Source organism: Enoplosus armatus, chromosome 19, assembly GCF_043641665.1.
Source record: "Enoplosus armatus isolate fEnoArm2 chromosome 19, fEnoArm2.hap1, whole genome shotgun sequence".
Classification (NCBI taxonomy): Eukaryota; Metazoa; Chordata; class Actinopteri; order Centrarchiformes; family Enoplosidae; genus Enoplosus; species Enoplosus armatus.
In genome coordinates, this window is record NC_092198.1 from 9,799,476 (window position 1) to 9,943,654 (window position 144,179).

Here is a 144,179-nt window from a genome sequence, read left to right on the forward strand (position 1 = left end):
ACGGCAAATATCAAGGCAATTCCCTTACACCTGTAAAGCAAATGATGTAGTTCTATCACTGATGTTTCTTTATTCTATTGTCTGTTTTAATGTGATTTGACAATATTAAATGATTGATGGGTCCTCCAGTAAAAGCACCAGTAGTTTTAACACGGCAAGAGACGGAACGTATTCGCTTTGTATCCTTGAAAACAACTCAGAGTTATAAACTTCTAAATCTCCGAACCATTCCTGCACTTCCTCCAGGGGAAACACATTTCCTCCAAAGTGCCCTGCCTTGTCCAACAGAGGTCAAAGTGAAGAGTAAATAAGTGAATAAATATCTAGCTGAGCCCCGTGTGAGTTCTTAAGCCCTGTCAGAACCTGTTTTTGAGGCTCAGTTTAAAAGAGGGTGTGTGAGCCTGTGCGAGTTGGAAGGAGTAACCTGACCCCCAGTCTTGCCCTGGGAGCCTGCACTGCAGAGGCTATAATTAGAGATACAGACAGCAGCTGGTGTTAACATTGGACTGGACTGCTTTATATGTAGGGCACACAGAGGGTTGGGGGGGGGGGGGGCACAGCACTCACACAAACACTCCCAATTCAGGTCCAATCTTCTTTAAGACCCATCGCAAGAACAAGTTAGGGACAGTGTGAATATGATTCGGATGGAGAGGGGGCTGAACTTTACGTTACACTTTTTAAGAAAGCATTATTCATACTTTCTTTGGACCCTCCCCTGGACTTACACAATAACTACAATACAATTGGCACAACTCATTTCACCATCAACAACTCAAAGAGGCAAAAGCTGAAGAATGTAAAATGGTGTACCCTAATTCAAATCTTAATATGTTAGTAAAATAACATGTTTCATGTGTAATGTAAAAAGTTTCTTATTTTAATGACAGCCTTTTAAATTCTTAACTAGATGTTTTTCATGTCATGGCATTTTGTCGTTCTTACTGCACTTAATGATTGATGTAATTCGTATTTACAAGAATTTATAACAATATAACATTTAATCTTGTTATATCATAAAACATTTTCCACTCTATTGCAGAATAAAGTGAAGGTGGGAATACTGGTGGTAGAGATGACATTTAAAAACACAGTGAAATACAAAATACATTTTCCTGCCTCCCTGCGTTCACCTCTTGTCACATGCAAAATATATGTCAACATCCTTCTCTTTTCCCTTCCTGTAAAACATGAAAACATTTTTGATGATTCATCTTAAACTCGGGGTGTATACACACATTTATCCAATTAAATGTGACTTGGGGTGCCCTTCATATAAAACCTCACTTGTGCTTGTGGGTCGTAGTAGCTTTCAGCGTGATATTACAGAAGGAGGTGTGTGTTTGGATCTAAGTTGGCAAAAACTTAATTTGTATTTCCAAAGAATGTTGTTGAGATCTAATCTATTAATTGCTTCATCATGCTCCACCCTCTGATCTAACAACACAGGTGAGGGAGATATGGGTGGAGCCCTGAAACAGTTGTTGCCCTCCGCATATGGCAAAGTGCAATTAATCTCACAATAAAAGGCTTGAGAGGCACATCCCTCCCCTTTTCTGCCCACCCCCACAACCCCAAATCATTTTCACACAGTCCATTATCAGCCCTGCTTTCTGTCTATATAAGCAAATAGCGTGTTTAAACTACGACCTCATCAGCTTCCTGATGAACACTGAAAATTTAGTTTCCCTCTTATACAAAGTTAAAAAAAAATATAGCAGCCCTGTATAAAGACAAGCTAACAAAGAAAGACAGACACACATTTCCCAGTTGCTCTGATGTTACTTCACCCTCAACTGAGGTACTGATTATATGGCTCCATCTCAGCCTCCTCATGAATGTTTACTGTTGGCCTCATTTGGATTTTTAGTCTTGATTTTTAGTTATTTATCTGTCATTTCATTTACTTTTTGACAGATAGCTGTTGTATGCACACACACAAATGCGCACACCCATGAGAGACGTTCTGATGAAACCAACCATCCAAAGTAATTCTGATGAAACTAACAGCAATCAACAAGAACAACGCTCATGTCTGCACTACAGTACAGCACACCGTGGGCTGCTGCTGTGTGTGTGTGTGTGTGTTTGTTTGACAGAGAGATACATCCTGAATAATTCTTCCTCCCATCTTTAACTCAAGATATTGAAGAGATAACACAGATCGAAACAGAGAGTTTGAAAGGTTTGAAAGGGAGTCTATCCTTCCGAGCATCACACCTCAAATTGAAGGATATTTTTGGCTCTTTGAAATTCTCAGGGACAAAGCTCGCTCTGCTCCTCGGGCTCAGGATGCGGTTCACAACCTCGGACAGCGGCGGAGGTATTCTGTCCTCTGACAGTGAACAAGGACGAGCACACACCTGTAGCTGCTGATAGACACTGCTGGATCTGACCAGGACCAAGAAGTTGCTTCAACACCGGAAGCAGAACTGTTGCACCTACAGCACCACTTCAGTTCCCATGTAGACCCTAACCCCTGAGCCTCTGCATTATGTGACTGCAATTTCCTACTGCCATCATGCCTTTCAGCTTGGTTAAGCGAGAAGGTTCTGGTGTTACACAAGTCCTTGTACATATCTTTTATTACCGGTACAGTATGACCTATCATACCTTTATGGCTCCAATTACTGTTGTGTTCAAAGGTCTGAGTCCGCTAAAAGCTCTTTCGTTGGTTAGTAAGTCAGAGAATCTATTTTAAAATACAGCTACTGGTCTACAAATCACTCACAAGGCTCGGACTGTCGACTTGAGCCTGCGGCCTCTTCCCATGCAGGGTCAACACAAAACACAGTGAAGCCACTATTGTGCTACACATATCTGAAAGTTCAATGCTGCCTATAATTGAACTTTTGTTCCTGCTTTGGTTTTACCATTTGCTATTGAACTTGTATACTTGTATAATTGCTCTTACTTATTTCATGCAATTTGTAAAGCACTTTGTACTTCCACTGAGTATGAAATGTGCTGTATAAATACATCATCTTGCATTTCCTTGCCCTATTTAAAGAAGAAGGCTGGTGTTGTTCTATGTTTTTCTTATTGTCAACAAATCCCACGAAAAGACCAAAACCAACAGTGTGCTCATCCATCTCTCAGTAGTCTGTGACACTCAGCCCCGAGCCTGTTCACTTCAACTAAAGACATAAATCTTTAAAAATGGGTCAATAATTTCTTAGAACAGCTGGACACAGTAGTGTTACTCAAACAGGAGTCAATGGTCGGGTTGATTTGTTATGTATGGATTACTTTCAGCCGCAGATTAATACACATACACACCTAAAGCAGGATGGTGTACGTGTAATATATCATTATATACATATTTTGACAGCTTAGCAAGAATATCACAGGTGTAATTAACAACATTAATAACAAGTGCATTCCATATAGGTTAAATGGAACAGAGCCACCATTAATGTAATGCTTTTCCTGCTGTGACAAGTCAAAATGCAACACGACAGAAGAGGCTTTTTCATAGTAACATGAGAATAAGGGAATTAATTAGGCACATCATTAATTATCTGGTGAGAAAATATGTGTGCAGGTACTCGATGACGTGTCACAGTAATGAGATCTTTGTCTTCACTTGTCAAATTAAGACATATTACACAGCAAGCTGTAAAAGACTAAAAAATGCATAATTCCTGCATGACTTTCAATTACAAAATGTATTTTGGGTCCACAGGCTGGCTTGTGCTCCGTGTGTTCTGTCAGTGATGCTGCCGCAGGGCTACAGCTACCTGTTTTGGCACTTTGCAGACACCTGCAGGCCTTTCAACCGGCAGAGGACAGCGAGGACAGTCTGTGAAGAACACAACAGTCACACATCAACCATACATCTCTGTCTCTCCATAACACTCTCTGCTTTTTCATTACTGTCTGACTCCTTCACCTACCCTCGTTTAGTCTTCCTGTTTCCTCTCATTTCTTTCTCTCTGCTCTCACCTTGTACCTTCCTCCCTCCTTCCACATTTCTCTCTGCCTCTCTAACTTTATGTCCTCCTGTCACCCTCACCTCTTGGTCTTCTCTATCTCCCTCTTTCCTTCCCTTGGTCTCCTTTTCATCAGCTTTGTCCCCCTTTCCTTTCCTTTTCACCAACCTGTTCTAGTTACACTCCTGGCCTCCCCTCTCATCCATACCTGAAATCTCTTCCTTCCCTTCCATCCATCTCTATCTCTCTCTACCTCACGCTGTCCCACGCCAGCTTTGTTTCCCTCCCTCCCCCAAACACACACACATATGCACACGCTCTCTTCTTATTAAATTAGTAATAATGTCACCATGCTCCCTCCCAGGAGGCCAGTGTTATTGACTTCATTATGCAAATGTAAACCAGCCCAAAGCTATACTACTGATGGGATAAGACACACACACACACACTGTTTGTAGGCCGAGCGTGCTGGCCAGGAAAAATTTCTTGCTGTTTCAGATAATTATGTCAACCAGTGGAGCTGATGTGTGTATTAGCATGAAATCTGCTAAATCCAACAGGCTGGGGGCTTATTATATCTGTCTTGGAGTGACAGTGCGTTAGTGCAGAATAGAATAGAATAGAATAGAAAATGAATGTCCTCAGTGCAAAATTTCTGTCTGAACTTGTCACATTTTTACCACTTTTTAAAAACAAAAATGTAAAATTACAGTTGATTTTTAAAGACTCTCTCTACCTGAGCAATCAAAGGGCTGGTGGTTTGAGCTCCACCCCCTCTTGTCGGAATGTTTTCAAAGATTTCATTCACATATTTTTAGGATTTCTGACCACCCAAATCTAAAAAGCCTATTTCACATTTGTGTTGGCTCTTGACTTTGTTTTCTACGCCAGCTTTAACAAACCCATTTGGCTGTGAACAACTCTTCACAGGAAACAGGCCGATAGGAACGCAGGCCAGGTGGATGCACCCGACAAGTACCTGAATGGCCCGTTTGCTTCTGGAGTAATTTTGGCTTTGTGGCTTGGCCAGGAAGTGAAATTCCTCTCGTCTTAACTCTGATCTGCCGGGCTTTCGGTCGTGCTGGCACTCGCTGGTCGCTGTTGCCAAACCACGCTGTGTCTTGATACAAGTTCACAGACCTGGAAACGTACTGGAGGGTACACAGTAAAGACACACACACACACACTTTCAAACACAGTATTGGCAGAGGCACGCCAGACAGATGGATAGACAGCAGAGAGCAGGGAGGAAGTGGAAATTAAAGTCACAGTGTCAGGAAGGACAATTAGAGCTCAGGGACTAATATTACATGTACGCTGACTGACTGAATATTAACCAGAGCAAATAACTATGAGGTCAGTTGTCATTTACACAATACAATGTAATTTTTGCTATATTCATTATGTTGGTCTGTGGGTCTGTCCACCAATTTTGCTCCAGACTGAAATTACTAGACAGTACAAACACTGTTAGCACTATCATCAGGTCAAAATTGTCCTTATCCAGTGAAATATCTCTACATCTACTTCATGGATTGGCATACAACTTTGTATTTTATTCTGCCTCACATAGCTGAGAGCAGTAACTACAGAGAAGCTGAAGCTGAGAAAAAAAAAAGTTTTCAGGCTGACTGGGTAAACTGTGTAACAGAGGAACAGGATGTATTTTCTCTTTTTAGACTGATTATTTCACAACAAAAAATAACCTACATAGACGGATGACTGAAATGACAATATATGATGTAAAAACTGCACTCTGTCTTTTGGAAAAAATACAGTATTAGCTAATTAAATGTGTTCTTTCAGCTTTCCTTCTGCCATTTGTTAAGAATTACCTTGAATTAATATGATTTATGAATTTACAATTTAATACATTTAAATATGTGGTTTAAACACAGCTTAACCACACTAGTTAGCTTACCTTTTAGCATAACTAATTTAGCTGTTTTTATTCACTATGACTGGATTTAGCTGCTACCTTATTTATGTGAAATAACAAACTAAATTATTCAAATATTAGCAAATATATGGATATATATATAATATATGCAAATAACAGTATCAGCAAGTCAGATGTGATTGCTTGACGTTTCATTTTGCGCCATCATCAGGTCAAAATGTCACTCTGTCCAATACTTGGACACTACCACTAGCACGGTAATACGGTACACTAAGATAGCAAACTTGGGAAACATACCTGCTAAACATCAGTTGTTAGCATTAGACAGGAAAGTAAAAGACAGCTTGTTAAAGAAAAAAGAGAAAGACAGTGAATAGTAGCAAAGCTGAATAAAAACAGAGCCAAGGACCAAAAACTGACACCACCACAGGAGAATTAAGTAAAGAACCTGAACCAATAGTTTAGACCAGAACAGTTTTCTTTCCATTTCGGCATCTAAAGTTTAAGGTTTTGGTGCGACTAATTTATTTACTGGCTGGTTGTGTACGAGACTCACTGTGTTTCCATTTGCCTGTCTGAGTAACTGGTTACTGATTTACTGACTCGCCAATAAATTATATAAGAACAGCTATAAAAAGTTATTCTGGGATGCTTTTGCTTCAGACTGTCTGGTCAGAAGGCATTAGAAATGAAGAGCTGCGTACCAGACACCTCATGCATTTTTAACCAATCAATATCCTCTTTCTTACATCTCTCTCTCCTTCTCTGCCTCTCTCTGTTTCTTTGCTTCATTTCCTCACTTTTTCTATGTACTGTAATTGTTTTCTTCCTTCTCTCTCTGTCGCCTTTTCTCCTTGAACTGCCGCAACATTTTATTCATTTGTCTCGTCTCTCTCATCTCGCTCTGTCTGCGCTCTCCGTCCATAGCCACAGTATCTGTCTCATCTCTGCTGTCCTTCCTCTGCTCTTTCTCTCTCTGTTGCTCTTTGTTTTTCCTTTGCTCCAATCATTAGGTTCTCTCTGTCTTCATACTCCCTGTCTCGTCTCCTTCATTGCATCATTAAAGACTTGGGTTGTAAAATGCCCTGCCCCATTTGACTAACTTTGGAAATTATCTGTCCCGGTTTACTTTGTCTTAATTAGAATAAGAACATAGTCTGTCTGAGCGTCACGGCACAGACCCCAGACTGAGCGAGTAGACACGTAGACATGCAGGGACTCACACTGCCACCATTTCAAAGACATTAATACAGAATACTAAAGGGTTGGTTCAGCAAATTACAAAAAAAGGATATAGTCTTACTTTCCTCTGCTCGTATCTAGACATGCACATAGTTTTGGCTTCATTTGTCCAAGTTTTTAAACATTGGCCAATTTCTGCTTCCGCTGCAATACAAAGGAGGTGTATGGGATTCTGTTTGTGGTGCTCACACGGCTGAAAATGACATTTAAAAAACTCTCACAGTAACCTTTCTTCCTCTCAGAAACAATGTCTTGGGTATAATCCACTAAGGATGGGCATAAAATTAGGTTTCGATCCAATACAAAGTAATACGAGGGCCAGGATCACTGATATCAGTTCTAATATCAATGCATTTTATTATGAAAAGCAACTAATGTAATGTCATGTAGGGGAGAGAGATGTGTCGTGATTTAGGAGGTGAATGCATCACTTCTGAACATTAGGCGTTCCTTAGTACTGTTCTCTGTTCTGTTCTGAATCACTTGCATGTTAAAACACGAGACAGCTTTTAATGGTAAATAACAATAACAACAGCAGCAGCAAAGAAGGAAAGAGCACTCAGAAGAGTGTCCAAGTAAATGTGAACTAATTGACACTATTATCCATACTTTGGGGATCAATCTGCATTGTGAACAGTTCTCATTGGAACGACTACTACTACTAAAGAAATAGTCCCTCTGAAAACTGTTTTACTGATTGTGAAAAGAGATGCTGCTGATTTTTAAATGTTGTGGGAACCTTTTTTTCTTTTTTGTGGTGGCAGCAGAAATTAACCTTGAGAAAGGAAGCAGAAATCTCAGAGGTCTTTCTTGAAATCACAGCCCTCTGCCCACATACCACTAAGAGTGCCCGGGAAAATATGTTTTTTTCTGTAATTTGGGTGAATGCACCCTTTAAAACATTTACACTTGTATGCATGTTTGTATTTGTGAGCACAAACACACCACTGTGTGCACACATAAAAACCACAATCCTCCATAAGGCTTGGACACACAAACACTTTGAGTCAGCCTATTAAGAACATGCTTATTTTCTCACAGGGGAAACTCCTGAAAGATGAAATTACCCTTGAACTGAAAGCAATATCCATTTGGGGGTAATTTAGTGGTTACTGTGTATTTACAGGGGAAGTCTTTGTCTAACAAACAGAGGAGCAGGACGTATGATAGTGTTCTCAGAGGTGTTTCTGCTTTGTCTTAAAGTGGAGATACAGCAGGTAACAGATGTGGATGTAAAGGGGAAGGCTGTCCTTGAGAATAGTTTCTGTCATTAGAAATAAAATGCAGAAGCTGCAGAATTAAATGTATTGAGCAGAAATTGACCCAGGGGCTGGATTCCATAACGGGACTTAAAGCTTGTTGTGATTTACATTTCACATTTAGACTCTGCTCTTGATAAAAATGACAAACGCAGTGAATTGTATTGAGCTCCCATGAGCTACTGCTGCAATATCCAGGTCCAATAGCACTTACAGTTCTGCCTCCAGGCACATACAGACACATACACACACATGACTGAGTACATGCACTCACATAGGCCCTCGCACACACACACACACACACACACACACACACACACACACACACACACACACACACACACACACACACAGGCTATTAAGAGGGTAAAACGTCTCCTCAGACAAGCAGCACAAAAAAAGCTGAATTAGTGTGTGATTCATGGCATAAATATCTATATCCACACTGCAGAGAAAACACGCACACACACTGAGGCTGCCTTTGTTTTTGCATGGTGACCTGAAGAAGCATTCTACTTACCCATGATTTTTTTTGTATACTTGCTGAGGACCCACATCTGTGTTGTAAGGCAATTAAAATCGGTTTCTTTAGGACACTGTTGTGTTTTCATGTCCTTGTTTACCTTGAACAAGGTAAAGTGAAGAAAATATTGAGGGCCATTATTTAAGTGGACTAAATGTCAGAAAGAAATAACTTTTTTGGATTCCTGGAAAGAAAAAGAAAATGGCCTGCCTCTCATTCAATGTTTAAACGTCTAGTATAAGCACAGTTGGTGGTAATATGCTTACTGTAATCATTCTATGCTATAATGATTATAGGGGTATGGTTACTTTGGCTGTTGGATCAATCAGGAATATGCTTGAAGGCAAATGAAAGAATTCTATAATTGTGAAATTAATGACAATCATTTCACAAAGCCGGAAGCACTGCTGGATTAAATTCCTTAAAATGACACTTTAAATGGGATGTTAATCAGATGGCATTACTATTTCAAGTGTGGATATCAAAGATGGGGGGAAACATATTATATATATTTTTTTCTATCTTTCCCCAGCCTGAAAAGGTAAAGATACTTCCTTTAAAGATGATTTAAGAAAACTACAGCACCTAACCATTATAGTTTGTTAACAGGCAGGGAAACCAACTGTTCTACTCAAAAGATGAATTAAAGCCTGAATGACACTGGAGTAATGACCCCTCGGATGTCCCTACATGTGCGCATGTATCCTGTCATGTTGGTACGAGTGTGATCACAACGTGTTCTTGGAGAATGCAACTGTCTATTTCAAGGAGGACTTATATTTTGTGGTCACAGTTAATGTGATTTCTGTTGTTTGAAGTTCTTTACAGGTCAAGCATGTTTGAAGTTGAACAGATCGTACATTCATTGTGAATTTTAATAAATGCATGAGTATGAAAATGTGTTTAACCTTATAAAATGTCCCACGGATGACGCTGAAAAGCCTCATTTACTGGTAGCTGTGAATAGAAAAAGTGAATAGACTCTTTAGCTAGCATTAAAATGTCAATGTTCAATCCCACGGGCACACATGGTCAGAAAATGTATATCCGCACAAGACGGGTTGTGTTGAATAAACCTTTGAATTCATTGCAGCTACAATGTTGAAAATACTTCACGTCTGCAGTAATTCTGGTTTCAGTTTCAGTGGATTTCTTGTCTGACAACATCTTATACTCTGCTGGGAAGCTTGATGAACTTTGAGGAGCTTGCTGCTGACAGCGCCAAGAAGACTGTGAAGCTGAAAAACTGAAAACTTTATGAACCACCTTGGAGGTGCTGAGCCAACGGCTAAAAGCTGCTCTCTTGCTGCACAAGTACATCAAGAGATTGGGGAGATATTTGCCAAGATATCGCTCAGTTTGGACCTCATCCTTTGCTTCTGTCACTAGCTGCATGTCGGTCCAGGGTCGGCCTTAAGTTATAATAAAAATGTGTATGAGTTAAATTAATCTGTATAGTGATGTTTCCTCCTTGTACACAACAGCAGAACAGTGAACTGGCCACAAGATAATTACATGTTTTTATATTGTGACTTGTCTGTCTTTTAGAGTGAATTCATGCTGTCAGAGCTGTCCATGCTGCGGATGTGAATCTATGAAAATGTTTGTGTCTGCTCCATCTCCACCTCCTCGCCCCGGATGGTGACAGGCGTCTGTATCTTCCTGCTCTGTCTGAACTCTGTTTCTTCCTCTTGCTGACATGGAGCTGCAGATGGTTCAGCTGTGACCAAACAATGAAGCTCTGCACCAGACTTCCTAACTTTCTCTACCTTACAAATAGATAAAAGTCTGATAAAAATGTCAAAAGTAGTACATTTCTCTTGATATTAAAGGAAGTGTTCAACATTTTTGGGTGAGAGATAGATGAGAAGATCAATACCACCCTCACGTTTGTAAGGGGAATCTGAAGCTACTACAAGCAGCCAGTTAGCTTAGCTTAGCAGGAAGACTGGAAACAGTGGAGAACAGCGAGCCTGGCTCTGTCCAAAGGAAACCATCCATGCAAGTCATGGAAATGAATGTAAATCTATCAGGAAAGGAAAGCCAGAGGCAAGCAGTCTTGCAACTGTAATTGAGCGGCCGTTTCAATTTACTTTTTGAGCACATTCTCCAATCAGTGAGTTGATTTGTGCTCAAGTATTGTGCTGCTTGTGAAAAGGCAGGAGTTACAGAGTAGCCTACAGTTATGCTGTTCTGCCAGTCAGCAGGATATTTTACTTAAATGCTCTGAACCCTGTTTTTCTTGTGAAAGGTAATGTCATTCTCATGAAGAGAAGTGTTTCCACTCTGGAGGGCATCAGTGAATTGGAAAGGGACTGCTTGGCGTTGAAGTGGCCACAGTCAGGATGCACCATTAGCCCTTTCGCTATGTGTAACTGGTGTTAGAAATAGCCTGTAAAAGAGCTACATTTTGCATTTTTACTCAAGGCTGCTATAATTCACATCTCTTTAATAACAATGGATCAAATTACTATGCATAATGTGAAAGTGGTCACTTGTATTGATGAACCCACAGAAAATCATCACCCGACTCTGCAGTTCCCCTGAGCTCTACCAATTTTTTTAGCTTCTACTCTGCTCATTGTTTTGGTTTTCCGGCGCACAACTCTACCGTTTTGGTTCAGTATCACAGCTCTCATCATTTCCGGCCACAATAGCCAGTTGTTTTCAGCTCTGATAAACCCACTGTACACTACATGCTCAGCACACTTTAGTGAAGCATTTAGCAGCTTAGGAGCCCTCAGGAGAATATTGGACCAGGTGGCCAGAAACACAACTCCATATGACTGTTGCTCCATGCCTGCTGGACGTGTAAATGAACAACCGTATGCTAAAAAATTCGTTATATCAGCTGAATAGGTGATAGTATGTCAGTGTTGTGTTTCCACTGCCCCCTAGTGGTCAAGGTTGGTTGTCAGTGATTGCAGGTTTAAGGACATTTTCAACTAAAGTAATCTCACATCTACTCCAATAAAAGTCTGTTTAAGTCCAATATTCTTAGAATCTCCACACCGCTGTTTGACATTTATTTTCATCACTGTGTCATTGAAGCCATTGTAACACAAAATGTGTGTGACAATCTGTCATTCTGTTGTGTTTTCTTTTGGTCTGTTTACTGAAGTTGTGTGCAGACAGGTCCTTAGTCACGTTAATAGAACTCAATATGTACTTTTTGCTGTTATGATCTGTATTTTTCTTCTATTTTTACATCAAAACCCCTCAACGTGGAGTCACCAGCGCACCACTCTAACTCCTTACCTCTTTTCTCTCGCTGTCATTTTGCTTCTCCTTCCATCTCTTTCCGTCTCCCTCACTCTTCCTCCCTGTCCGTGTCAAATCGTATCCAAATTCCATATGTCCTCAGTTTTACCTGCCGTAAACAGTAGATATGAGTCTTCAGTTGGTTCAGTCACTGTAACTGATATTCATATAGGCTATTTTCAACTACCTAGGTCTGCAGTTGGGTTGTTTTCAGATAGGACAAGGTGTAGGAGGTATAGCATGTCAGAGTGGCAGAAGGTCTGTGTGTTTCCCTTGTGTGTGTGTGTGTGTGTGGGCTGAGATGGGCTGGCAGCAGCAGGCATCTGGTGACATCTGGTTCAGACAGATAAAGTAATAAACACGTATCGCACTATCTGGAAGGTGTAGCCTATCTCTCTCTCTCTCTCTCTCTCTCTCTCTCTCTCTGTCACTTTCTCTCACTGTCAAAATCTCAATAAGCTTTATTGACATGACAGGACCACAGCATATGTTGGCAAAGCAGTACCGTTGAAGTAAGAGACTGCAACAACAGCTAATAACGCATATCAACAATTATACAGACAACAATACAATGTGCTGTCCGTCATTTCTGCCACCTCATTTCACTCAAGTGTTTGCTTTTCCTTCTTCTGTCTCTCTCATTCCTTACTCTTTTTATCACTGTCCCTCCAATTCCACCTGCATTTTCAGCTGAATTCAAAATGACTGCTGGATGGATGAATGGAAGCATGAAAGTGCAGGTGTCGATTAAAAGGTAAGGAGGCCAATAGATGGGCACAGGATTCCTGGAGCCTCCCTCCACAACCTAGATCCAATACTGCTGAATTAAAATGAAGCTGAAACTGATCAGTAAGAAAAAATCTTTTAAGATTCCAACCTAACACGAAGTCCAATGACGATCAAAAATATTCCTTTTGTATGTATTTGAGTGCCTTGATGGAAACAGCACCAATTACTGTTATTTTCCGTATATTTAAGTGCTGATTCAAAACCCAAGAATGAACTTTTTAATTGTAACTGCTGCTCCTTTTTTTTCAATTGTGATTTTGTGCCTTGATGCACCACCACAGCAGTTATCATCCGTAACACAGATGACTTAACAAATCAGAAGAATTATTTGTCACCAACTTAAGTGTAGTGAAATGCAACGTGGCATGCTCCTAATGTTGTGCTAAAAGAGAAAAAAAATATTAGAAAAAAGGATATAAAGGATAAAATTTATATGAAAACATTTAGAAATGTAAAATATTTTTGATTAAGATTTATTGTGGACTCAAGTCAGTCATACTTTTGGACGTTGCTCTGATAGCTCTGATAATAACAAACGGGCTCCAACTAACTTTTCCTTTTAACTAGCTAACATTATTTCCTATATAGATTATTATCTACAGGTAATTTTCTTGATCAAACAATTCATCATTTGGTCTCTAAAATGTCAGAAAATAGTGAAAAATGCTCATTACAAGATCCCAGAGCACAAAGTGAGACCTTCAAGCGTCTTGTTTGTCCAACCAACAGTCCAAAACACAAAGATATTAAGTTTACTATCATTAAAAACAAACAAGAAAAAGAGAAAATATTCACATTTGACACATTGTTTTTGCTATTATTTCTTTGAAAAAATGCCTCAACGATCAAAATTGTTGCTGATTCATTCTCTGTCATACAGTGATTGATGAAATTGTTTCAGTACTACGACTTCATATTGTGCTGTTTGCTTTTGTGACATATTCCCTCCCGAGCTGACAAACCCCTGGCCACCAGGGGCCTCACCCTGAGGTGAAACCAAAGCCAAGGTCCCCGTGGTCAGAGGCACCCGGGCACAGGCCCAAATGGCCTGGTCAGTAACCTTTATGAGGGAGCAGATGATGTGGGACAAAGAGAAAATCAGAGAGGCTGATTATTACAAAGGCCATGGAAATGACAAAGAAGGGGACGGAAAGAAAGAAGAGGAGCAGGAAATGATATAATAAGAGAGGTGGAGGGATGTTGAAAATAGAAAGGGAGAAGTTGAGTGGAAACATGGGTGGATGGATGGATGACTAAGTGGGTAAGATGATAAATAGAAGAAGGGATGGGTGGATGAATGGGTGGATGCTTTGACACATGGCCCCCGGGAATCAGCCATTATACATGCCACTGTCACTCAAGATTAGTGGCATAATTAAACTCCTTTCACCCTGCGTGTGGTTCGAATATGTGTGTGTGTGTGTGTGTGTGTGTGTGTGCGTGCATTTGTTTGTGTCTATCTCAATGCGTGCGTTGTTTTCCTGGGTGTGTGTGTGTGCGTGTGGGAGGGGTAGACTGTGACAGAGATTGATGGTGAGGGGAAATCAGGCCATTATGTTGTATAGCTAAAGCAGTGATAGCCTCTACACCTCTGTGTCTGTTTAAACTGCTGGCCATTTTATAGGCATGGCACATGTGAACACACACACAACCAACACACACACACATGATTTTCCACCTTTGATTTTTTTTATTGGTGGGAGGGGGGCACTGCTTGTTTTCAGGAGCATTTTGTTGCTTAACTTTGCTCCCCAACCACGATGCCTTCGCTGAACCCCAGCCACTGTAGGAACAACACAGAGCTACTGAGCTAAATGAGGTGTCGTTCACAAATGAGGCAATCACCCTCTGAAGTGTTGACCCAAGGCTCTGTCCAATCATTAATGGATAGTTGTGAGCAATTTTGATATGCTACATGGAATTTTTAAACAGTTTTTATTTATTTTTTTCATTTTTTCACAAACAAATATGCAGCATTAATAGCAAGTTATCAGGAAACCCTTCAGCCTTCAATTAAGTGAATGAGAAATGAGGATAAAATGATTATCTTGACAACTCAGACAGGACTCCCCACTGAGAGAGAGAGGGAGCGTCTCATTCAGAGTAATGGTTGAAGGCCATGTTCTTGAGCAGCTGCACGCCGACCAAAGCTACATCTCTCTCTGTCTATGTTTGTGTGTCTCAGTGAGTGAAAAGAGCCCCGCCGCTCCCCTGCAGAGCGGAACATCAGCCTCATCAAGTCAGCCAGAGGCAGCTACAACAGGGGCGGAAGTAAGATCCTATAGCCTTCAAAATAACAGCGTCCAAAGAAGGAAATATTCTGAAATTGCTATTAAAAAGGCAATGAAAAATACCTGTTGTGGGGCCAGCCGTCTCCTGATGCCTGCTCAACAGGTAGCCTAAATTTTCACTCTTGCATATCTAGGATATAATTAACAATAACAAAGCAGAGTAGACAATAATAGATGCAGAGCAAGCTGCTTGAATACCATCATCAGGTACCAGGCACCAATATGACCAAAAGATAATTACAATGTTAAGACACAAACAGGGCTACAACCTTCAGCATACACTAAGCATAAACATCATAATGCTACTGAATGTTTAGTTCATATTTTTGCTGTTCATTCCATGGATAAAATTTGTTCCACAAATAAAAATTGGCTTAGCTGTGCGGAGGTGCATTTAGTGTCTGTATCCCCTTATAAAACCTAAGGGCCTATGGTTTCGGTTTCTAACTAGGTGTGCAAGCACAACATAGTACACATTTGGTGCACAACTCAAGTGCATGTGGGCCAGAGATGCAAGCGCAGCAAATTATTCACAGGTCCAAAATGTTGAACCCGATCATAAATCCTGACTACAACTTGAGGTGCACAAGTTTATTTTCAAAAAAGAAACCCAAACCTAAAGGGACCAGAGAGCATTCAGACCCGGTCCAAATATGTTCGACCTGAATGTATAGAGATAGAGAACACAGCGGCAGCAGCACCACCAATGAACAAATTGCGGCGGTCCAAAAGAGTGAAAAGACAGGGAAATTTGGATTTCACAGTTGAGAATTGCCATCCTGGGTCAAAAACCACATATTCTTCTTCATGATTGTAATCAGAACTGACAGCAAGTGTGCTAGGATCCTTGGGTAGACTTATCAGACATAGGCTACTGACATATATAGACCAGAGACTCACTGTAATACAATGCCCGTACCTAATTACACTGAATTACATTTATCAAACCCAGTCCAACTTGGGTCCCAGATCAGGTCTTGGTTACTAGCAACCCAGTGGACAGACCTCTAAGGTCAGCTGAAGCAAAGAGAGGGTGGTTGAGTCAAATAATTAGGAGACATAGCCTAGTGTATGTCACATTATCAGCAACTAAAGTGAGCTCACACATGACCCTGATAGCTTGGAAGCAGGTCAAGTGGGCCTCTCTGTCCTGGCGATTTTACAAAAAAAATGTAGGCTACATTATGTATGTCAAGGCGAAGGAGCTAATGGGATCATTTTGAGTTCTGAGTAAAAGGTCTCCACCATAAGCCATAAAAACATATCTTTACAGGTGAAAAAATGCAACTTTAGGCCAAAAAGAGCAGGCTATTGAACCAAACCACGTGACATGATTATATCAAGTAGGCCAAGCTACTGGTTTGATTTTGCACTATTCCCAGGTTAAGACGATACACGCACTTATTGTGAAACTCCCAACCGGAACAGCCACGTGGTTGCGCGGTGTTTGACTTGACAGATGGCAGGCGAGAGACGCTCCTCTCGGCTGTCTCTCTCGGTCCGTTGGTCCATCCCGGTTCCCCATTGTCTCCTCTTTTCACTCCTTGAAGACAACCGACGAGACGACAAACTAAACTTAGCCGTTACATCGCCTTTTGTACGTTACGTTTGGAGACTTACCTCGACCTGAAATTTCACCCTGTCCCTCTCCGTCCGAAATGTGGACCTGCTTTTCTGTCTTTTCTTTTTCTTTTCTTTTAACGTTGTAGAGATTTATTCGCTGTAACGGAGGAGGCAGTGAATGAACCGACCAACGGCTGAGAAAACAGCGGCTGTGTTGTGGAGCTGAACCGGAGGAGAAGGACTTATTAGCCAGCAGAAGACGCCGATATCAGCTTCCAGTGGCTGTTGACAGATCACAACATCCTTGCAACAATTTTACTCTCCGTTTTCTGAGTGGATAAAACACCAAATTCAAGGGAGAGAAGAAGAAAAAAAGCAAAGATACTGGATTACAACCGTTTTACGGAGGAGGTTAAAGAGAAAACGTTGTGTTTTGTTTTTGGTGTGAATGAACCCTGGAGGATGTTGCCGCTACATGCCCGTTACTTCCCCTGAGAGGAGAGCAGAGGAGAGGAAGAGGAGCTCGTCTGTGAAAGGAGGCAGGGGCCACTTGCACTTGTTTTCTCCACCCTGAAACAAATTAGGCTGTTTCAATCAGGCAAAATACAAGCGGCGCTTACTCGGCATTATTAAACAAAAGAGCAGTTCATGTGGGGGAATATATCCATGTAATCTCTCATCATCTCTTTATAGCCTCTCGGTGTTTGTGTAAGTGGCTGCTGTACCGTTGCTGATTCGGCGTATTCAGATTAGACAAGGATGCGACTAATCGACCTGATTGGCCGGACTTTCTTAGTCCAGTAGGTGATGACTGGACACGTGGAGAGTCAGTTTATATGTGTCAGGAGACCCACATGATCAGAAATCTGAATTTATTCTCTGTCGTTGTCAATCAAATCAACCAAAATGCACCACACCAGCTGATTTATCAGACTATCAAGCTGCCTTCAGTTTGCAGAGGCTTGGAGGGGGTTTTCCTACATAACCAAGGTCTGTGGATACATCAAGAGCAATTTGTGGACTTGGATCATCCCCAGGGCCCACCTTCCATCTTTGATCCCTGACCTCCTGTGTGTTGGCAATCCAGGGGAACACATTTCAGGCTGTTTACCTGTCAGCAACCCCTCCATTTGAATGAAGTAGTAGCTTTTTATTCCCCTGAGCTCCAGCCAGTACAGGGGCTGCGCTCTGTTGGCTGAGGCCCGAGCAGTGAGCGCCTCTACCTGGGCTGCCAGCCAGCCAGACGGCCCTCGGGGGGCTTTTGGATTTTGAAGGTCCAGCTGGAGATTTGGGAGTTTTACCCAGAGTTTCTTCACCACGTGGGTCACTGGAGAGAGGGAGGAGGACACCATGGGGTGCTGTAGTGGCAGGTGCACCTTGGCCTTCATCTGTGGCATGCAGCTGGTAAGTGTGAAGATTGCTATTGATCCTGCACTGGCGTGGCTAAATGGGAATGGGAAGATCAATCAGGCGGAAGAAAGGGCTTCTTTTTTAAATCTTGTAAGTGAGTTCAACAAAAAAGTCATGACGAGGAAGAAAAGACACACTGGTGGCTAGACATGGAGCAGGTATGAGTGAATAGATGGATGGAGGGATGGATAGAGGGGAAAAGATGGATGACTGAAAGGTCACATTTCAGAAGTTAATATGTGTTTAAAAGGTCATGAGACAAGGTAGGATCTGATTTGAGGGACAGATTGAAGAATAGGTGGATTGAATGGCTGTTGATGGGAGCTCTAAGACGGCACTAAGAGTCCATATAGAGCAGTGATGGATAGATGGAGGCTGGGAGTGATAAATGGAGGCTGTGGAGGTAAAGGAGGGATGGATGGCAGATGGATAGATGTATGCGGCAGGTACGTGTGATTTATGGGAAAAAATGTATGGACAGAGGGAAGGAGGAAAAGACCTGATAGAAACTCAAGGAGTCAACTGCTGCCATTCTTCTCTGTGTCTGTCTCTCTTTGTATCTCATTCTCCCATCACCATCTGTGTCAATGGAAACTGGTGCCAGGCGAGACAATGGGGAGGAAGGGATGGGTCTTTAGGCGTGTATGTGTGCATACATGTGAGGATGTGCGAGTAGGAATGCATCACAGAAAAAGGGAGAGAAACTTAATGCAGCATTAAGTGAATGTTTTGGCTACTTAGAGGTAGCAGAACAAGCTACAACATTTAGGCTACATATTGTGGCCTAATAAACTTGATATGGCAAACATGTTAGCAAACAATTGCCTATTTACGGTACATGAGGAATATTAGCATTCATTTGGAATTGTGTTTCTGGCCAATGTAAGAATGTAAGTCCAATGTTCACTCTCCTATAGGCTCTGTTTTGGTCTTCACCAATTCCTGATGGAAAATATGAGGCTCTTTAGTTGCTAAATGCTCCACTATATTCATCAGCAAATCCATAACTTTGTCTGTTTGGTGCTGGACAGGTAGCGTACAGTGTAACTTTGTTGAAAACAACTGCAACTGTAAACAACACTGTTTAGTGCAGTGAGAGTGAACCAACACAGTTGTAGGCCCTAAAATTAAAACAATGAGCTGAAAGATGCTAAAACAGTCTGTAGAGCTGGAGGGGACTGCAGAGTTGGGTGAAAAATCTCTGTGAGTTGATCACCATGAGTGACACCTTTCACATTAAACATAATCATTTGACCTATTGTTTATATAGAAAATATTGATTAGTGCAGCTTTAATACAAAACACAAAGTTTTCACAAAACATTTTGACTTTTTACCAGCTGTCCAATGGTGGTTGCTTGCTGTTTTGATTGCTGTCATTATTAAGCTCCTCACCTTGTTTAACCAAAGGAGCATTAGTACACTGCATTGTATCGGCAAGAATAAGCTACAGTCGGAGAAATAAGTCCAGGCGAGATTCTCTGGAGGGAAAATCAGTACCTCAAGTAGGGAGGTTTAGGCAAAGTGGTACCACTCATGGCAAAATAGATCCTGCATTTCAGCAAACAAGAGTTTTTCCTCTATGCTTGTATAGAAACCGAAGACATGCTGTGATATAGAATGGGACAATGTATGGGCGTAAACATGAGCAGAAGTGCTTGTGCTGTAGCATTCCCAGCTCATGGAGTCATGTACAGTAAGTATGTGCAAACTGAAGACCTATTGTCATGTATGTGAGTAGGACACTGTTACAGACTTGATACCCTGTGTGTGTGAGCATGCATGTGTTTGTATCCCGTACAAAAGAGCACGATACATGAAAATCACCTATTTAAACCGTAGGATATTAATGTATATGTCCCTCGTTGTGTGAGTGTGTGCTCAGCTCTATTGTGCTATGAAATGGGAAATTGCTATGTGCATATAAGCTAACATGTCTACAGTGCAATGCAAATGAGATGGCCACATGTGCTCTACATACCCGAAACACGCCATTGTGTTATAAATGGGGATGCTGTGTATTTCCGTAGGTGAAGAAGAGGGCGGGTTTTTGAGTGTGTGTGTGTGTGTGTGTGTGTGTGTGCTTATGAATGAGATGCTGTCACAGTGATAGTCATTGTGTCTAATGCGGTGGAACTAATGCTATGCCATAGTCAACAACATGTTTTGCTCTGTTAACTGTTGTAATAGCTAAGCCAGCTGATACCACCGCTAGCTGAGCTGGAGGTCTAATGCTACTGTATGTTACAGTTTCCCCATGCACAGTTAGCTCTGTTATAACTGCATTTAGACAGAAGTCTCCTGATTGTGAAACCCATGTCTTCACAAAAAACACCAGTCCTCCACAGTATGTAAAGATATTAAGATAGTTTCAGTAGTTATGTACCCACTGGAAACCACACTGTCCACAATCCTCTTTGTTCAAAGCAACCTAATTGACCAAAAATTAAAAGACTTTTTCCCTCTGCTTGCTTCTCTGCTTAACCCCCCCCGCTGGAGGTAATTGTTTTTGCTACGTGAGCTTCCATCTAATAGTTGACCTCACAGAGTAGAAAACAATGCTGGTCAGTGTGTCTTATGTAGTGGAACTGATGTCTTATGTAAGTCTTAGCAGCAGTTTTCCTCACGCTTCATTAGCCAGGTTAATTGGTAAGATAGGTGAGGTGATGTCACTGTAGCTGAGCAGAGATTAATGATCCCAGTTGGAATCATGTGCACTTCACACACAGCTGACATCACCATGACGTCAGTCCCACCAGGTGAACTTCTGCCAGCTTGTGATCCAAATGAGAGTAAATGTAGTGTGTTCCTGTGTGCTAGGCTAATTAGTTACCTTTACGTTTACCAGATGATGTTTCAATTAATCGATGAATCATTTCATCTACAAAATACTTACAAATGCCCATCACACTTTTCTAAAGCTCAAGGTGACATCTTCAATTTGCTTATTTTGTCTGACAGACAACCCAAAACTCAAAGATATTCAATTTACTCTACACGAGAAGGAAACAAGAAGCAAATCCTCACAACTGAGAAGCAGGAACCAGAGAAGTTTGGCCTTTTTGCTTGAGAAAGTTATTTTCTGTCAATTACCAATTTCATTTATCGACTAATTGTTTCAGCTATATTTGAAAGGCTGATCATAAACTGAGGTGTCTCAGATTCAGTGGAAGATTGGCTTCTGTAATCATGTGATTTGGTTCTCACACTCAGGTGTATACATAGTGTTTTTTAAATCAACATGTCTGCTTGCAGTGAAAATCTTACTAATCCTGAAATAAGAGTTGGTTGTTGGTAATTTACATTGTTTTCAAGAGATTTTTTTAAACATTGCTTTTTAAGACTAATAGTTTACAATGATGTTAAAACATAGTTCTGGCAGTTTGACTTAAAATGCCTGTATCCCCAAGGATATGTTGGCTAAATGGGGGTACAAATGATAAAATTATATATTTAAAGGAACATTTCAGCATCCAGAAATACGCTTATTTGCTTTCTTTCCAAGAGTTAGATGTAAAGATCAGTACCTCCTTCTTATCTGTATGCCGCAGTAAAGCAGAAGCTATAGCCAGCAGCGGGTTAGCATGCTAGCCAGATTCAGTCCAAACGTAATAAAATCTGCACCTCTAAAGCTGGCTAATTAACACTTTATATCTCGTTTGTTTAGTCAGTACAAAACCAAAGTGTAAAAACGGTTTTACGGGGAGTTATGTGACAGACCACTTTTTGGCCGGGCGCAGTTTACCGGCAACCAGCGGAGAATCCAATAAGTCACCGCGGCGGTCAAGAAATAGTCCCGCACAATTAAACAAAGGAGATATTAATATTTATCAATCTTCTTCTTGTACAGTACAAGTTTGCATGTAACACATGCAAACTCTAAAAAGTGCATCATATTGCTGTGAGCAGATCAGACAGGAAGATTATAAAGTTGGATGACAAAAAACAGAGCAGAGCAAGAAGATCATAGCAGATCAGATGGAGTTTTTACCTACACCTTTTTCACACACACACACACACACACACACACACACACACACAGATACACATATGCCACTGGTGACTCACTTTCTTTGGCGATGGTTGTGGTCCTTGTTGCTATATCAGTCCACACACCCACCAGCTGCTGTCACAAAGATGATGACTAAATCATCCAATAGCGTGATAGGTAACAGGACAGCAACCGGTGGCGTCGCTCCATTGGCTGGTTCAGTGGAGCTTGTGCAGACGGTTGGTGGGAGTTTATGTTTATTGCACGTTAATTATATTGTTGGTGTGCAAGTTAATTGAATAAATGAATTACAGCTTTGCAATTCAGTGTAGTGCACAATTACTGTGAGATAATAATTCATTGATCCAATAGAATAGATCATTATAATTGATAATTCAAAAATAATCTTTGAAAATACACCTATCTTTGTACAACACCTGTACAAGATAAAGATTGTATTCATGTACTGTAACAAGGTTGGACATATACAGCACCCATAGGCTATCTGAGAGACAGTGTTTGTCTGTCTGTGGCAGTACGCTCCTGTGACATTTCCACCATTGAGGGACATAATGAATAATTTACCACTTGGAAGCTGCGACATGAATGCAGAAATTGTATCTCTGCATGTGAGCCGTGTGTGTTACCTGATTGCAAAACAGTGACTGTGCAGTCATTCAAACCCATAAGTCAATACTTGCATTTCCGAAAGAAACTCCAGATAAATCAATGTTGATTTTCCAGAAACATACTTAAAAGTTATTTTGACTTTGGAAATACAGGCAAACACCAATTTCCACAACTTGAAATAAAATAGAAAACATTTACTGGTGTCTTCGGTTTAATCATTTCCGTTGGGTTGGTTTGCAAATTGGAATAAATTGTCCATTTAAATTCAAATATTGCAGCTTTGCAAAAAGGTCCTCCCATCCATATCATTTTTTAGCAATATTCAGTCACAGTTATTTTGCAATATGCTGGATAGGCATCATGCTGTTGGTTTTTCAGCATTTTGAAGCAAATCCACTTTGAGGATGCTTTGAGTTGAAAGCGAACGCAGCTCCTGCACTCTGGCAACAAACATAATCTTCAGACCTCCTTCCTCATTGCCACAACTCAGTGAGATAAAAAGACTTTGCTATCCTTTATGTACAACGCCGCTTTCAACAAGGGCCACACACAATCTCAGCTCTGAGTCTATAGATTTTCTGTCGCTTTTTCTTTTTTCGCAGTCTCTAATTTGTCAGTCTCTTTTCCCTCAGGCCTCTGTCTTCTTATATATGCCCAATCTCCCAGTGTATGTCTTTCTTGCCTTTTTCATCTCTTCATCTGTCTCCACCTCCTCTGTCTCTCTGTGTCTGCTTGGAGGAATACAGCCATCAGACCTTGGCCACTGACTTGACTGGCAATTCATTCAATGTGTTTCAATAGTTGGTGAACAAAACAAGCTTTCATGTACTGGTTCTGTTGAGCACTGTTCCACTGTGCCAAATCAGACGACGTTACACCTCGAACCTTGTAGATCTGTCCAAGCTGCATTCATGTTGCTCAGTTTGTTCTCTGCGTTTAAGGGGTATTTTACTTTTACGGCTTTCAACTGTCAATAAAATACAATGTCTTGAAAGTGCTGGACTTTTGAGAAATTGCTGGTGAAAATCAGTAAGGTGGTTTTAAGGCAGTAGGCACTGACAACTGGGAACAGGCTTTTTTCTGCCTTGTTTGAGCTACTGTTGATGAATTTTGTACCTGGCACATATTTTTAAATTTTGACTGTTTGCTGTTTCGCAACCCCCTTAGCTAATATTGCTACACAAGCTTTCCACTCTCACAAGGCATATAGGCAGTTTGGAATGATAACTGCAGATTTTGAGTGATAAATCTGTAACAATGGGTCCTTGAGTTCACACAGACGTACACAACAGCAGATTGTGTATTTTGTCAACTGAATTTACGTCTGTTTATCAGCAGGGACTAGCTAGCTTAAGCTAACGCTAACACAAAACCCCTTAACGTTTTTTTGTTTGGTTTTATTTATTTTTCTTCATTCGTATAGAATATGAATGAAGGACAAGGGGTGTTTTGTCGTATGCTGTACAGATTGTGAAGCCCTTTGTGGCAAATTGTGATTTTTGATATTGGGAGTATATAACTAAAATTGACTTGATTTGACTTGACTAAGATGGTTAAAACTCAGTTCTCAGCTGACTTTTTAATGCTTCCAGCAGATTCAATTTAAAACAAAATAAAGAAAAAAAGGCTTGATAGATGGAAAATCGTTGTTTTGGGTTGGGGTTTAGCGACTGGTCAGTTTGTGTATATAAGTGTGTCTGAGTGTATCCTTTGAAGTCGTGCAGTTGAAACCAACACACCAACATCAGATTCATTAGCATTTATGAGCTTTGCTACCTAATTTTATCTTCAGATGCTTGTAAGGTACAGACAGAAAAACAACAGGCCAATTAACCTGCACCAGTAAACAGTGGTTAAATTGCGACTGTTTTTTGCAGTGGTGCAGAAGTAATATTTCTGCTGCAGGAATTACACCTGCAGTGGCAGAACTCTCCCAAAACAATTACAGTGCTATTGACAGTCAGCCTCACTAGGAGATGTTCAGTTTATTTCAGGGCAATGTGCTGTGGTGCTGTGATACACATTATCGTAGGTCAGACAAATGAACCTGCTCTGTTCAAGCTAACAGATATTTTAATTGCTCTGTCGGAAACCTCTGCTTCCTCTACTTCAGGACACTGACACAGAATGAAAGTACTTCTTCCTTTCTTAGTTCACAGCATTGATTTTAATCTCTTGTTCTTTGCAAGGAGCTTAAAATCTATCTATCCTCAAATGCTGAATTATTTTACAGTTGTGTGTTTTAAACACCAAATAATGCCTGCATCAAAAAGTGTAAGTAGCAGGACAAGCTTAGCTTCACACTGCTGTTGATAGCAATACACTGCGTGCATAATCAGGGTGGTCTGTTGTCATGGTGAACAGTCGTCTCTTGGGGGAGGGTCTGAAAACTCGGCATGATCAAAAGTTTCTGTGTCTGCAAATCCAAGTTTCTTTGCATTAGTTGTCTTCTATGTTCCACTCATAACAAACATGGATAAAATTAACTACAGGCCCATCCCAGATGTTCTTCCTATATCACATCTAATTTAATTGAAGCTGTCAAAGATGAAAAGTTTTAGCATCTGGAAGGTCTGAGATTTTGTGATAAATTGTTAGCAAATACAACTGTATGAGGAGAAAATCTTGGTCTGGTCTACTTACGCTGTTTGATTGTAAATGTGGTACCATGTTTGTTGTGCTGGGAAAAAAAACATCCACCAGCCAAAGAAGTCGGTCAAAAAGCTGTCAGCAAACAGCACGTAATTCTGCACGACCTGCAGTCTTCAAATTCAGTCAATACATTAAGGTTTGGAAAAAGACCAACCTTTGTGATGGAAAATGTGTAGTAAGGTGTATTTTATGCTGGAATGTGTCCAAGAGCAGAGCAGAAGGCTGTTAGAGCCTGCTGCTACTGATGACAAGGTCTTTCACAAAACATCTGGAGGTGACAGAGCTTCTCTCTTCACCAATTGATCTCTGATGGCTTAGATAGAGTAACGGAAGTGTGTAGTTGTCTGAGCATTTGACCCCTACTCTTAGCTCCTGGTATCATATTTAAGTCAATGAGTCGCTTGTGCTGTAGAGGGTTGTAGACTCTTCCCCTTTCCTACCTAGCCAGTGCTCCAAGAGCATCTGTAATCCAATGTGTTGTCTCATACAGAGTTTGTCTTATAGTCTGCTCTGACAGGCTGTTTCTGGGTTTTCTGTCCATATTCTAAGCTACTACGTTACTGGATAGTATTTTTGATTACTATTTTTTTACATGAAGCCTCATTAAACTGTATTTTTGTTTTGTTTTTTGCTATTTAAAACACTGTCTCGTCATAAAATTTCAAGAAACCAGCCAATGCTAACACCAGCAAGCTAACATGCTCACAATGACGATGCTAACATGTTAAGCTGGTAAAATGTTTACTATGTTTACTATCTCAGTTTAATGTGCTAGCATACTGAGATTTGCTTATTAGCAGTAAACAGAAAACAGACAGCACAGTCGAAGCTGATGAGAATTTCATTTTTTTTTAAGGTATTTGGTTATAAACCAAAGTATTTGACAAATTGATCACCAAAACTATTGCAGTTCATCCTGATGGGGACATCAATGTCTGAACCAAATTTTATGGCAACCCATCCAATACTTTTCACTCACATGTGAACTTCATGGTGGCACTTGAGGTTAAGTCAGGGGATCATCAAAGCTTCCTTCCTCTGGGGACTAAGAATGTCTCTCAAGAAAATTAGAGAAATCTGTCCAATAGTGGTTTCAAAACAGTGTTTTAGGGTCCTTTCACACCTACTTCATTTGGTCCGAACTTCTGGACTTTTCAGTTTGTACCTTCCCCGGTCCACGGTCCTAACCAAACTGCCGAACCTTGGTCAGACAAAAAGAGGTATTCTCAGTCCAGATCAAGTTGAAGCATGGTAGCGGTTCGTTTCTGACCAATTATAGGAAGGTCTGGCAGGCTGTTGTCAGAACGGGAAAAAGGGTTAGGGTTAGAAATGAGCCACGGCAGCACATGGGGAGAAGAGGAGACCAGATGTTAAATTGACATTTGGTCAGGTTTGGTAGTAATGCCATAATAATAACATAGTGGCAATGAAATTAATCGGTGCATTCATTTTTCTCCATTCATTCAAACTGCAATAGAGGCCTACCCGCTGAATTGACAACATGTCAACGTCTGACGCACAGCCATCTACAAACCAATCAACTGGAAGTATAGGGAGATAAAGCTCATGTAGGTGATGGCGACAGGACGTAGCTATGTTGTGTAGTTCTTTATTTGCAATGTGAAACCAAATCCAACTGGATCAAATGTACACGATGTAACAAAAACACTGAGTTGAAGATCTTTTACATGTAATCTATTTCCACAAGATCACCTCACCAGCAGCAGGCTCACTGCAGCACCACTGTTCTGCTTTTTACTTTGGAAAGCTTTCTCATAAACTGCAATTTTCCACCATAGATGTTTTTATTGTAAAAACAACAGAAGTTCTTCTCCCAGCTGTGGCATGTCTTGCATTTGGCAGCTCACAGAAAGGGTGGAAAACCATGATACTGTATCAACTCCACTGTCATCATAACACAGTCTGAAATGGTGGAAGAGTGGGATCGCGAAAAAGTGAAATCTTTTTAGTTTGAGCTGAAAAAGCTGACTCAATCTGTATTCTTCCACAGCTCAGTGGAGGCTTTAAATTGAACCCTTACACAGTTGGATTATTTTTTCTATAGTCTCAGTGATACTGACACGCATAGTGTGAAACCATATCCACTGTATAGACCACTGTTGTGCCTCTATATGTGGCACTATTCTGTACTGAAGCACACAATGTTATCTAACAACAAACACTGCTAATTCTTACTGAATAGTGTGATTGTAATAATTGATATGTGACTTTGTTCAGATATGCCTCCAAACCACCACGGTTACATATGCAACATGTTTGGTTGAAAACTTGTGACATTTACTGTAATAGAGAGTAGTAATAGAGTGGGACATGCTGCCGGTTCTGGAAGTATTTTTCGCATGTCCAAAGTTTTCTTTAATGATATCCTCAGTAATTCTCAACATAGAAATACACCATTCTCCTGGATAATGTAACAACCCTATAGGTTTGTGTTATGGCTTTCAAGTTCTTGAAAGAATTATAGAAACAGAAAAAAAACATGTTTTTTCTGTTAGTTTGGTATGACGAGCCTCAGCCACCGACGTGTATGAAGAGGAAGCCAGTCATTTCAGAACTGTAGCTAATTTAAAACACTTAATCATATGAATCCACAATTGACCCAGGATCCGAAACTTAGTTCAGTTTTTTAGTTGCAGATTTTTACACGTAACATGTAGGAAAAGCACAGGTGTAAACACTAAAATGAATGATGGCTGAATTCCATTCAGCTGCTCCGTTTTCAGGGTCCTTGTATTGTCCATACTGGCTCATTGTCACACTGTCATGGCGTACTGGGACACTTGAATAGAGCTGAGCCATTGTTAATAATGTTATTAGTAACACCTGTGCTTTTCCTACCTGCTGTAAAAAAAGGGCCTATTTTTAGCTTCCATCCACCTTTTAGCGGCACAAAAGATGTAATTTGAAGACTGGCAGTGGCATGTTTCCTACCTTGGGAATTGCTGTTAATATCTTACATTATGTTTTGTTTTTTTCTGAAAGAACCAGATATTTTCTAATGCAGTTGTTGCTCCAACTGTCACCTAATATTGTGTATGGAGAAAATGAATGGGACTCTCCCGAAATACCTCCTCCCAAATCGCAAGTCCCTTGATTCTGTTTTTCATTTTAAGTGTATTCTTTGCAGCAACAGCAGTTATTTCATCTGTGATGCAAGACACAAAGATGCAATGTATCAAAAGATAATACAGCGTGTGGCAAACTTCACAGGGGCTCCCTCCTCAGAACACAAAGCTCAGATACAAACGTAATATCATTTATCCACAGTTATTTGTCTGAATCATGGCACATAATAATGTTTTGAATCCTTCAAAGCTTTCTTTAATACATGACAGTAATGAGTGTTTTTATGAACCTACATTTTCAAAGTTATCCTTACTGCAACCTCAAAATCCTTCGAAACCTTACAAAGCTGCTGCAGCCAGCCACATTCGATTGCTTGTTCCTTAAGAGTAATCTGGTGGCCAATTTCAATCTCCCTGCATCATATTCCTGAGTCCTGACCACATCTTTGAAAATCGCCGCCGGTTTCATGTCGACACTCCGGCAGCGGACAGTGAGAGGAAAGTGAGGCGATGACATGCAGCAAAGGTCATGTGGTGGATCTGAGCGGGCGATACCACAGGTGCGTGTGCCTGCCGAGCTGCAAAGATGTGTATCGACGGTGCTGGAAGCTGACCTTGTGCGTGACCACCACTGATGGATGAGCTGAGATGGTGTTTGGCCAAATACTGCTGCCTCAATATTTACGCACAGGCAGACAGGCAGGCAGACAGCTTGACATAAAGGGTGGGGTGGGGGGGGGCGCAGACAGACATACAGCCAGACACTTGCTTTTTCTTTCTGTTTTATTTTAATACACTTCAAACTGTTGCGGTGCCGACTCTCTGCTGCTTGCTGTTCCTGTATTGCTATTTACCCCTCAAGGTGAAACACTCCCCTATTGTTCTCTGAGAGCTCATATCCTGTTGATGTAGTTGTTGCTATTGTTGTTGTTGCCGTGAATCCTGATATTCCGCCTGCGCAGTCGTTTTGATCTTATTACATCAAAGGAGTGTTTGAATTATAATGGCGAGCGACTGCAAAGCAGTGCCTCGAGCTTCATTACACATAATTATGAGATGGAGATATGACTGGTGTCAGATGAACACCTCCAATCTGGAGAAAAAAAACATCATCTTCAGAATGACACTGACATTTTGTTAAGTCTAATGGATTTTGTGGGGGTTGGGAAAGTTGCTCAACACAGACAGGAGTATGAAATTATCAACACTTGATATTTAGCTGAAAAAGCAAAATAAAAAATTTGGTTTTCAGATGCGAGTAGTGATAAAATTTCATTTTGCTGTTTTTCTTGCTGTTCGCTACAGAAGTAAATTTTATTTCTACTAACGATCTCCCATCAGCAGTAAACTTACCCCTGATAAAACATCTTCTTAGACAGTCTATAAACTTGTAGACATACATAAACAAACTTGTAAATTGCTCTCAAAGTATGTCCAATTTTATTCCATTCAACTTCTTTCTTTCTCTTTTGGTTTCTTATTCTGTGCCACCATATTTTTCTCGCTCTGCATCATTATTGCCCTTGTTGCCTTGTAATTTTTCTCTCTGCGTCTCTCAATCTTTCTCCCAGGCGTGCTCTCTCCTTTATTCTCTCTTTCGCTGCTCTGCACAGTCTCTCCCGGGCCATTTGAGTTGCTCAGGGAGCTGTGAAAACGATGTCTGTGTGTCTTTGCGTCTGCATCCTGTAGGGAGTGCTTTTGTGTGTGTATGTGTGTGTGTGTGTTCACGTGCAGGGACAGCAGAGGCGGTGGAGCGTGTTAAGTCTTGCTGTAGAAGCCCTTCGACTGGGATAAGGAGCCGAGGGAGGAAGGAGGGAGGGAAGAATGGATGATTGGATAGATATATTCATAGAGGATAGATGAATGTCTGTGTGTGGATCGATATTGGGATGGAGGGATTGAGATTTGGATGAATGAATGGAGAGATTGGCCGGGGGAGACGAGCTGGGGAAGCAGGGGAGGGCCAGATGATAACAAGAGAGGACGGATCGATGATGGATGGATGCCCAAGATGTATGGATGAACAGATGATTAATGGATGAATGGGTCGTTTAACACTGCAAAGTTATCAGTAATGACCAAAGATGGCGGACAGTGGAAAGAGCCAAATGTGTTGGCTGTTGACTTTGTGAAAGTGGAGCAAATAATGTGTACATGCTGTAGTCTGACAGCAGGCAGCGGTAGTTTAGAGCCTATCAAAGACCATCCCAAAGACCACTAAGCCAAATAAGGGCAGGAATCCAAAAGGCTCCTTAGCGGCCACTAGAGGCCGTGCCACTCTTTACACCCAACCAGACCAAAGTAGTTTCAACAGCAAGCTAATCTGCTAGCATGTTTGCTGCAGGTCTGCTTTCCCCCCTTGAATCGTCTTCTTGGCATTAACATTTGGCTGTGCAAGCTGTTATTACAGTGCTATCTTATAGACCACACTGGCCTTTATAAATCCAGGGGTGGGTTTGACAATGGTGCTTTATGAGTTTTTATTGAAAAATGTTTCAATGGATACATTTCAGTAGGAACTGATTATTGAAAAGGACATTTTCTGTCTTTTTACTGCAGTGGCATTCAGCTGTGTCCCCTTCATTATCTGATATTTCTCCAGCGAGACATTGTGAACAGAGCTGATGGAAGTCTCTCGCTGGGCTACAGACCCACGCGTTAAAGACCTTGGGAGAAGACTGTGATAGTAGAACTGTAATAAACTGGAGTAACTTATATTGAATGGATAGTTTGTTTTTCTCATAATCATCTTTTTACATTATGAGTTTCTGCACTAATTACCTGACCTGTTACTGATGCCTTCGGGTGTCTCTCTATTTTACACAACTCTCCCTCGCCTTCCTCTTGCTTTGATGTAATTGGCTCACAGTCAGAGGGAGCGGGCAGTGGCCAGAAAGTGAAAAAGTTTGAGATCAGGCCAAAACCAAAGGTTATTGTCGGGAAAAGTAAGCCAGCCAATATGGTCTGTGACCTTATTGATTTATCTACTAAAGATTTACTGTCACTTGGTCAATATAGACTCTTCCTCAGGTTCAGGGGTTCGATTCACACAAGGACCAAGGATCCAATTTTTAACCCTGACTCCATCCATTCTTCTGATCATTCTGATTTTTCTGTTCCGGCTGCCGTGAGAAAGCAGAGTCAGTGTTGAAGCAGATCTTTCTGTCCTTTACATTTAAGAGTTTACAGTGAAATAATTCTCTTTCTGTCTTTCACAATACTTGTGCCACCGAGTGCATCTAGCACCGAGTACCAAGATGACAAGGAGGCGGTTGCCTTAGGCAACAAGAGGGAAGCTTTAGGCCATTATCATGCCAAGAAATGGGAGATCACCTCAAATTCATAGTGAGAATAAATAAGAAAAGACCTTTGACATACAATTTTACACAATAGAATCATATCTCTCTCTTTTCTTTATCTGTGATTTCAAATGCCATCTGCTTATTTGTCAAATTAAAAGTTACTAGTTTCGTATCTCTTAAACAGTTTGTCTAATAAGAATATATAAAAATCCTCAAAATCTTTGTTCAGTTTATTGAAAAGTTTTTTTAACTTATTTTCAACACTTTGGACTTCAGTGCAGCAACACAACAGATGGTACAGCATGTTTTTTTACAAGGTAGTGTAGCACCATGCCTATATTTGATGATACCCAACACAATGTCTCTTTCTATGACCGACATTATTTCCAAATGTTTTTACATTCATGCTTAAAAAGTTACATCCTGGTTGTATTTGTACTTCTGTAACATTTGGCAGGAGAATTTAAAAGCTAAAGAGAAACAGATGTACCTTTTCTCCTCACTCTGTTGTGTCCTCTGTCTACTGGACCGTGTATGTTTGTTGAATGCAACTCACAATGACTAGCCATAGGTTTAACAGTTAAAAGAGTAGTTTGACAATTTTGGAAATATGCTAAATTGCCTTCTTGCTGAAAGTTACATGAGAACACGAGAACATGCTTCAAGGTATCAGAGTGCTAATGCTAAGCTAAGCTAATTGCCCCCTGCCTCTAGCCTCATATTTAGCAGACAGACATAACAGTGGTATTGATCTTCTCATCAAACTCTCGGCAAGAAAGTGAATAAGCCAAAATGTCCTTTAAGTTGTGTATTCTGTGGCTGCCAAATTTGCATTGGCAAAATAACCCATCTCTACATCTTTTCTGTTTTATACATTAGTTAATTGTGCTTTGGGCTACAGCAATTATTTTTTTTTTGATTGATTAATGAAATGGTCTAAAAATGTCAGGAATGTGTTGTAAAATGGCTATTCAACCCCCAAAATATATAGACAGTATTTTTAGTATTTAGTATTTTTTAGACCTTATTCAACTAACACACCAGATATACATGACTCAGGGACAAACTGCTTCCAGTTCCTTATGCTTCGTGTGTGTATGTTGCATGTAGATGGCATCTTCCATTTTGACAAGTGCATTTGTGTTTTCAAAACACAAGATTAAGCACATCATTTTACATCCCTGATACTTGTTAGCCTCTGCGTTTTGGTAGCGTGAAAAAACAACAGCGTGTTTTGACAGCAGCTTTGTTTTCTGTGACGGGTCACATTTTTACTGCAGCCTGCCAAGGTCTTCTGTCGCTTCTCCAAAAGCTGCCATTATTTTGATCTATAAATATATTAGTTGGGTCTTTGTTCTCTTACAAACACACACACACACACACACACACACACAAATGAACATTGCCAAGCAATGCACAAAATTCATAACCATGCACTGCCAGGCATGTTCGCACAGACGCTGAGATGCAGTCTTGCTGTTTTTTTGCTCTTGCAACATGAATCCATAGAATCCGCTTCTCCTTGCATGGTCCCTGAAGGCACCATTGAAGAAGAGTTTTGTTTCAGTTTTGAATCCCTTTAAGGACTAGAGAAGATATTGGGTGATGTGTGAGAGCAGAAAGAGCTCAACATCGCACTTTCATCTTTAACAGTAATCATTTTTCCTCCACCACTCATCCCTCTCTCATGGCCTCCTCTCCTCTCTCCTCCTCTCCTCCCTCTCCCTCTCAGTATGAATTGATTTAGTCTTATTACCTTACACACCTGCCCTCTGGTTTTGCTCCACTCTTATCTCTCTCTCCCTCACATAGACACACATATAACAACTACCGCCTTCCATTTTCTTCCCCTGCTCCCTCTGTCATACTCACACATTCACAAACACACACAGACACAGTAATCAGATCCGGCAATCTCTTGTATTTTTGAATACGGCAGCTAAAGTGAGATACGGATACGGTCTCAGCTTTCAGCCCGGGTTTCCGTATCACCATATCAGCCAAACTGTAGTCACGTCTCACCAAAATAGAAGCGCAGTATGTTTTTGAATGCAGGAGACATGGTGGTGGCAGCAGTGTTCAGTGTGTGTGTGTGTGTGTGTGTCAGTAGCATGCCATTAACACTAACAGGGTTAGGGCTTTGAATCCCACAGGGCCACCTGTATTAAAACTGGACACACTGGCATTATGCAACACTTAAGGTAAAAATACCACAAAAAATAGAATATATGAATATATATTGAACATATAGTGAAATAACCTTGATGCTTTTATAATGGTATATTTTGAATCATAGACCATAACTGTATATACCAATTAGATAATATTTTCCCTCCCTATTTCAATAGAAAGTTAAAAATGGAGTACAAGATTACTACATAATTATTCAACAAGCCCTCATACCTGCTGTCAAGAACGAAATAGGTTGTTGGTCATACAATGCCTTCAAGACATGACTGTTGAAGAATTACTCATATGACCACCCATGCCTACCTATCTGTCCTAAGACGCCATGCTATGTCTTACTTTGCAAAGTGGAGGGTTATTTTTCCAGCTTCCAAGTTTCCAAGTTTCTGAAAGTAGGAACCCATCATGCACCTCTGAGGTTTGGTGGGCATGAAACGCTCCTGGTTGAATCATCATTATAAAAGATGAGTTACTGTGCTAGAAAATATCTGGTTCTGGGGCGTCCTGTGGCTTGGGGGTTAAGATGCTGACCATGACCCACAGCGTCCCTGGTTCAAGTCCCTGGTGCATATCTCTCTCTCCCTCGTCTCCTGTCACCTCTGCACTACCGCTGTCTAGTAAAGGCATAATGCTCTTTTTAAAACGTATATAACAAGTTCTGCAGTTTAATGAATTCATTTTCTGATTCTGGATCAAGTTTGGAGGAATTCAGCAAGTTAGTCGCCAAGTTTTGTTCTGCAACGATGAAACGATTTGAATTTGTTACAGCTCAGATTCATGAATCTGACTGGCTCAATAGCAGCGGCTCATGGATGTTCTAGGGCCATCCACGGCACCAAACTGACGGAAAAAAACTAGTCTTTCAGAAAAGAAGTTGAAAAAATTTAAACTGCTGACCATAAAATAAACATATAATATTGTTACACTCCCTTGTTTCTATGCTAAGTTACAGTGAGGATTTTATTTAAAGAAACATTTGAAATGGGAATTTACAAGGGGGGAAAAATACCACTTTGCAACTCACACCAATGCAAGAGGTTGCTTGTTAGGAAAAATTTACATAGTTCACTTAATGCATTTTTACAAACAACAAATGTTGCAGGTGTTTTTCTGGTGAGGACAGTCTCAATTATTAATTGTTAAAATTATTATAAATTAACTATTTGAATCCCTCTCCACTTAATATGTTGTACAATATCACACATTTGATATTGAACGGAGACATTTTTGCAAAATGAAATGACACTACATGCATCTAAAACTGAACATTGTAACATTCACGAAGGTAGGATTGATTGCAAGACTGTTGTATTAGACTGCATTGGTTTTAGCTAGTAGATGTAGATGGACTGAATCAACTGAATGTAGATTCACATTTCAAATCGACCTCAAGAACAGTATTCAAAATGGCTCAAATGAAAGCATTCAAAATGATTATTTATTATTATGTATAAATACCTTCCCTCCGTCCTCCTGGCATTTCTTATCATAAAGATAGCTCCTAGTGAGTGAGTTTTTTCTTTTCCACCTTTGCTAGAGGAACGTCTGTTGGCGCTTTCTTTAACTTTCCTTAAACCTCACTCTCATGGCCATGTTCCATTTTGAGGTGAGAGTGGAGGTTGCTTGTATTGCTGCCTCTGGCAACAACTGTTCCCCTGCAAAGTCTGCAGATAATTTTACATCCAACTTTTAAAAACCAAAGTCCAAACTGTTGGTGTCGCTGTCTGTTTTTATTGGCCTACCAGTGACATTGCCTAAAGTACATTAGCAGCTGCACTCAGCAGTGTGACCTTTAAAATCCATTCTATACTGGGACAAACTGTATAGCCAAATGGATGCCATATCAGGACGCGTCACTACCAGTGTCGTTAAAACACTGCACACGTCTAACAGAGGCAGCACATTTGAAAACTTTCACTGAAAAACACTGAAACACATAACCTGAGCAAACATTAACGTGAAGCAAGTCTGTCCTCTGAATCCGACATAATCATTCACCGAGTCTGATGAAAGCAAGCCAGTATCATTTGGCAATCTTTAGGCCTTTTGCATTGCGGAGGACATGATTGATTGAAATAAAGGGAGACGATGCGTAATGCCGACAGTGTCAGCTGTCCAATCCCCAGAAAGGATTTTATGATTGATGGCAGGCAGTAGCATTTAGAAGTCTCACACCTCTGCACTGCACTCTTAGCACTCACGGTGATTACATCTGAGAGTGTGTGTGTGTGTGTGTGTGTGTGTGTGTGTGTGTGAGGGACGTAGGAACAAGAGGAATAGAGCAGTGGTGATTCTGCATGTGTGGGGTTGATTACCGTGTCGAGTGTCTGCCCGCTTGCATGTATTTGTGTGTGTGTGTTTGTGTAAAGGTGATGGCGCAGTCTGTCCATGTGTGATTTTGTGTGTGTGTGTATGCTGCTGTGGAGCCCTGAGTGCTAGTGGTGATAATGTGGGACTGAAGGAGGGAGGGAGGCAGTGAAGGACAAGTGAAGATGTAGCAGAAAGGGATAAATGTAGGGTGGAGTAAGTCAGGGATTGAGGGATGCATGGGAAGGATAAGACAAATAAACGTGGACCAGACAAGGTCAGAGGAAGAAGTGGAAAGTGTGGAGGATGGATAGATGGTTAAATAAAGCTTCAGCAGATGGGGACGGAGAGACAAGGTGGCATGAAGGGGAGGAAAGGATGGATAAGGACAGAGAGATGTAGCGAAGAGGTGGATTTCAGATATAGGCAGGTATAGGTGGGATTGAGTGGGAAAGGGTAATGTCTGAGCAGAGATACAGAAAGATGCGTCACAGAAGGGATGGAGGAAGGAAAGATGTACAGAGAGGAGTGAAGGGCACATAAGAGTGTGACACACGGGAATAAACAGGTGAGATGGAGAAAGGAAGAGGAGGGGGGGAAATGTGCTGATGGGTGGGAAGCTATAGCGATGTGTTTCCTACAAGTGAGTTGTGTGTGTGTGATACCCCCTTTTACTGAGATTGTCTTCCCAAGGAAAGCACCTCTTGTCCATCGTGAGCGAAGCAGTAGTGATGTTGTTTGAGAGCCACCAAGTCCGCAGAGGGAGGACGCGAACACACAAGAACGCGAGTTGGTTTCTTTTAACCATTGCCACGACCATGTGGTCATTCACTGACTTTAACCAAGAGTTTATTATATATATTGTAACCATGGCAACAAAGGTCTCTTAACCTTAATGAAGAAGTAGTTCTAACCCAAACCACCCAGGAGCATCTGGTCGGAAAACGCTTCTATGTGTCGTTCTGTGAAGCATTGCTGTCACATTAAAACCACCAGCATTAAGCATTAGAAGTGACACAGAAAAACTCCAGGCTAACACCTGAAGTATAAGGCAGGTATTTTAAATAATTTCCCTCAAGCATAAACATCCTTGCAGTGGTCCTTTCCAATTACAGAAACCTCCTGAAGAAGTGTAGATGCCTTAACACTCTCAATCTAAACGCTCAGTGTGTCTACAGATTGATTCTGTCGTAAATACACAGTAAATATCTCTGTTAATTATTGTATACTGGCACGGACTTACTTGCTTAGTTTCCCACAAGAACGAAGAGAGAAAAGTTGTCATGTGGCGATTTAAACATGACAGGTCTCTGCTCACTTACAGTGACTATAATTAAGTTGAAGTTCAATTTTATTGAGAGTTTGTCTTGAATTTAATTCATTCGAGATACTGTTTTGCATATTTAATAATTCAAGGTCCACATTTTTGTAAAGTCATACTCACATTGTTCTTGTGTGTCATTACAGCTGTCTCCTTGAATATAAGAACGGCAAAATTACTGGGTTGTGTTTTTACAAACACTCAAAACGGCCTTTTCGTTTTATTAAAAATGCAGATTGTGACCCTCAACGTGATTGTGAGGAATGAATCATCATTAGGTCTGTATATGTCTGTGTGTGTGCAGCACAAATTCAGGCTGCCTTCAGGTGTGTGAATGTGGAAGATGTTAGAATCTCTAACTGATGCCAAATAACAGAGTTTTTCCTCTGATGCAGGTTGAAACCAGCACCACAGCTACCAGTGGTTTTGGGGGGGATTTACATTATTACATTATAGATTTAGCTGATGCTTTTATCCAAGTGCCTTACAATAAGTGCATTTCACCCAGCAGTTAATACTCCGACGGAGGAAGTTAAATGAAAGTGAAAGATAAGCTGCGATAGCGTCCATAGCTCAATTTTAGACTCACCGGCTCTCCGTCTCCTCAAAGGTCACTGTTTGTTATTGGTCAACAGAGTAAATTTGCAGATGCCAGTCAGCCAAAGTTGCATTAGACACAAAAAAATTGCACAGATTTACCTGCAAGTGACTAACTGACAACTAACTGACAACAAACCACAGTGACTCCATTAGAATAAACTGAAATCTTTCACCATTTTAAATGCTGGTGTGACCATTCCTTCATCCAACAACTCTTATATTCATCTAGGCCACATCACTGGGTAGAGCAAGTGTGCTGTTGTTGCTTAGATATCATCATGAACAAAGTGATCATACTAAATAGACTATTTTAGGTCAAAGTTCTTCATAATTCTTTATATTGTTAGTAAAGCTAATGATAGTTTGGGGCTCAATCCACCCATAAGCACAGCATGTCAGTCTTTACAGTTGGCCAGTAGCATGGGGTGTTGTTGGTGCACAGGAAGCCATGCATTTGCATATTGGGGAGAGAAACATTTTACAATCTGCTGGTTCTTTTATTATTTACTGTTAACAGCCTCAGTGCGGCAGTGCTCGACCGGCTCTACAGAATTGCTTTCCTCAGTTTTTAGCTTCCAATTTTCAGGAAAAGAAACTACATCTTTGAAACTTTCCAAGCACCAAAGGAGAGCCCCACACCGCACCTTAATATCAATACCGAATTAACTTTGCTACAGTTTGCTTTGCTGCAGAGTTATCTTCCAAATATGGATCATTAGTGATTTGGGGACCATTTCAGCGTTGCACTGCAGAGTTTATCTGACAAGAACCATCGGTCTGGGACAACTCTTGGACCCATATTTTATAGCTTAACAAGACAAAACCCACCCATCATCACTGCATGTATGCATAGAATGTATCCTGTTTGAATTTTATTCATGTGGCTATCAGTCAGTAGTATCAAGTTAAACTTAGAATACCTGGGATGTGTTTGTACAGTATAATGGCTGCAGGATTTACATTTTTACAGAGCAGGAAATACTAACCCAACAGTCTGCTGGAGAACTTGAATATTTCCTCTGAGCTTATTACAACTCTCACTTCCATGTTCCATACCATTTAGGCTTAATGACATTTTCATTTAATAAACGTCCTGCTCTACTGCTGAGTGATAGTAGACATTAGCGATTCAATCTAATTATGGTTATTAATAGTGGAAACTGAGCAGTTAGCAGGCACAGTGATCAGTATGATGGCCAAGACATCAGTGGGAGGTTAGCACCAAAGATGATACCAAAATAATCCCTGAAAAACTGAAACATAAATGCCATTAGGAATAATGATAATTACATTCATTTTAAATCAGTGAAGTTTACCACGACAACATTCCCACAGTTCTTATCCCAAATGGCCACTAAACTGAAGTGCTGACTCCCTTGTCATGCTATTAGGTTAATGAAAAACAAACATGTAGAGACACAAATACACACGAGAACACACACTCATCCTCTCCCCTTTTTCTTTTTATCTGTGTAGAGAGGGAAAAAAATCAGTAGAGACATTGTTTAGTGCAGGCAGACAATGCTGAAGCTCGAGCAATATCTTTAAGTAGTGTGACAGTTGGAGTGGCTAGTTGGCATCAAGGAAGATGTACAGATGTTGAAACACATACACACACACACACACACGCACACACATACACACTTGATGGATTGAATTGGTTGATAAATCACATTACAGAAGAGCATTTAGAGGACCACACAAATAGCAGGTAGCAACTCTGGCATCATACACATATACACACACATGCTAATTATAGGCAGTAACTTATTCACTGGGTTTAATGTAAAATAGGGCTGAAACAGTAATTTAATCGGTTAGTCAACTGACAGAAAAGTAATCTGCAACAATATTGATAAATGCATTTGTTTAAGTAATTTATTAAGCAAAAATGTTGGAGACAAAACAAGCTATGGAAAGACATCACCTTGGGCTCTGGAAACTGTGATGTTTGGCATTTTATAGACCAAACAACTATTCAGTAAATCAAACAGTTAACCGACAGAATACATCAATAAAACAAATAATGGCTAGTTACAGCCCTAATATGAAATATCAGTTTATTGATCAAAGCTCCTGCTCTGATTTCTTCTTGTTATGACTCAGTAAGCACCTGCAGCCCTATTTTGTCCTACACATGAATCAGTTTCTATGAAGCTATGCCAGCAACGATGTATAAAAAAAAAAATCACAGGTAAGTTAAGGATTTGTAGACATAACCCAGTTTGGAAACCAGGCTAACCCAGCTCTGCCCTGAACTGACAACATGTTTGGCCTTATTGGAAAACGCTGCCTGATTGGCCTGTCGTAGTAGCAGGTAGCCCGCTGATGGAAAAGCTGCAGCCGCATCCAGATTTATGGCATCATAAATGGCTCAAGTGCAATCTGCTTGTGGGCGTTTTTGTACAGTAAACACACAGACGAGCCTCCGTGTCCACATGCACCAGGAGTAACTGCTGGCTGGATGTGCTCCACTGACAATGAATGGGCGATCAGCAATGTGGCCTCAGTGACAGCGCCCAGAGTAATATTATGGAAATATGGCCACATTTTCTGCTTCATAACAGTGAGCAGGAGGGAATAAAGCGCCCGGCACCCATTGATGCTATGAGCGCTGTGAGCACAATGAAGCTCATTTAAATAAGGTGACAAAGTTGGCCGGCAGTTCATTGTCAGCTGGGACACCACAGGTTCGTTTCATGTCTCCCATTCAAGCCGGGACACAAAGTTAATTTAGTCTTGGCCCGCGACCCAGACACAATAAACCACACTGATGTTATTGTCTCCTGACTTACTGAAGGAGCTGAAACATTTCGGGGAACAGCTTGCCTTTAGAAAGTCTACCTGGCTGTTTTCATGCTGCGGCCAGTTCTCAGATACAGTAATCTACCATGTGAATCACACACCCTTTCAGGTTTCACATTATTTATTGACTCAAATGCTTTTTTACCAAAAATGATGCAACACACTCTCACTTGTATTCCTCTGTTCTACACGTGTATATAAACACACATGCACACACCGCAACCACCAATGATGTGGTTGATTTCATTCAGTTCCCATGAGATTGTTCAGAGAGAGGGAGAGGCCAACATCTACTTACCATTCTGTGTGTGTGTGTGTGTGAGAGAGAGAGTGTGTTAATGTGTGTTTGTGTGTTAATGTGTTTGTGCAGCCTTAATGTTTCTTAGCCCGCTGGGCGTCCATCTGTGGGTTTGTCTGGTGTCATTTCCACTCTACATATCCCGCTACTCCTCTCACGCACACACACACACTTAAAATACTAAATACACTACACACACACACACCACATGCGCTGCCATTACATTGTTCATGCACTCGTATAAATCTGACAAAATCCAGGCTCGTGCAATGAAGCACGCGTATTAAACATGCAGACATGAACGAACACACAGACTTTTCACACACACACACACACACACAACGAGAGCCCCTGGGTACGATAGAGGTGCCTCCTAATACATCCTATTTATCATGCAGCAGTTGAACCCCCCTCATTCTAACCAACACACACACACACACACACACACACAAACACACACACAGACACACACACACACATTTTATCCTCATAAAAGCACTGCCTGCATAGATCGTCCATTAAGATATAAGAGTGTACGCACCGAAAACCACTGGTGGGCTGATAATTCATTTACAAACTGACTGAGGACTGAGGAGGGATGCTACTCTGTGTGTGTGTGAGTGTGTGTGTGTGTGTGTGTGTGTGGTGAATAGTAACACACAAACCGATTAAGAGAGGGAGGGAAGGACGGAGGCGTGGGGTGAGAGGAGGAGAGAGGAGGAAGGAGAGATAATGGAAGCGGAGGCAAGAAGGAAACAGAGAGAGAGAAAGGCTGATAGAAATAGAAAAGGAAGAAGGAAATGATTGAGGAGAAAGGGAGGAGGAAAGACGAAAAGGAAGGAGGGAGAAAGAAGAGAAAGAAAAACTGATGCGCAAAAAGCAAGACAGAGGAGACAGGTTTTTGATAAAGGAAAGAAAAAAGAGCGAGGAGAGGAGAAAGGGAGAGCCACTGGGAGGGTTGGAAGATAAAGAAGTAGGGAAAAGGCAATAAGCAGAGGAAGCAGTATACAGTTCACATGTACAACCACGGGGCATGACAAGGTTTTATCATGGAGTTCTGAATCATGTCTCAGCACTATAATTTGGAAACATGCATGTCTGTACAAGTTATCTAATCTGAATGTTTTTTTTCAGCTCTGTTTGTCCAAATCTGTCCAGTTTAGATCAAAGCAGCAGAGCAGATAAAACATATCAAGACAAATCCAAGCATTTCACTCTTTTCTGCCTTCCTCTGATAATGTCAGCGTTTCTTTGGTCTGGCCGGATCAGACAAAAAATAACGGCAATCTGACAGACAGATAGAGGAAGAGAAGGCTTTCAAAGGCAGCAGCGGGGAGACAAACAGATGGACAAGCTTTCCATCAAAGACATTACATTTGCTGGTACATTGTTTGATTAATAAGGCAGAGAGAGCATCAGAGGAAGGGTGACCAGGCGAGGGAGACAACGAAATAGAAGAGGGGAAAGAGGGAAGGGAAGAGGTAGAAAAAGAAAGACAGGTGCATTTCTTCGGATTATGTCTATTATATTAATCATAATCAGTCGATCAATCATGGTAAATAACTGTAAATTGCTTCTGCCGCAACCTGCAATTATTAATAATGACACATTCAGCTCAGTACCAGCCCAGGGCCAACACACAGTTCAACACTCACACTGTCATACACACTCAAACACACACACAGGTTCTTGTTTGAGGTAGTCTAATGATATCTGATTGATAGTCTGCAGAGAGAATGTCCTCCAGCCGTGTGTGTGTGTATGTATCCATGTTGGCTTTTGTTTTGTGTGTGCGCTTAACGGTGTGTATTTGGCTTTGTGTAGACTTGAATGCATGTGGATGTATTGTTGTGTATGCGCCATTCAGATGCCACTGCTATAAATAACCCACCCTCCGTCTGTGTTTGGGATGGGGACGTGCCGTCAATTGTGCCTCACAGTTTGACAGTCTGAGGTTATACTCAGATCTTCTTTGACTCGTTTGATTGGGTGAATGAACCTTACTACTGATTTTGCTTGGTGTTGCGCTATATAGTGGATATCCTTGGTTTTATTTATTTTCCTTGTATCAATGTTCGTAGGTTACAGGGCACCATAGAAGTTAACAACTTCAGTCAACAGCTGCCATGAGGAACACCCACCCAGAGGCCTGAGTTCTAGACGTTATCCTCTTTTGAAAAATGGAAAAACCTGCACAATAGCTGCAGTACCATTATCAATTCAAATTTCAAGTCCAAATCACTATCTTTGTCACCTATTATTCAGTTCAATTATACTTTTAAAAAAATGTATCCAATATCATTCAAAATCAAAATCAAATTCTGGGTAGTTAAACAAAGAAAGAAAAGAAAGAATGACAACACCAGAATTTACAGTTACAGAAACAGATTTCAAGCCTGACTTTTTGTCATCATTGTTTGCAGGCAAAGAGAGAGTGGCATCCAGCTGACAAAACAAAAGAGCAACGACAGAAATAGATAGAGACAGAGGGGTGGACAGTCACAGACAGAGAGGGAAGATCTGTTGAAATACCAAACTGATTAGCCGGTGTTTCTGACATTTAAATGCCACGTTAACATAAAGAAATGTTTCATAGGAATATTAATCACTCTAGTTAATTCACAAGGAGATGTGAAATGGATCCATGGTGCTTGTGGCGGGAGAAAGGGACAGAGGGAAGAGGCTGAGAGGCACAAATAGAGGGAACGTTGGCAAAATGGTGTGTTATTGGTATTAAAGGCAATGTCACAAAAATAGGAACTACTATATGTTGAAATGTTAGTTGAGTTATTATTATTGTTACAAGGCTAACCCTTCTTTACTATCATACAAAGATGCAGTTATCTTGATGACCTTCAAAACCCAATAGTGTTTAACAAACCATAGGACCAGCAATACATAAGAAATGCCATTTATTTAATGGCTTTTATCCATAGTAACTTCATCTTTTAAGTCAATGGTCCGAACACGGCACAGCCCATTGCGTTAATAGGTGAAATCATGTTGTCTACCTTGAAACATCTTCATCTTGACTGCTGGGCCGAAACAACTTCTCAACATGTGGCACCACGGTGCTCTAATACTTTCAAGTGAGCAAGAACCTGAATGTATTCCAGCATTGACGCACTTCATCAGTGATGTTCTAAGACGAGAATAAAAACAACAAAAGGACAAAAGACAGAAGAAGAGAAGCAGATAGTAACAGAAAATGGTTATTCCTTCTCTGGTATTTCTAGTTAAGCTGCAGAAATAAGATTTACGTAAGGTCTATCTGTCTGTCTTTCCAATGACATTCCGTTTAAATATGTCAGACATCCATGGGAACTAAATTGCAGTTCGAATTTGTTCAGGTGCTGGGGTTTATTATTGCAAATTAGGCGAGAAACTGGATTTTGCCTGTGGGCCAGCAGTTGCTCATCACAGTTCTAAGTAGCCTGTCTAGAGCTGTAGTGTAGAGATGAGTGACCATAATGACAGCCTACGAGTGCTCCTCTACAGCACAGCTTTCATTAACACACTGCCATCTTGATCCATCTTGGTTGTTCCACATGACACGTCAGGGTACTTACAGGGTGTTGCTAACTGGCTAACACTGCCTCCATCCTCTCTTTCCATCTGTTGACAGCCATGGCAGACAGATATATAAAAACTGATATTATGATGGGCCAACAAAAGTACAAAACAGATTAAACGAATGCGTATAATCTGGACAGGGATCCATGAGCTGTGTTAGGTCAGACTGATTTGTTGGGCCAATATTTTCATTTCAGATATTGGCACTGGAATTACAACGGATGGATTAGGAGCAAAGTTTTGTTTTAGAGCCCCTCATGGTCAGGCACCTGTCTATATTAGAGATCTACTCTCTAAGAGCTCCTAAACTTTGGAAGTCTAATTTTGGGAAATATGCTTATTCGCTCTCTGGTGGAGAGAAAAGATTAATACAACTCTCATATTTGTCTGTTAATAAATGGCTACCGCTAGCAGCCTGTTAGCTTAGCACAAAGACTGGAAACGGGGAAACAGCTAGCCTGGCACTGTCCCCATGTTACAAAATCTGCTTACCAGCACCTCCTAAAGCTCACTAAAAACATATTATATCTCAATTATTTAATGCGTGCAAAAACAAAAAACAAAGTGTACAAACTACAGTTTGCTGTTAAGCTAACCGGCTGCTGGCTGTACCTTCATATTTAATAGATGCGAGAGTGGTATTGATCCTGTCAAATTATTCATTTAATAGTGTTAAAGCTTTAGACTTTGACTTTTTATTCTGACAAAATGAAATTCTGGGGTATGTTTTGTGAATATGCAAACTTAGATAGATTCTGACACAAATCTTAGTTCCATCCTAGAAACTTTGGTACTTTCCCAGAGTCTGTTTTCAAACCCCAGCATGTAGAGCCACATGATGAAATGCTAGCACAGGACTGAAATTAAGCCGTATCTCCCAGAGTATCTTGATAATCTCCTTCACCAGCCATAAGATGAGGAAATTTGAAAGGTACACCCCGGGGCTCAGAAGGAGCTTAGCACAACTCTCAGGAAAGTTCAGTTAACTCATGCAAAGGTAACACATCGGCTGTATGAGTCACAGGTATGTTATCAGAGCCTATTCCCATAAAAGCACTGTTATTAGGTTTATGACCACAGCCTTAAGTATACCAGCCTAATGGCCACCCTGTAATGTTAATTTACGTGATTCTCAGTTGGAGTTGTGTGCAGTCTATAGCTGAGTGACTAGGACATTATGGCTATTACAGATATGACTGAAAAGTTGTGATGACAATGAGTGGGCCTGAGTGGGGAAATTGGATATTTAATGGAAAGATTTTCACCCATGATCATCGTTGTTTCTTTCCATCTCCGCCCATCCTCTACCTCTCTTTCCTTCTCCACCATTTACTCCCATCTCTTCGCTCTCCCTTCCTTTTCCTTTTCTCTACATCCTTTTTTTCTTTTTCCCCTCTCACTTTGCTCGCCCCATCTTCCCCCGCCGTCTTTCCTCTCTCTCCGAGCCCTAAGTAGCCACAAATGGTCCCTAATAGCCTCCAATGGAGATGAATTGATCGTTGTGTGAACCGAATCAATAGGAGATTGCTTTTTGCTGTACACAGTGGGATACGTGCAGGCAGGCGGCCTTAATTAAGTTAACAGTAAACCACGATTGCTTCTGAGTTTTATTAGGAGAATAAAGTTTACGATGAATACAGGGACAGAAAGAATTTTCAGAATGAAAGAAAAAAAAAGGAAATTTACCGTTTCTGATTTGTTGCTACTCAGTCATGATGCTCCCTTTCTGACTCATAAAGTGTTTGTTGGACATTTTCTCACTTTTCTCTCCTCTCCATCCCTGCTGCTTCCCATACCTCCCCTCCTCTACCATCTCTTTCTCCAGCTTCTTCTCACTCTCCTACCCCGTCTGACCCCATCTCCCTCCCCACTTTCCCCTCCCTCTTCTCTCTGTCGTCTATAATGGGATGAGCAGCAGAATTTGATCAGCAGTTTTTTAAAGGTCACAGAACCAAGCGAAAACTCTCAGCCAAAGCGCCGAGGGAACGAGGGAGGGAAGGATGAGATTGAGGAAAGGGAGGAGGCGAGCGAGGGAGGGAGAGATAACAGGCCGGCGGAGTGGAGGATGCAGGGAGGGGAAGGAAGGAGAGCAAGAGAAGGAAACGCTGCATGAAGAGAAGACGGAAGGTGGAGAAGGTAGTGCGGTAATGGAGGAAAGAGACGGAGCAATGGAGGGAAAAGAGGGGGGAGGCAGATGAGGTAATTTGTTGTTTTATGACACATCAGATCTGGTAGCAGATGAATGCATATTAAATATGTAGGAGAGGAGAAGAGAGGAAAGAGAGGAGGGGGTTGGTGATGAGAACAGGAAAGAAGAAAGAGGTAGGGAGGAAATGAGAAGATGAGAGAAGATTAGCAGAGAGAAGAAAGAGTGAGCATGGAGAGGGAAGAAGGTAAGGATGGAGGAATTGAGGGACAGAAGATGAGACATTTTCATTTCTCTCACCCACTGCCTCTCTCTCATCCCTTCCTCTTTCCTCAGTCTGTCGGATCTTAATCACCTCTCCATCTCTTCGGGCCCTCTCATCAGATCTCTTGGCCTGTCTCTTTGTCCCTCACCGTCTTATTCTCTGTCTTCTGTTCTCTCTTCTCTTCTTCTCTTTAAGATAAAAGACACTTTTATCGCTCTGCAGTGTCTCATAATGGTCACACAGTGCAGCTGTCTCCCTGTCTGGAGTAATAATAATTCCTTGATATCATTCTATCATTCATTATCAAATAGACCAAAATCTTTCCCAAACTTACTGAAGACTCTCTCTCTCTCTCTCTCTCTCTGCTTTCTCCTCTTCCTCTCCCTGCTCTCCCTTTACTCTATTCCCTAAGCAGTGTGTGTGTCTTTCTCAATCACTTCAGCTACATGTCTGCGACCTGTGTGCTGGGTGAAACACAAACACACATTTTAGAAATCCTTCATCCACCTCCATAAATGCATTTTTAACCTTGCTTTTCATTTTCAACTTTCATTTATTTATCCAAAAGGAAACACTTCGTGCTGACATCAGGTAAAAGACGACAAATTTAAACAATTAATGTAAAATAATACAGTTGTTTGTTTTTGAGGTCTTTCCAGGATTTTCTCTTTGAAACCACGATTTTTGTATAAAATGTATAAAAGCGATTAATCGTTCAGCCCTACCTAAAACCCATGGCAACAGGCAAATCACTGTTATTTCGTCCTTTGACAGTCGGTTTTTTTAAGCAGTGCCACTACAAAACTAAATAATTTGGGCCATATTGTATGGGGGAGACAGTATACAGTAAGAATAGATAGACAACAGGACAGTGATGGATGCACTGTAGCTCTTTAGTCAGGCTCTCAGTTAACCACTGCATTTGGGAAACTCATGCTAACAAGAGCACGAGCATCAGTCCATGCTAACAAAACAGTAGATGGAACATTCTTGGTCCCTGAGGGATTTTGTGCTGGCATTAGATGGATTGACAGGAGGCTGCTTTTCCATGCTTTGTGAAGCATACACACACACACACACACACACACACACACACACAAAGATACATGCTGTACAGTACATGTATTCATAGAGGCATTAAATATATTCATAGCAGACGTGTTTTTATTTAGCTCTATAGATGGCCAGCCACTGCAGAGCCATATCAGCTTCAAATGGGACAAAACCCTTAAGTTAATATTTAAGTCTTAACTCCAAATAATTGTCTCTGCAGAATCAACACATATCGAGACTAATGTGCTGTGTCCACGGGTGGACGTGCAGTATATACCTAGATAAACAAGCTGAATGTAAGCATGCCCCTGTTCTTCTGCTTTAAGCAGCAGAACTGAAATGAAACATCTCTGTCGGCAGCATCAAAGCCTGTCGCAGCAGATCCCAAAGGACCCGGCTAGCCAGCTTGAAGCTCCACCTGTACAACGCAGAAGCTTTCATCAGCTGCACATATCACAAAACTAGCGACTGTGCTGCTCTCTGCAGCCCCCCCCCCCCCCCCCCCCCCCCAAGAGTCATAGTTGTTGAAAGGCCAGGCGAGTTCACACCTTATCTGAAGCTTCTGTCATTTGACACATGCAAAGGATGCTGGGATTATTGCAGTGGGGGCTATATGCATGCTTTGTCTTTTGTGTGTCAGGAGAACTCGGTGACTTAATTATAAAGAGTGATGTACTGAGGCAGCTGAAGCTAGTTGTTTTGCAGCTGAGCCATGTAATGAGAATTTCACATCAAGAGATGAGTGCGGTGCAAATGAACAGATGGTCTGGTTTTGAATATTGCTCTTTATAGGCTTCTATATTAACCCGGCTTAGAACAATAAACACCAGCAAAAACAAGGTTATTTTTTTGCTGACTGACCCTTAAGGATGTGGGTTTTAATAACCAAGAGAAATCAATATGGTTGTTGCCTATAGTGTAAAACAAATTCTTTATCCCTGCTATCACATTTTCTCTTCGCCACTTGTGTTTGTGTGTGATTTATTGTGTGTTTTTTGGGGAGTGTGTGTGAGTCCCAGCTGGAGTGAAGACTGTTTATATTATTGGTGATGAAAGAGGGGCCCCCAGGGGCCTCAGTAATGGGCTGGGAGGCCTCTGACTTCTTATAATGGCCTCTGTATGAGGTGTGTGTGTGTGTGTTTGTGAGAGAGGCACAATTGCAGCACTATATAATTGTCAATGAGAGGACACACTTTTACAGAATAAAATGAAGCCGATACACAAAGAAACTCAGGGACAGAGAGTTGGAGGCTGTCCTGCACATAAAGGCATGGACACAAAGAAACAATGTCTCTCTCTCTCTCTCTCTCTCTCTCTCTCTCTCTCTCTCTCTCTCTCTCTCTCTCACACACACACTCTCACACACACACACACACACACACACACACACACACACACACACACACACATTGTGGTGCCAGCTGAGCCCAGTGTGTCCAATAACAGCAGGTGCTGTCAAGTGCAAGCACAGCAGACCTGCCCTGACATGGAAATACACACACACACACACACACACACACACACACACACACACACGGGTGGGTGCACATATGTCAGCACACCACACTATTCATTTATACACCTTCCTTTTTGTGTAACTCTCACATTCAATAAATATTCTCATAGTTAAAGCTAATGTGGGATCGGTGTAGTTCATACAAGGTTACAGTTTATATGTGTGTTATCCAGTGTTTGTCTTTACGTGTGTGCCTGTGTGTGTGTACCTGCTATTTGGCTGTGAAAGGCTGTAGTGTTGCCATATGGTCTCACATTAGGGCACTCTAAGCTCAGGGATCCAGAAGTGTCTGTGTGTGTGTGAGAATAAAGGAAAATAATGATATGTAAGCTGTTGGTGTTTAAACACTTCTAGTTGATAGTGTAGAACAGTGAACGTCAGTCTCTTTTTGGACTAAATGAAGCTAATAATGGTATGCTTTTCTTTCTTTCTTTTTTTCTTTTCTTCATGTACCTCCTCCTTTGTCTCCTGCTTCCTCTTCCTCCTCTCTCTCTCCCTGTGTGTGAGAGTGTGTGTGTGTGTGTGTGTGTGTATGTGTTAATATATTTAGCAGTGCCATATCGTACGCTGTGCTGACTTCATTAACTATCTCAGCATGAGGCTCCAGTGACTGAATGATAATAAACCTACAGCACACAAACACACACACACACACACACACACACACACCATACACACACACACTATACACACGCATTCAGCCTTGGGAGCCTATCAGTAATGCATAGATAACTGATTACGGATTATTTCATTATGATAAGAGCGCTAATTGTAAATACATCCTCTTTAACCCTGCAGACCTTTTAGCAAGTCCATCATTAAGGAGTGGACTCGACCAGCATTCAAATTCTAATCAGGAGTTTTCCAGAAATCCCAAATAGGCTGAATATGAGGTGAATATGAGGTGTTTTGTTATTCCTCATAACAAAACACAAAAGTAAACATATTTTTAGTTTTCCATGACTCTGAAGACCGATCAACAAATTGACTAAAACAGTGAAGTAATACTAAAATTTTCATTTTGATCAGCCATTGCTTTTCATTATTGAGTAATCATGGGATTATTTTCTCAAGGCGACATCTTCAAATAGCTTGTTTTGTCCAACCAACAATTGAAAATAATCCGTGAACAATCATATATGAGAAAGAACTGTTTTTGCAAGTTAACAGGAGAACGACGCTGATGGCTTTCCTCTTTAAAACATTCACCTTTGTCCTTTTTTATTCCACCTGCTTTCTATGAGGCTTTTCTGACAACTGTCAAATGTTTTGTAGAAAACACAACTTGCTGTTGTTGATTTGTTGTTGTTTGCCTCTAATCTCCTCTCCTCTTCTTCTTCCTCCTCCTCCTCCTCTCAGGTCAGTGTGTTGGAGCGTCAGGTGATAGATTTCCTGGGCTACCAGTGGGCTCCCATCCTGACCAACTTCCTCCACATCATCATCGTCATCCTGGGCCTGTTTGGCACGATTCAGTTCAGGCCGAGATACGTCACTGGGGTGGGTTTTACACACTCACACACACTCAAACACACACACACACACACACACTGGAAACAATAGAAGTCAGTTTGTAATTTGTAGGGTTCAACCCAACCAGTCGAGGCAGATGACCACTCAGAGCCCGGTTCTGTTTGAGGTTTCTGCCTGTTAAAAGCTGCTTTTTCCTTTCCACCGTCGCGACTAATATTATAAAGAGTGCGGTATAGACCTGCTCTATATGGAAAGTGCCCTGAGATAACTTCTTTTATGATTTGGCACTATGAAAATAAATAAAATTGAATTGAACACACACAGAGAAAATTAAGTGAGAAGATTGTAATAATGAAAGGGAATGAAAGTTTGACCTAAGCTTTTAAATTCTGCCCTGCTTCCATCATTCATTTATTCTTTCTTGCTTATATATCTTTTTTTACACACATACACACGCGCAGCCCTGCTATCTATTCTCTCTCCCTGTCTGGTTTGATTCAGGTGATTGGTTGCACTCTTCGCAGTTGTTTTTGTGTCTCTGCATCTTAACAACATCAAAAGTGAAGCCCCCCCCCCTTTTCTCTCCATCTCACTTGCTCCAAATGCAAGACGTGAACATGCGTTTTTAATTTACCAGCAAAGGCCTGTCAGATCTTGTCTGCCTCTCACTTTCTTCTCCCCCTCCATGTTTCCCTGCAGTATGCCGCCTGGCTGGTCGTGTGGATGACCTGGAATGTTTTCATCATCTGTTTTTACCTGGAGGTTGGAGATCTGTCCAGAGTAAGAAAACTAGTTTCTTGGATTATTCCTTGCATCCCTTCAAGTCTTCTAATGTGTTCTGTCACTTCACTAATACTTTTGTTGCTGCAGTTTGCATGGATCTCTAAGGCACAAGAAGAACAACACAAACCCATGGAAGACTCCCCTGAAAGAAACATGCACTCGCTTACACGTTCTCTTGCCTACACGATCCCTGCTCTCTGAAGCCAGACTGTTTTCTTTTTGATATGCTCTCTGTAAGCCAGTGTCTGTACTCGGCAAAGATCATTTGTGAATTAAAAGAAGTGCCGCTCTGTAGCTTTACTCTACAATCGAGAGTTGAAAGTGTCGTGTAGTCATCAGACACACCTTACTGTGTGATAATCGGCTGAGGAACGATGTCCCCGCTTTGTCCGCAAGTGCTGAAATCGCTGAGACGGCTTTCTTCCTGTCTCTTCTGACAGGAAGGGTCACGTCATTTCAGTGTAATTTTAGTGTAAATTCAGCTTCCATAATCACGAGGGCAAGACCCTGTCAGTGGCTGCTTCCACAGACTGCTCACTGACACAGTTACACTTGAGAAGAGTAAAGATTAGGTATGTAAGCTAAGGTACTCCTTCTCAACATCTGGCTAGAATGTGAAAATATCCTGGCGTGTCCACTCATGTGTCTTGTTCGCATTTATAGCCCAATTCACCCAAGTCACATCAAGTAGCTTAGTGTAAACAGGGTATAATTCTCACCACGTGATTCGTGATGATGTGTGTGTATAATAAAAGCCAGATCTTTGCAATTACACATTGATGTACATATGAGCCATGAGTTGAGGTTGTTCAAGTCTTTTCAGGCTCACTTTGCAAAAAGTTTGGTGTTTCTGCTGTACAGTTAGTCGATTTTAAATACAGATAATCAACTTGGACAATTAATTAGGGCCAATCAGCACTTCCATAAACAGAAGAAATCAGTTGATGGGAGTGCTGATTATGGCTGATTACGCTCTGTGGTGTGGTGTTGAAAAAAATTGTAGTTTCCCCACCACAATTTGCTCTAAATTACTCGTTCTATTGGACGGTTATGTAACATGGCCGCTACCAGTTTAATAAATCGCACAGAAATTGCAGCATGGGCTTATGGCAGCACATATCATCTATCCTGATCACCATCTTATTGGTATTTCCAGCTTTTCGATCATAATTAGTTTGTTTAGTTAGTTTGGACTGAAGAGTAATTGCCGCATATTCTTTGCCGTGAGTTTTCCTGTTCCCTCTGGTACTCACTCACTGTTAGATACACGCATCCTAAGTTTGTCTGCTCTGCCCACACACACACACACACACACACACACACACACACACACTGTGAGCCTAGTTAAGTTTTGTTGCCATCCAAACTATGGCCAGAAGTTTTACAGTGAGTCAACAGTCGTATAACATCCCCCCACCCTCTTTCTAGAAACCTGCAGCTTCATTGATCTCTGATTTTAATGATATGTACACCTCTCACTGTCCCTGGGGCCTAGTTTTAACAGTTACAACAACCACTACAGCTGCGAGGACAGAGAACTGCTGCTTGGGTTTTGTCGTTATCACACTGAAAATACAAGCCTGTCGCCATTTTGGAAGGCTAGAGAGCAATCTAGAAACATCTGGAAAAGCTGTGCAGTAGTGGTTCAAAGGTTAATTGAAGAGAATAGAATGAATTATGTCACCAAATGTATCATTTATATTCTATTATCAAATTATACGAGTCTAATATTTCTAATTCCTAATATTTTATTAAAAAAAGGCCCTTCAAAAACCAAAATCATCACATCTGGTTCATAATGAGGGTGAAACAGCTAGTTAATCAGGGACACCTATATCAATTACCTGTGGACCAATCAGAGAGAAGCAAACTCGAACCAGACGCTGAACAGCTTGTTTTTATGACCAGAACAGCGCCTCGCTCAAGGGCGCATCAACCTTGACCCAGTTATTGAGGGCGAGGGGAGCTGCTTTCCCCCACTGCATGCATTCACCAGCTGTTATGTGAGATATGAATCCATCACCCACCGTTCCAGGGCTTATTTACTGACCTGAGGGCTATTATTACACTGGACCACATGTAAAACAAGCATGGCTATGTCTGTGATTGTTGCCACTCAGGTCAGAACAAAGAAACTCCCCAAAATATGATGAAACCAGATTTACGCTCTGTTCGGAGAACAACAAAGGCTGCTGAAACGAAGAGCATCATTTTACTACTGCAGCGTTAATTGTGTCAAAAACTATGATGAAAAGTATTAATTAACTAACTTTTGTATGAAATTTTGTATGATGACATGAACAAATAACTGTTTTAATGCAAAATTTGTGTTCAAAGATCTGCATGCATCTGTTGAATCATGCTTAGTAACAACAGTGTCCCCTGCCACCCAAATAAGTCTCCTTTTGGTAGAATCAAACTAAAACTGAATCAAAATTAACGCTGTACTATAGACAGCGGCCAAATAGGTTAAAAGTTGAATTCTAACGTCATGACAGCCCAGTAAAAATAGATACCACAGGTTTAGATATGGGTAATAAAAGATCAAAAGTACATGGTATAGATAGAAATCAAAGAGCAAGATGAGTATATACCATAGTGACAATTTTTTCCTGCTTAGCCTCGCCTCTTTTTTATGCATCCTACTCAATGAGCGAACTGGATCATAATAACTCGCTGGTATGTGATAAGGGTAATGATAGCGTGCTCTGTGCTTCAAGAATACTGTGATGTAAATGAAAATCTCTTAATCTCCATCTCCATTGCTTTCTGATGAAGCTTCCCTCTTTCTTGGTCTCTCTTTCTCCCTCCTCCTGTGCCTCGCTCTCTTCATCTCCACGTAATTCATCCCTCCTCTCCCTCTGCTCACCCTATAATCAAGTCTTTTTCATGTTGTTTTGCAAAGTGCCATGTGAATCTGTCCCGGGCTCCTCTTCCGTCTCGCTCTTCTTCACCTCCTTGCCTCCTTTTCATTCACTCCCTTCCTCTCTATTTCCAATGTCAAGACTTGAGGAAATGTGTCCCTGTCAAGACGGCACTGCTATTTATGGTCAATAGCAATTCATAGTGCAGGGCTTTATGTATTTGGCCAGTACCGAGTGCCAATTTAATACATTACTTTATACACTCAGGCCATTAGTTTGGGGTCACAGGACAAAAGTGATCGCGACAGACTCCATTTTTCTTCATTACAGAGATCTGACATCTTTCTGTGCATGAAAGAGGCAGAGAATCAGCCTCGCTTTGATTTATGCCGTGTTATCACTGACTCTTGGTTTTGTACTGTAGCTTTGATGTCATTTTCCAGTGCCAACACCCTGTTTTATCCATGAATAGACATGATATGTGCAGCCTCAGTGCCAGCAGTGTGAGTTTATGAGAACACTGATCAGACTGTCAGGGAGGTAAGTGAATGAATGAAAGAAAATTTCCATACATTTGGTTGTTGTATTAAAGAATAGAAAACAAATCCATTCAATTCCAGAAAGAGACAGACATGTTTGTTGTGCAATGTGTCAGTTTAAGTGTGCTGAACACTCCTCGCAGACAATTTGATGTTCAGCAGGTGAGCTGCAAATACTCCTGGTGTTTTGTGGCATAGTGCGAGAAAGTCAGAAAGATTAGGGCTGTAGAGGTGCGAAGTTCGACAAACGCATATGACATTTCTTTCTTGATAAGGAAAGTAAACCCCAGACACTGAGTGGAAAGGTGGGAGAGATAGCGTGGAGGTGGAATGTGTCAGAGTCAGCTCTGTTTGAAGTCCTGAAGTCAGGCGGCCAGATGGACAAACAGACAGTGGCTTCGATGAGACATCATTAGCGTTAGAGATAACAGGACATTGTGAGGAGCATGTTGCATGTCAGTGATGAGTCACTGACGTTGCCCCACGCATATAGTAGGGCTGTAACTCAAAGTTGGATATAACTCCCTTTTTTTTAATTCATCCATTATTTTGAGCATGACAGTTTGAGCTTGACTTTGGAAACAGCAGTTGACAAAACAATCTCAACTTAATGTCCACTAACACTCTTGTTCTAGAGCTTTTGACCATATCACACAGTTCTCTTCAGCAGATTCAGTTTGCTCAGTTCCAATGGGAGTGTAGGTGTTCAAACTTTCTATGATTGTGAGCAGCCCCCTCATTCATTTGAATGAACTGCATTGATGCAGCAGGGGTACAAACGCATAGGGCTCCGGCAAAATAAAATGCAGCATCATCATCTGACATGGATTACGCTGTATTTTTACTAAGATAAAATGATTGCCACTATCCTATGGATTGGATGGATCTGTTACTGGATCGTATTCATTGTCTCACCGATACCTGAAGCAACGCGCCCACACTAATGCAGCCTCTTGCAATAATGCAATGCTATTTTCAGTCTGAATGTCCACCAAGATTTCTCATTCATGTTGACTTAGCTTGACAGGTCATTCTTGACTTTGGCAAGAATTTAAAGGGGTATTCCAGTGATTTAGTATTGCACTTCCATAAAGTTGGGGGACTCATGAGGGCCATGGTCTTAACATGAACAATATAGCAACCTCCTCGATTGTTTAGCCAACTTTGAAGTTCTCAATTAAGATATTCCGGTTTCCGCCCTCATCTGCTGCCAAGTGGATATATTTTTAATATTCCCTGTAAACACAAAGTACTCGCATAACAGTTGCTTGCGTTGTCTCTTCAACAATTTTTGTGACTTTCTGGAACCCACAATCTAAAAATCATGCCCACATCACGCAGCTATTGTCCAGGTGTGAAAGCTGGCGGGATGTGAACATCTCTCTCAAGCACTTATTTTTTTCATCACTTTTTGTGTGCACAACCAAGTGCAACACAATGAATGCCTTTCAGAAAAGTGTGCCATTATTCACATTTGAATGACTATTGTGTCTCGTCCCTCTCTATTACGGCAGGCTTGTCGCTCCACATTCGAGTATGAACATTCGGAGCAGCTATGAACACTTTTGCTTTCAGACGTGTTCAGACTACACGTTGTGCAAACTAGTTTATTTCAAGCATAGCACCTGTAGGATTGCTTATTTGGTCTGATCAGCAATGAAGCTGAAACCTGTGAGGCTGTAATGTTTGGTAATAAGAGGTTTAAATACTGATTGGTAAATTGCCTTCTCAACCGTTTGTGTTTGATGGAACGTCCTATCTAAATTGTATCTTTGCCTTCCATAAGGCCCCTGTAGAGCCCCAGAGGCAAGATAAGGTGTACATCCTGTCTTGACAGTAATTTGAGTTTAAGCCTGAGATTCATACCATATATCAGTCTGTCACACTCCCATCCCTCCTGTCACTCGCTGCTGCACTATCTAATATTGCAGCAATGCCATAAAATTAATCTTTAAAAAGATTTCTGATGTGGCATCTCTGACAGATTTGGAGAGGAGCCTGTGGAGAGAGAACTGTCACCATGCTGCAAACACACACTTGCATATTCAACTCCCTCTCTCTCTCTCACACACACACACACACACACACACACACACACACACTTAGACAGCTAACTGTCAGTAGTCCACTGTGTCATATAAGAGATGCAGCCACCCTCTGGGCGTCAGATGACACACAGATACAGACGCATAGATACACACATACGCCAGTCATTTACTGAGGAGTGTTGTGTGGGAGGGTTATATCGCATGCTTTTTTGCATACTGTATGTGTGAAAGTGTGCATGTGCTTGTGTCTGTTTGCTCTGCCAGTAGAGGGAGAACCTGTCATTCACTATATCAGTCAGACGAAAACATGAGGGACACACACTTGCATGTGTGCACATACAAAATGCAAACAATTTCAAAACAGTGCCATTTTGAATCCCATATCCATCTAGGCGTCTAATTTCGGTCTGCAAACACACACAATGGAGTGGTGACAAGAGAGAGGGAGGAGTGGCCGCGGGGAAAGTGGTAAGATGAGAGAGAAAAGTGAAAGATGGAGAGAAGAGAAAGAGAAACTAAAGAAGAGTGAAAGATTGGGGGTAGAGAAGCGAGGTATCAGGGGCGGACAGAGAGACGGAGAGGTTTGGACAGGCGAAGGTATGATAGGAGCTATAGAAGATGACGTGTGATGAGATGAAGCCACATGTGAATCAGTGTCCCTTTCAAGAGAAGAAAGAGAGAAGAGAGGGGACACAAGTAGGAACACAGTGAAAGTTAGAGCAACAAAAGCTCTTAGTAAGATAGGATAGCTTATCTAACAGAAAAAAAATCGAATATATATCTAATATATCCCTTTCATATCAATTTCACATCAACATCAATAGCTGCTGTTGTCAGAGCAGGGCGAGCTTTTTACCGCGGGATGAATTGTAGAAGAAATATGACAGTAAATCAAATTGAAAACCACCCAATTCATCCCCGAAGAAAGTGAAAAAACAGATTGCTGGGGCCAGTTTGAATGCTAATAGTCACTTAATTTTACTCCCCTCAGTATTCAGTCTGCACCGCCGATTGAGACGATGAATGAGAGGATCCCACACATTTAATCATAGACGTTCTAGTTAAAACATCCACCCTGATTCACTGAGTAAATGCATCAACCCTGGCTGTGTTTGATCAATGGATGCATTTGTTGAAATCATAGCATGAAATTGCCTTTTTTCATCAACACATCTCTAGTGGGACATTCCCACCAGCCAATTTGTATAATTTGAGCTCCGAGCTATTATTACTAGTGATTCGATTTGATTATTCGTTGTTACTGTATAGTTTCATGTGCAACGACGAGAGTTTGTTTTTACTTGTTAGAGTAGAAGAAGCTGATTGAACACAGATTGGCTGTATGCTGCAATAGATAATGGATTTGATTGACTTGCCTGCCGCAGTCAAACACGTTCCAGGGTTTGGATGGTGGCTGGTGTTAATTTCAAGCCCTGATTGTAATGAATTTACCCTGGCTGGTTTTAGCAGTAATGTTTTATTGTACGTACTAGAGGAAACTGCAAAACTGCCTGTACTTTAAACCTCTTTACTGTAACATGTGTTTCTTAAAGGTTTGGTCAAATTAGTTTCCTCAGAACTGAGCAAGTCCTGAGGAATGTCTTTTGATTTAAACAATAAAGGACATTTCCGATGTATTAAAACTTGGGCCATAATTTCTGTCGGTTATGATAGTATTTTACTCATAAAAGTAATTGTTGAAACCTGGGAATGTGGCAACATTGCGACATTGCAGTCAGGCAGCATTGCACTACCACAGCAAGTACAACACGTTTAAATGAATGTTTACAACAGATCATCTTACTGTTGGAAGACACAGAGCAACATTAGCATTCATTAGAAGCTGTGGCCAACCAACGAATGTAAGTCCAATATTCACTCTCCTATTAGCTCTGTTTTGGTTTCCACCAACTCCCGGTTGAATTGTCTGGCTCTTAAGCTGCTAAATGCTCCAATATGTTCACCAGCTAGTCACTAACTGTGTCATTCGGTGCTGGGCAGGTAGCATACCGTCGGTTTATCAGAGCATTTTGGCTGAAAACAGCTGCCCAGAATGAACCAAAACAGTCAAGTTGCGAGCTGAAAAAAACAAAACCTTGAGCTAAAAGACACTAAAATGCTCCATTTAGCTGAGGGCACTGTAGAGTTGGGTGATAATTCTCTTTGTGTTCATCATCATAACACGTAGTCTTTTATCCATTGTTAATTTAAACAATGATTTACTAGACTTCTGACTTATTGCATAAGGTGTGGCTAGTTGGTTTTCAAAAAACCAATTAACCCATTGAAAGCTTGAATCCCCCCCCCTCTCTCTCCTTTATGAAATTGTGGACCCCACCTGGGGTACAAGTATAATTGGCCCACCAATCTGAAAGGTTGAAGGGGTTAAAATGGTTATGTTGAGGCATTTGCTTAGAGATGGTAATGAGGTTTGGAGTGGTTAAGGTCAGGGTTAGGATCTGGAACGGGCCACATCTCTACCCACCCCCCCTGCACATACACACACACAAACAATTCCCTAATACCCCCAACCAATCTGATAGGAGAGAAGTGCTTTAGGCGTTATGGGTTAAGGCCTCATCTAACACCCATGGGAAATCACAGCAAAACAATGTAGGGAGATGCACCGTGACTGATGATATTGGTGTGAAATAACACAGTTACAGAGTGACATACAGAGGGACAGCAGAGAGAGAGAAAATTATAGAAAAAAGGGGATTGAGCCACAGGTAGAGGTTAAGTTAAATAGAGTGAAAAATTGACTTTAGGGAGAATAAAGCTAATATTGTCCCCTCCCTGATTTTCTGCCTTTTAGTTTGATGATCTGCTGATCTTTCGGGCTGAATATCTGACTGCTGTCGTCCATGAGAATGTCATACTGTCTGCTTCACTACATGACTGCTGGAGCTCGTATTGTGTGTTTCAAGTATGTGAAAAGGTGTTAGATTATGTGCAAGTCCGTATGTGTTACAAGGTGTGTGTTTGTGTTTGTGTCCAGGGAGCAGATGCTGAAGCACTCATGGGGAAAAACTGGCACTCCCTCCCTTATGCCCTCTTTCCATCCATCCATCCATCCATGCTATATGTGGGTCTGGAGTCTAAAAAATTGAATTATCTCAGTCCTTTAAAGTTGCCTTAATTGTTGTTACTTAAGGTCTGTATTTTTTTATTAATTTAGAACAAGTGAATCGACACATTTGGTAATATTCAGACAGAGTCCAGAGAGTGGACTGAACATATGCATATCCTGAAAAACAGCTTTAGTAGATTATGAAAAACAGGTTTTGTTTACTTCACATCTGCTTCGATCAGAATTGGACACCATGTCGCTAAATTATTCATTTCCAAGCACCCCTTTTTCTTATTCTGCCAGGGTTTATAGCATTATCTTTTTTTGTTGGAAACACACTTTTTTTGCCAGATTATCTGGTTTTTATTTTGACTTTTAAGTTTAAGTAAGGGCATTACTCCTTCCTCATTGACTCAGACCATCAGAGAAAATACCATTTTCACTGCTCCTTTCCCCCCTCCATCCCTCCATCTCTTGGGCATGGAAGACAAAGGAAAATGGGAAATTGAGGGGAAATTGAGAGAGAGAGAGAGAGAGAGAGAGAGAGAGAGGGAGGGTGAAGACAGAAGGAGAGGAAGAGGTGGAGAGAAAGGCAGAGGAAACAGATGTGGTTCATTGAAGCGGCACTAGCCCACAGTCAGAGACAAAGACCTGAGAGCATGAGTGCATGATCCTCAACTAGCACACTCGAAATTATAGACTGTGTGTGTGTGTGTGGGGGTGGGTGAGGGAGAGAAAGAGGGGGTATAACAGGAGAGAGAGAGGTGAGAGACACAGAGAGAGGGGAGGAAAGATGTAGAGAGACTTGAGACAAACAGTCAGAAATGGCGCTTAGCAAGGAGCTCGCACACATGTACCTAACACACACACACACACACACACACACACACACATAGTTAGATATACTAATACAAGTCTAGCCAATATTTGTTGTTTGAGGTTGGAAGCCACACAGCCCATTCATCACCAGACAGATTAATATCTCGAGATTATTTTGGAGCTATGGCTTCATCATCCTGGTGGGTTAAATGCTGCAATGCTAAATAAATTCCACCATATAAAATCAATACATCACTGCCAGTACACAGCTGCAGTTTAATTGTATTCCACTGGTGAGTTTGGAATAATTTGAGTTTTGCCTCCAAATTATTTGTGCAGGTTGTGAACATTAAAACTGTTCATATTTGGATAATTTGTTATTGAAAAAGCACCATCTCCAAACACTGCTACTTGGCTCACTTTGGAAAAATAGGCTTAATTTCAGATGTGTTTTTTAATATTAGAGTTTTTTTTTCCATCTGTGGTGGTAGAGGCTTGCTGCTGCGCCTCACTGCTGCTGGATGAATAGAAAGGAGATAATACCGTCTTTTATTATTAGTACTAGTCTGGTTCCAAGCTTTATTATAGACCTCGTAACCGCGCTGAACTCATGCACAGGCACAGGATCGTCAGACACAGCTGAGTGGAAAAAGGAAAACAGAAAAGTCTAGCTTGCCTTTCTAGGTCTCTTTTTGTTGTTAGATGTGGTATGTTTCATATTGGTGTGGCTGAGTGAAACCACATAGGCAACATGACATCCTGTTGACATAGCTTCAGTACAGGTACAAAGGAATTTAAAGCAACAGTTCGACATTTTGGGAAATACCCTTATTTGATTTCTTGCTGAGAGTTGGAGCTACATCCAGGAGACGGTAACTTAGCTTAGCTTAGTATAAAGACTGTAAGCAGGGGAAAACAGCTAGCCTGGCTCTGTCCAAAGGTAATAAATGCCATCTACCAACACCTCTTAAACTCACTAATTAACAGGTTATTTCTTGTTTGTTTAATACGCAACATTATGTGTAAAAACAACACAAAGGGATTTTGTTGCTTCCAGTCTTTATGCTAAGCTAGCTAACTCCTGGCTACAGCTTCACAGAGATTGGTATCAATCTTCCCATCAAATAAGTGTATTTCCCAACATGTCAAAGGATTCCTTTAAAGTAGACATATTGAATCTAAATATTAAGATTTATTGCTTAAGCTCTTGCTCTCTGTGTTCCAACAAAGTGTTATATAAATGAATTAATGCTGGTTTGTCTCTTCTCAAGTTGAATGAAGTTGCAGCTTATTTTGTTCGTATATTCCATAAGTGGTTAGCACAACAAATTTTGCCAAAATCACAGCTTGGTGAAGCGTGTGCACATTGTTCACGTTATGTCCCTTTTCACTGCCTTCACGAAGTGAGAAAATACTGCAGAATTAGCAGCAGTGCATCCTGCTTGGCCTCGATGACATTTTGCCAAATTCAGCTTTTCACTGACAATTACTTTTGTGTTTATGTGTGTGTGTTTGTTTGAGAGACTCATCAGAAAAGCACTGATAGAGACTGTACTGAAATAATTATTGCCCCCCCCTCCCTCCTAACCCCATTTAACAGTGAGAAAGAGAGAGAGTGGGAGCGGTGAACGACAACAAGAGCAGGAAAGAGAAGAGGTGAAGGAAGGAAAGAAATATAAAAAGAGATGGAGAAAGATTTGGAGCAAGGCGGTGACAGTAAGAGGCAGACAAAGAGAGAGTGATGGCAGAGAGGGTGCAAGAGAGAAATTTGGAGAGATTTTACTCATTAAAAAGAAGAGCACAACAAGGGGAGATGGCATTAATCAGAGCTCTGCGCTAATGAGGCATTTACTCATTACGCTGAAATAGTGAGAGGCCAAGGAAGAAAAAGAGGGGAGAAAATGGGGAGAGAGAGGAAAGAGAGACTGCAGTATAAATGAGAGAAAAATGAGAAAAAATTAAGTAAGAGAAGGAGCGATATGGAGGGAGGTGACAGAGTCAAGTGTGGATGTGGAGGGAGGATAAGTGGGACAGGTAAAGTTAAAGACAAAGTGGAGTATACAGCGTAGAAACAGATGACATTGACTCAGATGTTGATATAAGAACTGAATCTCTTCTTATTTGGATTATTTAAAGATCTGCCATTTGTGTTCACTAGAAGAAGTCACATTAAATGCTACAGGTGGAAAAAGTGTTTCCTGTTGACAATTTGTGAGCTTTCCTTTCTTTATGCAACTATTTATCCTCGTACTTTTTTTGCCTCATCAGGGAGATTTAATGGTTGGAATTCTACCATATCAATAACACAGCAAGATTACCACCGACAGCACACTCTCTAGTAACTGGATTTTTATACAACAAATACAATAAAATCAAAGTTTATATATATATATATATATATATATATATATCTTGGTAAAAAATATATCACCACAAGGAAAATTAGCAAATTATCATTTTTGCTTTCAGCGTGCTTTTAAGGCTTTTTATTGCACTCATGGCAAAGCAGTCCAAGAGCATGTGTATTAGTATGTTTGTGGGTGTCAGTGTGGTTTGCATGGCTGTCTGTGGAATGATATATGTCTCTCCTTGCTAAGTGTAGTCATTATTATGTGCATTATTTAAACCAAGACGACTATCATAACTAGATTTATTGTGCGTCTTTCAGGCTTTTAGCATTAAAAGAATTGAAGAGGAGCCAAAGCAGATACCCTGTATTGCAACTGCAAAGGCCATTGCTATGTGGTCTTTCTCTGTTGCTATGAAGTAGAACTGAAACAACAAGGGACAGAAAAATGTTTATTTATTTACTCGTTGTCAGTTGTACTATTCTTTGCAGCTTCTGGCTGTAATTTGAAGTTGTCTCTGCCAGTGATGGGACTTTTCATACTGTGGTGGACAAGCTGAACAAATAAAGAAAAGAAAATATCTCAATATCTGTAGAACAACAAGACATAAAAGTCTACAGCTCCGCTAGTGGCTCTGTGAGGCTTTCTTTAGACGCCGCAGTGCTTTTAGCTAAATGCTAGTATCAGCATACTAACATGCTCATAATGAAATTGTTAACATACGCTTGTTTAGCTGGCAGTGCTTACCATGTCCCCATCTTATTTTGGCAAGTTAGTGTGCTAACATTTGCTAATTTTGCTAGCTCTAAAAACAAACACCAATCAATCAATCAATCATGGTGGCGCTAGAGGAAAAGTCAGGGGATTTAAGTCATTTGGGTTCATCCTCCGGGACCATAAATCTATGTAACAATTGTTTTGTGCCAATCCACCTTGTAGATGTTGAGATATTTCACAGGATAGTAAGTAGTAGATCACCAAAATCGTTAAGACTTATCTGTTGGGCACTATGGATATCTGGTACAGTCAGTATTTGTATTTGTCGAGTTATTTCAGTCTGGACTAAAGTGGTAGATTGACCGACGTTGCTACCTGTGGAGCCACGTTGCTTGTTTGGCCCCTCAGTAATATTGCCACATTCACATTTATGTGCCTCTCAATTTTTAATGGCACCCATAGTTTTGGAGAAGAGCAAATCATAACTGTGTTGCCTAAAAGCAAAACACTGACCCTCCCATGACACCACAACACAAAGCCTCTTCTGTCTCTTTTAGACTGAAATCATCATACAAGAGCTTTTGGTGCCTGAAGAAGCACCAAATCAAACCCAAGCTTCTCTCAACCTCTCCCTTTTTCCTCTCTCTTCCGTCTTCTCTCTCTGGCCTCCTCCCGTCATTGTTCCCTCTCCCTCGCTTATTGTCCTCATCCTAACCCTGCCTGTGTATGATTCAGATCTAATCTGAGTGATCCCAGATCATTCAAAATATAAAACTGAGATCTATCTTTGGCTCGAGCCAAACCCTCTGCTCTCCTCTGTCTCTCAGACCTCGATATGACAAACTGTTTGGTTTTAATTAAAACTTGGTTAAAACCTGCCCTGACATTCAGCCTTCTGCTGCCTTGTTCCTGATCTGTGTTATGTTTGAGAGTGTAATTCAACTCTCTCTGTCTGTCTCTCTCTCTCTGACTCTTTCTTGCCAGGACTCTGACCTTGTCCTGACGTTCAACCTGTCCATGCATCGCTCCTGGTGGATGGAGAACGGCCCGGGGTGCAGGGTGACACCCATCACCCCTCCTCCCTCCTGGGCACCCGAGGACCACCGATATATATCTATATCTGGCTGTCTGATGGATTTTCAGTTCATAGAGGTGGCTCACTCCTCGCTGCAGATACTCCTGGCTGTAAGTACTTGAGCAAAATAAGTAATTTCTGGTATGCGATCCAATTTCAAACTTGAGTACCTGCATGTACCATACACACTGTTACATCTCGGCTTATGACTTTAAATAGCCTTTTAACTAATAGAAGTGACGTCGCTCATAGTGGATGCTACAGTAAATATGTAGAAACTGGACATTTGTCTTTATATTTGTTATTTTAGTTTAAAGAGATGGTGTAACATTTTACAAAATACTCTTTATTTGCTTTCTTTCTGACATGAGACAGTAAGTTAAATGTAGCTGGAGTCGGGACATGTTTAGCCAGGCAGGCTTGGGTGCTAGCTTGGCTTCGTCCAATGATGGCTGGTGAATACAGCTGAAGAATGTTTGCAAATCAGTACTGAGTGAAAGATACTGGGTTTAAAAGACTATTGTATTCGACGACTATTATGAAAAAGTGGAAATTAACCATTAGCTACTCACCTCTTCAAAACAGAGACTGTCCAAGCATCGCTGAGCAACTGTAGCAACACACAGCAGGCCTCTCAAGCTTTGGATTTCAAAACATGCTAAAGCTAGTTTGGTTAAATAAGTAAACTTAATACAAATTAGTAAGTTGGTGGAGTGTCTCTTTTATTGCCAACCAACAAATGTAAGCCCAATATTCACACTCCTTGTCGCTGTTGCTTGTTGCTGCTGGAAACGACCTTGATGAAAGTGTTGAGACTGAACCAAAACAGTAAAGTTGCAATCCATAACAACAAAACAAGGAGCTGAAAGATGCTAAAACGCTCCACAGAGCTGATGTGAACAGTAGGATCAGGTGATAACATTGCACAGAGGGATAGGGATATTGATATTCTGAGTTCACTCTCAGAAAGAAAGCAAACAATTTCCCCCAAAATACTGAACTATTCCTTCTAGTTTTTCTAAGATTATGACATTTTAGTGCATTAGCTGTTAAGTGTTCAGAGAAGTACATATGCAGTAGTTCAATTCTGTGCTTTTTGTGATGTTTGTGTGTGTGTTTGTGTGTGTGTGTGTGACACAGTGCTTCGAAATGAATGCAATTTTTCACTTGATGTTCTATATAGTTACACTCAGTAGCACATTAAGTTTAATGTATTCTAAAGTGTATTACAACCATGCCAACGTCTTTCTCTGTTGCACTGGGTTAGGGAATTGTGGGTGATTGTGCAACTTTGTGGTATCTGTTTTAGAGAAAAATAAAGCATCTAGGCTCCATTAAGTTAATAACGTCATACCCTCATTAACATAGAATGGGCTGGATAAGCTGCTTTAGAGACTCTCTCTTTATCTCAGTTTTTGTTTTGTGTCTCCCTCTCTTGCTCTCTCTGTCTTGTTTCATTGTTGCAAAAACGATTTCCTTCTCTCTGTTTCCCTCTGCCTGTCTTTTAGCCTCACCCTCTGTATTTCTTCCTCTCCTGCACTGTCAAACTGCGATAATTAGCAGGATCAGAAGAGACAGCAGAGAGAGAAACAAAGAGCGGGAATGAGGGAGGCCTGTCACTTTTCATCCCAGTCTCCTCTGTACTATGGCTCTGGTTTTTTCGGAGCGCACACACGCGTATGAATGCAGACGCACACGCAATAAACAAACCAACGCCTTAATGTGACTGCATGCGTCATTACACCAACAGAGAGAGAGAAAGAGTTTGGGAGTTTCAGTATGTCTACCACTTCTCTGCATCTTCTTCTCTCATTTAGCATGACTGTCTCTCTCTCTCACCCCACTCTCCTCATGCACTCCCCCGTCAATCGATAGTGGTACTTATAGTGTGGCTAAGTGCCAAGCCACCACACAGCTGTACCACTGTCTCGCTGTAATTGGTGTGTGGAAACACTGTCATGCTCCATGAGCACACACTCAACTGTCTGACTGGTTCACTGGCTGACTGGCTGGCTGGTTTACTGTAATTGGTGGAAACACTGTCAGGGTCCTTAATAACATACGTTCAGCCCGTGGAGCGGCTGAGTAAGTGAGGGGTTAGGGTTTGGTTGGTTTGGACTCTAAACTGACCGGTTCTCTGCGTGTTTACTGGTTAGCTGGCTGGTTAACTGATACTTGGCAGTGAAAAAAAAGGTGTGAAAAGGGAGAGTTGTGACAGGTGAGGCATAAAAATAAAGAAAATCTCAAATGAAGATATGTCAGGACAGTATGTGGAAGGTGGAATAGCCACTGAGGCATTTCACCTGTCAACAGAGCATGTTTTTGTTTGGCTGGGTGGTCAGTTGGGTGTATGATGGACTGGTTTGCCTGTCTTACTGGCTCACTGTCTGATTTTGTCTCTGGATTACAGTTACAGGTTCACACCAACCCTTGTAAAGTTTTTCTTTATTTCTACATGAGATAAGAAAGTTTATCTTGGAAGAAAATGACGTGTTTCACACCCAGCTTCTTCAGGCGTTGTCCCATGGTTTTTATATTTCTCACGGATTATGTGTTGAATTGTTAACTCATTTACTGACTTGTAATGTTACAAGCTGATTGCTTTGCTGCCTGACTGTGAAAACACATAGGGGTTTCTTTACAATTTTGTGCACAGTATGAAGATCTGTGCTGAAACAGAGCATAGGGCTTCTCCAGGGAGGTCCAGAGAGTCCTCAGTGAAATGTAGGCTGACGCCATCACTGCCAGATTGTAGCACAGTGGGGGAATGCACAAGTATGACTTCTTTCTGTGATTACAGTTTTTAAAAAAAAAAAAATCTTAATTCTACCTGCTAATAGCACAGGCAGAGTGATAATTAAATGATATTTCACAACAAAAAAACATCTAAGATGAGGCTTCCCGCTGGCTCAGTGGTCCAGAGTGAATGCCTGCAGGTAATTTCAGTGATTAGCATAACTTCAACCAGAGTGGAGGAACTAATCAGTGAAATCACCTACTGTTATTTTTATTGTTGGAAAGACAACCTGCATGCACCCAGCCCTCCACTGCACACAGTTGAACCTTGACTATGAAACGTAATGGATCCATGACATGTGGTGAAAATGATCTTTCACTATGCTGCTTGTTTGCATGTTGCACTTATTACCAACACTGAAACAGTTTAGTGAGAGGATGTGCACAAATTACAACCACTTTAGACCAAATACTGAACAACACCCATTGTCAAACATGTTTTGCTCCAAATGGGCTCGTATCCTTGACATATTTCTGTTGTAAAATGCAAATTGTTAAGTTAATTCTGTCAAAATCGCCAACAACCAACAGGCAATATAGCCATGACCCTTTGCTCACCCTGCACTCTTTCAAAGTAAACTTTTCCGTTGCAGAAGATTTTGTGTTCACCAGATATATGCCTACTACAAATAGGCAACAAACAAGTGGCACTGCCCCCGCAAGACCTAGAGGCTACAGCCATGCTGCAGCTCTGTGAGGCTGTACTTAAGGACAGTGGTGCCTTCAGCTAAATGCTATTGTCAGCATGCTAACATGTGCACACTGGCAATGCTAACATGCTAATGCTTAGCAGGTATAATGTTTAACATCTTAGTTTAGCAAGTTAGCAGGCTAACATTTGTTAATTAGTACTAAACACAAAGTACAGCTAAGGCTGATGGGAATGTCAGTAGTTTTTCAGCTATTAAGTCATGAACTAAAGTATCAAACAGATAAAAAATTAGACTGGTGATAATGTGTCTCACATATACACTCAAACTCATAACTGCTTGTGAAACAATGTAAAAAAAAAAAAACAAGGACAAATGTGAAATCATATTATCGTTTATATATTGTAATGTTATGAAAGGTATAGAGGAAAATAACTGTCTGTAGGTTTCCTTGCTCATCATTGGGGAAAGAAATTGAGTCATTAGCATATGAAGTGTTGTTTTTATTTTTATTTTTATTGACTGGATTGAATGCGACATTGTTGTCGTTGATCACAGACAATGATGTCATGTTAGGGTCAAATTGTATTCATGGAAGCAGCACTGGGACCAGATTGGCTTTCATAGCTCTGTTATTCAAAGATCAGGGAAGAGAAAGGAAAGAGAAAGAACAATGCATGTGAATTGAATGTCAGTCAACCAAGGCAACCGCTGTGCTCTGCAGCACTAATCCCATATTTCCTGAATAAGTTAAACCTCCATTTTTTTTTCAAATGAAGGCAGGTAAGAACTTCCTGAATCAATTAAAGAAAAGCAACAAGGGGTGGTAAGCGGCAGCTGCTAAATTGCTGCATTGAAGAGCTGTGACATCAGATAAAAGAATATATCCTTTGAGGGTGAGCGAGGTTGATACTGGATTTTATTCAATTTGTGATTCATTTGTTTTTGCTCTAAATTGTGTGCAGTTTCATACGAGCATCAAACAAATGTTGATGGAAGCAATTAGATGTAATTATTGATTGTAGTATAACAATGATTTTTCAATGCAACTTTGACTAGCTGACAAAATATTTTCATCACAAATAATTTACAAAGAGCATCGGGGGGAAAAAAAGCAAAGCATTCGTATGAGCATCTTCAACACATAAACAGATTTAATCCAATGAATGTGACACCTTCATCACATCTATCTGATGCAGCTGTAATGGATCCTCTCATTTGAGATGAATACATTTTCATGATAGAGTAATGTATCCAACACAAAGCGAGGTTATCACACAGACAGACAACAACTCTACAATTAAGATTCCTCATAAACAGTGTGAAGGTTGTGGGTGTAAAGACGCAGGAAATGGGAAAGAATGAATAATTGATCTAAATAACGCCATGATCTTCTGAAATGTTGGTCGTACATCAACCTGTGAGCTGATTCAGGTTTTACAAACCTTGAGAGAGATGATGCACTGGCGTCAGCACTTTCCACTGCGATTGTTTTGGCAAAATGCAACCTCACCTTCCTCCTTGGTGGAGGACAAACTGCATCATTGGGTGACTGACCTATAACTGCCTTTTCCATGGCATCTGTCCTTGCTTTTCTGAAAGGTCTCCTCCCATGACGCTTCCCCTGAATTTTCTGGTCTCAGGCTATTCAGAACACATACTGAAGGTTTTCCCTTCCTTATCAAACATCAGCTGTTTGACATTCAACTAATTTCTCCCCGAGCTCCTTTCAAAACTTCCAGGTGTTATCAGCATCTCTGCTAAGGGAGCATTTGAGACTTGATTATTGTGGGAGAGAATGATGATTCAGTTATCTCTTTTTGTTTAATGGCATTTCCTTGCCACACGGCAAATGTAGCCCTACTCTTTATGCGATTCTTGATCATTTTGGGCACTGATGATAAAGCATTCACTGTAATAAATCCAGTGATGTCCAAATATCCTGATACTGTGTGCTCATTACTCTGGTTTGGAAAAACAATGCACTTTTCAAATCCCAGTGTAGTTATTACATTCATTTATATTTGATTCAAGGTAAAAGTACAAATATCGATTGTATATTAGGATCTCATTTCACTGCCAGTTCTAGGGATTGCAATATCTGCCTGTGGTTGGTTGGTCGGTCCACCACTTTGGTCCAGACTGAAATATCTCAACAACTATGGGAGAGATTTCCATGGAAATTGGTACACACATTCATGGCCCCCTGATGATGTATTCTGCTGACTTTAGTGATCCCCTAGTCTGACTCACTGGATGTATGCTGTTGGATAAGTCTGCCATTGGCTGACTATTTCATACGACATTCTCCTCCCCTTCCACTATCTGCGTGTTACTGTTTTGCCGGGGCAACTTCGCTGCATCCTGGGCCGCCCAAGACGTTTGTGATTGGCTTAATAAAAACAAGCCAGAGCGTTTTTTCCTCTATCTCAGAATGATAATAGGTTGAGCCAGACTTTTCTCCAAAGTGTGGAGAGAGGTCTGGTTATGCGAGACCAGTGATCCCCTGACTCTTCTTCTAGCACCACAGTGAGGTTCACATTTGGTTTTGAATGAAATGTCTCGACAACATTCGGTACATGCACCAATGATCCCTTGACTTTCCATGTAGTGCCATCATCAGGTCAAAATTAAATCCGTCCAGTGTTTTGGTTTATGACTAAATACCTGCAAAACTGTTCCCATTCCCATCAGCCTCACTTGTACTTTATATTTTCTGCTAATTAGCAAATGTTAGCATGCTAACAGGCTGAAATCAAGATGATAAAAAAAAAATGGGAGAACATTGTGAAACTAGAGGGTGTTCTGCAGTGCAGAAAGCCCACATTGCTGTCATTATCATTGCAAACATTTGTTCAGAACATTCTGTTCATGCTCTGAAGGGGAAAATGTTAACTATTGTAGAGAGGCAAGATATTTGAAAGTCTATTACCCATACCATTACTCTCCCCAGCCTTAAAATAATGCCACTAGGGTTTGCTGACTCGCTGTTGCATAGCTAACTACATTGTTTACCATGGCAACAAGCACCTGCTGCACAGTATGTTGAAGAAATGGGCTAAAGACAGTCCTCCTGCCTCCTGGGATTGTGTGTCACTGTGCACATAAAACCCCATAAAAATGCTTTCTGCTCTGAGTGAGGTACATGTCTCTGTGAGGTGAAGTGGTGAAGTTGTAGAAGTTATTGCTTGTCAGGCTGATCAGGACAGGGATCCTGTCCACGCTGAAGTGCTGCCACTTGTCACTCCGAACATCCTTCAATTTTGCTGCCGTAACTAGGTAACCATAATCCACAGACAAAATGAAAAAGGAACCAGTGTCTGTCTGAGAGACCTGGGAGCAGCTCTTTAATTCAGTTCATCCAAATGCAGACAGACACTGCAATTCAGGGAAGAAATGTTTACAACAACAAAAAGGGACAGGGGAGAAGTGAAAATACTTTTTTCTCTCATTGTTTTTATCTCACACACACAAACTGTGTCACAGTCAACATTATTAATTGTTCATTATTCGTTTCCTCAGAAATTGTTTGAAACTAGAAAAGGATGAAAATGTAAGTGTGCTCACAGCTGAATATTACATATGATATATATTCATATTTAAGTAATCAATTCATTCTCACAGCTTAATTCCTTCCCGAACATAGTCCGTTGTGAAACTTTCACTTCTCCATATTTGCTTTCTCATTTCACTTGGTGGCAATATAATAATCTGCAAGCTGCGAGCTTCAATGTAGGAGTCACTGTGAGTAAAATATTGTTGACTAGAAAAGAAGTTAATAAAGTTATCTTCAAGGAGAATGTCAGTGTCATCTGAATACAACGCTGTGGGCTAAGAGAGGATGGTGGATGGTTGTCTACTTGTTTTTGATCGTAATCTTCATCATATAAACATCTGTTCCAGGAGATTTTATTATGTACTTTAGATATAGAATATTTTTCGGAGAACTTTTTAGACCTGCAAAACTCAAAGTGCCAGATATACCAAATATAACTGCAGGCACCAAACCTACTCAGACCCAGAACTCCAACAATAAACAAGATAAGGCGCATACACATCACAGCCCCATAGCTAATATTGGTGCACCCCGGCTATCTTATTTGGGTTTCTTCACACCGAGAGAAGATTTAATCAGATTTATTGTAAACAGGATATTATGTTTACATGCAGCAACACCAAAACGGAATACTTGAGCATCCAGAATATTAACAGGATATTGATGTGCGGAGAAACGCACTCTGTCACAGCTGATCAAGTGTTCTCTATTGTGGGGCAGCACAGCTCTCTGCACTCTGTTCAGTGGTACTAACAAAACTGCACCCGAAAGTCATTTTCAGAGGCAATGAGCCTGCAGAAGACAGAACGGGCTCCGGTTCAGCTTTCACTGCATGTGACAGAAAACTCCTTAAACTCTTGAAAGCCTTTTAAACAACATCTTGACTTTGTAGCATTAAAAGTCTCCTTTAAGTGAATACTAATAATAAATCATGTCAGCTGGAGTGGCAGTCTATAGTTTGGGGTCATCTTAACCTTTCAAAATAAAAGTGTTCTGCTAAACTGCAGTCAGAAGGAGTGACAACTGAGATAAAGTTTATCAGCATCTTTGACCGGTGGTAGTTTTTCAAAGTATTTCTGATACATAAAGCCTGCTATGACATCCAAATAGATTTTCTCATCACCGTTGATCCCCATGCTGATACTGGCAGTGTTGTCTACTTCCAGTATTTGGCTTAGCTTTAAGTAAATTCATCCCCCACGGAGCAAAACACTATATTTCTATGACTCATTGTACTTGTCCGGACAGTGGAGACAGGGAGAGAATAGGGGGAGAGAGGAGAAATAAAGAAAAGAGAGGGAAAAGGAAGGAGGTAGCGATGGTGGAGGAAGAGAAGCAGGAAGCAGGAAGGAAATACTCAGAGAGGGAGGATGTATGAGAAAAGGAGGGAGGAGAGAGGTGCTTTGGGAACTGAACATTATTTAGACTAAATGAGGTCAAGACCTTGAGATATACACTGAATCTCAAATGCAGTTGCTCACATTTGCAGCTCACTGTGTGTTGACGTGCTTGTGTATGGCTGTTTGTGTGTGTGTGTGTGTTTGTGCTGGCATGTGTCCATGTAGTCAATAGAATACCAACCAGGTCAATGTCATTTTTCCTACACTTAAAGCCTTATTTGAACAATAAAGCCTCTTTATTCAAGGTAATGTGTTAGTTTAATGCCTCATATAACACATACAGCTCCATCACTGTGTCTTCCTCTCTTTGCACATTTCTGTCTCTCTCTATCTCTCTTTCCTCCTCCATCATTGCGGGGTAATAAGGTCACTAAAAAGCCGACCTTACATTGAGCGCACCTTCCTGCGTCTTTGCTCCAATCAGCCACCTCCTGCAGGTCGCCTTGGAAACAGACAGCCAATGAGAGAGCAGATCAGAGAGCAAAGGTGTTCTGCTGGTGTGGACTGCTATATCGCTGTCTAAACACTGCACACACACACACACACACACACACACACACACGATGCTTATCTGTTTTTGGTAACAATCACAGCACACAAAAACACAGCACCGTACCCCCGTTTTGATAGTTCAATCTGCAGCCATTTATTGTTTTCAGGTTTTTGAATGGCTTCAAACGGAGGTGAGACCATGAGGGGGAACAATGTGAGGTACACCTCTGCGTTCAGCTACACAACAAAGACCTGTCAGAGTGGGTGGTGGTGTGAGGTTTTCATTGTGACGATAGCTACAAATAGGGACCTATCTACTTCGACATCGGAATACTAAAGCAACAGAGGGAGGTGATCAGTGATCGCAATCTCACTAATGTTAACCCTCAGCACCATAATGGAGACACAGTTGGGACAATTTTTTTTTTTTCATAGTTGTAAGATTTGAAGATGTGTATTAAAACAGTGTCAGTACAGCCCTGAAAGCATTAAACTTTAGGCTAACCTTGTGTTTGTCATTGAAGATGCCTGACATTCAGTGTGTGTGTGTGTGTGTGTGAGAGAGAGAGAGAGAGAGAGAGAGAGAGAGAGAGAGAGAGTGTGTGTGTGTGTGTGTGTCCATTGATTCAAGTGCTCTATTTTGGAGCAAAACACCACAGTGCTGTTCTGCTCCACTTACACCAACACCTGTTTTCTCTATCTGTTCCAACAATTTGTTCAATGTCCATGCTTTCTCTATTTCCTATCTGTCTGTCTGTCTGTCTGTCTGTCTGTCTTACACAAAAGAATAACCCCTCCTCTGTCTCTGCTGCTCTCTTTGTCTCTAGTTGATGGGGTTTATCTATGCCTGCTATGTGGTCAAGCTCATTTCAGAAGAAGAGGATAGCTGTAAGTACAAAATCACACACATGCATGTACACACACTTACATTTTACAGACCCAAAAAGCCTTAAAAAAATATACGTTAGAGCAAATAAACACACTTAATCCATACCTTACACTTTTACTCGTGGTTTTGGAAAGGTCAAGAAAATGCACCACCCTCCTTACTCTTTAAATGTCATGTATCGCTCTCACTACAGCCCCATGAACACACCGCTTCAACATGTGTAGAACTCCAAAGCTTGACAGACCTGCCATGCTTAGTTATGGTTGCTAAGCTGTTATTGGAATATGGCTGTCCAGTTTAGCAAACTGTCAATTTGGAATATATTTGGTAACGTAGGTAAGTTTATGTGGCTGGCTGGAGTTCAGAAATCAAGTCAAACTTAAGTAAATTCAATCTGTTCCTCTGTTTTCTCTCCATTCCCTCTTTAGATACAAAGCAGCAGTTTTGAATATAGCCATCTTGGAGGGCCTTTACTGACCCGTACACAGAATTCAAAGTGAAACCTGTAGCCTCCAGCTTTTGCAGCCAGCCGCTTATTCATTAGCTATAACCCCCTGAGAAAGAGACGACGGAGAGAGTGTGAAGGACGAGGAGAGATAGGTGGATTCATGCAAGATCGAAATTGTCTTTTCATTCATACGTCTCTCCCACATATTTACCACTTTCAACCACCATCACCAGGCAACAGTCACAGGGAAAATTGAAGAGGAAGAGGAGGGAAGGACCAGCCAAAAGATGTTCTCTCATCCATTCATACATCATTTATCTTTATTCAGTCTTTTATCAGTACATCAATTCATCAATACAACCATGTTGATTGGGAAGTGTGCAACTTCTACAGTAAAAGGCGACTACCACTTAGTAAGCATTTTGAAGTGTGATAGCAGTAACAGATGTGGAAAAGGAGGCAAATCAACAAGTTAATTCTGTGATTGTTGTGTTTTGAATGCAGCGTGTCTGTGAGCATTAACTTGAATGAGCCCATTTACCTGAAGCCATCAGTTTAGTTATTACAAAGGAGATGCAGCCATTCTGTAGGACGATCAATACCCAAGCATGTCTTATTCAACACTGAATTGAGGATGCTATTTGCTAACACATAAATATTGATAGGTAATAAATGGAGTACTGGATTAGTGGAAATAGTTTGCTCTGAGAGTTCCTGCTTTCATTCCTGCCCAAAGCAGATTGTGAAATTGAGATTGACGAGGGGGGTGATTTATATTTTTTATAAAATGGTGGGTCAGCACCGGATACAAGACCTGCTTCTGTTTCTAAAGGCTCTTAATGTGACAAAACCACCTCTTTGTTCAATGAGGTCACAGATAAATATTAAATCAACGCATTGTTATAGTGAAAGAACAGTTTAGAGTGATGTAACACTGTGTTTATCCCACTTTTATGGAGTATAATTGAGTTTCAGGGGTTATTTTGAGATGAGAATGTTTCAACACTGCATTTTAATAAGCTTTGTGATGACAGGAAACCTAAAATGCCACTTGTTCCAAGTCTGAATAATTAATGTCTAACAGTTATTATTTGGCCTTTGCTTAACTGTTGTATTTTGGCCCTTGGCTCTCGATGCTGTGCGTTCCTGCTTGTTTTGCACCAACAGAGAGAGTTTGTTGGAACTTGACAGCAATTTCAGATGGGATAGAGCTAGAGGAACATGCTGTGTATCCAGAGTTCATGTTCTTAGTTCTTAAACCATTCTTTTCACTGCAACAACTAAAAATTATACTCATTATCAATTCATTTCTTATTTAGGCCATGAAAACCTATTTTCTCAATCAGCTTCTTACTATGACTGATGGATTCCTACACAATCAGGCTATTTTCTGTCAACGTTACAGCAGTTTTGGCTGCTTCACATGAGAGATTTGGGTATTTTTCTCACTGGTTTGAAGTGGTCAGGGTTCAGTTTGGAAAAGGTACAATATTTCCATGCACCAATCAGACTTAAGCAACAGTTGCGTGGCTGTTAGCTGAGTGGGTTTTTTTTCGCAAACTTTAACTTTGACTGTTTCTTATTTTGTCAGGAATATCTAGTGTCATTGTCAATGTCAGTGCTATGCATCATCAGCTAACCATCTATTCATCCATTTTGTGAGCCGCTTATGTTGTGAAAAGTGGTGGGAGGCTGGAGCATAGCATGCATTGGGCAAGAGGCAGGGTACACCCTGGACAGGTAGCCATCTATCACAGAGCTAACACATGTAGACAAACACATTCACACTCACATTCACACCTACGGGCAATTTAGAGCTTCCAGTTCACCCAAATCTCATGTATTTGGACTGCGGGAGGAAACAAGGACATGTACATCTAGATAACATGGAAACTGCACATAAATGAGCAATGATACTGTAGGCCATATGAGGGATTTTCACACCTCTTCTCAAGGGACAAATGTTATCAGAAGGAATCAGGATTCAAATTGAGGTTTCAGGTCACTATTTAGGCTTGATGAATATATATGGCAGCCTTATGCCACATGCATCATTTTCATGTGACAAAAAGATAATGTTCTCCAGAATAATTTGGGGATTCATTGTAATCTTCATGTTGACGAGCCTTAAGAGCATAGCTGTGGAAAGCACTGTGTGAAAATGCAGTCTGGGAGACTAAACAATAATCAGGGAGCTTTGTTGGGAAATGTGCCTTGGGTGAAGATGCTAATACTCACTGAGGACCTATGAAGATTTTGAGTTGCTGCGGAAGCTAATTACTCTGATAATTATTCTGTGCATGTGTGAGTGAGTATATGTGTAGGTGTGTGTGTGTTTGTGAGATTAATCATCATAGTCAGTCTTATCGGTCTCACAGCTACTCGAATGTGTCAGACAGATTCTCATCAAACATACAAACAGGAACAACACGCATACAGATATGCACACAAACCCTAAGACTGCAATCTTTCCATGATCAGTCTTTGTGTAAGTGGAAGCGTTGAGGACACTTCAGTCAATAGTGGATATTCACAACTGAAAAATACCACAATCATTTTAAATAATTTAACCATAAAAAAACAGGAAATCTATTTGCTGCTGTTGTCTTGTAAAATGTACACAGATCAGACTACAGTTTCTGGCTTCTGGAGAGAATTGTTCATGTTCTTACATGCTCATTGGACAAAGCCGGGCCTTATGAATAACATATCTGAATTTTTAAATTGGGCCGCTACACTTTGATAGGCAGCACACTGACAAGGTTAGGGGCTCCATTTCCTCTCGTGTTCAAAGGGTCGAGCATGGCACAAGCTCTGCTGAGACTATTTGACTGCAGCATGAATCAGCAGGAAACCCTTACCGTTCACACCAGGCCATTCTTCCACAAAAGGATCCACACAAAGAAGGAGTGCATCAAGCACAGGCAATGGCTCTGCATTGTCTGATGGAACAACCCTAATGAGCCGAATGATCATAGAATATCACTGCTCTGGAACGGCCCAGAAAAACTGCTGATAGACAAAGAAGATCATCTGTTGTCTCGTTGTGTGGGGGAATCAAAATTTCACATGGATGCATTAAGAGAATTATGGGAGAAGTGTGAAAACTCACAGCTAAGATGTCATGACTTGTATATAGAGTTCAATGGCTCTTAAAAACTCTGACACCATGTTAAAACACGACAAATCATTTTCATGCTAATACATTTATACATTGATGAAATGTTTCTTCAGTCTAATGGTTTTTTGTAAATCATTTATAGTAGTTATGCATTTTGTTATATACCATTCTCATTTCTGTCCATTGACACTAAGCCTGCAGCTGGTTAGCTTAGCTTAACATAAAGACAGGGGGAAACAGCTAGCCTGGCTCTGTTCAAAGTTAAAATCAGCCTACTAGCACCTCTAAATTTGATGGCTTTGATTTGTTTAATCTGTACAAAAAACAAAATGTAAAAACAACACATTTGTTTTACATTTTGTTTTTTGTAAGAATGAAACAAAGTCAATATAATGTGTTAATTAGAGTGCATAGGCGTGTTTCTTATGTTTGGACAGAGCCAGGCTAACTGTTACTCCCTATCTAGATATGAGAGTGGTATCAATCTTCTCATCTAATTCACGGCAAAAAAGCAAATAAATGTATTTCTCAAAATGTCAAACTATTCCTTTACAAGGAGCGGTACAGCATTATATTCATTATACTCATCATCATGAGATGTAAATATAAAACACATAAGAGCTCCATGCATATTCATGTATGGTGTTTTTTAAGGCATACACAAACTGATCAGTGTAATCAGTGCATTTGTTGGAAATCATATTTGCCTGTGTTTGGTGTTGGCTTCCACATGATGTTTATACTTATATCCCTGCTTATTTCAGGCTTAAGGTATACTTATAGCTACTTTCATCTCTGCAGTGACAGCCAAATTCCACATTGTACTTGATGTTATGAAATCTCACTGAATAAATAAGAAAGCATGCTGCTGATCAAGGCAAGGAAGTACCCTTTTATGAGCTCTACAACATCAAAGTAAAAAAATATCATGGCTTCCTCTCTTCAAAAGTCCAGGCTCTCTGCCTGCGTCTGAGGAAAGCAACCACCTGCTGGCAGCTCCTCAGCCCGGGAATCTGTGGAGCTATCCTAGATAATTTAGGAGTTAAGAGTATTCTCAAGGCATAAATATATCGCTGCATAAGTCGTAGTCGCCATCCTAAAAATAGAATTTGATTTGCATCACTGGATTTTCATACAGTTGAGGCCAAATTTTTCACTCGAAGCTGTTTTATGCCTTCAACCCTGATTAGCTCTAAGAGCAGCAGCGATAGAGGTGGTGGTTCTGGTACAAAATGTGCTGTTGAGACCTCTGTAGGTGTAGGAGGCCTAATGGAATGAGTTATCTGTGGTGGGAGGTTCCCAGTTGACCACAATGGCATACGCTTTTTCTAATTGATGTTGTTTTTGTGCAGTTGATTTTATAGGAGGGTTCGACTCGTATGGTTACCAGGGGCCTCAAAAGACCTCCCACCTTCAACTACAGCCCATGTACATGTAAGTATAGTTATACTCTGTCCAGTTATCTACAGATGCCTTGTGGAAATACTTTAATGATGTTTTTATCACACACCCACAACATTTGTCTTAAAGATGAGGATAAAACTGCGTTTATTGTGCTTAATGGTTGTCAGAAATCTAGTTTTCATTCCTAACTGCCTTTAACCTTTCTAACACCAACAGGAAATACACTCATCTCGCCTTATTCAATTCAACCCCACCATCAACAGCGTACCGCATTTAGGGACTCATTTTCGTCTGTGTTTGATATCTTGAGTTCTGCAGTGAGGGTGATATAAGCCCATTCTCGCTGCATCAGCATAAGGGCTTATCATTTATCAGCCCAAGGTCTCATCAGTTATCACTGTTTCATCACTCCACTCACACGTGGCAAATAAAGGTGGGGTATGTGATGAAAGCCATTGTATCCTTGATGTAATTCTTGCTGAAGCTGTGTTTTATAATTAGCTATTTTACCCACATAGACTGAAAAGGGCATCCTCCTGAGTATTATTGTTTTGTTATGAAATAGGTTTTGTTGTTTTGGAAGCTTTATTTTGTATCTTTGCAGGCTAGATTCTAGTTTATATGGTGATTTCCTGAGACTCAAACCATAGATTCCAGTTTCATGGAGACCGTCAGCTATTCTTAGTCCGGAGAGCCAATATGATAACACAAAATGAGTCTGAGTGCAGGCTTAGACAGCCCTGCATCAATCTCACTGTCTCACTTCGTCCAGTGGAAAGCGCCAAAGCAATACAGTAAAAGCTACACCACTGTAACAAACAACGATACGAAATAATGGTGATTCCGCTGATGTGCAGCAGACAGGTGATCAATAGCTGTTTTTATTAGAGAGAAAGAGCCAGAGCGAATTAGAGAGAGACACAGACGGACAAAGAGAGAGATGGAGAAAGAGAAATTGAGATCAAGATGGGCGAGAGACTAATAGATAGATAGATAGATATAGAGAGAGAGAGAAACACAGAGTGATGGATGAAACGCAGGACTAAACAAAGAAGAAAAGGCAATAAAGGGCCATTCTGTAGTTTTATATGTCCCTTGTGGAAGTCATAACACAGATCATAAATCATCGACCACCAAGATAATGGCTGCAAACACACACTCTCACCCAGCAGCATGAATACACATATGTATGCACATACACAGGTGCAGGCACTCACACATAGACAAGCGCACACACTGAAACACTGCATACTGTACACACAAACATCTAGACACAAGTAAATGTGCTGATAGACATCTTGTGCTTGTACACACACATATATAGCCAAACACACACACGTATATGCACACACACTTACACAAACATCATCAATATGCTATCATTGTTCCCCAGCTGTTGTCCCTTCACTTTGGTGTTTATTGGCTCTGGCCAGAGGGACCAATAAAAAAGCATCAGCTGTACCGTCCCAACGGAAATCTCTCTCTTCCTTACAAGACACACACCCAACCACACACACACACACACACATACACACACACACACACACATAACAACAATTACCACCTCCAGAATTTTGTAGAAAAATGCACTTTGCAAAGAAAAACACCTCTTAGATCAACTTATTGTTGACCTCCAAAAGCATGTGTTTCTCGGTGTGCATTCAAATGAGAATTAAGAGAGTTTAGCGTAATCCCAAACACATTGTAAACTAAATAAAAAAAAAAAAATGTTTTATTTCTGCATCTGTTGTTACAACCTCACAATTTGGTTCTCTTGGTTGCAGTTGTAGCTGGTTAGTTTTGTTCAAAGCACAAGACAAATTATACCAGGAAAAATAAATGTCAATATAAAAAAATAGTAAAAACATTTCTTTAGGAATCTAGGATACTGAAATTAGCGGTAGATTGGTATCGGTGCAATAGCAAGTTTCATCTATGAAGCGTATTTAGGAAAGATATGTTAGAGCTGTGCTAATAGGTCCCTTAGAGAGAAGATATGCAACTTTATTCTAAACAGCAGCTGCAAGTGACATTGATAGAACAATGCTAAATGCCAAACTATAACAACTACTATTACTACTTATCTTTAGCATTTAACTAAAATGCTAAGCTATTTTAAAAGTAGCACAAGTGGGGAAGTCTGTGAAACTAACTCAGTAATGTGCGTTATACAGCAATATTTAGCTTAAGTTTGCTAACATTAGCCACCATAAGAGTGCGTTTTATTGCTTATAAATTTAGCTTTTTATATGTAAGAAGAATGTGTTATTTCTTCTCTCACAGGTTACATAGTCTCCCTTTAAATCACTATCATTTACACTGTGTCAACAATTATATAGATTGCTTTGGCTGCCAAACACATTAGTTAGCCTTTTTTCTTGCTTTTCCTCGTTAGTTTTTTGGGAGGTCATTTTGTTCTTAATATTTGGGGGAAAGTGTAGCCGGTATACCCACATGGTTGTTAAGCTGTCTCTTTAGTGTTATTATGTTTTATAAAATTCACAGGACAAGTACTTCTGATGTCCTCATCAAACAACATTATGTTGTTCGGCTCATTTGCCAGAGGGAATCACTTTGTCAAGGACGATACTGAGCACACGCACCGCTAAGCACCTCTTAATCTTTACTGTTCTCAATTATACCTCAAAATTCTCAAGTAGCTTTAAAGTTACATAAAACTCTTTTTTCCACAGTGTACAGTGGTACGAAGTCACTTATACTGTATGTTGTTTATGTGGTTATTCTGAGGCCATTCTGCTGCTCAACATGACTTCTATTCATGACTTACCAGTGGCAGTTTAAGAGGTTCACATAAACATTTACCTTTTAATCTATACAGCAATAAAAGGGATTCAGTCATTATTTTGTATAACCCTCTCCTCTCCTCTTCACACAGGTCAAAGTAAATTCAGGTGCTACTCCAGGAGCGCTGCCTTACCAATCACCACTGCTTAACATCCTGCTTTTACTACTCCAACTGTCTTTTAAAAAACAACAACCAAGACACAGACAAGTAGACAGGATACAGAAGACACTAAGATATTCTGCATCTCAACCTACAAATCCCCCCAGTACTTGGTCAGATTTCCTCCCTTAGCTGCCTGTCTGCTGTTTTTAATGGAGTTAGGTCTGTTCCTGATGAAACACTGCCCTCGTGTGGTTGAACACTGCGACTGCAGGACATGTGTGCCACACCAGTACAGGCAGCTCCGGTAACAACTGCTTTTTTTTGGTTTATGAGGGACGCAATCAGGAGCCAATGACTTGCTTCCTCTTGTACTGTTGGATATCTGCATTGTGAAAGAAATCAAAGGGATGTAAAGAGGCCACGACTCATTGGAGAATTACTGACGCGTTTCTTCAGGCTTCAGAGAACACAAATGTTGTGGTGTCTAACAGCTCTCAAGTGCAGATTTGCCTGACCAAAGAGTTAAATAAAACCCAGAGACACATCCTCATGTACACAATAGAGCCTCTGCTCTTTGTACACTGGACTACCCAATGAAACTGACCAAGCATCTACTAACGAGACGGCCGATACAGGAATGTCAGACATCTTTTTTTCTTAGGTTTCTTTCTGGGGCATTTGGGCTCTTGTTGCGGCATAGAAAGACGCTTGATACAAGTCATGGGCTGGACTCAAGCATGAGGACACATTTTATTCTTTTGTTTCACCCCAAAAAACGTTGAATGTTAAATAACAGTGTGATGTGTAGATTTACATTCTTTCATGTCATATGCGCATGTGTACAGGAAACAGACACATTCACACACACACACACACACACACACACACACACACATACACACAGGCATTAAGTAATGCACATGTGAATTCACACATGCATGCACACACATACACATAAGATGTACTACCATTTAACTTTTTTACTACTAATGTGAATCTTAATGTTTACAATGGAAATTCAGTCTGCCGGACAGAAAGACTGAACACCTGACAGACAGATGCAACAGGTAGATAGACGGGCAGCCTGGGAGACAGACAGCTGCAGCATCCTAAATGCCATGGGATGTTTTCTGCCATATTAAAACAAGCGGACAGTTGTTCCAGATGTGTCTTTTTGGTCTCTTACTGTCTTAATATTTTGTCTTCCATCCAAGACAGACCTGTATAGGTAGATAGAGACCGAACATGACAAAGAAAACAACCACAGATGAGGGATTGAGGTCAGTCAACAGTTTCCCTTTCGTAGACACCAGGCTCTCAGTGCCACTCAGTTGTCACTCATCCATCTCTTTCAGAAGGCAAATCTTTCCCTTTTTTCTGAATTGTGAAAAAAGCTAGAGGCCAGATCAAGTGCCCGATCGACCTAATCTGCACCATCCACCTCTTCGTAATAACATAAATAATTCAAAAACAGCCAAAATCATCCACAGGCAAAGCTTACATGTAGAGAAAAGACACACCCTTTACAGAGATGACAGTCACAGTCAGAGTGGCCTGAATTGTTGTGGATTGGCGTTTTTGTAACGTAAAAAATTGGGCAAAAAAAGCTGAAAATGGCTGTCATCATCACATGAGGCAGAGAGGCATCTAAGTTAGATTATTTGATTAATTATTTATTGTTTTGATTGATATATTGCATTTGCAAACTGTTGGTTGATGACAAAGGTTGAGAAAGGAAGAATGAGACAACAGAGGCTGAATCTTCGCCTGCAGGCTAACGAGGACAAACATTATACGAGAGAGATGCCAGAGACTTAGCAGCTCCAGCTCGTCACCTCACTACTCGAATTTTAATGTTGAAAGTGCCAACTATATCACCACATGGACATCTGTAGAGCCTGGTTTCTGAAAGCCGCTGACTGGGACCAAAAATAATGGGTCTCAGGTTCACTTTTCTTGGGTTCCCATGTAAGAAAAATAGTGAGGAAATCAAAAAAATTAACATTTGCATTCCAGGCGGGCCAGCAGGTTTTCTCTTTTATTCTGCTCAGAAAAATCAACTGATTCCTTCTGGAAACGTGACTAAACATGTTGCATTTGTGTTGCAATCACTGGACCAAATGTTTGAGGCCTTCTCCGTCAACCAAGGAACATTTCTGGGTGGAAACACTGGCTTCTCTTGACATAAAGGACGGACTAACAGACTATCTCCCTCTACAAACCGATCTCAAAGTCCACCTTCCAGTTATCTTCAGCAGTTCATGTTTTGTAACAAAACTCTGTGGGTTACGTTCAGAGTCGCTGCCCCTTGAGGCCCCACTAACAGTCACTCCGTAGGACAGAAACAACATTTTGTGTGTTTGCATGAGGTGTTTCCAAACTGTTGCGTATTTAATCTCATGCTGCGTGTGACTAACTAGCTACTTAAAATGGGAACTGTTTGGTTTGTTGAATGCTCCTCAACTCTCTTCAAAGAGTCCTAAATGTGAACTTTGTGATTTTTCTATAAATAACAAATGTCTGCCGAGTAAAGGAGAAAAATAGCTACTACAATGTAAAACGATGAAATGTAACTTTGAACTTCTAGACGTTTTTTAATCACATGTGGCCGTGTTTACTGTTTTTTCTAGTTGACTACTAATGTATGATGTTGTGTACAAGTGGGACTACTATGTTTTATTTCTTCTAATTGTACAGCGTATTTGAAACGAGAGAGTAAGAGGAGAATGAGGGGAAAGAGAATTAGTTGCACTATAGTCTGTAATTCTGTCAGGGCTGGAAATTCACTTTCACTTCAGCACATAATTAACTTTACAATATTCATTTCTATTTGAATTATCAACCAACACCACACATTGCTTTTTAATAAATAAAATGACTGTTTTTGCAAAATTCAAATCAGGAACTAATGCTGTGAAAGGGTCACATATCCATTATTTAGAAGCTTAATTTAAAAAGATAGTTGCTCATGTCATTAGCAAATGACATTATTTGAACTGAAAGTGAATTGATTTGTTAATTTATTCGTTTAATTTAATATTACCTGGCACTGTGGAACCAACATCAACCTAAACACCAATCCGGCAGATATAACAGACGGAAGCAATTATTCACAAAATGAGAAAGGATTTCAGATATATAATGTGACCCAAATGTGTGTGTGAGTGTGTGAGTATGTGTGTGTGTGTGTGTGTGTGTGTGTGTGTGTGTGTGTGTGTGTGTGTGTGTCTGTCTGTGTGTGTGTGTGTGTGTGTTAGACTTTGTACCACAGTACTTTTCTGTGTCATGGTGAACTGAACGACAGTTAACCCAGAACCTGCAAAGCCACAAATCACACTGAAGGAAATTGAAGAACTCATCAAAGATTGTTAATGAACAGCAATAACAACAGTAATAATATATTTTAAAGTAATAATAAAAGACAGAATCTACACAGTTCATGATTTATCTTTATCTTCACAGTCGCTTGGTCACATTTAGACTTTGGAACAGTCAATAGAGCTTTTGTCTGTAGATCTAAGAATGCACATCTGTACATAAAGAGTTAAACATTTGCAGAAGAAGCTGGAGTCGAGTTATTATTTTGTTGAATGGTGTCAAACATTCAGTCAAGCAATTGTCTCCCAGTCTCTCCTGAAATATAACTACTCCATTCTGAAGCTTTACAGTTGTGACAAGAGTATACAGTTGTGGTTATTACTGTAATATGGTACTACAAATTTTTTTAATGAAAGGCGGCATCTTTAGCTTTATTTAAATTATTTTGAGTGCTCAACAATTTAAAGCCACTGAAAACTTAAAATCTTAAGTGTGGGAAAAAAGAAAAAGTATATATAAGAATATATCTTAAAATATTACTTATTAAGAGTTTAACACTCAAAAGCTCAGCTAATGTGTTTCGTCAGGACTGTGTGGGTGTGGCTTGATCAGATTTGATTGACAATTCAACTGTTTTTATTCAAATGTTCTTAAATCCTGATTAGTGTGCAGAGGTACGTGACATCACCTCTTACATCACAGACAGAATATCTCAATTGAAATAACCAAAACTGTTCTAATTTGTGTTCAGGTAGGATCACTAAAGAAGCCGATTGAGAAAATACGTTTTTAGGGTCTTTAAGTATTGACATTGGTGCTTGTACAATTGGTTTAACAAGGAAGCACAGCTGTAAAAGGCATAAACGTAGGAATATCACACAGGAGAAAAGTGTAGGACCCAGGGCAGAACCCTGAGGTACTCCACAGCTCACCTCAGCTTCCTTATATAAGTAGACACTTATATCTTAGAACATAAACAAAAATGTCTTGAGTTCCTTTCAAATCGTCTAATACTCTGAAACTTCATACAGAGACAATTATGCTGCAGGAGCATTTAGAGAGTGCAATAACACATAATCATTATATATTAAGCAACTATTCACAGCGTCAGTACGTCAATGCAGGAACATGCCGCTAACTGCCAGTGAAAACAGTAATATCCAAACTGTCTCTGTGGCTCTGGGTTGATTTGTTAATGTTCACCACTGACTAGAACCATCTATGTTGGTTTAACTCCTTCTCTTTTTATGATGGTTTTCCCACAGGTGACTGACTGTACATAAACTAGACAGTTGGGAATAAAGTAGACAGTGGAGAAGGAAAGTCTATACTGTGTCCTCTGTTCTTTTGTACTTTCTATGACCTCAAATTATCTACATTTACTACATTATGCATGTGAATGACAAAGTATTCAGTCTGAGTTCAGTCTATGCCGAGCCAAGTGTTTTCCAGTATTTCAGTTCTGAAGAAAATCCACTTTCTAAAATGACTGGAATTAAGCTAAACCTGTTGAAACAGGATCCTAAAAGACAGCTGAGGGCAATATTTAAACCCCCGATCCCTTTCAGTTCAATTCAGTTCAAACATCCTGCCCAGTCGTCAGTGTCTCCTTCACTAGCACAGACACACATACACTCACACACAGGGCCATTCAAAGGAAGCACTATAGTTCCTTTAAGAGGAGTAGAGTGGGCGGTATTCTTACATCCTTATCTAGTGCTCAAAGGTAAATTCATTGTTTAAATCCCTGAGAATAATGTTGCTAAAGTAAAACATGAAACATCTACTCAATTAAGACTAAGCACCTCTTGAGTGAGAAAGAGAAGTCCTCTTTATGTAGATGCATTCGGAGTTTAAGATGGAGTAAATGCTCAAGGTTTGATGTACTTTAAATATGTATTTGTAGCCTGCAGAGCATCCTCACTTTTTGACCTGTTTAATGTGGAACAGCACACTACAGAAAATGTCTGATGGGTTTTCTGGCTTTATGTAATAAGCTGAGACCTGCACTTGTAAAGGCTTTTGAACATCGTTGGCATTCTCCACTAAAACCAATTGGGCACAGCCAGGACAAGCAAACTAATTACCATGTGGCTTGCACCCTATGGCATTAATGAGGGATTGTAACAGACCTAACAACCCATTTTACGAGCGCCCCAGTTAGGTTTATTTGAAAGTTGTGCCAACAGCGCTGAACTAAATATGCGTCCGTCCAAATTACTTTCATTCTTATGTGTTCAAGTGTCACTTTCCCTGTTGAAATGAAATGACTTCTGGTTAAAGGGGGGAGGGGGGGGGGGGGGGTTCATGAGGATGAGAATTGTGTGTGTGATGCAATGAAAAGTAATAGGTCTGCAACCTTTCAAAAACTATATGTAGCCTGGAACTAGCCTGTTATTACTACATTACTTCTGCCACTAGTAATGAATAAAGTTGTGTGTGTGTGTGTGTGTGTGTGTGTTTGAAATGCTCTACCTGAGAGTGAAGATTCACTCTGGACCTTTAAAATAGTAGGTTGACAAAACAATCCTAACTCAAGGTCCTTTTACTAGCTTTCTCTACACTTTGAATCACGTCTCACAACTTCATCAGCAGATGGAGTTTGCACAGTTGTCATAGCGGTGTCATGGCTCAGTGTATGTTAGGTCATGTGATGGCAGCTGAGCCAGGACAACTGTGCAAACTTCACCCCCCTGATGAGATGTGGTTGAAAGCACCTGGAAAAGTTACTAAGTGGACCTTGACTTAAGATTGTTTTGTACTTATATAAATAAATAAAATGTAAAGGTTCACACTGCTTTGAGTCTGCTTTGATTCTGTCCTCACCACATTTTATTTGTCCAAAGGGATAAAAAGTAAGCAAATGAACCAAAGTTACATTTTCCTTGCTTCTCAATATTTGAATACACCTGGACCGAAAATTGAAATCATTAATAAAGCTGCTGTTAAGCGGTAGAACAGCTAGTGAGCCCCAAACTGCTCCTACTGTACTGTGCAGCCTTGGACACATGTCATCCATGATAACAGATGATGTGACGCATTAATAACACATATATGTCTTTTACATATGGCCCCTATTAATCCCTGTTCCTCACACTCTCGGTGCAGTGTGCACAGTTTTTTTTTTCTATGCTGCTGTACCTCAGCAGGTTTACTGTGTGATCATTTGATTAACAAATTCATGCAGGGACATTTACACAAAACTGAAACAACTCAGGTCTTCGAGTTAGATGTCGACACAGGGCCTCTTCTCAAGGCAAGGACCTTAAGTTTGGGTGGTGAAGCAGGATCTACCTTATAATTGCAGTTGACATCTCCAATTAAACTCAAACCAATTTACACACAGTGAATGTGAGGGACATGGAATTGTGGGGACCCAGTGCAAAAAGCAGCCTTGGCCACAAATGTACAGTTTAAGTCTTCTTTGCTATCAGCTACAGCTCTACATCCACTGCGATATTTGCTTGTGCCAATCTGCCACCACTAGGCTTCCCATCGGCCTATCGCTGCTCCTCTACATGCTGACGACGAGACCCGGAAGCCCCGAGCTGCCTGCTTTGTTTTGTTTTGGTAGTAGGAGTTGGATCAGGGGTAGACAGGCAGAGGTCCGCGCGGAAGAGAGCCGCTCACTAAATGGGGAGAGCCATATCGGGGATGGAAGATGACGAACCGATAGCTGACGCCTGTAAAATGCCGAGTTTTATCAGCAGTTTCGAAGAGGGGAGGGTGAAATTGTCCCGCAACCTGCCGACAGAAACTTCCTTCACGGACAGCAAAGTTGAGCGGCCGGTCAGAGATTTGAGCCGTCGTGTCACCAGATCAAACTCGCGGTTATCCCTGGACGGAGGCGAGAGGGAGTCGGAGGACAGGAGCAGCGAGGAGGAGAAGGATGCGAAGGGCAACAACAACAACAACTGCAACGGCGGAGGAGGAGGAGGAGGAGAGAGGAGGAGGGCGAGCGCTGTCGAGATTTTGAGGAGGAATTTCGGGGTTTCAAAATCTCCCTCTCTCCGTCTAAACACAAACAGTCGGATGCAGTGCGGCGTCGAGCATGAACACCACGAGGAAAACGTTAATAACGACGTTACAAGCGGTTATGGAAGTGAATGTGGCGGCTGTAACAAGTCGGGCCGTGACACGGGCGAATCGGGCACTGAAAACGAGCCAACCTTGAGCGACTTGGCGACTTCGGACGTTCAAGGAGTTGAATTTGTGACAGGTCACAAAGGTGACATTGACAGAAACACTTTAGACGAGTCTTTTAGTACCAAACAACACGTCTACTGCACTGTTTATTGCATCGCCAACGACAGCCATCGAAAAGACGTTGAAATCACAGACGATGAAACGGTCACATCTGACGCACCAGAAATGGACGTGGAGACAGGACAGGAAGCGGGTTCGAGTCCCGAACCGGCACTGTACACGTTGGACGACCTGGTGGATCCTTTCGGGGATATGGCCCACCGAGTGTCCATGGAGCAGGGCGGTGCAGAGACTACGCTGCAGAGTTGCCGGGTGTGCCTGGAAGGGAAATCCATCGCACCCCTGCCCTGCTGCAGGAAGGCCGTGTGTGATGAGTGTCTGAAACTCTACGTCAGCTCCCTGGTTGGTAGGAGGGAGGGTGAACAAAAGGGTGGTGGTGGGGGGTGGTATAGTGCAGCAAGGTGTCACAGGGCTGAGGTTGAACCTGTCCCAGAACCAGGCATTGCTGGGTCAGTCAGCAGCTGGTCCAAATGTCCTTGAGCAGCAACACACACACAGTCACACTTTTTTATGCGTTATGTTTGGCATCTTATCTACCCAAAGGCAGGGGCATGGGTAGAAATTCTGGGAACCATTGATATATTGGCCCTGGGCCCTTATCAGGAGCTGTTATTGAACAATCTGACCTCAAGTGGTTTGATTAAGGGTCTAAATGGGTTCCAATAAGGACAAAGTTCATGCAATTATTATTAAAATGTGTCTCCTTAATGTCTCCTCATCTTGTGATAACAACTGTTTTTTTCTGTGAATCTGGGTCACTGACACATTCGGCACTAAAATTGGGGGCAAGAATGGTTTTCTCAATAGCTTACTTTGTGCGCTGTTGGGTTCATTCAGCAGAATTTTGAACTTCTCTCAGGCTCACCTATTCAAGGAAGATTTCACCCTCAGATACACCACGTGTATTCTGTTGTGCTTTAGGAGTCCTGTTACTATCCAACAAAGCACAAGTGTGTCCTTTAATTTGGCTCGTCTTCTATATTGTGTCCTTCACTTCACTTTTGTTCATGCCAGAAAATAATACAGTTTTTAAGTCAGCCAAAACAGGTCACAATAGGGACACATCATATATTGTAGCTACAGTGCATTCTGGGAGATTTTCCCCTGCATGGTTTTTGAAAGTTGGTGCAAAATAAAAAGTTTAGTGAGAGCTCCTGTTCATTGATTCTGGTGATGATTTACACGTATTAATCAAGGAAATGAATAATAGATAGTCAGCAATGAAAGGCAGATTGCAAATTGCTGCTCCCTAACAGAGCTAAAGTGCTTCATGGTGGATTTTTTTTGTCTTTAAGTGCCTTATTCATGAACTGGTGCCAGTCAGCAGTCTTCTGATCATAATCCCAGTTTGAATACATTTGTATGCTCATATTGTGCGAGTTGGGGAGAAGGTACAATCTTAGGTCCTTGCTACTGTTGTTATAATCTGCTTTAATCTGTTTAGATAAAACAGTTTTTATCAGCCATCCAGACTCCTTTTTATCGGCAGTTATCTTGCTTTGATAACGAGGCATGAATAGTCATACAAACACAGAGACAAGCAGACTCTCTGATAAGTACACCGACAATGAGATAAGGGTCATGTAAACTATCCTGTGTAGGAGGATTTTTTTCCTGTTAATGTACTGCACATTTATTTTAGTAGACATGCTTGGTGTTAACCCTAAGTAGGTACAGTAAGCATTGTGTCAGAGAGATAGATAGGACCCTTTTAGGCGATTCAGTATCTTGCCCCTGGGCACTTGGGCAGAGTAGATGGATGCAGCAGGAGACTGGATTGCACTGGGTTGGTGCTAACCATGTTGTCGTGCCAGGGACTTAAACCAACCTCCTCAAATCAAGGCAATATTGTTTGGCTTATTATAAGAATTATAAATAGGAATATAGTAGCTGTCAATGTTGCTTGTTTGATGTGACAATCTAGAATTTCTGCCGTAACACATCAGATGTGTTTAGACTCACTGGGAAAATTACCTTCTCCACATCATAGCCGAACCATTTTTGTTCATACCAACTCCCACAGCCCTACCAGGTGATCTCAAGTACTCCGAATATGGCCTTATGAATGGATTATAAACTGGATTTTATTTAACACTATTAATGATATAAAGGTGGATATTATTACAACACATTTTTCATACAACTGAATTGTCAATGTTTACGTTGCTTTGGTCAAGTTTGCATTCTTACTACCACCACTTGGAGTGGCATTGTATCCGTTACTTTTAGCTAACTATTTGAATTGTTTTTTCATGACTTATAGCTAACTATTTATACTATTTACCCATTACTTTAAGCTAACTATTTATACTGTTTATCCATTAGTTTAAGCTAACCATTTCAACTTCTCTACTTTAAAACCTCAACTGAAACGTGTTACAACTGACTCAGGGAGACGGGCAGCTTACTGGTTATATAGTAAAAATCTGCATCACATCAATTTGCAATACTAGTTGGTTTATTTTTATCCCCATCACAAATATGCAGATATATTTTTTTAATCAAATCATAATGTCTATTTTTACCTGAGTTTAGGAGAAGAACACCCTGGGGTAGAAATACTCCTAGTTGGGAATCACTGCTGTAAGGGTTACAACACCTCAATGTACACAAACCTTAAAAATGCCTATATTGTTTATTTGTACTGTACTGCATACTGACACTAAGTAGTACTAGCTTAAGCTATGGTTGAGCTTACAGGCAACTTTTTTTTATTTTTTTTTTACAGTTTTAATCATATTTATTACGTTTTATCTAATGGCAGTGAAAATGCAGAACAAAGTCACCCACATTTTAAACACGCCACACATGGTGACACGTGTATGTGAGAGACAGAGTGCAGCAGTCCCAACCTGTCCAACCAGTCTGGCAGTGGTCATCACCGCGTTAGTGTTGTGGCAACAATACCAACACATCAGCTCTCATGCCTGCAGAGGATACATTTTCATAATCATGTAATAGGCTTTTAGTCTGTGTGTGTGTGTGTGTGTGTGTGTGTGTGTGTGCACGTGCTGTAGGGGATGTTGGGTGTAACACCATCAGAGGCTGATGCTATTCTTTGCTTTCTGTTTGCTGTCATTTCACAATGACAAAATGCCTTATCATGTGTCACTATGGCAGGTCTCACTGGCTTTGATGGACTGAAAGTGTTGGGACAGGAGAGAATGAGACAGAAACTAAATATGAGAGTTAGATGGTTAAAAGGAAACAAGAGAATAAGAGGTGAATGGTGGAACTTATAGTGTCTCTGTAAGCTTCCCGATGACACTAACTGTGTCCTAGATCAGATTAGATGAGATCTGATCACATACACACTTGTGTTGCCTTGGTTTTTATTGAACTCAGGTGTGTACTTCATGATGGAAAATTTGTGTTGTTATGTAACACAGTGTAGTAAGATTATGAAATATTGCACCATAAAGTGAGAGCACCACTTCTGTCCTGTGTGCATATAATAAAATGTCAGGCCCTGAAGGTAGTGAATCGTGTGTGTAAAGGGTCCACAAAGTATAGCTGACTGATGAGCACTTGGCCTGGATTAACTAATGTGTGTGCTTTGATACATATTAACTTCCACTCTCTCCACTGCCTCCTTCCGCCTCCCATTCATCTACCTTTTACTCCCTCTATTCTGTGGTAAATTATTAACCATTTCCCATCAGTGGGGGGGAATATATTCCACATGTAGATTTTGCTCTGATAGTCCATCACAATAAGAAAGAAACCCACCATAGACAGATCCAAAGTGCGCACACTGTGGAGCAGATGACAGCGCATTAGTTATCTTTCCATGCTACTCTTAGTGTAGCACACGGATTTGATGACCAAAGATATGTGTGGTATTAACAAATTGTCTTATTGTAAACCTTTAACATGCTCAGATCCATTTAAAATCAGATTTTCCTCCAGTAATATCCACTCTTTGTCTGTGATGTTTCCTAGGTGCGAGTAGCCAAATCTTACATCAGCTGTCCGATCCCAGAGTGCAGTGGCTACCTGGAGGAGGGCGTGGTGATTTCCCATTTATCCAATGAAGACGTGGCAAAATATCGTTACTTTTTGGAGCTGAGTCAGCTGGACTCGAGCACCAAACCCTGCCCCCAGTGCAGCCAGTTCACCTCTCTGAAGGAGCACAACCCCAACCGCTCCGAGCACAAGTACAAGGTAAGATGCACATGTCTCCAACTGCAAAGAACACCAACAAAACATAAGGAAAGTATAGTAACACTCTGCTGCAATATTCTGTGAAATACATGAGAAAAGTCCACATACAGCTGATGTATGCGTGTGTCTACTGTCTCCTGTCCCTGCTGTAGATCCAGTGTAGCAATTGCCAGTTCGTGTGGTGCTTTAAATGCCACGCGCCGTGGCATAATGGGGTCAAGTGTCGCGACTACAGGAGAGGAGACAAGCTGCTACGAAACTGGGCTAGTGTCATAGAGCACGGACAAAGAAATGCCCAGAAATGTCCGCAGTGCAAGGTGAGACCTGGGGATGGGAGAGGATACAAGCTATTATGATGCTGTGTTTTGCTGTAGACACGGGCGGAGGAATGTGTGTAAGGTGGGTGTGTGTAAATGGAAAGAGGCTTAACTGATGGAGGGTGGAATCATTGTTGATGAATATATCAATGAAGGCTAAGAAGCATGGGAAGCAAGGACAGATGATGGATGGAGAGCGGTAGAGAGTTCGATGGTTGCACGCAGATTTAACGTGCATGTGGAACAGCAGAACCAGAGACGCAGTGAACATATTGAAATAATAATGACGTCTCTGCTGCACGAAAACCAAATCTGGCAGACTCACAGTCATAAAACGAGCCTGGTCTTATCTCACAGTCTCATTACGACCAAGTTAGTCTACATATCTAATTTGACTGTCAGAAGATGACTAAAGCAAGACATAGATTAAGCTAATTACCGGTTTATGGGAACTGTTTGCTCACAGCAGCAAACACTTTCTGTCTGTGTTCATCCCACTGATGCTCCATGTCTCTTGAGTTTCTGCTCTGGAAGCTTGGAGAGAGGATCCTGTTTGACTGTGAAGCCCACAAATTGGTGTCATGCTGTGTTTAGCTGGAAAAGGGGCTGAGAACAGCGGAACTTAATGCCCAGTTTATAGTAGGACTGCTCACTACCACAGCAGCCTAAAAGCAAAGATCCATTAAGTGCACTGCTGTGTGCATATCGCAGTGCACCTCAGTAGACGCTGTACCCAGTGCTTGTAGTTTTAAGTTTGAAAATAAGTGTAAATTCTGCTAGGGTTGCGTTTTACTGCTGCTAAGACCACGAAATTGTACCCATTTCACAAAAAAAACGAGCTGAAACTTGGTCATTATAGTACGAACTTGTGTCTGGAAGGAGAAGATAATGATGCATTTAAATTGGGTTCCAAGTTAAAGGAGTGAAAGAGTGTCTGACTTTTGCGATAATGCATGTAGGTCTTTTAAAAATAGTGATAGTGGTAGAAAACTGACAACTCTCCTCTTTTCATTCCTCCCATCTTGTTTTTACTTCTGTCTGTCTGTAGATCCATATCCAGCGTACAGAGGGTTGTGACCATATGACATGTACGCAGTGCAACACTAACTTCTGCTACCGCTGTGGAGAGCGCTACCGACACCTAAGGTCAGAATCTTTTATTTTTTTTACTTTCCTGTCTCTGACTGCCTATTCCTCCTCTTTCTATGCAATGATCTGATTTCATCTTAAACTTTCTGTTTGTTTCAGGTTTTTTGGGGACCATACATCCAACCTCAGTGTGTTTGGATGCAAGTATCGCTATCTACCTGATAAACCTCATCTGAGACGGCTAATTAGAGGGTCTGTCTGTGGTAAGTTGGTGTGTTTATGTCTGGAAAGAGAATCTTGAATCTGTACCTTCTTTAAACAGTGATGAACCTCAGATGATTGAGGAATTTGTAGCCATACTAGCGCCGGGGCTCTAGGGATGGCAATGTCGGTCGGTCGGTTAGTCCACCATTTTGGTCCAGACTGTATTCACACTTTGAAGCTACTCGCTGTGACAGCTACTGTGTCTTTTGTTATTAGGCATGGCTTTGCCAAATTTGGTAGATTCCATGAGTTAGTTGGCAATACGCTATTGTTGGTAATGAACAGTCTACCTTTCTGGTGTACCCACATTCATCCCATCAACCTGCTTTATTTTTCTTTAATTCTGCTTCAGTAAGTGATTTCCTACGTTGCCCAGAGTGCCCATGACCCAAATAAATCAGTGTTACCATGATGCACTCAGCTGTGGATTATAATTGTAATTAGAAATAGCAGTGGAATCGTTTTGTCTCGTCATGCACTAGATAAAAACCTGAAAATTAGTTGTTGTTGCATTGCCTAATGGGCTGTTGAGGCTACTATTGAGAGCAAACAGCCACGTCTTATCTGTGACAGACATGAATTTACCTCTTGATAGCAACAGCAATGAACACGTCTAACTGTACTTGCAGCGGCCACTGAGGAGAGATTTATAATGAAGTGTGAAAGCCTACATATCGGATTATGTTAGTTATAATTATCCATTCACAGTTATCAAATGCATGCTCCAGCAAGCCTCCAGGAAGTTGAACTCCTCTGGTAGATGGGTTTGACTCTGCTCTCCATGACAGCTACAGCTAGTCATATCAGCAGGGTGCCTGTTGAACTGGGAGCTAATTTGTCCCTTAACAAGAACCATTTAGCCATTACAGCTCTCGTCGCTGTCCTCATGCCATGGACTGTTAGAGGCACAGATTTTGCATGTGATAAGGGACATTTTGCTGTAGATGCTTTCAGTAACACCCACTGCCTAACTGAAGCGCTGGTGGCCGAGCATCTTACATTTTCTGCAGGGGTGCATTAAAATTTAAAACAAAATGTAGCAAAACACAAACACATTAATTTTAAATCCCGTCTATTCCATTATGAATGATTATTGTTCTGCTCCTCCTCCCTCCTCTCTCTTTCCCTGCTTTTCTTTGCAGCCACGAAGGTGCTGATAGCTCCAGTGGTCATTTTGCTGGTCGTGGTGCTTGGAGCTCTCGCCCTGGTGATAGGTAACATAATTATACGCATGAACACACACACACATTAATCAGGGTGAAGCTCCAGAAGAGAGCAGTAAACAGATAACTGCCAAACGGTTTGACTCTATTACAGATATTTTCCTCCACACAGCAAAGCATGTGCACCGTCTATGCAAAAAAACAAAACAATAATGCCACAAACCCGTCTTTTGAATTAGCATGCATGACATTCTCAGTTGCATGAACATAATGTGCACAAGTCCTCAAAAAAGAGAAGTAAATTGTTCTTGTTTTTCGAATGCCAAAGCTGTAGATCCAGATTACCACTCTCTGACTGGCTTTTAATTCCTGAAATTACATTTAGTAATAATATCATCCAACTGCACTCTGTGTGCACTCTGTCAGACAGCATTGTGAACTACTGATGCCTCAGCTAAACTGTAATTAGTGTTAATCTCTTTCCAGTGTCTGTACGTCTGACAGATGATCCGCTGCGGGCTAACACGCCGTGATGGCAGATTCATATTTATTTTCATCGTTATTAGAATCAGTCCTGTGCTTCTGTCTCTCTCCGACTCTCTCCTTTTCAGCTCAATTAATTTCACATAGGCCAAATCTGTTTGCAGTGTGCTATAAGATGGAATAATCAAATCAAATCCATATAGAAGACTCATCAGAGTGTATCATTACCAGACAGTTTAATATTTACATTGTATTATTATTATGTTTTATTGAATAGTTTATTCAAATTCTCATTAGTGTCATTAGAAACAAGGATAGCTTGCTTTAATCTATCTTTCTCCTCTCCACTTTCTACTCACTACCTTTCCTGTCTGCAGGTCTGGTAGTTTTCCCGGTCTACTATGTGTGTAAGAGGAGGAAGAAGCAGCGCACACAGGGCTCCGGACGCTGGATCTGAATCCTGTCCTGCATTTCATCTAGACCGCGCGCACACACACAGCTTGAAAGACAACGCCCACATCTCCTCAGGGATGAACACGCCAGCCTGAGTCATCGCAGAAGTCTGAAATGAACAATTAGCGAAGTAATAAACCAATAGAGTGAAGCCTGGATAATCACACGTCATCACGTCGAGGATATTTGTGTCTCGTGGGACGACTGCGTCTAAAGGAATGCTTTATCAGGATGTCTTGTACAGCGCTCCTCACACGATGGACGCATTTGATTCCCTTAAATATACATTTCACAGCCGTCAGCTATTTTAAGCAGGGAAGGTTCTTGCCGGCCAACTCTTGTCCCGGATACAATTAAATTTCAGCAGTGTACATTTGCTGCTTTTCACTCTTCCATCACAAATATTTAACAACAGCTATCTTTTAGGAGAACAAACACAGGTAATTGATGGATGCAGTTTTTGTTTACACCCGCTCCTGTGACAGTATGCTAAAAGAGCTAGCTTGGGGCCTTTTGGTTAGCCTGATATGATGGCATACTATTGCATGAATATTATGAGTGGAAGGTTTTAAATGGTTGACAACGTGTTGAGATTCAAGAAGCACTGATGGCTGGAAGAGGATAGGGGGAGCTCACAGATGAATTACAGAGAAAATAACATCTTCCTAATTGAACTTTTGCAAAAGCTCCTTCAGTGCTTCAGTTGGCGAGGAAAGAAAAGGTGCAAGATGGAAACTGAATAAGCCATGATGGAAAAATTTGTTCTCACCGATGCAACAAAGCTGGACATTGAGGTCCCCGGCCTTCATCTTCCTCTGTTGGAAACTCAATTTTCATTGGATATTGAAAATTCCCATTGTGATTTGAGTCAAACTCCCACTATTCAAAATAGTATCAGAGGACTAAACTTGGAGGGATGGAAGGAAGATTCTTAACTCTTCTTGGCTAACCTGGATAACCTTGACTCCTCCTGATCTCAAGTTTTTGATAGAGGGTTTGAATGTTGGGTCGCACCCTTAGAGTGACACCTAGTTTTAAAGGTCACACCCACCTTAGCTGTAAAAAGGGGTCCTGTTTGCAAACACAACTTCAGCCCACTAAACCCTAAATGAAATATTTGAAACGCCACGTAGAATTTTAGCAAGCCTCCATTGTGGTTTTCCATGAGTTACTTTCCTTTGGTCCCTCCTCTCTGCATGGCAGGATGGTGGCTCACACACACCCTCCCTGCCTGGCAGGTCGTCTCTGCTGTGCACACACACTGTATTGCCAGTATCTGCATCATCAAAAAAAAAAAAAAAGAAAAAGCTGCTGTGCGGCAATTGTGCCAAAACAAATCGCTGAATGTGGCAGGACAGACCTGTCCCTTTGTTAGGATTTTTTGTTATTGTTTGGTAGGGGTTGCCTGTTGCAGAGGTTTGGGTGGTGATGCTGTCAGTGTGTAGTGGAGTCTGCATAAAGAAACGGACGTAGAGGCTCTGTCAGGTTATACAAGTTGTAGGAATTCACGTTAGATTGTTCTTCCCAAATAAGACTTGACTGAACATACTATTGCAAATGGTACCTGTAGGAGAACACAATAAAGTATTTAAGATTTTACTTTTCATTTTTATGTAGTCTGGGTGGCGGTTTTCTTAGGAGCTAAACAGGGTGTTACGTTAAAGAAATTAGTTCAGAGGTTATCGTCAGGTTGCAGTGCACTGAATATGTGGTAGATAACATTTGGATGTTAATTATTAGGTGACCAGGTTTACAAGGTTTTGATGCAGAGAGTTTGGTTTTGTGTCTGATTTTTGCAGTGTTGAGAGGGACGTGTGTCTGCTCCAGAGTTTGGATAGTGATAAAGTGGTTTTTAACACACACACGCCACACGCCCTCTTAGCTCATTCACACTGGCACATACTGCAAGAAAGCACACACATGGAGTGCTGCCAGGAAACAGGAGATTTTCAAGAGCTTTAAAGGTCGTCACCTGGCTGCAGCCAGCTTGCTGTCCTTCACTTATCTCTCTATCCTCTCCTCCCTGCTGTCAGTCCTTAGTTTTGAAAATGAGTTTACATCCACTGGAGCTGTGGCTGAACAGCAGCCACAAAAAAAATAAATCATCCATACTGGATGCTTTTGAGCCTCTGATATGTGAAAACAATGCAGAGCTACCTGTGGTGCACGCTGCTGTGTTTATCCCGCCACTACATGGAGCATCTGTCTTTTTGCTTTTTGCTCCATCATGAGAGGTTTATGAAGACGTTTTAATGGAGAGACTCAAAGAAAAGAAACTTAAAAAAAAGACAAGGAAGAGCACAATAAATCTGCACATAAGAGAAGCTGCATTGAGAAAAAGATGTGTGATGATAAAAAGTTGAGGGAAAATGTCTCCACTGGAAACACTCACAGTGAAGATAGAAAGTTAGGTGGCTTTGTATCAATGTATTTTAAAATCTGAAGTGGTTTCCAGTGTTACAGCACATTTCATCTCTAAATCTTCATCAAAACCAGGATTTAAGGCATGAAGGAAAAGCAGGGTTGATGTTGATGCATGTTGGACATTTTGCAGTGCAATGCCATGAGCTTGGCTTTTGTCCCAGGGATCAGAAATGTTTTCTACATCTGGGATTTAATAAATACCAACTGTTCCTAAAGGGCACAGACAATGTTATTGTTACACACTGCTTTCGGTAGGTCCTGACTCTGGGTTTGAATCCACTCTCAGGGAGTTTGTTTTCTGTTCATTGTACCCAGAGCCCTCCATCTCCATGAACAGCGCCGTAGAGTCAAAATGCTTCCTGATGCGTTTGCCCAGAGCTGCTTAGCAACCATATTTAATTCCAGGAAGTAAAAACACTGTAGTGTCAGAGGAGATCCAAATGTCTCAGTGATGCAAACACTGTCTGTGTGCGTTTCCCAGCCTGACCCAGCTGTGTTGTGAACGCTGCGTGGGGGTCAGGGGTTGAATCTGGGACTAAAATGTGGAAAGACAAATGTATGTATGTATTAGTAAGTCAGCACTGGGGAATTAAATGTTATGCGCCAAACAAAAACAGACAAACAGAAACTATCTGCTTAACAATTGTTCACTTGCATCATATGCATGCATGTTTGATCTAACTGCTCAGCTAATACCACACTGACATGTTGAATTGCTGCATTTTTTTTGTTTGGATGACATATGACTGACGTGTGATATACACTTAAAATCAGAGAAAGAGTGAAATTAGTCTACTTTACTGGAGGCTGTTTTTTTTTACAATGTCATGAACATCATTTTTGACTATTTCCATTTCCATTTTATTTTAAAACGTTGCCCTGCAGTTACAATGTACCACCGCTGAAATATTTGCATGGGTTTACGATTTATTTGGCTTTCATACAGTAATTGCAAATCTGAATTTGTTCTACCTGGTTAGCTACAGGTGTAAATGTAAATCAATGAGGTTTTTCTAACAGGACAGTATTTGTCTTGGTCTGCTCCTCATATCTGATTTCTTGTGTGTTAATTCAGAATTCTGCTGATGGATTCAATGTCAAGATGCCATCATTTGCTCTGTTTTGTTGTTTTATTCTTACATATTTCTGACTTGATCACTGACCTTTATCCAAACACTAAGCAACTGTTTGGGTAAAACTTTAACAAAAAAAAAGTTGTTCTGTATCAACTTATTGAGCTGCATGAGTTATTTTGGCCAATGATTTTTCCATTGCTGGGGTGTATTGGCTGGCTGATACTCCTGGCATTTTTGTTTGTGTTACAGTCCCAGTGATATTGGAATAAATATGCAATAGTGCCTTCACAGCCATCATAGATCAGGGTTTGCCAACCTGTGGTTCAGGGCCCCTGTGTGACTCCAAAGATTATCTATCACAGCCTCACCAAGTTATGTGTTTTGTATTAGCTAGCAGCTTAAGCAAAGTGTAATATATGATACTATGGGGCTCCTAATATAAAAGAAAAGTATATGGAACCATTGTTTAATGTTTTAAGATCTATGGATCTGTTACCCCAACACACAGGGCAATGTGCAGTGCAATCAGGCCTTTAGTTAACAATGTGGGTTTTTCTGTTTTTAATAACTAAATTAAATAAAACCTCTAAAATTGTACAGGTACCACAATACAGGGTGTCAGTTGTGTCCCAAATACTCTTGTAGTTTATTGCACTTTATTTTGGCTCATACCAACCTCCCTCTTGTGTCTCTGTAGATTAAAACAGGAAGCAGTAGCACAGTGAGTCCTGTTTCCAACAAATGATGATTGTCGTAAGGCTGGTATGGAAGTGATTATACCAAAAAGATGTGTCATTTTCAGCAAATCAAATGTCTACTTAGGGACAATGCATCATAGGTTAATTTCAACTCAGGAGGCCTGTGGATATTAGCAGTAAATGGCGTATTATCAGGATGGGTTTTCCTCATCTAGACATGCGAACTTAATGGAATATGGCAACATTTTACGTCTATACACCACTTTGTTTTCAAGGGTATTTCTATTCAAAGAACTGTCTTGAACTTGATTGCTGTGCTCCTTGTTTGCACCAAGAACAGTTTCTTCCACCTGCTGCCACTGTCAAAAATGTCTGCTGGTATTATTATTGCTCACTTAGCCAGGCACAAATATTGTTTTCATCTAAGGGTCTGATGAAGAATAAACTAAACTGGGTCAAATGCTGAAATGTCATGGTTTGATTCATTTGATATTAATATATTATACTAGACCATTTGCCCATCTTTTTGTTGACAGGTTTGTTAATATTTCTCTCTCACAGACAGTCTACTTTACAACTTGTATGAGTGTCTGTCTGTTGGTCAGACTGTCTGTGGATCGGTCTGTTACGTCATCCACAGTTGTGACTACAGTTTTATGTCAGCAGGGGTCATGAGTGCACTGCAGGAGGCAAATCCCAATCACCTTTTTAAACTGAACTATGTCAGTGCAGTGTATTACAGGCATAGTCAGTGACAGAGACGATATTACCACATTAGTTCATATTACTTTTTGGTTAAATAAGGTTTGCATACAACAGTACAAGGAAATACATTGTATAAGAAGTTTAAAAGAAACATTTATACACACACCTGTGGGGAAATGTACATTTACTCAAATACTGTACTTAAGTAGTTTTGAGGTACTTGTACTTTACTTAAGTATTTCTATTTTTCTGCTTCTTTATACCTCAATTCCACTACAGTTCAGAGGGAACTTACACCCCTACATTTAGATTAAAGTTCCTTTAACTTTGATACGTTAAGTACATTTTAATGATAATACTTTTGTATTTTATTTTAGTAAGCTTTTGAATTCAGGACTTTTACTTCTAATGGGGTATTTTTATATTGAAGTATTACTAATTTTACTTATGTTAAAGTTCTGAATACTTCCTCCACCGCTGACAAACACATGATTTATTTATGTATTCTTTGTTTTTTATTCAAATACAGTACGTCGTTTTGTCCAATAGTCGTTTTTCCTGTAAGGAAATATGTCCTGTAAGTAAATTAAGCAAATTACAACAGCGCGAGCCCATTGGCTCGTGCTCCAAGCTCCGCCTGAGAGCTGGCCTAGCGCGTGACGGCCAAGGAAATCCGAGTGATACACACTGACCTAACGGCCGGTGCCGCTCGTGCTGTCTCAGGAGGTTGTTTGGGAAGTTCACCTGGCTGTCGCTGATGGAGACCCGACAACAAGGTGAGTCAGTGTCGGTTAATATCGAAAACAACTCTTTATTAAGTTAAAAACAGTCGCTGCGTCTCTCTGTCGTCTCTCTGTTGTCTCTCAGTTGATCTGATAATGAAGGCAGCACTGGCCGCACACGCCACTGTTTTGAGGTTGAAGGAACTGAAAGCAAATAGAATAAATCAGGAAATATTGGGAGAGTGATTTAAGCTGCAATTTTGAAGTGACAACTTAAAGAGTAACACCTTATTGGCTGCTTTCTGTTGCTACGTGTGCTCTTATTATAGCCGAGTGTTAAACTGTTATATGTCATTTTTTGTGTAGTAATGTTTCTAAAATACTGTGATTTTTTTTATTTGTTTGAAAACGTTCCGTTAATTTGCTGCTTTCCTGGCCAGCTCGTTCTGGAGAGATTTCTAGTGCCATTAGTGCTGCTGGTTCAAGAAGCATAAACAAATATCCAGACATGAAGCTTCAGACAAGCACAGCTATACAACTGGCCACTGTGCTGCAGGTTTGTGTTACTGTTTATTCAGGACATCATGGAAACTTCAAACCAAATTAAGTCTGGATACTGTTAACTGGCTCAGAAGCTATCTGGTGATCTTTTGGGTATTTCTGGCATTTGTAGAAGATCAGCAAGGTGCCAGTTATTGATCTCTAAAATCTGTTTAATTGCCCTGTTATCTATCTATCACAGTCTACTGCGAATGGTATTTATAGTGATAAGAGTGCCAGATACTTATTTTCTTTTGCCTTATCTGGCTTTGAAGGACATGTAACCCTTTCATGGTTATGGATTTTGTTCTGCCATGTGTGGCATTAATAGAGAGTGTGATATTGAAAGTGACAGCCGTTGTTCAGAATTCTTAATTAATTTACTCACATGCAGTCGTTTAGGTACAGGTGGTAAATATACTTTAATAAAAATGAGACATGAGCTAATCAAAGTAGGGCAAGGACTCCCAGATTGCTGCAGTCAGTGGGATGAAGGTCCTATTTGTTTATACAGGTAGTTAATTGCATTCCTACCTGTGGCTAACTGGGAGTCAGCAGGGCTTTGAGTCCAGAAAAGCTTTAAATTTTCCATGAAACCTGATAAACATGATGATTTGCATTTATAATGGAAATATGGTCTCCCAAAAACGGTTTCCCATAGCCCACCTGTTTGGTGTTTTAAAGGAGTATTTAAATGATATGGTCTAAAAAAATGGATTAAGAAAGGTTTACATACAGTACAGTACAGTAATGTTGCTGCAGGCAACTTGGCCTCCGGTCTATCTTCAATTGATTTTGCAGCCATATGACCATCCCCAGGCCTCTGATTTAGCATAGCCACATGACCAGCAGGCCAAATGGGAGTCTTGTGACCAAAGGTATTCCACCCCAGACAAAACGAAGGGGGGGCGAGAAACAAAGAAAGAAGAGGAAAGATGTATGTTTGTTAAATATTCGTCCATATATTAAATAGCAAACCAGACAGCCTATGAAATACATCAGATTGGTCTAATGAGTGCTAGTTTATCATATGAGAAAAAAAGGCCCGCAAAGTCACTCATCACCTGCTTTGATCTGCTAAAATTATGCTTTATCATCAGAAGTGTTTTGGTACATGCTGCCAAATGTGTCCCACTGAAATAATCTTTCCAGACCGTTGTGTTTCTTTCTAACCATTGTGAAGGTAAACTTCAAACCTTTTCTTCTTCTTCGTTTAATGTCGGTTTAACCACAAATTAAAATGAGAAACCAAAAGGAAATCATTGTTAGTGAAATAACACTGGCCTCATGCCGGTCTACTTCCTCCAGTAGTGCTGGAATACGGTGTAATGAGATTTCATCAGCAACCAGAGACCTTCGATTGCACAATAACCCTGGATATTCCTGCTTAATTGTTTAAAAGTTACAAAAGATCTCATTGTTAACTCTGTGTGGCACATATTTGCTCCCTGGCATGCTTTTTAAATAGCAGGAATCAGGTATATCCTGTTTAAACAGCACCAAGAATTTCAGATCTGTGCCACAAAGGGTCAAAAGTCAGACTTCCTTTTTCCTGTGAAAATGCAGACTCAGATAAGTCCTGTAACGAAACAGTCCTCGCTATTATCACGTTACTGACAGGGCCGGGAACGACACTGGAGAAACACCAAGTCCCCCAAGAGGGTTGACGTGTGTGTGTGTGTGTGTGTGTGTGTGTGTGTGTGTGTGTGTGTTTGTGCATGTGTATATAACCCGTCTTCTTGTCTCCTCTCACCCTGCTGCCTTGCTCTGCTGCAGAGTTGTACTCTAGTGTTCTGAGTGACGCAGTGGTGGACTGGGGCAGCATGGGTCCTGGAGAGGAATGGGTTAACTCAGCCACACACGAGGGAGAGCAGGGTAAGACTCAACTCTCCCAGATATATAAAAAAACAAAAAACACGTAAATCCACACTGAATCACAAGGACACACTACAGGAAGTGACGTTAAAGCATGTGCATTTTGCCTGTGAATGCAAAACACCTGAAGTGACATCACTGAGTAGGGTGTTGGAAGAAGTGCAGCATGTTTGTTTGTTTATTTATATCCTTTATATGTATCCTTAATATTTATATAAGATCAGTGCAGCAGCATATTTCTTCCTTATGTGATTCAGTGTTGATTTAACTGTTAATAGTCAGGTGAGTGTGGTCTGAGTGGGTACATTTAATTTAAATGACTTGGATCATATCATTTAAAAATGAGATAGAAACTGTATTCCATCTGTTAACTATGGGTCATTCATTCTCTGTATATGGTTATGATTGCCATTTTGTCTATTTATCTATTAAAATCTAATATTTTATATTGGAGGAAATGCCATAAAATTGTGAATATGTGAAAAATGCTTTAGGAATGACTTAACACAGGGTCAAAGTATTATTTTAATTATTAATTAATCTGCCCATATATTTAGTCTATCAATCACTTTGTTTATGAAAAGCCAGAGCATTGTAAACATTTTTCTTCATGGTTTCCCAGGGCCCTAGGAGACACATTTAAAAACATAAGAGAAGATAGAGAGAGAGAGACATAAGAAGAGAATATAAATACAGCTTGATATTTCATACTCCTTTATTGGCACATCATTTGACTGTTTAGGGACTTCAAGTATGAATTAACATGTAGGATGCATTAGGTAATAAATGTAAGTTTGCTTACATTATCAGATGAATAACAGATATCAATATGGCCAGACCCACGTCCCCGTCTCAATGCAATGTGTATGTATGTAAGTACAGTGCAACCAATACCCTTTATACTGGAATAATACTTTCTTTGTGTCAGTTTGGGTTGAGTCCCTCAACCAGACAGCTACAAAAATAATAATAGCTAATAATGAAGATAGTTTTAAAAAAAGAAGATGCAACAACATAAGATTTTTAGTGCCACATAGAATAAAATTAGCATATTGCAGGAGCTGAAACTTTTTAAAAGTCACTGACCAGGTGGCACTCTGTTCTGTTAACAGAAACTTCCTGTATGCTGAAATCTCAAGGCCAGTTTCATAATCTGAAACTGTATTTTCTTTCTCATCAGTTAAGCTAAAACATCATTAAAAGAAGACTCGTCGCTTGCAAAATTACATGAATCAAAAACTTACTGATTTATGTTCTGTTTTCTGTCTGAAATGTATTGAACTGTAACTTTGCTCAGGTTTGAATCAGGGTATGTTTTACCCCTCTGGCGAGGAACCAGTTAAAAGGAGCTCATATGGTGAAGACTTGGCTCCAGTTGCTCAAAATGGGAAAAATCTGACAGAATGGGGCAAAACGTCACCATCAGGGGACGATCAGTGGGGTCAGACATCCATGTCCCACTCTGACAACTGGGTCATGTCCACTACATGGGATATGCAACTGGACAGCACAGGTGAAGAGGGTTGTAGACTAGAGCCTGTAGAATAGACAATCTGTCACTTTGGTTGAACATTTACCACAGGACACTGAGGTTCTTTGTGTTTTATCCGGTAATTTTGGGAGCTCAATTAAAAGAATGCTACAATTAAAAGAACCAAAAACATTGCGGGTATATTATAGGCAGATTCAGGTATTTTTAGACTTGATATTTTAAACTTTTACTACTTTTAGGCCAACCAATAAATAAGTAAAACAGGATTTAGTATTTTCTGTATTTAGTGTTTTGTGGATTGGGCTTTAAACCAACATATAGACCATGTTGGGCCTAAATGAAACAAAAAGAAAATAACAGAAAATAAATATATAAATAGAATTCTATGTCTGTATAGATAACATATATGAATGAATTAATAAATCACAGTAGTTGCACAGTTTAATTTCAAAGTCTGTTTCATTGCAGCACGACAGGCTTTGCCTTCTCTTAAATGTATGAAACTAGTTGTAATCTATGATTATTGGCTGTAAATTTGAAAACATCAGAAATCAACTAAACTAAGTACATTGAATTGGTTCAGTACTTGATGTTGAGACCTGAAATGGGAAAAAACAGAAATTGTTATTGGTCCTAGTGGTTACAGATTCTGGGTCACCTAACTTCACTGTTCAATGACTGTACCATTAACTCATTATGTTAAATGTTCAATCAAAGTGAAATGTTGCCTTAAAATATAGTTACTGCCCTAGAACATGATTAGCTACTACAAAAACTTTACACAGGTGGTACATGACCACATTTTAAAGCAATGTAGATGGCGTAATCAGTGAAGAATAATAAATGTGTTTAAAAGGAAAAAAACCCAAAATAATCATTTAGCAGCTTTTGGCAAAGTTGCCAGTTCACATTGCTTTAAAAGGTTGTCTGTGTAACATGACCTGAAAACTCTTATTTACCCATCCACCCCCCAGTTTAGTAGAGAGCTTAGAGCTTAACTTTGTATCTAACCGATTTCATGCAGTGAACCATGACTGAGATGGTTAACACATAAGTTTCATCATTCTTCACATTCCACAGAATTGGCAATGCTACAGCAGTGTATCACAGTACAAATGACAGAGACGATCTTTCAAAACCAGCGTAAACATTTTCTGTGTAATTCTATTTGTGTGTTTGTACTACTACATGTTTTGTAGAAAATGGCACTGCACCATCCATTGGTGTTGATAATATAAGAAGCGGCTCACACTGTGCCTTTTGTATCCATCCATGACAGACTGTAAAACATGTGACTCTCGGAAACAATTCTTTCGAGAAACTCCCAAAACACACAGACACATCCTGTTCTGAATATGTTCCTTTAAGTTTAGCAAGCACTGGACTAGCTAAAAAAGAAACCAACCTAAGCTAAAAAGAAAACCTGCTTTAGTTAAAAAGAAACATTTGCATCATGTTACTTATCTTGAATACCAGTGTGCTAAATTTAGCAGCAATATGGTCACTTATCATTACCTTTTTAAAGGAATAAAATCATAAGAAGTTTAGAAAAACCTTAATAGTGTGAGTATTACTTAACAAAACTAATTTCAGTGGAAATGATTGTTGTTGTGTTGTGGATGTGTGAGTTCTTAGCAGGTTGCATCTGTCTCTTGAGTTCATTTTAGTTTTTTATGTTTAAGTTAATGAAACAGTTGTAATTGCCTTCCCTCTATTAATACCAAACTTTCACTGGTTGAACACATTTAAATTCTTCCTTACACTTTGACTCATGGCTATGTGAACATGAGAAAAGACTGGGGGACTGAGTTGTCCATGCACTTAGACAGACATGAAAAGCTTGTATCTGAGCCGCGGGGGTTTCAAAACTCTGATTGTCCTGCTGCTTGGTGATGTAGGCAGGAATAGAGCTGTGAGCTGCACTTGTTTAAACTGTGTGTTTGCTGCATGTAGTGCTGCTGAGTCCCTTTTAACTGTAGATGTTAAAGCATTGAACTGTTAACAGAACTGTGTTATAGTAACTAAATTAGTCAGTGGATTTAGCTAGTCTTTACTAAACTTACTCTGTCCTCACCTGTCTTATAATGCACCCACATTAAGAGAGAGGACACCTTACAGCAGGTACAGTAATCCTTTTCATTTCCATTCTGTCAAAACTGTTCATGCAAAACTTTCACAGGTCCACTACATAAATACCTGCATGTATTTGCATTTCTCGGGTGATGTGAACACGATCGTCCTGCTGTTGCCTGGTGCTGTGTTGTAACTGTCTGTCCTGATTTGCCTTCTAAGAGTATGGGAAGTCCTGCAACAATACAAGGCTAATCAGACAGTTTTAATGTGTACATCGGTTGTTCTCATGTTATTTTTAGTCGTTTTAGTCAATGTATTTCTGCTGCATCACATATAAGACTCATCTGAGGCATCTTTTTTCTTGGAAGTGCATGTAGTGGTTTATCAGCATCTAAAAGGTGTGTGCTGGTGTGTGTGTGTGTGTGTGTGTGTGTGTGTGTGTGTGTGTGGGTGTGGCTGGGTAATTGTGTGTATGAGACACAGTGCTGTTTCCAGAAGTAAGTACAGTGTGCAGGTATTATAATAAGGTGTTTCTGTGAGAGGCAGAAAAAGACAATATCTTCTAAAGACTGTTTTCTAAGTCTGTGAAAGAAGGTGTTTTCTATATAAAATTGTCTTGCAGAATTTCTAAGCCTTTTGGGAATATTTTTTGTATATACTGTTTTAATATATATGTATTTATGCCTATGATTTCATAAACTGTCATGCAGTTGGGAATAAGTGCCAAGGCAAAACATCGTTTGTTTATTTTTGGTTCAAGACTTAATAAGTAAAAGATCTCCTGATTTATTTGCACTGTAAACCACTAAAATCCAGTATTGCAACCTTAAATTCAATCTGTCCTCAGAAACATCATCTTGTTTGTGTGTGTGTGTGTGTGTGTGTGTGTGTGTGTGTGTGTGTGTGTGTGTGTGTGTGTGTGTGTGTGTGTGTGTGTGTGTGTGTGTGTGGCAGTCTGTAGAGTTAAAGCAAGATAATCCACGTCACTTAATCCAGATTAGAGCGCTACAGGCTGCAGATTACATAATAGTCAGACAGAGACGTAGATAGACAGACAGACATGTGGACTCAGACATAGAGGCTGTCAGACAGCTTGCAGCACACGGACAAAACAACAAAACAGACGAAAGGACTGAGACACATTTTAGAAAAACAGGAATCCTCAGTAGGAGAAACAAAACAGTGAAGGTCAGAAGCATTTCCTCCAGAAGATACTTAAACTCTTCATTGACACCAATATAAATGTGTCCAAAGCAACTTAAAATAAGTGTGTCCGTAGAAACAAGACAAAAGACACGTTTGATTCCAGGAGCAGCTGCAGATGGGTTGTACAGTGCCTTACTAGATATTTTAAAATATTTACACATCAATGAATATATTAAAAGAGATATCTTTTATTGTGCCTATCTACGTTAGCTCAGTTTCAGCGTAATCGGTTCAAAAGTTGAACTGGTTGTGTCAGATAAGTACTTTCATTCATAGATCTGTCTTTCTTTCTCTCTTTTTTCTGTTTGTGTGTCTCCTTCTTCACAGTTTTAACATTTCACTGTGTGTGTGTGTGTGTGTGTGTGTGTGTGTGTGTGTGTGTGTGTGTGTGTGTGTGTTTGTGTGTGTGTATGTGTGTGTGTGTGTGTGTGTGTGTGTCATTCAGGTTTTCTGGACTCTGAGCCGTTGAGAGAGGCCGATGAAGATTTGGTGTCAGAAGTCAACTTAAACAACTGCATCATGACGGAGGAGGAGAGAGAAGAGATTCAGCAAGAATTAGCTAAAGTATGTTTTCACATGTGCACGTTCTCAAGCACATGCTTAGAAAGAACAAGAAGTGTTGATAGTATGAAAGACCGTAAAGGGACGAGTGTCTGTTAAAGTAGCTCTTTTGTGTTTATAGTCTTTATAGTAGTCTTTTTTTGTTACCTGTCCAGCTGGAGGAGGAGATCAGCACGCTGAGGCAGGTCTTGTCATCCAAAGAGAAGCAGCACGCAGACCTCCGACAGAAACTAGGCATCACTCCTCTGGGCGAGCTCAAAAACAACTTCAGCAGAGGCTGGCACGACATGCAGACCTCCAGCGCGTACGTTTGCAGCTTTAATCGAGTGAAGGGGAGAAAGTCTGTGTGTGTGTGTTTGTGTTGAATGGCTTTTCTGTTTGCTGTCAACATAGATGCCCTTTGCATGACTCGCACACACAAGTAAACACACACACATTCAAAGAGCAGGTGTTTTGTAACAGCCAATACAGCATAAAACCTGCACACCGAGTGTCTGTTATAAACACAGATATCAGAAACCCAATTTAAAAAACATAATCCTCTGCTTCTGGCTACAGAGCGTGTGTGTGTGTGTGTGTGTGTGTGTGTGTGTGTGTGTGTGTGTGTGTGTGTGTGTGTGTGTGTGTGTGTGGGTGTGTGTGTGTGTGTGTGTGGGTGGGTGGGTGGGTGTGTGTGTGTTATTTTTGTTGTGCTCACTGTAACAGACATTATAAGCCTGATTTAAAACACATAAGTGCTAAAGGCTACTCAATTAGCTGAACATATGCCGTCCAGTCACCGGAAATGATGATGATGTTTTATCTTGTGGGTCATTTTCTTGACTCGTACATGCCAATCAAATCCAACCATCTCTCCCACAGCCATTACAATAATATTTTCTGATTATTCAGATGAAATAACCAGATTTCTACTGCGTTATCAGCAGTGAAGTACATCTGTAATGTTCCTCCAAATCAGGATAGGACTTGTTTGAAGAGTTTTGCCTTTTAGTGTGCAGAGGAATAACCTCATTTCCTCATTAGAGCATCAGCTGTGAGCTCTCACTCAGACACCAAGAGACAGAGAGGAGCAAGGGGATAGTCTCGAGAGGCCTCCCTTCTTATCCAGTTACACTTCAACCTGAAGATCACTTTACACACAAAGTCGCCGTCCTCATGTATAATGAACCAGTGTGACCACAGGGGTGTAGTATCAGAGAGAAACTGGGCAACACAGAAGCACAGCTCCAATTTATGACCTGGTTGTAATTTTAGAGAGCAGTCAGGAGCAATAAGGTGATGTTGACCATTCATCATTTGCAGGAAGGAAAGAAGTTTGTAGTGGAAGAAGGTTGAAAGGCCAGGCTGTTTAAAATGGAACCACCAGATGTAAGACAGTACGTGATAATTAAGAGGATGACAAATCATTTTTATCAAGTTATGTGGGTTTTATTGCCTATAATTAAGATGATTAGTAAGAATTTATGTGAATAGTCTTAATGGCCAAATCCCCCAAACACACTTTAATTTGATGATCCCATTTGTTCTATCTGCCTCTGGTTTGTGTGTTATGTTTATGTGTTTGTCCCATTCATATGCATCTGTATACATTTGTATGCATGTGAATACCGTATTAATGTAAGCATTAGTGTGAGTTCAGTGTGTGTGTGTGTGTGTGTGTGTGTGTGTGTGTGTGTGTGTGTGTGTAGGAAAACGAGTAATGACATATTTTGCATGCACCTTCTTTACGTCTCAGCTATAAGAAGACATCAGAGACGCTGTCCACAGCAGGACAGAGAACCACAGCAGCCTTCAGCACGCTGGGCAGCGCCATCACCAGGAAGTTTGGGGATATGAGGTACACGATGATGTCATAGCGTAACATTTGCTGCTCACCTGCCAACCAGCTGTTACCAATGTCTGTGTTTAATGATAATATATCATGCAAATAGTGTAGTGAAATTGGAAATGAGTCTGCCCATCATAAAGGTCCATCATAAACACATTTATATATCCAGACCTATCGTAACCCAGCCTACCCTTTCACCACTGATGCACTGTTATCCGATTCACAGACGTGTTTTTATTCCTGCTCATCCATCCTCGTCGCTCACAGAGCACAGTTTTGACTCTTGCTCTCTCCAGTTCGGGGGGAAGTTGAGATTGTAAAATCCACATTAAGCTGCTTTCTGTGGGAGCTGAAGGGCCAAAGGCAAAGTCTGTCCTCCTCAGTCATTTTCTTTCTCTATGTTGTCTCTCTGTCTCTGCACTCTGTGTTGCTTAGTTTGAGGCACTGAAAGTCGTCTGCATGAAATACAATGGAGCATTTGTGTGTATGACTGAACAGATTCATGTGTTCATGTGGGCCTGAGGGCCCTCATGTGCGAGAGAGGGAGTGCATGGTGCTGAGAGTGTGTCCAGAAAAGCTTTCTAAGGTCGGGGAACAAAGCTGAGTGGAGGGACAGCAACATGTCCACATACAGTTTGTGTTGGTTCACTGTAACTCAAGACAGTTATTGTGTAATGCCATTAAATACAACTCAACTCGTGTGTATACATATACGGAGACAGCAGAAAGGAAAACGATGCTTTATCTTTGGTCATTGCAGCATGGTTGGTCTAGAGTTACTGTTCCCTCGGAGGTATGTTCGTGTGGTTCATGGTGTTTGTGTTTTGTTTTTGTTGTGTATTCTTGCATGTCATTTTGTCCTATCAGTCAGAAATATTTAACCATCTTCAAACTGTTTTCCTCTGAGGTTGAATTCTGAAGGGATAAAGCACATCAGGATTTGCTTATATAAATATATATATATATTTTTGTTTTTGTCCACCTTGTGTCTTGTTACATTAATCAGTAATTCACTATAATAATTCTCATTATATGAGCAACCAATACCACTTTGAATCATTGTATCTATACCAAAATATGGATGCAAATATCACTTTAAAGAGGATAAGTGCTATCTATCTGATATAATACATGTCATGAGCTTCATACAGTATCCAATATACTGTTGGTGACTGAAAAGATAATTTTCATCCTTGAAAAAGTCAGTTCAGTCAAATCAGCCATAAACATGAAACATGTCATTTTTGTGCAGTTAAAAATCAGATTTTCCACTCACAGTGTTTCTCTGCCACAAAATGTACAGTAATCATCGACTCTTGATAAATGGATGTAGGGTTTCCTTTCAGTGTGAGTGTGGATAAGATTGTTTTTTTGTTTGTAATGTCAGCATGTCTGTGTACAAGTGAGATGAAGGATAGTTCAGTACAGTCTGGTTCCCACTGTGATGTTGTTCACTTGCTTCCAGTTTACTTCCTCTAACAGAAATGAGGTAGTTGAAGACAATAGTTTACCTTTCATAGGGAAGTTGTTAATAACATAAATGTTCTGCCAACGTGAATCTGGAAACAGTCTGATTGTAAAGATAATAAGTCAAAGTATCTTAAAATGTTTTCCCTCTTCCTCCATGCTCCCTAAGGTCCAACTCTATAGGGTAAGAACCACATAATTGATTATGTCACATTAGTTGTTCCTGACTAAGGAGTCTTAAGCAGCAAGTCTTAACTCAGTAGATCTCAGATCAGCTGATAGCACATACAGTATGGATTCAAACAGTCAGCTGAGTCTGGTTGACTCAATGCTGCTAATTGATTTCAGTCTCTGTTAAGCCAAAATAAATAGTCTCAGTGAATCATGTGAGCAAGGTGTCATGAACTGTCCTGCACACCTTAAAGGCAGGAAAGTGCTAAAGCTAAGCTAATGCAGACGGAGACAGATTTCAGACCATGCAGGCTTTTTCTGGTCTGATCAATTATTGATTTTATTTAACAGATGGTTGAAGAATAGATGAATGATGTCAATTGTGACTTGCAGCCATTTATGATATCATAGACATGATATCCCACCCTTTATCTCTCCATTTCATCCTCTGATAGAGGCTCTGGGACTGACTAATGAGCACAATAGCAATAGAAAACATAAAAACAATCATTTCTCTTGCTAGCTCTGTGGGCTAATTCAACTCTGGCTTTGTGTGTGTGTGTGTGTGTGTGTGTAACCTGCTAATCATTAACTCCTCTCTCACCACGCTCTCTGGGGACAGCTACTCTATCAGACACTCTATGAGCATGCCTGCCATGAGGTAACCACACTGTGCTTGCTTTTGTGTGTGTGAGAGTCTATTTATGTGTTCCTTTTCTAATCTTAGTATGATTTTATGTGTAAATGTTTAATGTGCCCCTTTCATTGACATTTATTTAGTTAATGGCTGAGCGGTGATACCAGAGAATTTTTCACAGGGTATTGACACCTGCTTACACCCCATACTGTTGTTTTACTACCTCAGTTCATTGTATGCCATTACAGTAAATACTTACTATTATGTAGAAAATATATCCTTGAGTGTTTACACCAAATAACTCATGTAAATAAAGTCATTTTAGCAGAAAAGGACATCAGTGATTTTACCCATATTATTGTTTCAGACAAATCGTTCTAAAATAACAAAGTAGTTCCTTTTTCTGTTCTTTACAGAAACTCTCCCAGCTTCAAGTCTTTTGAGGAGAAAGTTGAGAATACAGTGTCCACTATCAAGGTAAACAGTGTGTGTTTGTGAGAGAGTTTGCATTATTAAGTGATGAAAGAGCTAAATATGTGAGCTTCTAAATAATCTCACTCATTTCAAGGCGTTAAAAATGAAATGTAGAGTGTATTTTGAAAGCATCGATTCCATATTTCTAAACTGGTACCAAAGAAGCAAGCTTATTTAACACACTGTAACTGCAAGTAATCTGACTGTTTGCCAGAAATGTAGACAGTCACACTAATGAATCCCATGTGAACTTTGCTTTGTTATAAACTATAGTTGTAAGCTGTGAAGCCCACACAGAGAGACTGGTCAGGTCGCTGCCTCTGAAACGTTACAAGATGTCAGTGAAGCAGAGAGAACAGAACACTATAATCTGGGTGTAATTGCTAGCTTACACTCTGACTCTTACAGCCTGTTGGTTATTTATATTCACACTGATCCTGACACAGCCTCAGCAGTAGCACACTTCCATCCTTTGTCTGTGCTACTGAGTCTGATTTATGGGCCTACAGTGTGTACTGATGACTTCTCTCCTATTTTATGACTTTTAGTTTTGATATCATTTCAATGATAAATGGTAATGAGGTCCTCTATAGAAAATAAAACACTTGTTAAGTTCATGAAGCTCAAAGATACATACTGTAGTGGTCAATGTTAAAACAAAATTCCTGAAAAGTTAATATTTCGGCTTTGATATATAAAAAAAGAAACATTGCTCTTCATCCTCTTATGTGCTCACTGTTAGTGGAAGTCTTTGTAAAAGTCTGCCACCCGGAGTCTATTCTGCAGCGCAACAGCAACGATGACCACACATTTTATGTTGATGGATTTTTTTCTGCATGTTTCACAGACAAAGGTTGGCGGTCCAGAGACCGGAGGCAGCTTTGAGGAAGTCCTCTCCTCCGCAGCGAATGCCAGCTCCCAGGACACGCCCATCAACACCTTGACGAACAGCTCCGAGAGGCCGTGTTAGAGCTGCAGCCACACCATGAGGCAGCACTTAAACCAGGAACTCTTATCACTGCTGCATGGCAGCACGTATCTACTCAACACACTCTGACTGAAATGTTACAGAATTCTTTAATTTGATCACAAGATGCTTTTGCACACAATCCCATGTTTGTGATTACATTTCCTAAAACTTGGATGGAATTTCCTGAAACCCTCAATGCTTAGACTTGATAGAAGATAACAAATGTCACCTGCCCTCCAAACCGTGTTAAACCACAGATGTTGATCAGAGGGGGTTGGAGAGAAGCAGCCATGCCTTTAGTTAAAAAACAATGAAATGAAAGGAGGATAAGCTGATTCCAAGAACCAAAGTCTGTATTTCTCCTGTCGCTCTCATGGTTTGGCTCATGTAACGTCCCCCGTCATCGCCACAACTCAGCTGTCAAATCACAGCTGGAATTCCTCGCACACGAAACAAGAGGTTATGAATTCCTTCTTTTGCTATGTAAATTCGACATAAGTGGAAAAAGCCATGTTGGACGTGGTACAGCATCAAAACTCTGCATCACCACAACTTTCATACCAAAAGTACAAAACTACATTTTTAGGTTATCAGAAATGTGTCTAATAGAAAATATGTTACATTTTCAACTACCTAGTACTTTTTACTAAAGCATTTAAAACACAACCCAAGTTGTATCAATGATTTTACACTAAGACAGAAGATCTTGCTGTTTTATGTAAAAAAGATCTTTTGTGGGCTCACTTTGCAAATGCAGCCAGTCATAGGGCTTTTTGAAAATCCCAGCTGACTGTTTTACATATTTTCTGCTGCAGACAGTTTGGGTTGGGGCCTATTTGAATGCTGGATCATACTCATACTGGCACATAGATTTACACTCTAACACAAAGTAGTCTACAGGAAGAAATGAAACGCCGTGTATTTGTAACATGCAGTGAAATATGGGCCATACTGTTTTTTTCCCCCAATGTAATAATGTAAACATAACAATGGAGTATACCTAGAAATACAAGGTCACACATAATCTGAAGTCTGATGCTGGAGATTAAAAAAACTACCAACACATCTGAACTGTTGCACCTAAGTATAACATTAGCATAACAACATCACGCTGTAGCTGTAATACGATCCTTGACTGCAATGTGACCCTGAAATCCAAGACAGGTTGTCACTTACTCTGCTGTGGCCACACAAGCACTGATCTGATTTTTAACTTCCTTCTGCAGAACTAACCTGTTTAATGCTGGAGGAAAAAAGATGAAAAATGGGATTATATGTTTTCCTTTTAACTGTTCGAGTGCGGTCTCTTTGGCTGCTGCATAACTTTGCCATCAAAGTAACTTTCTGTTTTCAACATATAGCCTGTTTTGTGTTTTGTTTTTCTCATGTCGTCGTTCATGTGATTTTAATTTTCTTGCTGTGGTTAGAGAAGATGCCGGATCATTTCATGTTCAATGCAGTCTGTCCATGAGATGTATTTATTCAAATCCACGTCAACAACCAAGTGCTGAAAGGTCTTGTGTAACAAGAAAAAGGTGGTCAGGTCTGATACTGAATAACTGCTAATGCATGTTAAATTTAATTACAGTATATATTTTACATTTGTATATTGTTCTGAAATCAAATTGAACTCGGCAGCAGTTAAAAGACCTTTACTTTTACAAAAGCTTGTACTAAAACTCTGAAACACCAAAGACAAAACTGTGACATTAAAATAAAATAATGTTTAACATATTCATCTGTACTCAAACAACTAATTACACAGTATTAGAAATATCTTTTTATGGCAAATGTATCAACATTAAAGATCATTTAAACCAAACTAAATGTCACAGATGACATTTTTTTACAATAAACACTGAGAACTGTGACTGAACCTGTTGATAAAGGAACCAAACAAGCAGTAGCAGATGTAATGATGTGTAACTGAATGCAACATACTGAAAATAACATCCACATTGTCTTCTCATTTGCCAGCAACAGTGAAATTAATAGCAGCAGCATACTCAGGAATTCAAACTAATGTATATTACTAACATATACATCTATACATCATACAGTAAGACAGCATCAGAAAACTTTTTTTTTTCTGATGGTGCAGCACCATTGTTACATGTTTTTACACACAACATAATATCTGCCAGATAAAAAAAAAGCTCTTTGATATATATATATATATATATATATGTATAAATGTATATATATATATATATATATATGTATATACATACATACACATATACACATACATATATGTATGTGTATGTATATAATAATAAAATGTGTATATAAAATGTTAATGATTGGAAACGTACAAGAAAGCCTGTTGATGTAAACAAAATGTTGGTATAGTTTAATAGTTACTTTCTACATTAGCAAGTCAATAAACAGTAACTGTAAGGGGGTAAAATGTGCAATTAATTGTGCATTTAATTATATTTTGATTTATTTTAAGTTATTGCTTTTGCATATTGCCTGGCAGTTTTTCCATTAGTAGCTGTCAGAATGTATTTATTATATGTAGTGATGATGAACTTTCCAGGACAGAATGGACAGATACGTTGAGGTAAAACAGAAAATATAATCACATAACATAGAAGATATCCATGTGCCATCATCCTCAGTTCTAGTGTAGCAAATGCCTCAAAAAGGAGGAGATGCAGAAAACCAAAATATAGTTTTTTACTCGATGTCGATCCTGTGATGCGTTTGTTTACATCCTTGTTCGCACGCATTACTGTGTTACAGTCCGATATCTCTGTCCCTCTGCTGAGGAGGTGTTTGTGTGTGTGTGTGTGTGTGTGTGTGTGTGTGTGTGTGTGTGTGTGTGTGTGACAATCATGAGGAGGCGTGTGAAGTCGTACGTGGCTGTGAGGATGCTGCACCGGCCGTCTGCGAGTTCCCAGAATTCTTTGTGTCATCCGCTTTAGTCATGTGACTTCCTCTCTCCTCATTCAAAGAGCTGACAAGCTGGAGCACGTCTGGGTGGCGGAAACGACCTGAGAAAGAAGAAAAACTAAAATTATAAACAAGACAAGTAAAAGCAACTTGCTTCCAAATCTGTGAAATGTAAATTCTTATCTGCCTGTTTAGTTTTTAAAATAACTTGAAGCCTAAAATGACAACCAATTCACTCATATTGTTTGGTCAATTAGAGCCCCCAACTACAGATTATTGACTGTTTTATTAATCAAATAACAGTTTCAGATATACTAAGAAAACTCCTCAGCTGCATGTGTATACATTGAATAAATACTACATAAAGAAATGTGCAGCAACCTAAGTGATGAGATCCAGTGGAGAAGAGAGAAACACATGAAATGGAGAAGACGATAGTGACTGATGAAGAAAGAAGGAAAAGAGAGAGACGGATCGGAGACTTACCGTTGGTGGAGTCAAAGAACTCCTGCAGTCTTCCCGGCGTTCCCTCCAGCTCCTCGTACTCATGAGCCTGCAGGATCATCTCCAGGAGGTCAAACTCTTTCACCAGCCTGGCCTCTGGGCTGCTCTGGGCCTCGTACTCCTGCAGGTAAGACAAATGTGTGTCTCCTATTAGATTACTTAAGTTATCCTTCTTGAACTACAAACACACCAGAAATGCAAAGAGTCGTACCTCCCACAGTCCGTAAATCTCCTGTTTGAGTCCCTCCGGCAGAAGACCTGTTAGATGTCTCATTGCTTCCTGAGAGAGAGGTGAGGAGGAGACAAAAGTATAAACCATCATCAGGCCATGATGGTTTGGTAGGTTTGACTTCAAGAAGACAAACAGAAAGACAAACCGTAAAACAGACACGCATCAGGAGGCCTTAACAGACTGTATGATGTAATGTGAGCGATACTGGTCACTTGCCTCTTCTCGTCTGTGTTTCTCTGCTTTACTGATGTTGTCCGATGGAGCAATATCTCCCACAATGCACTCTGCCATGTCGTGAACCAGAGCCAGCTTCATACATCTAAAGACAGTGAGAAAAAAAAGTTATTATTTAAGTATTTTGTTACCATTTTTGCAACTAAACTCTTCAGACCCTTCATCTTGAGACATCTAGGTGTGTGTGTGTGTGTGTGTGTGTGTGTGTGTGTGTGTGTGTGTGTGTGTGTGTGTGTGTGTGTGTGTGTGTGTGTGTGTGTGACGTACCTGTCCTTGTCCACTGTGGGGTCAGTGATGGTGAGAGACATCATGGCCATGCGGTACATGTGGTCTGATACACTCTCTGGTTTCTTCACATTCCTGTACACCCAGCCGGTCCGTGGGACCCTCTGCGGGTGACATCAACCACAACACACAACTCATCAGTGGCACAGGAGACCCTTAAATATATGTCTCATGACTTATGTCACCAGGTTAATGAGACACTTAGTCTGCGTTTGTACTGACATCACTGAACTGCATTTTCCCTCTAGTCTTAAATCTTTGATTATAACATGACATTTTGAAGCAGAACATGCTCCAGCTTCCAGAAGGTGAATATTTTCTAGTTTTCTCAGTCTTTTATGGTAGTAAACTGAATTTATTCAGGTTTTGCACTGTTGGTCGGACAAAACAAGACATTTGAAAATGTCACCATGGGCTCTGGGAACTTGTGATGGACTAAAGTTTTTGACCAAATCTTAATTAATCGATCTATCTATCTAGATTAATTAATAATTAAATTATTTGTTGGTTGCAGGCCTAGAGGGAAAACACTTCCACTGCTAAATGTGAAAATAAAAATCAACAGTCATTTAATCTTATCTAAACAGTAAGTACAATGGCTGAATTAATTCATAAATGGCCGTTAACAACACATTGCAACACAACCACTGATAATGATAAATTATTCTGTCCAGGCAGCATTTTTTTTTCCCTACAAGCACCTTGTTTTCCACCTGTTTTAACACTACAGGGACAAGGTCCTGGTTTCTTTTTCTTGCTCTCAAGTAGTAATGAGATGGTTGTAATGTGTGTGTGCAGGGAGAAACACCAGCAGCAAAAGCAAAACAGTTCCAAGGGACAAGCTACAGATTAAGCCTCTATGCACTCAGTACCAGATCCTGAGAATCCATCTTAAGGTAAAATTGTATCAGAATCAGAAATACTTTATTGATCCCCGGGGGGAAATTGTACAGTACTGGTGCTCCCATTCAAGATTAGAAAGCAGCATAAATTTAGAAATAAGAGTATGTACAAAATAAAAATAAGAAATAGAAATAAAAATATACACATACACACATTAAAAAAATATATACAACAGCAATGTATATATATGTCTATATATATATATATATATATATATATATATATATATATATATATATATATGTATGTATGTATGTATGTATGTATGTATGTATATATATATATATATATATATATATATATATATTGCACTGTCAGTATATGTAGAAGATTTCCAGTCTGTTTATTCTGAGTGTCAGTGACACTCAGAGGGAGGAGTTGAACAGTTTGATGGCCACAGGCAGGAATGATTTCCTGTGAAGATGCTCTTTTGCCTGACCAGTACGTCATGGAGAGGATGTGAGACACTGTCCAAGATGACCCGCAGCTTGGACAGCATCCTCCTCTCTGCCACCACTGTCAGAGAGTCCAGCTCCACCCCCACAACGTCACTGGCCTTGCGGATCAGTTTACTGAGTCTGTTGGAGTCTGCCACCCTCAGCCTGCAACAGCATAGAGGATAGCACTGGCCACCACAGACTCATAAAACATCCTCAGCATAGTCCGACAGATGTTGAAGGACCTCAGCCGTCTCAGAAAATAGAGAGGGCCCTTGTAGAGGGCATTTCATTTTTGACCAGGGACCAAATCAGCATAAAGGTAGTCCGAGTTTGGGGTGAAGTCTTACTTTGAGCTGTCCGATAAGTTTCATAAATTGCAGGATATTGCTCATGCCGGCTGCTGTCTCCATGGTGGCCGCCATCATTGTCCGCCGACCCGGAAATACAAAAAGCTGGTGTTTGCTAGTGTAGTAACCTAAAGCACCCGCTAGATGGCATCATAAACATCACAACGAGCCTAAATGAAAAGAGACACTACACTTAAATCCTCTGCCTGGTCAGTATATTTTTTATTGTTTGCATTGAGAAAATATTTAACGTGATATTATTTTGTTCTCGCTTTGAACACGACGTTTTAAATTCTAAAATACTAAAAGTATTGACATAAAAAAAACTGTAGATGGCAGCAATGGCAGCAAGCGACGATGTAAATGGCACGAAGAAGAACCAGTTTCACCGGAAGTAAGAGAAGCGGGAGATTGGAAGACGTAAACAAACTTTTTGTTGCTGTGAACTTTAGTTTCACACTGAACACTAGATAAAATGTTGAACAAGGCGCCCAAATTAAAATATACAGTTAAAACGAAAATGAAGAGTAACATAAATGTGAGGCCGGCGTCGGAAGCAATGGTATGTCTGACGCTACTGACGCGCTAACGTTACTGGTGATTTCGACTGTTAGCTTTGTTTGTGGCTAACGTTAGCCAGTGGACTCATCAGATAAACAACTGTATTGCTTTCCATTTCCTCAGATTGAACTCCTAACACTGCTGTTCTTGAGCAGCCTGGCTGAGGAGGCGAAGGCCAAAGCGTTTGAAGAAAAATCGGCAACGATCAGAGCTCAACATGTCAAAGCAGTCTCCAAGGTTAGTGCAAAGACAACTTAAATCATGGAGTTTGCTCTTTAGGCTACATTTGTGACGACTCTCTGAGTATTACTTGTTTTAACATCACTCCCAAATGCCATTTATCTTTAAACAGCTCTACAATATTGTCTCAAATGGCCACACACAAACAAACCGTTACTCATACACAGACTGCAAACTGAGTTGTTTCTATATTACACGTTTAAATAATCTCTGATTAGAGCTGCAACTATTATTTTCAGTATCGATTCATCTGACTATTATTCACCTAAAGGGATTTAAAGAATGTCAATCACTATTTCCCAAAACCTCAAGGGTTTCAGTTTACTAAAGAGGACAAAGAAAAACAAAAAATATTCATATTTTAGAGACTAGATTCACAAATTTTCTGTGGATTGGCTCAACCTCTGATTAACCCTGAGGAATATGAGACACAGGTTTTCTGTTATGTAAAATTGGGAAAATATATTTTATAGTGGTTGTTTCAGCCCAGATGCTTTTCTGACGGCCCTATATTGAGTGTGAGATTTTAAATACTTTATAAAGTAGTTTTTTTTTGTTGAGTCAGTTGTTTTCTTGCCATGCTTTGCATAAAAGGCAATTGAGAAAAGTCTCAGACTCTTTTTCTGGAACTGCTCCACATCTTAATGACTATAAGGCATCACTAGCAGCCCACATTGCCCACAATGTATATTTTTCTTATACAATTGATGTCTAGTGTTTTTAACTTGCAGTAGGTTTATCAGACACTTTTCACTCAGAGAGATTGTTGTTATTTAGATGAGTTTCAACAATGTAAAGTAAGCCGCTGCTCAAAGATGATTCATTGTCAGTATCCTTTTGAGTAAATTTAGATACTAACTATTCAGTCATTTCCTAGATCCTGATTGGGGTCTGAATAAATGTTTGTTTTAATATTGGTGCACCAGAAAGGTGAACCTATTAAGCCTATAAAACTGTTAAAAACACATGAAAGAATTTGTCGACATGTTGTCTGGTACAGGTGCTCAATAAGCATAGTCAGGATCTCTGTCTTTGTCAATTAAAGTAAAAGTCATGAACTTTCTCTCATGTCACTTATACACACTTTGTATTTATATTTCATGTCTCCATTTAGAACAGGAGAAAGACTGACTTCTTTTTGTTTATTTATAGAAACTGCTGAAAAAGGCAAGGGGATGAAGACAGTGAAGTGTGACATCTTCATTTTTATGAACTTTATTATGAATGACAGCAGCCATATGTTTGCTTTTTTTATGATATATATTTTGTTATCTTCTGAAAATGTTTTGTGTGTGTTTTATTCTATCCCTGTATCTGTTCCTGTCATAAAACTTTAATTAAATTCTTTTGAAACTTATGACTCATATTTTTTTTTTGGGGGGGGGGGGGGTTAAAGACACACTACAAGCTACAAGCAATAGCAAAACAAATATATCAGAATACTTTTAAGACCTTAAGCAGCAAGCTTATTCAAAGAGATATCGAGTGTTTTAAGCTTTGATCTCAAAGGTGAGGACAGCTCAGAGTACGTTAGTGCTTCCAGATCTCTTGCAGCCCCCGTCTTGCTCTCCTATCATCTGTCACGCTCAGTGTTTAAAGCTACACGCTTCGCAGCCTCCTCCCAAATTCCTCTCTTCTTCACGCTACATAGATTATCCTCCGCGTGCTGAGATGCTATCCTGCTGATTCCTTATCACTGCAGGGTTCTTCACAGCGAGACTTTTGCCTTCTTAGGTGTGTGAGTGGTGAAAAGGTCAAAGTTATATTGTTGAAGTGCTGGATTGTACTGTATCCCCTAAATTATTATTGAAAACGATGCATCAACGCATGTTCTGCTCCAGCTGAACCTTGATAGCAGGTGGTGACCTAAAACCTGTTTTCAGTTTGTATTACAGGGAATCTTTATTGACCGGTTTCAGCACCAGTCTAAGTTCAAGATGTATCTTTTTAGAGTCTTGGCCAGTATACAAAGAGTGGATCAAGTGATTTAATACAAAAATACAGCTTCAGTGCATGTATTTGCATTTTGTATGGCTTAACGTGATCATGATTGCAGGTATATGTCCATGTGGTTTAAATTTGTCACTAACTTTATGATTCACTTGGCTCCCGCTCCTTTGCTTTGTGTCCTCCATCTTTATCCTCTTTCTTTTTTCAGCCTTTAAGACATTCCTCGGCCTCCAGCGGTTATTTTCTTCAAGAATCTGATCTGGCACCCCAGTGAGCATAGCCTCATCATGTTTATGTTCCCAGTCAGGTTGAGGAGGTGTTACTGGGTTTGTGGAGCCCCAACCTTCTAACCTTTGAACCCCTGGCACCTCCCTCTCTCTCTCTCTCTCTCTCTCTCTCTCTCTCTCTCTCTCTCTCTCTCTCTCTCTCTCTCTCTCTCTCTCTGCTCTGCTGTTCTCTCCTTGATTCTTATATTCTCATGACAACCTATAGTCTACAGGCACAATGTAATCTATAAATGTACCGCATGCTGATTGATGGATGGTGTTGCTCTGCAGCAGCTGGCCGCACATCCAGAGGCTCCTCTGAGCTGGTATTTTATCGTCCTCCTCTCTGTGTTTGCTCTTGTTCTTGAGGGGTTTGAGAAACACGCTCTTCTTCTGCTATGAAAATAAAGAAGCAGCCGTGCTTCGCCTGTCCAGTGCGTGTTAGCCTCCGAGCACCTGTTGACAATTTAAGCCAGCCGGCGTAGCCCTGACCAGCTCCTCCGTCTGGCAGCGTGTAACTTTTAGCTCCGTCTCTCTCAGATAAAATGTAAATCCCTCTGCAGAGCTCCTGCTGATTCCTCTTGACATCTTTCCAGACAAGCCAAGAAAGTCAGCGGTCCATTTTGGCAGAGATGTTGTTATGATAACTTGCTGGGCCTTTCTTAATAAGGAGCACATGGTCTGACAGGTTTCAAGTGTGTCACTGTTTCTCTTCATGTCTTTTGCTTTGAGGAGGAATAGAATTATTTTTGTGTCACAACAATATGACAAGACATTTAGAAATAAAAGCAAAAATCTAGTAAACATTAGTAAATCTAGATCCTATAAGATTTGACAGACTCTGAAAGGATTGTGAGTTGCAGAGGAAAACCATTTCCAGGAAGGGGAGACACTGGAGAGTTCAAATCTGTTTTGGAGAAGCGGTGAAGAACCACGGAGTTCCCAAAACAGGCGATAATACACACCGGGATGCCAAACAACAGATCCTCTGGAGGACTTGAAGCTTTTTCCAGCGTTTTTTGTGGGAATCGCAGATTCTCTCTGACACCTCCAGCTCTCCAGTTTAGTTTTCTCATTGGGAGGTTGTCAAAGCACCCTGTGTTTTTGGATCCAGTCTTCATGTGGAACATGAAGTGCCCAACGATGGCTGAAGTCGAACTAAATCTAAAAATGTGTGGGCACGTGATAATGATTTTTTAAAAGGGTTTTCTGCAATGGCTGTTAAGCAATTTTCTTCTTTACTCAATTCCATCATTGTGACCGTTCGAGAAGACTTAGAAAAGCTGGTGTTGTGATCAAATATGTCATCACAACATCAACACCAGCTTTTCAAAGTCTTTGATAGTCAAGTCTTTACTGTTTTTAAATGGAACCAAATGAGGAGAAATTTTGTTTTCCTGGTCACACACTCACCAGCAGCAGAGAGTGTGTGATTTAAACATAGGAAAAAAATAGAGGGTTTGTGTACTCGATATGCTTCACTCACCTCTAAACGAGCTCAATTATCAACCTACTCTGGTGCGAGATGGTAATGCTTTGGCACATTGTCATTTTATCATGTTTTATTGGCCAATTTATCAGTGTACTTCAGAGCTACACTCAAGATGTAATATTGTCACAAATATTTGAAGATTCCCACCAGGCTGTTTTTAATTAGTTTCTCCCTAAATGAAAAACCCAGAATCAAATGCAAATATTTTTCATTTCAGAACTATTGGACACAAGATGACTTAAGTTTCTACATCCCACATGTGTAAGTTATAGCACATTGGACACGATTGGCTCCCAGCTACAAAGTCCTGCCCGTACGTCTTGAAACTCAGATTTAAAGTGAGCACAGAAACTTTCACCCTTCAGCAGATAAATGTGAAAACAGACTGTTGTAGTGTTTTTCTGCAGAGTGAAGGTCAAATGTTCAAGTGAAGTAACAACAAGCAAAACACATGTTTGAGCGTAGGGGGGCTTTAGACTTGTAAGCTTTAGTTAACTAATAAATACAGAGTATGTGACAGATGGGGATGAAGGTTTCCAATAAGTTAAATAATCAGTATTATTATTCCTGCTCTGTGAAGAGACTCTGTTTGATGTGATAATGGATCAGGAGGAGGGTCGTGAAGGAAGGGTAACACTGGAGAGGAGGTGTGTGGGAATCAGAGACAAGCCCACAGCAGTTTATCCAAACTTACATTAGATCTGCGTTGTGACCATCTGATGGTTTCTCTCCTGTTTGCATTCTTCATGGCATTCTGCCGGCTCGAGTGATCTCATGGAATGCACGTGGGATTTTTCTTCAAGAAAACATTTGCACTCGACTGCTCTCTCACCCAGAGTGGAGTCTCTACGCAGGTCCATTTGAATTAATTTTGTGGAGAAATTCACAGATTTGGGATGTGATGAGAGGTGCCTTTGCTGACTCAATCAATGTCATGCTGAAGGTGAAGGAAAATGCGGATACCATCGTTAATTTGGATTCTTCACTTTGTGAATCTTACAGAAGGCCTAGATAATACCAAGATTCTGCGATACAGACGTAAGTATTCAGGCATGACTCTCCAATACTATTGTAAGACATGGCTGCTGTGAAATGTGCCCTATCTTTCCCCTGCTTTTCCAGTGGAAGATAGTAAACAGTGAGCAGACACTACATATGGAGACAATAAGTGTGTTCTTTCAGCTTTCAGGGAACAATGTGGTCATAGATTTCCTGCGGTTTTACCCTCTTGCACACTATGAATTTAAAAGCTTGGCTCTGATCTCATAAAACCAAGTTGCCTGTAAAATGCACTGTTAATGGAGCATGGAGCATTTTATTCTGTTTCATTTGCACCAGCACAGGAAGAATGCAAAACTCACTCAGTGTTTTGGCAGGCTCACACACACACAATCTCATATCCCTTTATCCACAGGTAGCTCCTCTGTGAGCAGACTCTGTCCGGCAGGTTGTGCGACATGCTCTGCCCCAAATGGCTGTCTATCCTGTAAACCCCGCCTCTTCTTCCACTTGGAGCTGGACGGGATGCGGCAGAGGGGCACCTGCCTATCCTCCTGCCCCCGGGGCCACTATGGCATGCGCTCACCGCACATCAGCACCTGCACCAGTAGGTACCAATGAACACATGTAGGAGAAGTGGAATGATGTTTAAACGTATTTGGGAAAGCTTGAGCGAGACCAGCCTTAATGAAATACCCGCTGTGTGTAATGCAAACTGATTTAAAGTAAATGTTGAGAGAATAAAACAAACGGGAATATCTTTTGGTGTCCTGACAGTCTTAGTTTCCATTGGCCTGCAGGGTGCAAGGAGGACTGTGCTTCCTGTTTCAGTGAAAATTTCTGCACACAATGTCATCCGGGCTACTTCCTGTTCTGGGGCAAATGTGGAAACAGCTGTCCAAACGGGCTGACAGCAAACACAGCACTGCGAGAATGCACAGGTGAGACACTGCTCAGCACTCCTGCATGTTAATCATGAAGGCTGTATGTGCAGTATGCATGTGTTTCTGTGCATGCAATGCTGAAATAGACTACGTACAATGTGAGATGTTTGCGTCCCTCTGTCTCAGAGTGCTCTATAGGCTGTGAGGTGTGTGTGGGGAGGAACATGTGTGTGAGGTGCAGAGCAGACCTGTACTTTCTCCACGGCCAGTGCCATCTCACCTGCCCGAGGGGATCCGAACCCGATGTACAGCTCATGCAATGCGTCCCCCAAGGTGAGAGAAATTTCCTCTCACCAACTTTTACCACAGATGTCAAATACAACAGTGCATCTCACCAACATCAATGCACCATTTCAGTATAGAAGTCTCTGCATTTGTATTCCCACTATCTTACCCCTTGCTACCTGGGTGTATCTCTCTCATGATCCCTCTCCTCATAGTGCACTGTGAGGCTGGGGAGTGGACAGATTGGGGTGCATGCGTTCGGAAAAGGAGCATGCGGGCCTACAGGAGAGGAGAGGAGACGCGCACCCGCCAAGTTCTGCGGTCGCCAAGTGTCTACGGGGACCCCTGTCCACATGTGTCAGAGATCAGGAAGTGTGTCATCAAAAAGAGACCAAAGAGTCCAAATAGGTTGTGATAAGTTGAACTATTGAAGATCTATTCATCTAAAATAGAACAGATTTTCCTGTGCAATCCAACAGAAATTAGTAAAGGGACGGGTGGATATGACGATCTTCCATGAAATTCTTGAGTACCTAGAAATTCAACACCTTTGCTGCATCGTTTGCTAAATTGATGGCAGATAAAAGTACTTATTTGTTTTACATACTGGTTGCCTAACTTCAGTTTTATGTCTTATTGCAACTTTTTGAGGACACCTGCACACTGTCCTCTTACTTGCAATAAAATATCTTTAAAAATGTTTTGCTTCTTAGCCTTTCATGTAAAAACTGGACGAAAACATCTATATGCTGTGCAGCCAACACTTACTCGAGTACAGGCCAGTAGGCTTCAGTTTCAGGGTCCTGGTATTGTGCATGATGCCTCACTGTCACACTGTCATGACTTACTGGGATACTTGAATAGAGCTAAGCCATTGTTAACATTATTAGTAACTCCTGTGATTTTTCTACAATGACAAGTCATCAATCTGTCCCACAACCCATATATTAATTGGCATAAGATGGCAAAAGTATATAATAAGCAAATTACACAAGAATATTTAATTAGTATGCCGTAATGCCAATACCTCCCTGTATAACATGCATCTGAACATAGACTACCATTTTGTTTTAGAAACATAAGAAAATGTATAATGTAACAAGTGTACAATCATGCATTGTATTTCATATGAATATTTTTTATGCATGATATTTTAGAATATGTTGTAGGCCTATAGTTGTGGTATTATGCCATTAAATCAGCAATAAAAACTCAACACAACAACATATGAAATAATTAATTGACATAAACTAGACGTATACAGTTTATGATAAATACCAAAACAAAAATGTTTGATGTTCATATCAGGAGTTACAAATGCGTAGTTCTGAACGCACGTTACGTACTGTGCGCAGCTATACTAGATCTACAGAACGTGTGGAGTGACATTGGAGACCGTGTGAGGCCGATCCAGGAGCACGGAAGTCAGTTGGGCTTGGCCGGAACTGTCTTCCAACAACAACGTTAGTTGGCGTAGCTACTTCACTTTATAACCAAATATAAATGCGACTTTGTAAATATCACCATCTGCGCTTTTGAGGACGCCACTAGAGGTATCCCAATGTTCAGGTGAGTGTATTAATCGAGAAGTTAAATAGCCAGAAAGCACACTGACAGCTAACATGCTAACTATATATGCTATAGCAGCTGTCAAGTTAACGTTAGCCAAATGTTATCATGGTGAATGTTAGCTTGACATTGACTTTACAGTACCTTAGTTATAGTACCACATCATGTTAAATCAGACGAACATCTAACATGACAGCTAAGAATATACGTTTTTTTTAATTTAATGAAACTAGCAAGTTAGCGAGTTAGCTAACGTTAGCTTAGCACTAACGTTAGTTGGGTGGGTTGAGCTCAGTCAGAAAGGTATTCGTTTCTAATGAAGCAATGTGTACATTTAGGGATGCCAGCGAATCCCTTATTTCACATACTTCAATTTTCCAAACTAGCATTATTTGGAAACTTTATTTCACTTATGTTTATTGCAGAAACCACAACTTTAAGCCAAAGTGTAGGAGGGCGTTCCCAAAATATCAACAGCAACGCATGACAAGTGGGAACTGTGCTAAATGGCATGCCTATTTCATTTAAATTTAAGTATACAACTTACAGCCATGTAATACAGCATGCAAGTCTCTTCAGGCAGCTCTGTTATGACAGTGCTGTGTTTGTCAGAATCAGAAATACTTTATTGATCCCCGGGGGGAATTGTACTTGTCTCTGTAGTATGGCAGGCTGTGGAGAAGTGGACTGTTCAGTGAATGCCCTGGCTCCCCCCAGGCTGATAGAGGAAGTAGGAGATAATCGTACAACAGACACTTCCACTTCCACCACCACCCTGGAGTGTGCCATCTGCCTGCAGAGCTGCATCCACCCTGTACGCCTCCCATGCTGCCATGTCTTCTGTTTCCTGTGTGTAAAAGGTGCCTCCTGGCACAGCAAGCGCTGTGCTCTCTGCAGACAAGAAATCCCAGAGGACTTCCTGGAGCGGCCTGTTCTCCTCTCCCCTGAAGAACTGAAAGCAGCAGCTGCAGGGGTGAACCAAAGTGTGGGGACAGGGGGCGGTTCCCGTGGAGACAATGCATGGTACTATGAGGGGCGCAACGGCTGGTGGCAGTATGATGAGAGGACCAGCCGTGAGCTGGAGGAGGCTTTCGCCAAGGGCAGGAAGAGCACAGAGATGCTGATTGCAGGGTTTCTTTATGTGGCCGACCTGGAGAACATGGTGCAATATCGCCGAAATGAGCATGGCCGCAGACGCAAGATAAAGCGGGACGTTGTAGATATCCCCAAGAAGGGAGTTGCGGGACTGAGGTTAGACCCTGAACCTGCCCCCATTCCTGCTTCACCAGTTGTCACTCCTGCTGCAACAGAACGTGTCAGCTCAGCTGACGGATCGGACACTGCAGGCCAATCACAGTCTTCATCCTTTGGGATTTTGGCATCTCTTCCCCCTGTTAGACCTCCAACACTCCTGGGGCGCCATCCTACCAGTCCCCTTTCTCCCTCACCCTCAACCCTGGAAGAGTCTTTCTCCCAGCTCCTAGTCAGCCAGCCAGAGGGTGAAGAAGTGGATGGAGATGATGAGCTACAGACCTATGAGTATGCATCCGGTAGCAGTGAGAGTGAGGAGGAAAGGGAGCGTGAGAGTGGGAGAGCAGAGTCTATGTCACAGAGAAGACAACAGCAAAGACCGCTAAGAGAGAGCCAGCCAGCCAGAATGCCTCCAAGGGGCGGGCCCTCCAGCTCTGCACTCAGTCTCCGCTCACGTAGTCCTGATGGACAGTGCACTGAGACAGAAGTGTGACTGCGACTGGACAGTGGTATCTGTTCCACAGATGACAGTTCTTAAACTTATTATCAGTTCAGCAAAAAAGTTTGAAAACCAGTATGCACCTTTTAAAGGTCCCATGAAATGAAAAATAACTTTTATTATGTTGTTACTTGTGTCACTGGGTGTATTTTCTCCCATCGATCGTATGCCAAATATGATCTAAAAATGCATTTTACCTATTTTTATACCAGTTCTTGGGTTATTCAAAGATATCCATCCAACTGAATGTAATCTTAGTTTTGTGGGGAATCTGGTCAACCCTTTCTTCTAAACCTGCTGATCTACAAAGGTAGACTCTCCACCTGACACCTGGGATAAACTCATGTCTGTCTTTGTTGTCGTCCACCCAGTATTGTGTTTCATGCCGAAATGCCTAAAACCATTGAAAAGTTACAACATTAAAGCCATTTCAAGGGACCTTTAACACATAAAGCCTTTTGTTGAATACTTCAAAAGCTAGTTTCACCCAGCAATACTCTGTATACAATGGTAGTTATGCATCACTCTCAGCACTCTCTGTAGTGAAGCATAAGACAGTTGACTTTTCTGGCCAAAAAAAGGCGACAACCTAAGGCAACTTCTTGGTCCATGTTGTCCAGAAACTGTCACTGCCTCTACATCAGTTTGTGACATAGCAATACAACCTCTTTTTAATTAAACTAAACCCCCTTTGTACTGTAATATTTTGAGCTTGTTGTTAATGGGTTTTTTTCTCTTTTGGAGTGATGATCAAATCAAGCTTAAATGTAGCATCCTATGCACCAGTTACAGGGGGTTAAACCTGCTTCCTTTTCCCTGCTTGGCTGATTAGGTTTTTTGAAGTTAAGAAGTTTTAATCATGACCTAATTAATAACTATTTAAACTGGAGTTTGTGTGTGTGTGCATATGTTTAAGCCTATGAGGGGGAGAGAGACTGTACATTCCCTCTATTTTAGTGTGAAAGTCTTGTTTTAATAATGGCGTGTGTTTGTGTTGTTGTGAGTGGTGTTGGCAGAACCACTGGAAAGTATTAGGCTATATATGTAGAGAGTCACATTTGGATTTCTATTTCTTCCAGTGCTCTCGATAGTACTACTATCAGAGCACTGGCATTGACATGTGCTTGGACGAGCTCGAGCTGTCCTCACATGCTCTGTTTTTTTCCCTTTTTGCTCCAGCTGCTATTATTTTAACTGTCAGTGTTTCACTATTAGTGTCTTACTATCTGAAATACCTAAAACAAACTTCTGTCTGTGTGGTGTAGCCCCTGTGGTGTTTTGTCAAGTTATTAAAAGTGTTTATCTATAATTTACAAGCATATACTGGCTGATTTATCTTTTCTGTCTTTTAATAGAGGAATACACAGTGGAATGCAATACAGAATTGTAGGAAGACTGGAGACAGAAGTGGCACGGATCCATAGCCCTGTTTATAATGTGTCCTGATTTTAGTCCAAGTGCAGTTGACCTTAAGAATCCACTGGATGGAGTTGTAGCACCATTTAAGTAGCCCTTTACCCCACTTGTTGTTTGAGACAGTTATGGATATGGCAGATATGTAAAACACCAGAAACTAAGGCCTTGGGCCAATTTCTCATTCATTATGCAGTAAATTGTGTTAACTAACCAGATGTTTTTGTAATTCTCTTCACAGAATTCAATTAACATCTCGAGCTGAATTTATCTTCTGACAACACGAGCAATACAATTTTTCTGAGTCCTCTCCCTACATACAACAGTGGTTATTTTTACATTCTTGTGGTTTTGGTCTTGTTTGCTACTACTGCCACCAGGGGACAGTGATCATTTGTTACACGGTTAGTAAGGGCTTCTGAATGTACAGGTTTGTTAATTAGCCAGACTTTGGGTAGTGTTTTTTCAGAGCTTCCAACTGTGTACTCTGTAACTTCAATGATAACAGTATAGTAAAATCTTCACTGGCAAAAGATGTGTTTCTGCTTTTGTATACTTTGGGTACAATTTACATCTGCAGCCTATCAAAGAGGCTTAGCCTCCTGCATAAACATCACAACCATCATTACTACATATTTAGATTAATTGGTCAATACAGCCATGGTGACAGTGTCGATTTAATTAAAATTTATGATGTAAGGTTTTCCAATTCTTGAGAAATCAGACGTTCATTTCAATGTTCAGTATATGTATATATTTCCTTTCCTTTTCCCTTCACTGAAGTGCAAAATGGGGATTAGCAGCCACCAAAATAACATTAGTTATTAAATTTATAAATTTGCACACTAGCCTTTAAGACAACCTAAGTTTAATAGTAGATCAGGCACCCTAAATTTAACCCATATGATAACCAACAATCATTCTGCTTAGGGAGCATCTGTTACTTGTAGCCAAAAATAATTGGGTACACTTGTGTGCTTCAATAAAGACTGGTTCTTGAGCACTCCAACAAGACTGCAAGTCTACAGCCATGCTAGCGTCTCTGTGAGGCTGTACTTAGGCACAGTGTTGCTTTGAGCTAAATGCTAACTTCTGCATGCTTACAATTACTGTGCTAACATGCTGAGTGTCACATCTTTTCCCAGTAATACGTAGAAACTCCAATGGAGCACGCATAGGTGGTTGACAAATGTTCTGAAATATTGAGTGGTGATGTGTTCGACCGTAAGGGGCTTGCTTTTTTTCACTATGGTGATTCAAAGTGACAATGAGCATGATGATAATATTGGAATTACTAAGGCCAAGGACTTGCATGCTGTACTGCATACATCAATAATATGTCATTATGTAGGCGCGTCACCTTAGTCAGTATGCTATGAGACACTGATAGATTTATATGACATGGAAACAGAGACTGTATTTAGATTGAACATGTATAGAGCAGCATCTGGTGGTCATGAGACATGTGGTGCCAATGTGAAGGACAACAACAGAAGAGGAACAGATATATGATGTCCACATAAGAACAATTACATTGTTTCTGAGTTAAAAGAAGAGAGGAATGTGAGTTTGTATCTGTTAGCATGCGTGATAGAGGTCATTCACTGCTGCTGGTCTGGGTACGCGCTATATGATGGGGCCAGTCGAACAGACAGACAGACAGACAGGAGACAACGCTGCTATATGTTTTCAGACACATAGCTGCCCTTTAACTCTCTCATATGTGCTATCATATCCTGGTCAAATGCCTTCTGTAGCCTCCCTCTTCACACTACAGAAAATACACACACTGTCTCCAATCCCTCCACAAATAGTTCCGTCATACCCACATCTTTCACCACCCCAAGGCCCACAGTAGAGCATTGTTGTTGCGTGGATTATTTATGACCTTGTTTTTGTTGAACAAGGTTGACTGGTCGTGTCCACTAAGTAAATGTGCTCTTGTAAAAGAAATCTAGAAATGTTTATTGTGTAAGAAAACACAAAACAGGATTCTGTTCTGCAGCTGTGCTCGTGTCTATACATTTGTACAGTATGTCATCAGTATTTCCAAACATAATGCTGAGATTCACAGACGGAGCCAGGAGTGACCTCACTCCTACTGTAACCATCATCGACCTAACACCATTAGAACCTATCAAATGACACGCCTCGCTAAGCCTGGTGCTACTGAACCATTTATAACAGCGTTGCATCACGACATTACTATGATGACTTATAAAATCATAAAATTTATATTATGGGTATTCTCCATTTCTAAATACAGTACCATATGACTGCAGAGTCCCTTTCTGGTTTGTAGGCTATCGCTTCTGATATCTAAAGACGGCTGTGACAGATGAGATATAAAAATGGAAAATGAGTAGTTCAGTAAGTGGCCACTTTATTACATACAGTGACCTAGAAGTTTAAAGTATTCTTTTATGCATGGACAGCTATGTTCTGCAGGAGTCATTTTACAAGATGGCATCTTAATGTCAGACTTTTTAGCGGCACATTCAGGCTGTAAACGAATGATTTCCTGCCAAATGTGCTAAAAGGTGTCCTCTGTTGAGATTGGGGAAGGTATGGTAAATATGAAGACGGTGTCAACAGCTGGTTAACTTAGCTTAGCTTAGCTTATCTTAGCTTAGCGTAAACACTGGAAGCAGGAGGAAGAGCAGCCTGTTTCTGTCCAAGTAAAACACATCTGCCTACCAGCACCTCTTCATTGTTGGCAAGTAACACACTATATCTCTTTGTATAATCTGTCTTTTAGTGTAAAAACGACAAATTGTGGTTTTACAGGGAGTGACGTGCTATAACTATGTCTTAGTAGAGCGCAGTGAGTGAAATCTATAGGTAGTGGAAAAAGAAACAACAAAATGAAAGTTATTTTGTTGTCTGGATCCCTGCTGGCTTCCGTGGTCTCATCTTTCCCTTTTCAGATGCCTCAAACACTTTATACCTCTACTGTATAACAACAATATGTATCAGTATCTCAATATTGCAGCTCCATCTCTTTTAAGTCGAAGGCTGCAATTTATAACATAATTTCTGAGAATTGTCCTTTGACCACTTTAAGGGCACGAAAACAGCTTGCAGAACTGTAAGTGTACCATATAAACTGGCAACAGAGGGTACTGTAGATGTGTGATGGACTGCTTTTATGATAAGTGGGCCTAAGTAATTTAAATATTATCATCATGCTCATTGTCACCTTGAATTGCCACATTACCACCAAATATTTCAGAACATTTGTCAACCAACACATGCTCCATTGGAGTTTCTACCTATGAGGCAGTAAAGATGTGAAAGTCGCACCTTGTCCGTTAGCTCTGGATTTCAGTCCAGCCTGTCAGACCCTCCTGCAGATCAAAGACACTCAAGAAAGATCTGTGTCTGTTGTTCCCCCAGCCCACCATAGTGAAAGCAACCCCAGCTTCAACCTTTTACCTTGTATGTGGTATGTCTCATTCTTGTCCAGCCAATGAAAGAGTGTAAATTACAGAAGGCGTGTGTCTGTGTCTCTTTGACCATCGAATATATATGCATGTGTGTGTGCACTGTGTGGAGTGTGTTGTGGTCCATGGCTACTCTGAGGTGAAGTGTCCAGCATTTAGTCACAGTAGCAGCGTGGATCTAGAGATGTTGCCTATCAGTCCACCACTTTGATGCAGACTGAAATATCTCAACCCATTACATAGATTGCCATGAATTATTTTTCAGACATTCAAGGTCCCCAGAGGATGAATCCTACTGCTGTTGAATATCCTTTGACTTTTCCTCAAGTTGCCACCATGAGGTTGACATTTGTGGTTTTGAGTGAAATATTTGAGCAGCTGTTTGATGGATTGCCATGAAATTTGGTACTGACATGCATGTTCCCATAAAAATGAATTGTAGTGATTCCCTCATCTGGGGCTATAATCAGGACAAAATTTAAATTTGTCCAATACTTTGGTTTATGAACAAATACCTATGCGTTACAGAGCTGCTGCCGTGGCTGTAGACTCTTATAGTCTTGTTGTTCAAAGCACTTTATTCCTCTGTGGTAAAGTGTGTGCTTATGTATTTGTGTGATGTGAACATGTTTGAGTGGGTCACAGTCCAGACAGTGGGCCACGTAGCCAATCCCAGCAGACCACTCCACTGAAACCAAATTAAAATTGGTCATTCGTCACACGATAAATAGATCACTATAGTCACCTCTGCCGGGCAACACCAGCTAATCCCACGAGAGCGCCCCGCTCTTGTTTTGAAAGACGAGCCTCACGGGTTGTCTTTCAAAGGGGTGATATTTGGGCCCCATTCTATTTTAATGAAGAGGTCTGAAATTCTCAAGAACCCTTTAGGGTCCTCCCGGCTGTCCTTGATGGTCCCTCCTCTTGTACTGCAGCACTCATCATCCGGCATTTGAGATGACCATTCCAATGGACGGGCGCAGACACACTGACAGTTCGGACATGTGGACGAAGATAGAGCGAGCAGGATCGTGACACTAGCTACAGTCCAGCAGATGGGGCGTTTTGTACTTTGTAGATAAAGTGGGTGAAAAATGGAAGTGTAGAGTGACGGGATTTAAAAGTACACCTATGGTCTAACAGGGTTGACCCCTAAATTCATAATTTAAGCCGTCAACACTTCCAGTAGATGAACAGCAGCTTAGAAATCCATCTTGTATACGCTATTGATACAGGTGTTCAAGAGGAACAGGCCCAGCAACCATTGTAGCTTGTGAATTTGTCTTTGAATTTTATTATTATTATTATTATTATTATTTAATATTTTATATCGGTGAGATACAAAAAGAGAGCACTCCTTGTGCCTGAGGAGGTCAAAGTTTTGTCCTAAGACTCTGAGAGAACATTCAACACCAAAACATCATGACGAGGCTGCAAAACAGGTGTCCACCTGCCCAGCTTGTTTATGAAACCATGCACTCACATGTCCGGTGCAGGTGCATGCCAATGAGGGAACATCCTTTTTAGAGTAGAAGAAAAATGCAAACACTGTAGAACTTGAAAGTACACCAACACACATGTTGTTTCAGACATGCAAGCGTCTCTGGACTGTTAAGGTTTAACAAGAGAAAATGTTACAGTATAATGCAAAGAGAAGGACCGGAGAACCCCGTAAAGCAGCTGTAAAACAGCTCAGTTTCGGGTCGTCTGGTCCCCTTTATGTTTAACCTCTGGAACAGGGTGGTCCTGTCACTCTTCTGTTCACATTTTTGTGAGACACACAAATACAAGAGGCAGTTAACCATCTATTTTGAGTCTGTCGCAGTAGCAACTGACACATGCTGAGGATTTCAGTGTAGACCTCCGAGCCCAGCTCCAATGAATGAGAGGCTTGTCAGGACAGAGATGCAGCGCAGGGGCAGAGGGCGCAGGACAGGGGACAGGTGGATGTGAGTCAGGAAGGAGCGTGAGTTTCACACGTGCCTCAGACAACCAAGAAGACATTATGTCAGCCACCAGGGACTTATTGAGACAGATAACGCTCATAATCACGCATGTATAGAAGATATATCAAGCTTGTCTACATGAATAGAGGCTTTTAAGTCTGCCTAGCAACTGGTGTAGACAGCCTGTCTCTGTCAGTGAAGTTGTCAGAGTTAAATAAACAAAGCTATGGCCTATATGTTTCACATCCAATATAATATATTAGTAATAATTTAGATAATTGAGATTGTTCTTTGTTTAGATATTTGTATATCTATAAAAAATAATAAATATCACATACCGTACTAACACAGTAGTTTTCAGTCACATAACACATACAGCATCATGCCCCTTCCATGCCATTTTATTACAATAATCCACTTTGTGATGTTCTATCAAAAGTTGAGATAAATGTTATGTTAATGTTTTGAAAAATTGCAATAAAAACACATAACTGTGGAAGCCAAGAAGGGCCGTGGTTGCAAGAATTTATTTTACAACTTTATCTTGAGATCACAAGTTAATTATCTCAATATCTCGGAATAACAGAGCTGTTTTCTCATAGTAATGGGTTCATTTTCTTGTTGTCTTGGGATTTCTCAAGATAAATATCAAATTTTTTACAAGCAAGCAAAAAGTTGTTTTCTCAAATATAACAAATTTTGTTCTGTAGAAATTATACATTTCCATGTCACCAGTCTTAGCTGATTCAGTACCTGATTTAACATCTAATCCAGGACACCGTAACTGATGTAACATGTCGGATCAAGTCAGAAAAGCGAAGACAAAATTTCATAATACAGTAATGGTAATAATCAATGAACATTTTATCAACAGTTTTACCACAGACTCATGTTAAAGGTCAGTTCATGTAGTTTAATTCGGCCAAACGGTAGGTGATCTAAAAAGCCTTTTTTTCACAGCAGCATGACATTAACGAGGGTTCAGTTCCATTAAGTGTCCCAGTAAGTCATTCCATTGTGCTTTTTCTGCTATTGCATGTAAATATATCTGCTGTGAAAAAGGCCCATTTATAACATCGATACCATACAGTACCTGTACTTACAGGCAGCTAATATGAACTACAAGTCAACTGACATTGCAATTTGTTTTTTGTAAATTATGACTGATAAGCTATTTAGATATAGATTTAAATGTTAAACATCACCTCTATTGGTTCACATAGATGCACACAGGTGTCCTCTTATGTCACACACACACACATACTCACACACACACTATAGTAATTCATTGAAAAGGGCAGATCAGCACCCTTACCATGATCAAAGCCAAAGCCAGATGCCGCTTGCACCCATATGTCATAAATAAGGCTCTACAGCAGTATGTACAGGAGGTGGTACATTGTCATGAATGTGTACGTGTGTGAGTGCAGGATATGCACATTGGGAGCACCTGCGCACAAAAGCATATCATAAAAGTTGTGTAACCCAGTAGACATACTCCTAGAAGTCTTCCGTGCTGTGATACAAAAGTATTTTTCGATGGGTGTTACCTCTTTCGGGGTCGGAGTGGATGTGATAACTTGGTCTGCTGACGTCAGGGGAGCCATGGCTACATTTCAGCTGTCTGCTCTTGTGTTCCCTTTCTTTCCCTCTCTGTCATCTGTCTGTCTCTGCTCTCATGAATAGCCTGTCCAGTGGAGAACATGCTGTGACTGTCTGCAACGAGTGTCCTCAGTCAGGGAGTTGAGGGTGAAGCAACAGGAGGAGAAACCATGTACACCAAATAATGTATGTTTTGTATACTGCATATCTCCTGTTGAACAGTGTGCTCATGCAGGCAGCAGCTTGCTGAGAGTTAGCAGGGGGCCTGATGAGGACAGAGGAGTGATGGCCAACAGGACGCCTTGTTAAAATACCCCCATGCAGCCCAAGTAGGTGCCAACCTGTAAGACAGGCTCTCATTTACACACACACAAACTGAGTACAGACAGGAAGAGGCTATCGCAGAGAAGCAGATAGGGGAAAGGCAATGTCTTGAGACCAGTGGGGGTAGGAATAAAGATTAAAAAAAATCATTATTATCATTATTTGACTGAAAAAAGTGTAGAAAATTGACTAATGGATAGAGGTGATGAGGGGACAAAGCTTTATCCTCAAGGGAACAAAATAAACCCCCAATAGGTCGACATTTGTTTGATATTAAATGCTTGATGTTTCATTGGAAGGCAGAAATAGCAATGGGCGAGATGAAAGAAAGAGAGCTTGGGAGACAGAGAGAGGAACCAACGCCCCCCTCCCACTCTTTATTTATACCCCCAAAGACAGCAGGCTAAGATTTCTGGCACCAAAACACACGTCACGCTTGCTATTTCTGTCTGAAGTGCTACATAGCACCGAGAGGTTGGGTGACAGGGCTGAGGCATCATGGGGCCAAGGGACTTCCGTACACCTACCCAGCCTTTACATGACATTTCACACTTTGGCCACCTCTGCCAGAAGAGAGCGTGTGTACATGAGTGTGGGGCAGAGCATGTGCTTATGTGTACAGAAAATGTTTATTTGGGGAGAAAACTGCAAGATATGTATGCTCGTATCATTTTTGTTCTTCGTGTGTGTGTGTTTGTATGTGTGAAACTGAGAGTGTGTGTCACCTTCCACAGAGCAGGAAGTGTCAGGGAAACCTGTTGATGCAGTCTTATGAGGCGAGAAACAGGGCCTGAAAAGTGATCCCTAATGCTACTGAATCATTCTCTGTGCTGCACACTGGATATCCTGGTAATGATGGATAACATAACTGCTCTTGAAAACACTTTGCAGTATTGATGTACTTCACAGCATACGCAGTATGACAAATGGTTTTAAATGTGCAATTAAATCTACATAATCCAAGTGCTGTGTCATGTATGAGCTTTAAAAAATGCCTGTGTTTAGAGGACAATGATATTTTCATCATGCAGCACCTCTGGTATATTTGAACCAGTTGATGCGTTGAAATTGGTGGACTGTTAGCTCATTTGCAATAGCAACTGACACTACTTGAGCTGCCATTGCAGTGGCACGCAGGGGGCTACTGGTATCAGATATCCATAGACTTGACATGCCGTAAATCATCAACACCCTGAAATATGAGCCATCATTAATGGAACAACACAATGCAACGCTGCAACACAGAGAGACTGAGTCTTTATGTCAAAGCACTGTCATATTTATTACCAAGAAAAAAAAATACATTAAAGGCATATCATAGTCTTTTGTCACAGCTGTTATTTGAACATCTTAAATATATTACTTTGACAATATTATACAGTAAAACACACTGTTGTTGACAGTTAGCAGATTGCTGCTGGGAGCACAGTTGCGACTTAATCTACTCCTACTGGTTGCCAGGTTGAATCAAATTCAACCTGGCAACCATGAGGATTAAACACGAGCATGCACCCTCAAACTAGGGCTGCATGCAAAATCTCATTATACAGAAAACACCTGAAATTCAATACAAAAAAAAGAGAGGAAAGTCAATAAGGGGGAACCGCAACAAAGCAATATGTTGATGTGTTTGCAAAACGTTCGGCACAGAAGAAGCAAAAAGCCACAGCAACACTGGAGAATGTCGTGGATGTGTTTTATCTTGAACACGGCATCGAGATGAAATTAAGCATTTCTTGGCAACTCTCTCAGAGCATCTTTGTTTAACAGAGAAGTCCTTACTATTTACACAGAGGGAGGGTTTTCCTGGAGGAAGGGAACAAGCTTTATTGACATGGAAAGGTATCACATAATGACAGTCTCAGTCTGAAGAGAATA

General features: G+C 40.6%; 7 protein-coding genes across 11 annotated transcripts in view; 5 read left to right on the forward strand and 2 right to left on the reverse strand.

The window, feature by feature from the left end:
• Positions 1 to 18,110: 18,110 nt before the first annotated feature.
• On the forward strand, positions 18,111 to 80,424 carry nkain2 (sodium/potassium transporting ATPase interacting 2). Of its 2 annotated transcripts, XM_070925810.1 has the most exons (6): positions 18,111 to 18,164; positions 51,261 to 51,398; positions 52,071 to 52,151; positions 65,544 to 65,744; positions 75,356 to 75,416; positions 80,339 to 80,424. In XM_070925810.1, exons 1-6 carry the CDS (start codon positions 18,111 to 18,113, stop codon positions 80,422 to 80,424), a joined length of 621 nt encoding a protein of 206 aa, XP_070781911.1. The 2 variants fall into 2 exon arrangements, with proteins under 2 accessions (XP_070781911.1, XP_070781912.1); XM_070925811.1 differs by lacking the exon at positions 65,544 to 65,744.
• A 9,825-nt stretch (positions 80,425 to 90,249) lies between these two features.
• On the forward strand, positions 90,250 to 98,819 carry rnf217 (ring finger protein 217). Its single transcript, XM_070926267.1, has 7 exons — positions 90,250 to 91,224; positions 94,825 to 95,046; positions 95,199 to 95,363; positions 96,412 to 96,509; positions 96,612 to 96,715; positions 97,859 to 97,930; positions 98,740 to 98,819. The coding sequence occupies exons 1-7, from the start codon at positions 90,250 to 90,252 to the stop codon at positions 98,817 to 98,819; spliced, it is 1,716 nt and encodes a 571-aa protein (XP_070782368.1).
• Positions 98,820 to 104,380: 5,561 nt separating this feature from the next.
• tpd52l1 (tpd52 like 1) lies at positions 104,381 to 119,468 on the forward strand. Of its 4 annotated transcripts, XM_070925501.1 has the most exons (11): positions 104,386 to 104,494; positions 106,757 to 106,855; positions 108,153 to 108,368; positions 110,448 to 110,468; positions 112,072 to 112,190; positions 112,343 to 112,491; positions 113,923 to 114,024; positions 115,652 to 115,666; positions 116,276 to 116,314; positions 116,707 to 116,767; positions 117,612 to 119,468. In XM_070925501.1, the coding sequence occupies exons 1-11, from the start codon at positions 104,476 to 104,478 to the stop codon at positions 117,732 to 117,734; spliced, it is 963 nt and encodes a 320-aa protein (XP_070781602.1). In that variant the 5' UTR covers positions 104,386 to 104,475; the 3' UTR covers positions 117,735 to 119,468. The 4 variants fall into 4 exon arrangements, with proteins under 4 accessions (XP_070781605.1, XP_070781602.1, XP_070781604.1 ...); XM_070925503.1 differs by lacking the exons at positions 108,153 to 108,368; positions 110,448 to 110,468; positions 115,652 to 115,666; XM_070925502.1 differs by lacking the exons at positions 104,386 to 104,494; positions 106,757 to 106,855; positions 115,652 to 115,666 and having other exon boundaries at positions 108,167 to 108,368.
• Positions 119,469 to 120,572: 1,104 nt separating this feature from the next.
• On the reverse strand, positions 120,573 to 123,652 carry hddc2 (HD domain containing 2). The gene is made up of 6 exons (XM_070926256.1): positions 123,578 to 123,652; positions 121,870 to 121,991; positions 121,585 to 121,687; positions 121,348 to 121,416; positions 121,119 to 121,257; positions 120,573 to 120,733 (listed from the first exon to the last, which is right to left on the reverse strand). Exons 1-6 carry the CDS (start codon positions 123,650 to 123,652, stop codon positions 120,573 to 120,575), a joined length of 669 nt encoding a protein of 222 aa, XP_070782357.1.
• A 5,363-nt stretch (positions 123,653 to 129,015) lies between these two features.
• Positions 129,016 to 130,863, forward strand: LOC139302686 (R-spondin-3-like). The gene is given in 5 exon segments (XM_070926392.1): positions 129,016 to 129,124; positions 129,501 to 129,692; positions 129,886 to 130,026; positions 130,156 to 130,302; positions 130,470 to 130,863. Coding segments are annotated over 5 exon segments (789 nt in total). The 3' UTR covers positions 130,670 to 130,863.
• Positions 130,864 to 131,812: 949 nt separating this feature from the next.
• On the forward strand, positions 131,813 to 133,639 carry LOC139302180 (E3 ubiquitin-protein ligase rnf146-like). Its single transcript, XM_070925791.1, has 2 exons — positions 131,813 to 131,823; positions 132,487 to 133,639. Exons 1-2 carry the CDS (start codon positions 131,816 to 131,818, stop codon positions 133,565 to 133,567), a joined length of 1,089 nt encoding a protein of 362 aa, XP_070781892.1. The 5' UTR covers positions 131,813 to 131,815; the 3' UTR covers positions 133,568 to 133,639.
• A 9,936-nt stretch (positions 133,640 to 143,575) lies between these two features.
• Positions 143,576 to 144,179, reverse strand: part of mtcl3a (MTCL family member 3a) — a 3,905-nt gene continuing 3,301 nt past the window's right edge. Inside the window, exon 5 of the mRNA XM_070926317.1 lies at positions 143,576 to 144,179. This exon is cut by the window's right edge and continues 222 nt beyond it. Coding sequence (XP_070782418.1) covers positions 144,147 to 144,179 — 33 coding nt within the window. The 3' untranslated portion in view covers positions 143,576 to 144,146.

What these genes read in the sequence shown, in the direction of transcription:
- rnf217 (XM_070926267.1), top strand. Translation starts at nt 90,250, where the DNA reads ATGGGGAGAGCCATATCGGGGATGGAAGATGACGAACCGATAGCTGAC. An exon ending in AACTCTACGTCAGCTCCCTG is followed by an intron (nt 91,225 to 94,824) that starts GTTGGTAGGAGG and finishes GATGTTTCCTAG; the next exon opens with GTGCGAGTAGCCAAATCTTA. An exon ending in GAGCGCTACCGACACCTAAG is followed by an intron (nt 96,510 to 96,611) that starts GTCAGAATCTTT and finishes TGTTTGTTTCAG; the next exon opens with GTTTTTTGGGGACCATACAT.
- hddc2 (XM_070926256.1), bottom strand. Translation starts at nt 123,652, where the DNA reads ATGGCGGCCACCATGGAGACAGCAGCCGGCATGAGCAATATCCTGCAA. An exon ending in AGAAACACAGACGAGAAGAG is followed by an intron (nt 121,417 to 121,584) that starts GCAAGTGACCAG and finishes CCTCTCTCTCAG; the next exon opens with GAAGCAATGAGACATCTAAC. An exon ending in AGATTTACGGACTGTGGGAG is followed by an intron (nt 121,258 to 121,347) that starts GTACGACTCTTT and finishes TCTTACCTGCAG; the next exon opens with GAGTACGAGGCCCAGAGCAG.
- nkain2 (XM_070925810.1), top strand. Translation starts at nt 18,111, where the DNA reads ATGGGGTGCTGTAGTGGCAGGTGCACCTTGGCCTTCATCTGTGGCATG. An exon ending in CGCTGCAGATACTCCTGGCT is followed by an intron (nt 65,745 to 75,355) that starts GTAAGTACTTGA and finishes CTTTGTCTCTAG; the next exon opens with TTGATGGGGTTTATCTATGC. An exon ending in TTCAGAAGAAGAGGATAGCT is followed by an intron (nt 75,417 to 80,338) that starts GTAAGTACAAAA and finishes GTTTTTGTGCAG; the next exon opens with TTGATTTTATAGGAGGGTTC.
- tpd52l1 (XM_070925501.1), top strand. An exon ending in TTCAGCAAGAATTAGCTAAA is followed by an intron (nt 112,191 to 112,342) that starts GTATGTTTTCAC and finishes TTACCTGTCCAG; the next exon opens with CTGGAGGAGGAGATCAGCAC. An exon ending in ATGAGCATGCCTGCCATGAG is followed by an intron (nt 116,315 to 116,706) that starts GTAACCACACTG and finishes TGTTCTTTACAG; the next exon opens with AAACTCTCCCAGCTTCAAGT.